The sequence below is a fragment of the Passer montanus genome, unplaced genomic scaffold, assembly GCF_014805655.1.
Source record: "Passer montanus isolate IOZ18808 unplaced genomic scaffold, ASM1480565v1 scaffold10, whole genome shotgun sequence".
NCBI classification, from domain to species: Eukaryota; Metazoa; Chordata; class Aves; order Passeriformes; family Passeridae; genus Passer; species Passer montanus.
In genome coordinates, this window is record NW_024356505.1 from 497,189 (window position 1) to 641,367 (window position 144,179).

The following is a 144,179-nucleotide window of genomic DNA, read 5'->3' on the forward strand; positions in this document are numbered from 1 at the left end:
TCTTTTCCCAGCTGGGTTAAGTTTGAGGAACTAGTAAAACATGAATCCAAATGTCCTTGGCAGGTTCATGACTATATTTCATGTTCTACTTAAAAACAGAATGAGCAAGACCTATATTATCTATATTTAACTGAACTGCTTGCAGTGAGATACATGGATATCAGTACTTTTTTTTAGGTGCCACTGTGACTGCATCTCATTCAAATATTACAACACAGTTGCAAAACAATAGGATTTACAGATCTCTTTTTTGTTTGTTTGTTTTTGGATTCTTGGGGATTTTTTTTAACAAAAAACTTGTACAAAAAGCTTAGAAGAAGTGCCTGTCAAAGCATCACATTGGCCTAGGAAATTGCTCAGCAGTGAAAGCTGACATTTCCAACACCGGCATCAGAAGGACCAGTCACTACCCACATGTTTCCTTTGGATTCAGCATTTGGTGGGAGTGGATTTGAAGTCCTGGCCCAGGGTAGCCTGAAGTTTTAATGATGCTCTTCACAGAGAAACTATTAATGAATTAATGTGTTATGGGTTAAATTCTGTTATTTCCATTTTGTCTCTATAACCTTTGTGATGTCCCTCACTGAGATCTTGTGAGTGATATAAGGCCATTGTCTTAGCAGGACAACAAGGGAACAAGTCTGTACCATGCAAATCCCAAGTCCTGCTACCACTAAAAACAAATGAGAATTATTCAAAGAAAATCTGAAGCTGTACTACCTCTCCCCACTGTTGCTTTTTCAGGTTCTATCTGGTAATGTCTTTCCTCTGTAGTTATAGCCCAAGCATGATGCATATTTGCCAAAGGCCGTTAACACACCACTTCTAAAATAGCCACTGAATGAAATATTTTCTGTATTAAGAACATACCTAGTTCTGCTCAAAATTTTGTAGTTTACACTTCTGTTTCTTAACTCTGTAGGACATCCAAAACTCTAATGAAAATCTGTTATCCAGCGTTATTATTTTGAAATTGAAGTTCAGTAATGAAAGCAAAAATTGAGAACAACTTCTAACTATTAAAAATTGGTTTCTGACACTTAACCACATACATATAGTTTCTGATGAAGTTTGCAGTAATTCTGCTACCACTTGTAAGCAGAACTTCCTAATTTACTTGGTGGCCACTGTAAGTTTGGTTTTCACCATACACACCCAAACCTCAAGATCTGTGTTTTACATGACCAGGGTTAACACATTGTTTTCAAAATGGGAAAAAAAAACCTTTTCCTGTCCGATTTTCTTGTCACACCAATATGCAACACAAAAATGTTAATATATTGCATTTTGTATCCCTCTCCCCAAAGAAATACTGTGAAATCACTCCCATTGGACATGAGGAAAATGATTTGATTTTGAAGAACAATTTGCATTTACCACATTTCTAACCACGATATTTCAATCAGCAGGAAGGAGCACATGAACGTTGGAAGGCAGAGGTTGGTGAATGGGATACAGAATGCCAGCAAGGACTCTGGCACTGCTGTTTCACTACGCAGGGGATATAAACCACTTTCCCACTGCAGCTGTCATTGGAATGGTCTGTTTCCCACCCCACTCAGATTTTAGGTCTCTGATAAATTCCATGCATTTGTCATTGCCCCATATCCAGCTGCAGCACAGCAGTCCCACAACACATAGGTCCAATATGCCAGGATAATGCAGGCAATTGAAAAGCTGGATTTCTCCCATGAGGAGTCCACGTTTAGCCAATGAATTTGCTACATTAAAATTAAAGCCAGCGCCACCAAGAGGCATAGAAATATCAGCAGAGATTGCAGTGGCCAAACTTGCAGGGCGCGTTGGAGGACACCGACAAAGCTGAGCAGAGCAGTGATGGCTCCTGTGACAAGACAGTTCCCCCTGGTGTCACACACGAGCCACTGTCCCCATGAGCAATCTCCTGTGCCCTGGAGCAGGACGGTTCCTTACAGGTAAGAGCTGCTTGAAACTCTGAGCTGCTGCTTCAATTATTTTCCAGTCTCCGAGCAGGTAGGAGCGAACCAGAAGGGAATGGTAAATCTGAAATGCATCTGGAGCAGGTTGTTGAACCACCTTTTTCCATAGCCCTTTGCCACCCATTTCACCCCAGACAGCAATTGCTGAGGAACATAGATCAAGGTAATCGATCCCAGTTTGGCCATAGCTGGAGCACAAGGCATTGAGAGCATTCCCCACTGGAGCATGGGAACCAGCAGTGCTGATGGCCTGTGAGCAGCCAGGCATGGGGAGCTGGGTAAGCATGCCCAGGATTTGCTTCTTCAGCACTTCTTAAGGACATCCTGCTAGGTCTTTTTGTACAGATGAAGGACCTTCACCTCACATCTTCTTTGTCCTGGAAGGATTGTGTCTGAGGAGGCTCAAAGCTGGGTTTGCCTGTTTCGGGAATGGCAGTATTAGAGCTGACTAAAATGTACCAGGTCATAACCCCTAAGTGGCTTCAGAGCCCCTCTGCAGTGAGTCTCTTCTTTATTGTAGTCACCCTCCCTCTTGGACTCCTGTCTTAGAAAACAGGTATCCTCATACCGTGATCAGCTTTTTCTTTTTTCTTTTTTGGTTTGTTGGTTGGTTTTTTGCTTATGTTTTTTGTTTTGCTTTGTGTTTTGGTTTGTTGTTTTGGTTTTGGGGTTTAGGGGTTTTTGTGTTTTGCTTTGGTTTGGTTTTGTTGGGTTTTTTTCCCCAAGGGAGCCCTCATTTGAATCATTAAGGCTCGCCCTCACTTGGTCTCCTGTTCAGTTCCTTTTTCTTGGTCCCATTCCTGAGCCTTGCTCTCCAGATCCTCCAGGTAGCTCAAGTTTCAGGAGGCTACAGTGAAGGGATGGATAAAATTCAAGTAACAATAAAAGCAATACAGAATGCTCAGGCCAGGGTTTACAGTTCAAGTCAGATTCAGAAGGTGCAACTGTAGACAGTGGCATATGGCTTTTTGCACAAAGCTAAGAGCACCTGGAGCCAAATATTTCCAGAGTCACCACATCCTCTCTCTATCCCTTGCTCACGAAGGATCTCTGCCCTGAGCTCACTCTATTGTTCCTTCTGCCCATCTTTAGTGTCAGTGCTTTCTTTGCATTTCCACCAGAAGGTGGCATTATTAAACTCCATTGGACCTGAAAGCCATTCATGGTTAAAGCAGGGCAAGCAAGTGGATGAGCAAGTAGAGAATGTAAAAAATATGTTTACGAAAAGTAAGAAAAAATTAGTCATTACATTGTGCTGATGGAAGAAACATCAATTTCTCTGAGGTTTTATTTATTTGCTGGTGAGCAAATGAAAGTCTGTGGATGTAAAATTAACTACAGGCAGTTTCACCAACAATTCACAAGGCACATCAGAATATCCTGTGAATCACAAAGATGACAAAAATGCTCCAATGAAAACCTTTTGCTGTGCCTGTCACAGTTTTATTTTGGTGTCCTGAGTGGTTTCCCCTGCTACTAAAAGTGAACTGAATATTGTATAATTTGGCTGTACAGATTGTCTGGAACAGGCCTTGCAGTGAAACAGCTTTTCCATGGGGTAACAGAGTGCCTGGGCCTTAGCAAACATGGAAAGATTAGTAATCATTAAGATCAAGTATTAGTTCTTTCTCCCTATTGATCCTCTGCAAATACTTTAATTTTTTTAACTAGCTTCCTTTATATTACATCTGCTTGGGAAGAACATGGCAGGAGAGACTTAGAAGATGAAGATGTTTCAGATGAGGCCAGTCATTTAATAAGCTTTTAAAGGCTACCAGCAGCTGAAGTGTTTGAGACTTGGGGGCACCAGCACAAAGCACACAGAACACAAAACCTTTACACCACATTGTCATCCTTCTTCTGTATATAGACTCATCACAAAAGTGGCCTGAGAACACTTCTGCTTTCACCACTGCCTTTTTTTTTTTTTTTTTTTTTCCAGGAAGACTTCATTTTAAGAGGACCTGATAGTGATGATTAGGTGATGGCTGAGACATTTAGAAAAAAAAAAATTCAATCTCAGGTATCAGCTACTTCTCAAAGTGGAAACAGCCCAGACTTCTTACCTATCTGTAGAGACTGCTTGCTGACATTTAACAAATCACTGAACATGACAAAGAAAGCTCCCTGCTGTGCCATTTCACATTTAAGAAGAACAAACTCATCACCCCTAGAGGTGCGCCCTGATGTTTTTTGCATCAGTGATTTTTATTTTAAGTAAAATTCAGCAGACAAACTGTCTATTTCTGTCATGTTTGAGGTGGGAAGTTTCAGTTCTCTTTTTTTTTAAATGAGGAGTTCTGTCTATAGCAGCTTTGCAAGCACAGCACGTAGAAAGAAAGCAAATTAGGCTGAGGAAAAGGATGGCTGACACCATTCACAGAATCACCAGTGGATAGGAACAGTAGAATGCACAGGACTGGTCCACTGAAAGAAAAAAAATGAGGGGAATTGCAGCAAGGAAATAGCATTGAACAAGGAAAAGAGGTTTTTGGCTTAAATAATTTTTTGTCAGCATAAACAGCTATCTTAGCAAAGGGAATTCACGCATTCAAAAAGATTGAAGTAAATTGTGAGTGAATTGTGAGAGAAACAACAACAATGGTTGTCTCTAAAATTAGGAAATTATTCTCTTCCCTTTTTTAACTTCTCTCTCTGTTTTGCTATAGGAAATTTGGAATACATTAAGAAATTACAAAGAAAGGAACTGCACAATGAACTGGTAGCACAGACACTTTGCTAACAAGGAAGAATGGGAGCTGCAGATGTGCAAACTGTGATCCAAATTCACCTGAACTGCAAAAGAAGAACCCCACAAGGCCAGACAACACACAAAGGAGCTGGCTACCTTGGATGGAGAGAATGCTTTGATGAGAAAGGTAAATGTTTGTCCATCTGTGACTTTGGCAGCCTGGATCCACGCAATCAATCATAATATTAATTCTTGCAATACTTGTCCCTTTTTATTTACTGTCATCTGCTTCTCTTGTTGGCCAGCCTCTTCCAAATGAGGACTTGTCTGATTAATCCATCCCTGGCCAGTGCTGAGATCAGACAGAATGGATGGTGCACTGGCATATCAGTGGTAAGTATCTACTTAGTGGGTTAGGCAAATGTCTATCTCCAGCTCTTCCTTGGGCAAAACTCCTCTGCCTCGTGTAAAATGGCAAATTAATGATAAGACTTACCATAAAAGATGGGAGGGGCAGAGATAATAATTTGGTGAAAAGCAAAGTTTTTAATGGTATGGGTTGTTCCACATTTTGCTTTTATTATGTTCCTTCCTGTTGCACTTCATGTGCCCCACCCCCACCATCCCATACAAAGGGTTAATCTCCTTCCAGTCCGGCCAATCAGGTTTGGTCCACCCTGTGATTTATTTGGTCAGTGTCACATATCCTGATACCATTTAGTAAAGAGGTAAAATTACTTGCTCTTGTCTTCTCTTCCCCTGCAAAACCTTTAGTTTTACAGCAACATCACTGAGAACCCTTTCCCTTTTCCACCATAATCTTGCCATCTCCTGCCATTCTCCTTTTCCCAGTCTCTGCCAGGTTCCCCAAGAAGTATCTGAAAAAGACAGGCTGCCATGTGTTACAAGGGACCTCAGAGCTCCCGTACTGGAGACTACAGCTATACTCAGTCCCTTCCATTCTTCTTTCTCCCCAAGCAATTGCAGAACCTGCACTCACAAGATCTTTCCTCTATTTTCTGCATTGCCTCATTTGCTCAGAGATTTCTCTTTTTTTTCCCCTGTTTTCTCTCCAGTTCTCCTTGCAGGCTCTCCCAGGAACTCTGTTCATTAGTAAGCCATCAGAAGGTATTTCAGGATTCATTCACATCCTCTTGATTTTCATGAACTGGCAGACAAATTTTTTCATCTTCATTTTCTGGAGTTCAGACATCATAAATTTTCAGCATCTGTAACTGAAACCTTCTTTTTTTTTTTTTTTGGTCTGACATTCCTCTTTCTGCAGAAACATTCTTGCTCAGTTTCCTTATGAAGATAGCCCTTTCCATCTGGCAATTTAGCATGAAGTGAGTTGGTATTATGGAAGATGCATTTCCTACTCAAAAGCCTTCCAAAGAAGGACTGGGCAAAAAACACTGTGCCAGGTAGGTGTTTTCTTCAAATTAGTGCCATATGGATCATTCCAAACTGGAATTCACATGGCTGCAGACTTTTTCCCCCCTGACAGTATGCCTGAAAGATCAGAAGCATATCTGAAGTGCAGCCTGTGTGCTAAGGATAGGTCTTGAAAGACTGGTCATGATGGTCAACACCTCTTGCAAAATGTTCCTGCTGATGGGAAATCATTCCTTAACCAAACAGGGATCTTAAAGGGTCAAAGAGATTTAATATCTGGATTCAGTTCTATTCACCTCTCCATCTGGAAATCAAGAAAAATCATCACTGATGAAATTCAAAGAAGATATCCAGTTTAATAGAGCTGAAAATAATGAGTGGGACAAGATAAGTATGCAGATGCATGGTGGTTTATTGAGGAGAAAAAATTTACAGCCAGAACTAAGAAAGCATTGTAAAGAGCAAGGGGTGTTTTTTTTTTTTTCCTGAAAAGCATGTAGTCAAAGAAAGATTTTCTGTCATAGTTATTGTGGCTGAAGAGCTGAACTTGTGGCTCTAGTACAACAACATGTCAAAGAAGAGATTAAGGAGGCCCTTACAGAGACAAAAGAACAGCAAAAGGAACAGCTTCTGGTTTCTGTGAGCTGGTGAAATGGGTACAACATTGTTGTCTGCTTATCTGATGTCCACATCCTCTAAGGACCGCTAGTAAACTGAACAAAAAATGTAAGTGATCTGCAGAGCAATAACCTGTACAGGAGGAACATCTTCCAGAGACCAATTTAAAAATCTACAGACACAGCTTGTGAAAGATGACTGACAAGGTCCTTCCCACACAATTGTTTTATTCTGGCAAAACCTGAAACCAGTAGATCCTGCAGCTCATGCTTCAGGCTTTTTACATCACATTCACATCAAGCTTTTCAGCCAAACAGAAGTTATTGGGCAGTGTAACAGTGTCAGAGGCATATGAGATAGCAGCAAATGGCATAACTGAATAAAAGCTATACCTGTGTCTGGAATAACACCAGAGAGTAAACAAGAAAACATATAATCTCTTGTGGACAGAGATGTCTGATTCTTCCTACTCTCACTACCACCTTCTGTAGATTTCTTGTTTCTGCTTCTCATTGTGTATTTTCAGTTTTTGCTGATCACAAGAAAGCAGGCTTCCCTGTTGAGAAATGGCTTGTACTTTTGCTTGGCTGGCCTTTTCTGGGAAACAGAGGGGACCAGCACCTGCCAGCTGCCAGCACAGCTGTTCTGTTGGCAGGACTCACAACCATCCCACTTGACTGCCACATGTCCTCTGTGCTCTCTTCTCCCTTCTCAGAATCCCCCAAAAGACAAATAAGGTCCATCTTACTCTCAGAAGAAATTCATAGAAGCTGCTGAGCTTTCTACTGAGACAGAGAGCCTTGGTAAACCTCAGCACTTTGCACACTCTGCCCTTAGACCACACGCATGTGTGCACATCCTACTTCTTATTCAGTATTCTGACCACTCTTCCATTCTGTCCTGGGCAGTGGTAGGAGGTAGATGTGCTGTATATAAAACCTTCAACAGAAAACATCAAGCAAAAACATAGTGTGAATTAACATGCCTTCATTTCTAATGAAGTAAGATAAGCAGAAGTCAGGAAGATCATGCAATAGTGATTAATTCTTCTGCAATTACATAATACAACTTGCAGAATTAGTTATCTCTCAGAGAAGGACTAGAAACACACTTCCCACACACCCACCAAGCGCCTGCCTCCTCTCTGCTCTCTACGGAGGATTCTTTCATTTTTTTTTCTGAGATTTAGAAAAGAACAAAGTTTCAGTTGAATGAGAGCTGAGTGACATCTATGCTTAGAGACATCAGTTTTAATGATTGTTGGATGAGATGAAAATGCTTTAACTCAATACTCAGTCTCCCAGTGGAAACTGTGGGTTTTTTTAAACATGTGTTTAATTCTATTTCTGACTTAAAGGGACTATCTCTGATGAGCACTGAGGAGAGAAGTACTTGTGATACAAGTCTAAGGAAGTCAAAGCTTCCGCTAAGAGACACAGCTACCTAGTGATATCTGCATTTTACATCTGCTGTATACTGCTGTGTGGGTAACACCTCCCTGGCAGAGCTACCTGAAGAGGAGCAAGAGATTCTGCGCCCTTAGAGCAAAGAAGATTCTTCACATCATCTGGGAAGAAAGAAGCAGAAAAGGTAAAATTCATAAAATGCAATTGTTCAAACATTTATGTATCATGTACACTCATGATATGTGTGAATGTAATGTTTTTTCGTTTACCTTTTGTAGTTGCTCAGGTAATTTTTTTAAGCAGTTTTAAGAATTCTTGCATCATCAGAAGTGGGGTGTATTCTGTGAGCGTATGTTTTTAAGTATTCAAATGCATTATGCTGAATCTAGATTAAATGCAGGTATGTCTGGCTGCAGTTGCTGTAAAGCTGTCATTTCTACACCACTGGTGTCAAACAGTTCTGTCCTTGTGACTTATAAATCAGATTAAATTCCTCTCTGTGTAGAATGGAACAGAACTCTAGGCTGGAAAGGTGTCATGCTTGGGAACACACACAGTAGGTCTCAGCTTAATGACAATCAATGTTTGCTGGCATGTAGCAGCAACACACAGGGCTAAGACAAGTAAAGCTAAGAAACCCACTTCTCTTCTGCTTTCCATTCATAAAATGAAGACAAAGGGGAAGAAAATAGCACAGACTTAGAGTTCTGATATGTTAGGCTAAAAAAATGCCACTTGTGAAGTGAATAACACACGCAAGTAAGAACAGAACTCAGACTTAAATTTCTGGTATGTTTGGCTAAAAGAATGATGCTGTGATGTGAATAACACACAGGCTCATAAGTCAGCAAGATATTTTCCCTGTGTCCAACTTACATCACTTAAAACTCTGTATCTACCTATTAGAAAAGAACATATATATGAAGATGACAAATTCATGTTACTCATTTAGCCACTGAAAATAAGCTCTTATTGAAAGTTTATGACAGCTTTCAGTAAAGGTAATTTCATAAGAAAAGTCTGGTGCTTGTTTATCACTGTCTTCCTATGGTGGGTGACATATACCTGATGGGAAAGGTGGGTGAGTGAAATTCTGAACTGCTATGAACAGTGAGTTTGCTTTTTACTTTGCTCAACATGGAAGTTAACCCTCTCTGAATTGACACTTGTGGCCCACATCTTTCACTCCCATTTGCTTTCCTGTCATCCATTTGAACATCCCTTTGTGCTTGACATGCAAGTTGTACAGTGCTGCAAGGACTAAGCATATGCATGCTAAGGACAATACCTTGTTCAAGTGTGCACACGCATCCATCCCATAATGCTTACATAATATCTGACAACCTGCAGTGAGTCGTGTCCTGAGCTGTCACTCGTGATTCAGGTTTGTGGAGTAATCATGTGGTCTTGACACACAGAAAGTCACTGACATTTTTATGTTCTTCCCTTCTCAGAACTGGGGGAAAAAACATGAGTTCTTCAAGTACAGAGTCCCTTGAAGTTGAACCCTCAACCTTTTATGAGTATTACGACAGTTATTACGATGCTCCAAAACTATGCAGTAAAGAAGGCGTCAGGAGGTTTGCAGCCTCCTTCCTACCTGTTCTGTATTCCCTGGTATTCCTGGTCGGGCTCGCTGGAAACGTTCTGGTCATCGTGGTCCTCTTCAAATACAAGAGGCTGAAGAGCATGACTGATGTGTACCTGCTAAACCTCGCCATCTCAGATTTGCTCTTCGTTTTGTCCTTGCCGTTCTGGTCTTATTTCACAGTAGACGAATGGGTTTTTGGAACTCCCTGGTGTAAAATCATTTCGTGGATCTACCTGGTTGGGTTTTACAGTGGGATATTTTTTATTATGCTTATGAGCATAGACAGATACCTGGCAATTGTTCGTGCAGTGCTTTCCTTGAAAGCAAGGACCACCTTCCATGGCTTGATTACTAGCCTTGTTGTGTGGCTAGTAGCTCTCTCAGCCTCAGTCCCTGAGCTTGTATTTAGAGAGTCTTTTAATGAACATAATTTTACTACCTGCAAGCCGATATTTCCAGGCAATTTCACAACATGGAAGCTTTTTTCCACTTTGGAAGTCAACATTTTAGGGCTCCTAATCCCTTTTATAATTATGACATTTTGCTACTCCATGATCATTAAAACATTAGTTCACTGTAGAAATGACAAAAAGAATAAGGCTGTGAAGATGATTTTTGTTGTCATGATTGTGTTTTTCTTTTTTTGGACCCCCTACAACATTGTTATTTTCTTACAACTGCTGGAATTTATGGGAGTCATTAAAGACTGTCAAGTGAGCAGGAATCTGGACTATGCTTTCCAGGTAACGGAAATCCTTGGCCTTTTTCACTGCTGCCTCAACCCAGTCATCTACTTCTTCATGGGGGAGAAATTTAAGAAGTACCTGAAGATGCTCTTTAAGAACTGGCAGTTACCAGGGTATTTCTGCAAGTGGTGTGGAGTTCACACCACTTACCACACTGAATCTACCAGTTCATTTCACACACAATCTACGGGCGACCAAGACGCTCTGTAACACATTTCAGACCAGCCACTGAACTCAGCAGCAGGGACTTTGAAAAGCAGGAACATTGACAAGCTAAGCAAATGCAGACACATTTAACAATAAGCTAGTGCCGGATAATTACTTACTTCAGCTTTATTTGTGCCTCTAGATTTTCTGAGTATTACGAGAGAAGGTGTCCCAAATGTGGAAGATGGAGGATGGACATGCAAGGTTTCTCTGCTGTGATTACAAATCACCGCTCAGCTCTGTGCAAAGCACTGCATTGTGTGGCTCCTTTTTCATCAGCATCAAGACATTGGCCTGCATGGAGGGGCAGAGGTGAGAGAGCACCTTGCCATCAGCACATGCACTTGGAAAACATATCCATATATTCAAGAAGGTTGATTGTAACCATTCTTTTTTATTCTGCAGTTGATCTGTGTAGGACTTGTGACTCTTAGGCAGCTATTAGCAGTACCTGCTACATTTAAATGTTTTGTTTCAGCGGGATGATATATCCCCTGTCATTAAGAAAAAAGGACAAAATATGCTCTACGTGCACAAAGACTCAAAGCAAAGCCATTACTTTTCATTGTAGGTGCATTTTCTTTCAGGTTGACATACATGACTACATGTAGGTGTATATATAGCATTTTGAATTACTTTATCATTGTAATTAAGGATAGCACTTCTGTATTTTAATTAAAATGGAAAATATTTTGAATATTTTTGAATAAAAGTGTTTAAAAAAAGTTATTTTCCAGCATGCATGAATAAATTTGAAACATCTTGGTTAAAAGTATATATTTTAAAATGAATGTCCTTTCTTCCAAAAATACTTAACCCCAAAACTCAATTTTCATTCACTGGAGAGGTATCTGGCAAAACAAAAGAAAGTAAAAGCAGAGATTGTGTAGAATGGGTCTGTCATAACTTAGAAACCACACATAGAATCCTTGCATTTGATAACAGCAAAATGCAAACAATGTGATACCCCAGTAGCCGCTCACAGGATATTAATTCATCAGAAATCTGTAACAGGAAGGAAACTCACAGAGCAGTGTTTAGATTTTGGCACAAAAATGATTTTAAAAGAGGCAAAGAATCAGTAATGTGGTGGCAGACAAATTAAGAGTTGAAAAATATATATTTGAAGATACTTCTGGTGTGTCTTTTTGCTGGACAACAACAATTCAGATTTCTTACTATAAACCAGATGAATTCTTTTCTTACACTGTCAGTAATAAAGTGCCTGCTCAGCAATCAGCCAAGGCTGCAAACAGCAAACGAGGCATTAAAATGCATCAGGAAAGGGCTGAAGAAGAAATGTTAAAATATTGTAGTGCCATTGGGCTCATCACTCTAAATGAGAGACACAAGTTGAAGCTCATCTCCATTTGACCTCTCTCATGATATAAGACTGAAGATAAAATGCAGTACTTTTAAATCTCACATACACATTTATCCATCATAATTTTGGGAATGCACTACCATTTGCTGTTTGCTGAGGATGACAAGCAAGAGTCTGCATTAAGCAGATAATAATAACAGTTGTGGAAGACATTACTTGAAGTAAGACAGAGCCTTTATTTTCAAGAAAAAGACTATAAATTCTTAATACTCAAAATCTTAGAATCTACTACGTAAATCACTTGGGAAAAACTGATAGAAAGAGTGGGTTATGCCACCCATCACCTTTTTTGAAAAGGAAGACACATTTCAAGTATGAGGTGCTTCAAATTCTCCCAGATGACAGTGAAGCCATCATAACATCCCAAGGTGGCAGAGCACATCATCCTCACAGATGGTGATGCTGACAGCAGAGGCACTGGGAACTGCCCTGGAAGCCAGACAGCTTCCACTGCAGCTTCTTTTTTCTTTGTACTGCTCTGTGATCTGTCTAGTCAGCAAGAGTGGTCCTTGATTTCCAGACTAATGGAAAGGCTGCCTGTGCTACCCTGGCAAAAATGAGGGTCAACAAGGAACAAGCAAGCTGAAGGCTCTTGTCAGCTGTGATGTAAGAGACATCCAGGGCAAAGAGTGGTATCAGGGAATGGATTGCAGGCTGGTCCAGGCCTGGGCAAACTCTGTGGTGAGGGAGGATGCTGTGGAATTAATGGGGTGCACCCAGCAGCCATGCAGCAATGCCACCAACAGAGGCAGTGCAGAGCCCTTCTCCCACACAAAACTCAAATGTGCCTCGTGTCACTGCTCAGCTTTGTACCCCATGGCCTGTGCACGTTTCCCTTGGTGCAGAGGGTACCTGGTGCAGCCAGAACTCCTCCAGGTGAATGTTCTCTTGTTCCTCTGTGCCAAATAGCCTCTTGCAGTTCTCCCAGTAATATTCACAGCTGCTCAATGCGTGTGCTGGAGAGCAGCTGAGCTGAGCTGAAAGTTGAGCTCTGAGCAGCTTTGCTGCGTTGGGTGCAAAGAAGAGCTCATGTTAAATTGATGGGTTCAGGAAATCAGGTCCTGAGGCTGGAGCTCATTGAACATGGGTGGCTTCCTCCTCTGTTTTCCTGAACAAAACCCCCACCCACATGCACCAAGCTGCAGTGGACAATGATACTCCTCTTTTGAGAGATGGTTTTGAAATCTGCTGATGAGAAAGGACGAGATAATAGTATTAATACAGACAAAAATAAAGTAGGGATTTTCAAAATGTCACTTGACAAAGGTGTTATTTCAGCTGAACAAGAGTTTCCAGCAATGGAGAATATACGTACAAACTCACTGAACCATGAAAGACAATGGATAGACATTTGAGTGAAACAAAGCTGACTCATTCTTAAAGCCACATTTTTACATCAAGGCTCTCCAGAAGGCCACTCTGCATCCTCCCTTCACCTATGCTAAGCAGCCACAGAAAGGTAGAAGAAGGGGGAAATCAGCTAATTAGATTGAATACAAATAATGATGAAAAGATAACAACAAGTTGATTGGTTTTCATAGCATGCTTAGGCCACCACAGTCACTCCCTAAACACAAAGCTGAATTACACATTTGCTCTGGAGGACAGCTTTACCCCTTTTAATCGTGCAGAATCACCATCATGGTCAGCAGCCTGCTCCCAGACAATCTGCTCCTCTCAGTCTGAGAGCCAGTGAGGAATTGCAATTCTTCTATACTGCAACTGCTTGTCACTGTCCCAGCACCAGTCTGCACACCTGCTCTGAAGGGGAGTACAATTCCACAGGCACCATAGTGCCCCTCTGTAACCAGGATACTTCTAAACTGCCAGCAGGGACCTACATCACACATTTTCCTGCAAGAGTTCTTAATTATTTGCAGTTTTATGCAACATCTCTCTCTTAACACAACCAGAGACCACCTTCATCACATCCTGCCTGTTATGCCGATATCTCCATCATAATTAATTTACAGTTAGAAGTCAAGGGCCATTTAATAATATCAATCAAAATAATCATTAAAATAGCACTTTAGGCAATGCCTACTGAAAGTTCAACTTTGCTACTCCAGTCATGAAAGGAGGAGACTGGAAATGATACAATAGTGGTGAGATTTGTAGCATTTGTATAACCGATAAGACCATTCAAAGGAGAAGGAGTGGTGGTTGTATCTGCAATCATCTTACTGTGACACAGCAAGTGCCAATGGCAATCACAGAGAAATCAGTCTTAAAGCAGTGGGCCCTGCCACTGAGGAGACACCAAGTTAGAAGCTCCCAGGATGATTTTCTTTTTCACAGTCAACCAGCAGCAACCCCCATCACAAAACTAACAAAATCCCATCTTATGGGACAGTCATTGAGTCAAAGACACTTCTGACAGAAATTAAGCTCAAAAACAAAGAAGCTCTTTATCTGTTCCAGGCCAACAAAATTAAGTCCTCCGTGTTAATGTAGCCCAAATACATGATTGATCAATGGATCACACTCCTTTAGTTTTTGTACTTTTTTTTTTGTTGTTGTTTTTCAAGTCATGTTTGAAGGATTGAAGTTTCTCTAGGTTTTAATTTCTTGTTTCAAAACAAGTAACAGAACACATTCAGTATAAGTAGCTCTGCAACTGCATAATGCAAGCTCTTTGTGAATTCAAGTGTTGCAAAATAAAACTACTAAGGTGCTGGTTTTTAAGGCACTAAGAATTTTTTTAATTCCAAGATTTCTGCTTGCTTGAATTAAACAACAATGGCAAGTAATCAAGAATCTGATCTGAAAGAATCAGATCTTTATCCATAGATAAGAAATGCTCATAAAGAGTATTCTTGGTGATGCTAGCAACATGTAAGACAACAGAGACTGAATGAAGATTGACATTACTAAAGGCACTCTTCTCCTCAAGAGAGACTAGTAGCACACAATCAGCATTTTCCAAGAAGGTCCAAGCAGCCAAGTTCAGGAAGAGACTTTTGTATCTGGGACAATAATTGGAACAATGGGTGGACATGTCTGCAGGGAAAGCATATTTGTTTCTTTTGCACAGGAACTTTGCACTCCTTAAAGAACCCCCATAGGAGTACTGTAGTTTGGGCAGGACAATGGAAGAGAGGGGCCCTCCCTGGCATTTAACCTGTCACCATTACTCACAAACAGAGAGAGCAGTACTGGCTCACAGTAACATCCTAATCAAAGTGAGGAAAGACCACAACACATCTCTGTACTTGCTTATAACTGGTAAACTGAAATTTGACCTCAAGAAAGACCATGACTGCAGGCTGAGTGAGCGACTTGCCTTTTCTGCTATCAAAGTACGTGGGAAAGCTGCAAAAAGTGCATAGAAGGATTAAAAGGATGGATTTTGCTGTTGCTTATGCCCTCTTTCTCATTCACAAGCACTGGGAATGGAAAAAAATGTCTGGATGATTGCAGGGAGCAACGACATGTTCTGCAGGCCCTGCAGACAAACAGCACTGAGAAGCTGCAGAGAACAGCTCTGCCCTTGCTATCAAGAATCTTGTTTATGCTTTCGAGAACAGTGAAACCCACAGCACGAGGTGTCACACAAAACTCCTCAGTCCTACCGAGAAGGGGCTGAAGGGTTTATGAAAGGAAAGATTCCGGCTGTTTTCTCCTCCGTTCTGCTTTACCAGCCCATCTTTGCATAATGCAGGTCACTACGTGCTTCCGTTCTTCAGAAATATTAGGGAACCTCCAAAATCTCCCACGGGAAGGTTAGTGCCTGCCTGCTGCTGCCCTGGCTTTTTGCATGAACCTCACATGCCACCACCTCATCTCCACAGTCACATGGAGTCACTCCATTCACTTCCTCACTGGCTTGAGCTCACGTTCTCTGCACGCAGAGGTCTCACAGTGGGATGCCTGTCTTGTCGTGACACTGCAGAGTGTTTTCCTTTCGACAAGGCAGTTCCATGAAGATGTCCCTGCTCTTTGCAGGGGAGTTTGACTGGATGACCTTTAAAGGTCCCTTCCAACTCAAAGACTTATATGATTCAAAGAAAACATGGAAAGGGCAAATTTTTGATGGCAGGTGCACTGGTTAATGATAAACATCTTTTAGCCTAAAATTTCCTCTTAATTTTCATTCCAGATTCACATTGAAATGATTTTAGAGTAAGCCAAGCCTATTTGTCAACATTACTGCAACAAAGTACTTCATTAATTCTGCTCTGAATTTTTATTATAATTTCATTCTGATGGGGGAAATAATTTCAGAAGCCCTCACATAACCAAAAATTGTAGAAAAAAAATTCAAGGATTTGTCTTATTTAATACACTTAAACAGCTTAAATAGAATAAGTCCACCACATTGTTCAATAAGTAGCTTATTACACATATCCATAGGAATGTACCAGAACTTAGGAAAAGAGATACCATTAGAAGCAAAATTTCAGTCAAGTGATGAGTGCTGAAGACTACTTTACAAAAATATGAATTTTTCTTCTGTGTTTTTTTAATCTACTGCCTATAATGTAAAAGACTACAGTATTTTATAGATTCCATCAACATGAGACTGAATAAAATTTAAACAATCAAACATCATATTAGCATTTGTGAAAGGTCAATTCTTAAGTGATAACTATTTACAATTTGCGTCAGAGACTGAGAAAGCAAGGTTAGTACTAGATACACAAGGTTCTGCTGAATTTTAATTTGCATGTTGGTTTTTTTTTAATTCCAGGAACGGGTGTGCACAGAGGCAGAGCAACTATTAATAGTGTCAGAAACAGGGGGAAGAAAAAAAGCCCACCTTTTCTCTAAGGAAATTCACAATGAAGGCTTCAGTCATAATACGATACAACTGAATGTGACCTGAATTTTCAGGAGGGCACATGCCAAATTCTTTAACTGTCATACCAGCATAATTCAGTGGGTACATGGAGGCTTCTAGGTTCCTAGAAAAATGTGAAAAAACCCTCTATAATTGTCACCTAATTGTACAGAGATAGCTGTGGAAGAGCTGATACTGCCCAACAACGGAGCAAATAGGCAGCTAGGATCAATGTTAATTTTAGGGACATCTAAAAAATCTGCCAGGTTTTCTAGACATGAGGCACAAGATTCCACAAAGTTACCGCTTTTGCAAAAACAAAATGAAACACAGTTAAAAAAAGAAATTTAAAAAAAAATTAAATTTAAATTAAAAAAAAAATCAGTGGGATCCTTCACAAGAAAAGCCCCAGCAGCCTGGTCAGGGAACGGCGCGAGGTGTGAGTGCACTCCAACAAGAGCAGCGGCTGAGGACCCGGCAGGCGAGACCTCGCACAGACTGAGCAGCCAGACGTGACATTTGAATGAAAGTCAGTTTCTCCTCTGTGACTGCAAATGCAGAGCCCCACGCAGACAGACTGTGGTGGACGGGGGCAGAATGTAATTGGCAGCAGCTGTACTTGTGCAGATAATGGTCCTGTTTAAAAAAAAAAAAATGTTTTATCAATACCATCTTACTAAATGCCCTCAGCTGTCTGCACTGGCTTCCTTATCATGGTGGTGCAGACTTCAACCAGGCAGAAGTAACCTAGCCATATCAGTACCTCTCAATCTGAGTTAATATATCCTAACTGGACTGTAGTACCCTAGTGCTTTACTTCTCCCTGAAAACAAACAAACAAAATCTGTTGAGGTTCGACCTTTAGCTTTGCAAGGGATGTTGGTCAATCTGAGTCTTGCATTTGCCACATAGAAATCAAAACTCTGCCTTTGTAAAACAAGGCATTTTGCAGATGAAAAGTACTACAATTAGATAGTATTACAGAAACAAAAATCTATGTATTACTTGCTAGATTCCTTGCTTTGTCTCAAGACATCAAGAACCATGCACTCTCATTTACCCACAGTCCAGAAAGTTTAATCTCCTTCCACAGAAGATGAAAACAACCTCATAATGCATTACTCTAAACACAAGTCTTTGTTTTTGAGCAATTTCTTCCAGACATTTCTCAGTCAATGGGTGATTGTCCTGAATCATGAAGGTTTGAAGACTAAACCCCTACCTCTTTTTAATTTGCTTGCCCAATTTAACTGAGGTTTTGACATTTGTAATCAGCAGGGGGTTTCACCAATTTGCATGAACACACTAAAACAGGTAACAGGAAAAAACAGAACTTAACAAGACAGGATAGGAACATTCTTTCAAAGCCAAACCAGCATCACAATTTTGCATCAAAAGGTCTACAGCCTGACAACAAATGAGCAACCTCCCAAATCAGAATACACTATGGAGCACCAACCAAGGCTGTTGAACAGAACTTACACTTTAAAATTATTTTAATTGCTGTACTCATTTGTCTTTCAGAGCATGAACTTCAGAGTTTTGGGGCGTTATTTTTGTAAACTGAGTCATGGCAAGCGAGCAGCTGAATCAGCAGTCATAGCTGAGTCTGTTATACTGGAAACAGCTTAAAAGCACTGAAATTCTAGCTCAACTTTGTATGAAAAAAAGACTTCACCTTAAATTTCCACGTCCTGAAACTCAAAAGATGATCTGATATGCTCTACTTCAAAAGAAGACACTGCGCTAGTGGACCTTAGGCAAACTCAGTGCCTTTATCCTTATATGAAAAAATAAAGTTCTACTAAATGAGATAAGCTCAAACGCAACAAAAAATATGAGCTGATCTTTGTGTATTTTTAAAGCCCTCAGCCTCTGAGACAAAAGGGTTCTTGTGAGCTGTGCCAAATCCTTACCAAAATCAGAGAGAGGATAAACCTTGGGAATCTCTGAAGGTTCTTTCACTCACTCACCTTGCAGGAGAAGTATAACAGCATGCTTATGTGTCCAGAGAAGGTGCTTGCTCACCAGCAACCACAGTGAAAGCAAACCAGAGATCATCCAACCTATTGTTTTGTGAACTGAAAATACATGATGCCTATCAATAACTGACAGAACCAGCATGGTTTCTGCCTTGCTAGGATAAAATGAAAGACTAGATGGTGATGAGCAGGTGGGGAGAAAGTACCAGCAGAGCTGATACTGATGGACATTCCCCATTCTTGCAGTTAGGCAGTTTTTAGTAGGATTTGGATGAATTTTCCTCACTTTGCACATCCCACCAGGGGAGCTGAACCTTTACTACAGTTCACCTCACTTCTTTCATGTAAAAATTCTCCACTTGTAGCTAAGAAACCTGAAAATTACTACTACTAAGAGCTCAGCATCATTCACCTTTGCCAGTTTAGTGAGAGGCAAGGCCACAGCCTGTAGCTGGAGGTATCAGAAGGGGAAATTATTTTCTTTCCCCTCTTCAATGCCAACTTGCTTAGATTAAAAAGAAAAAAAAATCCCCAATAAACAAAAAAAAAGGAAAGCAAAACCAACACAAAACCAAAACCAAAAAGTAACCCACTCTTTACTCAACATATTATGTCTTCCTCTGTCCTCACTAGGCTTCACATCCAGATCATGCTTTGTAATACTGAATATTCTTTTTTGCTTGTAGCTTCATAGTGCTTAAACATCCCCAGTTACAGCACTTTGTACTGTACCTACGGGAACAGGAGAAACAACTTTCATGCAAGTCAAGTATGCTACTACCGTGATCTCTTTTCAATATCTTTGCACAGACTGAGTTTTTCAGAGTTTAAAAGAAAAAAACCAAAACCACAACAAAAAGCTTCCTGGCTCATTTCAACATTGGTAGTGTCTGCTCTTGCATCTAAATGAATGGTATCTGTCCAAGTTCTCATCATCTCCTAGGATGGGTGAAAAAGCTTAGTTTTGGGATGGTAACGGTATGCAGTCCCTCTTATCACAATAAAAGACATTAAGTAGAGTACAAATTTTGGCTAATCCACACAGGATCTACCTTTTTATTTTTTTCCAGCACCTCTGAAGCCTTTGAATCAAAGCAAATAGACCTGAGGGGTTAGACTACAGAAAGTTAAAAATAGGCAACTTGCTGCTAGCTGCTTCTGCTAAACTTTCCTCTACTTCAACACAAGATGCATGGACTCAGTCCAAAGTCACATCTGAAAGTGTCTCTGGCCAGAGTCAAAAGACTCACATTGCCTTGACTTCAGATTTGGAAGTGGATACTGCTCTGGATCAAAGGACCATCAAAGCAACACAGATGGGGATGCAGGGTAGCAGAAGACAAAACACAGTATTTTGCAGGAAATCATGCTAACACTTTGTGAATTCAGTATAAGGTTCTTGGGTTCTTCAGCACACTGAATCTACCTTTTTATTATTAGTACAGACCACATCCTAAAATTGAGGGGGAACAAGCAAAACAGCTTAAAAGAAAATATGTAAAGCGTATGCAGGATCCAGACCCATCTCTTAGAGTTTAAAGTCTTCCAGGAAGCCTTGATGGTACAGCAGAGTGTTTCAACTTCCAGAAATAGAATTTAACACGGAAGACACAAGAAGAGAGTGCAATTTTTTCTTCTGCACTGTTTCTATGTTATTCCATTTCTGTTTGCCTTGAAAAGAGTAACCAGCACATTCTAGCAAACACAAGAAAGATCTAAAGCTCAGCAAGAGGCAAGGCATGAGGAAGGTTAGGAGCAAGCTATCAGTTTATTTTTCTTCCTTCTCCTCAACAGTTCATCCTGTGCTTTGGACAACCCCCTTCACCCATAGCACAGGAACAATACCAGATCCCACAGCCACAAGACACAAGAGCAGTTCACCCCCTCCCAGAGCAAGTGTTTTGGACAGTGCTATTGGACAAGTCCACAGCCAGGGCAGACTTCTGGCTAAATTTAGACTAGAGATCCATAAAGAGTGTTCACTCAGTACACCTGACCAAGAGAAGTTTGAGAAAAGGAACCTCTGAATGAAATTTGAAAGAAAGGAGACAGGCATAAGCAAGCTGGATGCACAGGCATCTTCATCCAGCTTGCAAACTGCTAATGGGTAGGTGGAAGGATTGGAGATTAACTCCATTTTAGACAAATAAAGACATATTGAAGGAAAGTTTTTAGTTTCTCTACAAGTAAGACTTCCCTACTGTGAGAGGAAGAACCAGCAAGAGTTCAGGAAGAATGAAACAGGAAATAGGTAAAAATTTCTTAGTTACAGCATCAGAGGGATGAGTTGCTAGGCATCTGCCCACTCTGGCCCAGGTCTGTGCTCTGGCCCACATTTACAAACACTGAAAATGCTCAGTTAATATTATTATACAAGCATGAGCCCTGCAGAAACACCAATTTAATAAAAATAGTGCTTATACTTACAGTGAAAAAGAAAACAGGAAAAACCTTTCAGGACAGAGACATTGCCTGCAATTTCCAACTGAATTTGCAATGATATTCAACATATCCACTCTACTTAACAAAGGTACCTCCAGTTGGAATTTCAAATTCAATTCTTAATTTCATAAGGGTGCCTCATAAGTTTTTTCCTCTCTCTTGTCTACTGAAAGATTTTAAAAGGCTAAATGATGATCATGCAGCTGTAAGCACAACACCAAAGTGCAAGACAGTGATCTTACTGTGATGCTGGCACAGGGTCTGCTATCAAAGTGTGCTGGGGAGCCTCAGGGACAAGTCTGTGCTTCCCAATCCAACTCTATGTAGTTAAATGTGGGACCTTCCTAAGACCCTGGCTTTGGAGCTCTGCATATACTTGCCTCCTGAGGGACAGGTGTATGTGTTAAAGCCCAAAACAGGAGTTCTTAAATATATCCAAAATTCCTTGGCCACACCATATATCCTAGTCAAAGGGGATTGCATTACTTGAAATAAGCTCTGGTTTTGTGAAATGTCTGGAGCTAACACAGACCTTCAACATTTCCCCCAAAGCAGGGGAAGGTCACTACTCCCATATTTGATAATGTAACAAGCAACAGGAAACATCTTCTGAAAAGGGATTTTTAAACATACACACTTTATTCAGCAAAAGCATAAGAAAGATCCTTGTGATATACTTTTCCAACATTTTCCCATTCAGCCCATGGCACCAAGTTCTAGGATAATCTATTTTTGCCTAGTTTTGCCTTCTCATTGAAGGAGAACCACCAAAGCAGACCCCATTCTTCTGCAGTTTCCAGTTTCTTTTGTCACACAATCTCCCAGCCAGGACTTTAAGGTTAACTGATACGCCTTTAGGTCCCAGCCTGCAAGACAACTTTCATGCAATTCAGTAACCTCTATCAAAAAGAGATGCTGTAGCACCTGAACCAAGTCATTCAGGAGCTGGTTGCCCTTTCACATCCTTACTAAATCCTCTCTGTGTTACCCTGCACCTCTTAAAATTTCTCTAAATACAGTTAAAGGAGAGATAAGAAAGTAAGAGAGAAGTCACAAAACAGCCTCAGAGCACAAATACACACTTTGTGTTGGCCGTGGGCAGTGAAAGTGACAACTGGCTTACACACAGCAATGATGTCTTTGGTTACTGCTAACAAGTTTCCCAATAGTAAATACTGGAATAACTTGCCCAGGAAAGACTGGAGTCTTCATCACAAGAAATCTTGAAGGCTAGCTTAAAGAAACACATTGAGAATATTTAAGAATATTCATTTATACAAATGATGTTGCCTCAGGATAGAGAGACATAGGGCTAGATCATCTCTTACAAACCTTTCATCATGCATTATCTGTTAAAATGTTGTCACCTTCTCAGACTGTACAGTAACAGCATCACCTCCTTCAGAACACACTGCAAACCACAGGTTTATCCTTCTTCTGTAATTGTCATTTCTGAACAACAGATACATATCTGTCAGGTGAATAGTGCTTGCTGTGAGGCAGAAGGATTATTTCTAGTCACTCCTGCAAGTATTCAAACTGTGCAACCAAAAATTAGTATTTCAGCCAAAAAACTGCAAAAGAAAACAAGAGGCACTGTGAATCTCCCAAAGAGACTGGATAGCAGGAGACTGGAGAGCTGTCTGCACCAGAGAATTATGAAAGGCACAGAGAGTCCAAAGGAGGACAAGGTCAAGTCTCAATCCTGTCATTCAGGGACTAGAAAATGTTGACTAAACTTAGTAAGATAATTACATTATGAAAGAGTCCCATACAGTTAAGAACTATAATAAGTTAAGAAATAGAATTCAACTATATAGCACACTGTCAGTTTTTGTTCTTCTATTTGCTCATTCATCCCAAATAATCACATTTAAATACTTTCATTCATGAGTAAACAGGATTATAGACTAGGTTTACATACCCCACTCCAGAGCTGAAAAAAATTAAATCTGTGCTAAGCTGAGCCACTATCTACTCTACAGCTAGATTTCAAAGGGCATCCCCCTACAGAATTATAAGTATCTGCCTACCTTCCAGAGGGGATCAGTGTAAAACTCCTGGTTTTTATTAACTAATTCCAACCAAATACCATACTTGTACTGTCTGCCAAAATCAGAAAACACCGTGCTCATTACTCAGCTCCCGTGCAAGAAAAGCATTTACAAATTCCCAAGGAGACGCACCAGGGAAGATTTGAGCACCCACAGTTTTAGCATTAGGAATATTCCTTCTTTCCAGGCCTTCAGGAGGCAGCTGGCTCCACCAGAGGGACCATCCTGGTGAACTCCAGCACTTGGAATAGTTCATACAACTACACCAGATACCAGCCAGGGGTCTGACAATGCTTTCTCACCTTGCCTTTCAAAACCAAATTGCAACTAGGACCACCAGTGCCTTGCCCACTGGGTCAAAGTGAGCCAGGAAACTCCCTAGGGCCCCTCTTCTCTTACTCATTTTCCCTCAGTCAGAAGGTTTAATTCTGATTACACTTCCACTTTGGACATAGGTGAACTGCATTTGAGGACAAGTTAAAATAACTGACCTGCCCGAGGCTGCAAAGCAGGAAATGCCACGCTGTTCTGTATCACACAGTCCCAGCAGGACTCCATGCCAAGGCTAGGAAACCTAAGGTAAGTCCCAGGCATGTGGTGTGGGCACAGTGCCCCAGTGTGGGCACAGGCAGGGCAGAACACTCAGCTGCAGCACCTGCAGACACATCCTTGGTAAAGCAGCAGCAGCAGCAACTGGCAACGGGTTCCTCCTGCTAGAGCTGTACTCTGAAGGTCCTTTAGTCACAGGGACCTCCCTTCTGCATACTCAAATAATATCTCCAGCAGAGTTCCTGTGTAGGCAGAAGAGGATTAGGAATTCGGCCACAACTTTCAGCTCTTTTCTGTAGACAGGAGACCTCTTCACTGAAAGCAGTCAAGAGGCAAGTATGCTGAAGAAGCTATCTAGAGCCCTACTTGAAACACTTTAAACACATTATTTACACATTGTTATTGTTATTCTTAGAACTAATCACATGCATGTTTATAATTCTTGATGCAAAGCCTTTCTGCTGGTAATATTACACAGTTGCGGTGAAAATTGAAGTCTCACAGATCACACTATGTTTTCACAAGTACAATGCAAAGAAGTTAGAGTGAGAACCAGGAGTTCCATTGCCCTCACAGCACTAACTGCCATACAAACAAAAATACTGCCAGCTGTAACAGCACTGAGCTTAAATAATACACGAATAGTACTGTCATTCTGCACACTCCAAGCCACAAAACCCATTAGTTAAAAATTAATTCTGTTTCATCCTTCACTTTCAAAGTGTAGCTCTGAGGTAATTAATAATTGATAATTAACTGTATGCAGAGCACATTCCAGGTTCTCCACAGGGATGGTGCCAAGAAAGAAAAAAATCTGGAGTCAGAGCAGACCATTCCAAGAATCAAGCATGTCTGGGTACATAACACTCAGCCCTCAGACCCTGGAACTGACATTTGAGGTCAGAATTTAAGAGCAGAACTGCTCTATCCTGGATGAGCCACATTTGTCTCCTTTGAAAGCCCATCAAACACGCCCAACATGTGGCTGACATGAAGTGGGTGGTGCTCTTTTACACCCCCTTCTCCAGCAATAGTGTTGGTCCTCACCAGAAGAAATAGCCAGGATCTTGCACTGGCCATCTCAGAAAAGGGTGACACCTCCAGTGTATGCTCAGCCCATTACAGCTGCTTCATTTTTCTTTGTACAGATCTTCGTAACAGAGAAAATAAACAAGACATTAACAAGAATAACTCCTCACCCACAGAGACTTTACAATCTCATTTCTCCCTTAATACTGCTCATAATTATTTTATCTTTTTTTTTCCTTCTCAAACACACAGAGGAAGAATTTAATCTTTAAAGAATCACTTTAATAATGTCAGACAAAAATTAAAGGAAGAAATCACAGATTATGAAAATACTTGATTTGATCATCTGTTGTTTAAATACCACCATAGAATTTGCATGACTGACACCAAAATCACAAGAATCAAAAAGAAGATTCTGTCTGCAGAAGTGCATCTTTGCAAATATCAGGCACTTACAAAGAGCATCAGTTTACTGGAACAAAACAATTGATGTGAATTAATGACTAAAAGAGAAATAAAATTCTTTAACTTAAAGCATTCCACTTCCAAGGTGATGGCCTATGAAAAGCAGGTACACCATGACCAATAGGGAAAAAAAGGAAATAAAACAAACAAACAAAAAACCCAACCCCCCCCCCCAAAAAAAAAAACAAAACACCAACTCAAACTGAAAAAATTAAAGAAAAAATTCATCACTTTAAAACCACATTTTGCAGGCAGTTTAGTCAGAGCAGGTTGTGGTTCCACCAAAGCAGCCTAAATTTCACATCCTGGTACTTCTTCATTTACTTTAAATCTTCAGAGATAGCAATAGGGAAGCAGTAAACTGGCTTTCCAAGAGGGAAAGATGCAGACTCCATGTTACTGCTGTTTGGACCAGCTGGCATTTAATGCTTATTTCCACAGTTTTTCTCACTGGTCCTGTAAGAAATCAACTGAAATTTTCTGCAAGTCACTTGCACTAAAAAATGAGGTCTGCTCAATGCTGGCAGTAAGCCCAATGAAACTAAAATGATGTTGATACTCTAATAAGGTGATTAAGCAAGCTGAAAGTGTCTTGTTTATTGGCAGCTCTGACTGACCAGTCCACTTAAGTGAAACCAGCAAGGTAGAGGGGACTGCACACCTTTTGTAGGCTCCTCTCTCCAGTTGCAAAACATGGTAAAAAACAAAAGCATAGGAAGGTTACTGCAGTATAAGCAGAGTACAAGGACTGCATTTTTACTAGGCTGATGGAAACATTACCTTCCAGTTGAGTTCACTTTCACAGTCCAAGGCAAATTTCAAAGCTGCAGCTTTTATTTTTAAAAAGAAATTTAATATTTAACTGAGAGACTTTAAAAAAATGTCTTTGAAGAATTTAAGAAGTTGCCTCACCTAAACAACTTCCCTTTTTCGAAGACCCTGTGTTACACAGTATGGTTTTAGGGAAAGAGAAGCAAACGGCTGAGGGTGGAAGATAAAGAAATACTCGAATTATTATAGATGCTTCATCAATAGTTCTCTAACAAAGAGTGGGGGTTTTTCAGTTTCATGCTGTAGGGTTGCATTGATATTAGGTTCATCTACAAATTCTATTTCGCACGCCTGGGTGCTGCAAGGGGAGCGCTCCAGCTCCAGCACCGTTATGTTGTTTGGCACCGAGGCAACAAGTACATTCCTGGGAACATAAAGGGTCAGCTGAGGACCACGGGCTGGCCAGTAGCGACCAAGATTAAAGCCATTGATCCAAATTTGCCCCTGTTAAGAGAGAAAGAAAAAATAACAACATTTTAATAATCTGTGAGAGGTGAAATGACAAAATCGACTTAAGCATAACATTTAACATTCTTGATATAGTAACTGAACTCCCTTCACCTTTCACTTTGATTGAACACAAGGATAGAAAATCCCTACAAGAAAATGCTAATGACAGTCAAAAGAACTTAAATTCCCTGCCCAATTAAAGCCATTGCTAATATTTAAAAAGAAAGTGGTAAAATACTACAGTAATTCCAAATATGACAATTATTAGAAAAACAACTGCAGGCTTCTTGCACTGATTTTTGCCACAAGTTTAAGACCAAAACTTGTATTTGCTTGAAGCTAATTGTTAAAAGGAGAATGAAGTCACATAAGAAAAAAAGCAGATCATAAGGCTCTTATGGTTCTCTGTACAAGTATAAGACTACACCACCTTGGTAGTACCTGCTCTGTGATTTTGAGGGCAAGATACAACTTGTCTAGACACATGAAATTCAGATTACTTGTAATAGCTTGGTTGACAAAAATACTTGTGAAATCACACTGCAATAAAGTACTGTTGTAGTTACACACAACCATTAAAAGCCTTGGGATCTCCTAGTATTATTTTAAGTACAATGGAATTGTAGCATACAAATTTTTAAAATTGCTTTTTATAGTTGAGGTGGTCAGAACCCCTAGCTCAAAACACTGTACTAACATCATAAGTACCTTAAATGCAAAAGATTAAAAAAAAGGGCAAGGAAAAAAGTCAAACCACTAATTTATCTATAGACACACTGAAGTGACATAAATGCAGATTTTTCCAAAAGTCCATAAATTGGCAGGCTTCAGAATGTTTAGTAAAACTGCAAACTGACTCCTACTGAGTTGAGCTGAGTCTTGGTTCTTGAGCAAGACAGAGGGAGGATATACTGCTGATTTGCATAAATAATTTGCTTTTACTCCTCCAAAGTGTCCTTTCACTGTATATCAAACAAGAATTTAGTGTCAAGAGAAGGGATGGAAACAGATAACTGCATCCCTGTTTCTCCCTCTTGCTTTGGTCCTTGATAATCAAAACATAGAGGAAAACCAGACTCATGGCATGGATGTACACTGATAAACATAATAAAATGGTCTGAATCAGTGGAAAGTAGGACTTTTACTGCATTCAGTGATTTCTAAAGTTGTCTGAGATAGCTGCAATCAGAATATTTTAACACAATTTACAGAAGCACAAATGTAATATAACAAGTATTGCCTTTCAAGCTGCTTTAGTGGTATTTTTCTATGGTGGTATGTTTTCTTTTTCAGGTATTTATGAAAACAAATTTCATGAAACTCACAAGAGAAACTTTTTAAGGAGTTAGTAACATACAAATGCAGTTGAGTTATTTCACCTCTGTATCCACTTCCGTGGTATAAGATCCTATCTTGCACTGTTCTGTCAAGGTGTTAATAAACGTTGACCTCAAATGCCTTTTTTTTAAAAAATCAAGTTTATCTTTATTCAAACTCACTACGTTCTGTAGTAGGTTTAGAAGAAAACATGGCATGAATGCAAGCTCCCCACACACAAGATGGATGAGTGAGTATACTCACTAGACAGTGGCCCACCTCTGACAGAGAATGACAGTAATCTGTGGGAAGTAGGTGTTTAGTGTGGGAATCAACTGCACTAGAGTTCTGATGCAGGAGATAGCATCAGACAGATCTCTGTTTCTGATCTGAATCAGTCAGTGGTTGCATCTCCTTTTTCCAGTAAAGCTAAGAAGTTAAATTTCTCAACTCCAAACTGTCTTTATTAACATTGCAGTTTCTAAAGACTCCACACTCAGGAATTTGTATACACCAAACAAGCAAATTATGACATTATATCTACTAATAAATATGCCCCAGACAAAATAAAAGAGGGAGGAACTTCATCTTCACTAGCAAGATTTCCTATAGCAGGGACAGCAATTATAGCCCATGATTCCACATAAAACAAGAACAGTTTTGACTCCAAATCCTCTTTCCTTTTGAAGAGAAAAAAAAAAAAAGGTCAAATAAATCTAAATATTCACTCAGTGGCATGTATGCTTAAGGGCATTGTGATTCCTCATGTGGAGGGTGGAGTAAGTTTTATTACTACTGAAGGGTTTAAAAAGCACTGAAGGCAAGCAAGCTACAGCATAGGTCATGACTGTTAATACTGCACCTTTTCTTCCAGGCTGCTCCTCATGCTATATTCCTTGCCTTTTCAAAGGCAGAACCATCATTAGGACTTTATGTTTTCTTGATAAGTGATGCTTCTGTGGTTTTTCAACTACTCAGACAGGTGAATTTTAACCCCTGTTAAGAATCCCTCTCCACACTTAAACAATTTACACAGTGCCATGCAAGCAACTAAGGCCCACATACAGTAAGTGGAATTTATACCCATCTACCTTAAAGGTATTTGCCCATTTGTAAAGTTATCCCAGGTATCTTTCTTAAAACTCTTGTCCAATCCATATAAAGCTTGAAGGATAAATTCAACAGCCAAACTTAAGTTCATCTGGAATCTCTCCCCAGGACTACTTTACAGGGTATACAGACTATACAAAACAGAGGTTTCCATAGATCAGAGGAAAAGAATTCCACCAGTACCTGAGAATTCTTGGACTACCTTGCCATTTTAAATATGCTAGTTTGCCAACTGGGAGGTATGGCCACCTCACTTCCTGAAGAAGATTTATGACTGATAGGGTCACAGAATTTACTAAAAAGGTCTAAGATCCCAGTTGCCATGAAAAAAGCTATTTTTTAAATTTTATTTAGCAATTGTGTGATACACATGTACAGGAACAGGGACTAAGTCAGACTTCCTCATCTAAGCTCAGTGTCAGCAACATCAAGAGCATGAAATGAATCACAGCCTTCTACATATTGTGAAGTCCTTTAACCATTACAATGCTGGCAGCAAAGACAGATCAAAAGCAGCTCCTTCTCCCACTTTATTTTAATAGCAGTAAATTAATTATTTCAGAAAAGAACAATTTTGCTACCCAACACTGCCACTTCCCTAAAGCTTGGACTTAAACACTTAGGCTTCCAAGAGAGTAGCACTTCGGTGCACACATTCTGCTACCTGTGCTTCCCACCAGGAGCAGCTGAGCTGCTCCTCACCCATTCTGCATGCCAGTGGTTTCAGACATGGCACTATGAAAACACACTCCTTCCTGCTCTAGCTACACTCCAACCCTGTGACAAATTCCCATTGGCAAAGATCTGCCCACAAGCTTCTCACAGCAGTGCTCCCTGATCCATTCAGTCCAGGTACAGGTAACCTTCTCCATGCATTAGATCCGTATCTGTGGCGCACCACCAGCCACAGAGTCCAACACTCTTTATGCTTTGCAACAGGATCCATAGTCCCTAACATAGCACCTCAAATATGATCCAAGAAAACCTTGCACAACCAAATGCAACACTTCTAAACAGCCTGACAGTTTATCTTTCTCACTGCTGAAAAACTTGGTTCAGTTGTTTTGGTTTTGGGGTTTTTTTTTGTGATGCTCCACTTTCTAGATCAACACCATGTATCTTTTGAAGATGTTTCCCTTTTCTTAATGTTTTATCCCCAGATTTACTTAAAGCAAAAAATCTATTTCTTAGAAATTTAAATAAATTTGAGACACCCACTTCCATGACCAACTTCTACCCATCTCAGAGAGGTGGACTTTGATTGTCCATAGATGTTTCAGTAGCTTTCTAAGTGGACTTTGATGTTTTTACAGCAAAAAACTTGTACCTTTGTCCAACCAGGAAAATTGACATAGGTGTCTTGTGGCAAGTCTGGAATCCCTCCAGGAATTGAAAGAGTACCGGTGTAAAATGTAGGTACTTCGTAACTCAATGCTTTGACATCAGATGTCTTCTGGTGATGAAGGAGATAAATAATGTCATTGTTCACTGCTCCATCTATGTTTAGAGGATAGATTTCCCATCCAACAAGTATATCTTGAGCAAGAGTTAAATTTGAAACTAGACCCTAGGAGGAAGAAAAAAAACCAATACAAAAATATAATTAGCTGATGTTACTGAAGTTATTTGGGTGTAACTATAAATCAGTCACAAATAAAAACTGAATCAAAGTAACAGCTGGCTGCCAATCTGTGTACAAAAAAAACAAGCATCTGGTCTTCACCAAGTTATAAGCTTTGCTTAAAATAAAGGGCTTCATTTATTCTCTGTGAAAGATCTGTTCCTCCTCGGACTTTCGACTTTCATTGATGCACAAGGGTTTTTTTTAAATTCTTTTCCTGTAACTGGAAAAACTTCTGTTTTGCTTTTACATGGACATGATTCCAAAACCTGAGGCTTAATAAAAAGGAGAAGCAAAATTAAATGTCATTAAACCTGAGATATCATCACTTGGTAACACTGAGTCACTAACACAAGACATTAACTTGCGCAAGAGCAGAGAAAGTGGTACTTACTTCCCACAAATCTTCTCCAGATAAGATACAGTATCATAAAATCAATGCACATGCCCAATTCAGTGAAATACTTTCAGCTTACAGCCAGCTTCTAGCCCATGGAATCCCAGCTCATTTCTATGGGACCATGTGCACAGTGGTTCACAGCACACCAGGGTGCCTGCACACTGAATGCCAAGGCAAGGTAAGGTCATAATTTAAGAATGAAAAGAACATCAAGTTACCCCTGCATACCCCCTAATTTTGTTACAGTAATAGCTCCTAAAGTGATGTTTCAGCGCAATGCAAGGGATTGTTTTAACTGCTTGAATAGACCCTGTATAGAAGCTGGGTTTCAGTGCAATACAAGTTATGTTGCAAACATCACATGTCAAACAGGAACAAGCAGTGATATCTCTGCTGCCTCAACATGAAGGCAAAACACTGGAGTACCAGCTTCCTTCCCCTGCCACTCAGGTAAAGGCAAAGTACCTTGAAGAGACAGTGTGAACACAGCTGGCACTACTGCTACTTACTACATCCTAATAATATCAAAAATAAAAAAAAGACATGCTGTGAACTGTATACAGCACAAACATAATACAAACCTCACCTCTACTGTCTTTTATTGACTGTTATGCAGCATTGGGGATCCCATTAAGTCTAAAACCAGAAAAGTTTACTTTTTGCCCCTGCCCTTCCTAGTGCTACATTAGTGGTACCTCCGGGGTATGGGGTTTACATGGCAGGGGCTTGTTAGCAAGGGGAGCTGCAGTGGGGACTTTTCTGAGAACATGCCAAAAGCTGTCCCATGTTAGACAAAGACAGTTCCAGCTGACTCTTGAACAAATCCACTGCTGAGCCCATCAGTGATTCTGGGAGCATGTCTTTGATGACATATTTAAGAATTGAGTTCCCCAGGGTGAGTTTGTTTTGACCATGACAGTAATTTCTGAGCACTCCTCTTGTCCTTATCTTGAACAACAAACCCTTCATTGCATTTTCTCCCCCTCTCCTGTTGGTGGAGGAGGAGTGACAGAATGAGCACAGCCGAGGTCAACCCACCACAGTCACTCATGCATTGAGGTGACAGTCCTGAAGTGTAGCACACACCCAGAAGCACAGGGAACCTCTCTGATAGTTATCTCTAACACCTGGTCAGTCTGGGTGAACTGGCACTTTTGCATGCTGAAGTGCTCATGGACAGCCTTTCCCAGCCACACTCAGAGTACTGCAAGGGTACACTGCTGGCAAATGAAATGGGACAAGAAGAAAGATACAACAGTGTATTTATGTACACATACATACATCCCCCCCAGCCCCCAAAAGCAATCCCAGGATTCACAAGCCTCAAAGTGCAATCAAGTTCTGGACTAATTTCCAACCCATTTTTGGAGTTTATAGAAAAAAATTTAAAATTGTTATCTATAAACTCAACTGAAGTGGAAAATTTTGTGGGTGACACTTTGGCTGACAACGTAAGTGAGCAAACAAAGTTTAAAAGCTGTCTAGCAGCTTTTAATTTCACATTGATTTTGATGTCTTGGAAAACACAGATGGAAACTAGTGACTAGTTATATTTTAGGTAAAGTTACAGCTGTCTAATCCTGACCTTTTTGCTCTAATTCACTACTTTCTTATCAACCTGTGGAAAAGATGAAAAGCCATCACAATCCAATAACTCAATATATTTTACTTACCTTGAAGTCATTATTGTATCTACCAAAGTTGACTCGGCCCATATTCTCTACCAAGATGTCCAGATTTGCTCCAGCCTGCCCAGTTATATTTATCTCAAGTGATTTGTCCCTTTCAAGGACACCCTGAGGTACCTATATGAATTGCAACAAGAAGAAAACAATAACCACTGAAAACCAAGAATGCCCTGTTACTTATTTTTCAACTTGCATGAAAACATTAAAAGTGACAAAGGGGAAAAAAAAGAGTAAAGAAAATCCCTTTCCTCTCCACCTCCTACATGTGAGTACGTGCATACACAAAGGGCTTCTACATCAACATTCACATTTCAGTACAATAACTGGATCTGATAGTGGGTTTTGATGCATCTGATTCACAAAAGCAAGTTCCCAAATTTAGTCCAGTGACTGAAAAGATTTTTGGCAATATCAGTGATTTAATCATTGGCTTCATCTTCCAATTATGTGTGCAACAATATTTAGTTTTACTTATTCCTATTCCCACAACACAAGGAAAGATGAGCTTGATGTGGACACAAAGGTGATGAGAGTCAATATGTGTCAAATATTAAGTAAGAAATTGACTGTAGAATACATGAATTTATATTAATTCTCATTAAGCAAGGCCAAAACCCAGCATATGGAAAGAAAGACTAAGTTTATATTCTGTACAATAAACTTATTTTTTTTTGAAACTGTGGTTAGAAGCCAGTTTCATAAGGTAAGACGTAGGCTCAGGCTTCCTTCTTCTTCTACCCTCAAAGGAAGAAATAAGAGAAAACTAATAAAAAAATCTTCACAAATATTGCAGAAAGTATATATATCAGTAAAATATTCCATAAACCTAGAAATAAATCCATTCTCTAGGTCTTTTATTCACCTCAGTCATGAATATGTATCAACATTCAAGTATGTCAAAAATGGCAAGACAACAGTCAGTCATATTTTCTGCAATACTAATTTGAACATCTGCTATGCATCTTCCTCATTTTCCTTATGTGAATAAATATGATCAGGGTTGCTTTGGTGATCTGGAGAAAGGAGGAAAAAAACCAAAACGAGTCTGCAGCATCCTTGACTTTCATGAAGGCCACTGATGGCAAAAATTAATACCAGCAAACAATGACTTTACCCCATCAACAGAGACATAGGCACGATCATGGACTCCATTTAAAGGTGAAGACAATGGTGTTGGTTCCACACAGTTCTTTGGAAGTGTAGTTCTATACAGTACATATCCAAAATACTAGGAAAAGAAAAGAAAAAAAACCCCAACAGATTAATGAACCAAGTAATTCTGTTGTCTCAATTCAGGTCATGAATCAAAAATATTGCACATTTCTGCCTACATGCCTGCACTGAAATGCCAACTTTCATTCCCTTCAAACAATGACTATCACAGACACCATTTCAGGTTATTTTGACCTTTAGGTAATGGGTGATCTTTAGGTAAACTGGTGAAAATTCCATTATAAGTGAGTTTACATAAAAAACTTGTAAGTTCACTTCTCACCCAGGGCCCATAAATTGATACATTCATCAAGTCAACATTATCTAGTTATCCATTAAATACTACATGGTTTACACCAGAAACATTTTTGAATAATTTTCACTAAGTTTCCTGTCAGGAGTGGAATAAGATAAATCACAGCCTTTCTTGAGACCTTATCAGGCTGGAGAGTTGGGTGGAGAGGTAAATAACAAACTTCAAAAAAAGGCAAGTGCAGGGCCCTGCAACTGGGGAATAATAACCCCCTGTACCAGCACAGAATGGGGGCTGATCTGTTGGGAAGCAGCTCTGTGAAGAAGGACCTAGGGGTCTTGGTGGACAACAAGCTGTTCCTGAGGCAGCAGTGCCCTGCGGACCAAGGAGGCTGATGGTATCCTGAGGACACTAGGAAAAACTTGGACAGCAGGTCAAGAGAGATGATCCTGCCCCTCTCCTCAGCCCTGGTGAGGCCACATCTGGAGTGTTGCATTCAGTTCTAAGCTCCTTGGGAAGAGAGGACACAGAACTACTGAAGCAGATCCAGCAGAGGGCTAGGAAGATGATTAAAAAAAAAGCAATTTAAGACCTGAAAATTAATGCTTCAGAGAGGAAAGCCTAGACAGCACAGACACCTACATCCACACGAAGAAGAAAACCTCAGTTGCAAAACAGGAGCACTTTAGAATATGAAAAGGCCTCCAATGCAAAAATCCAGGATACCTTTATAATACTATTACTTGTGTGCTAGATAAAGTGTAAGACATGACATAAGAAGAGTAAAACCACAGAGGATCGTTCAAATAAAGTCCATAAAATTACTGCAAAGTGCCTACTGAAGGAATCTTCACCTGCTTTAGCTCAACAAAGGTCAATGGGTAAGTGCTTCTCACTGGTCCAGAAGGTGACAGTCCATCAAGAATCCCCAACACAGTGCCTGCCTGCAGCACAGAAAAGGCAGATAAATGAAGATCAGTAAGTTTCAGTCTCAATATAACAACTTGCACATCCAGCCATCAAGTCAGCTAGCTCCAGGTGTCCAGAAAGCTAACAAATCTTTACACCACCCTTGCAGACATTTAAAATACAATATAGCAGAGACAACTGATGAATTCTGAAAGAAACATGCCACATGTAGAGCAGAGTTTTAATAAAAACAGACGCTCTAATTTTGCTATGCATTCATAAAAATAAAAGTGCCCTTTATTATTTAACTAGAACTACCCCAGGACTTTCTCACGGAAGTTGTATAAGCAAACACAACTGCCCTGGGTGACTAATACAAAGCAATACATTACCTAAATTTTGCTCAGTTATACTTAGAATCAAGCTAGGAAAAATGCCACTGATTCCCACTGAGTTACTCCAGAATCATTCTGAGCTAAGTAGGGATATAGTTTAATTCCATCAAGAGCCATCCAAGATGAATTTACCCTATTTAGCATTAAATTATTTTAGAAACTCTAAAGCTGTAATTAAGATGTTATATGTAAGTAGCTGGACTGGTTTTAATGAAACTGGGAGCAAGGTTTAGGCTAGTCACACACATAAATACCTTGCTGAATAAGGACTTAGATATGTACAATTAAATTGCCTTTAATTGCCATTATGGAATATTCTACCCATCTATGACTCTCTCTCAAACACCATCATCAGTTTTAGGTTAGTCAAAATGCACACAATATGCCTAGTGTCTTACAATCTCAGAAAATTAATTGCATGCGATTTTTCCTGAAAGATGCCAGTCTGTTTCCTCAGAATTATTGTCACTGTTCAGTAGTTACTAATTTTAGACATTCAAGTACCTCTCATATACCAGATTTACATTCAAATGCTTAATAAAAAAGAAGAAAATAAAGGAATAAGGGGTTCAAAAGCATGTAAAACTATACTGTAAGAGTACTCACAGCCATACAAACTTCTGAAGGTACTTCAATAACAGAAATATTGAACTTTTGCAGAACTTACAGGAAAGTTGTACTGAAATATTAAAATGTACATACAGCATTTTGCAGTGATGCAAGAAAGCCAGCATTAATTGTTTATGTACACATAATTAAGTCTGCAGTTTTGCCTGGGATACAGTTAATTTTCTTCACAGTAGTTAGCATGGTGTTTTGGATTCCTGCTAAGACTGCTGAGAACACAGTGATATTTTGGTCATTGCTGAGCAGGGCTTACACAGATTCAAGAATTTTCTGCTTCTCTCAGCAGACAGCAAGCTGGGGATGCTCAAGAAGCTGGGAGGGAGCACAGCCATGACAGCTGACCCCCACTGACCAAAGGGATATTCTGTACCATTGGTGTCATGGTCAGCAATAAAAGCTGGACAAAAAAGGAGGAAGGAGATATGTTTGGCGTGACAGGGTTTATCTTGCCAAGTAATCAACACACAAATTGTTCGAAAGGTGTGTGATGTGGCACTCTGGAACATGGTTTAATAAAGAACACAGTAATGGCCAGGTTACTGCTTGGATTCAGTAACCTTAGAGGTTTTTTCCAACATTAATAATTCTATGATGGAGCCCTGCTTCCCTGGGGAAGGCTGAGCAAAAGCTCTGCAAAAGTAGTAGCAAATGAGCTCCTTATTTTGCTGTACTTATGTGTGCAGTTTTTGCTTACCTACTGAACTATCTTTACCTCAACCCACAAGTTTTCACACCTCTACCTTTCTGACTCTCTCCCCCACCCTACTGGGGGAGAGAATTCTGCATAGTGCTCAGCTGCCTACCAGGATTAAACCACAACAACCATGCAGAGACAGATCTAAACAGACTTCTGAAATGAACTTGTCTTAATTCTAGCTAGGAACAAGCAAGTCATAAGTAAATAAATGGTAACACTGCCCAACACTGTCTGGAGGTTGGGTCAGCCTCACTAGCCCACAGCTATGCAAGCTTGCACTTGGGCAAGAAGACTGCTGGTCAAAGATGGCCTGCCAAATTTTGATGAAAGTAGCTTGCTCTTATGTTTCCAGTTTAAAAACTGTACCTGAAATAGCAATCATCTTTCATACAGTAAAATTACCCAAACATTCCAGACTGCATACATGGTCCACTCCTTATCTTGTGCTCCTCCAAGGGAGCCAGTAATGTTACAGCAATATGCAGGACTTGCCAGGCCACAGGAGAGATTTAGCTAAATCAGGTCTTCAACAAGAACTGTGAAGCAAGAGATGCACAAACACTGACAAAGGTAATTCATAGAACTTAATGATCCTATGGGCATTAATTGGATGCCCATAGGATCATTAAGTTCTATAAATTAGAACTTGCTGTCCACCCTAAGTGGACAGCAAAACCAGAAATGAATACAAGCAGCATTAAGATGTGGTTGTCACTTGAATGAGCTACTAAGTGGCAATGAATGCTGCTTTGTGTCTTGCTGATCTGAGTATTAGCAGCTTGTACATGTGCCTGCTGGACTTTTTTTGTAAGTTCCTGCTACCAAAGGAGCTTCTATTCTGAATATGGGTCAAGCATCTATGATTCACTTAGGGATCGGTAGAAGGTTGTTTCTTTGAAACTTTGGTAGTTTATTTTTGTTCAGCTACTCAGTCTTCAGTGGTACATACAAAAAATCCTTCAAGACAAGATCTGGTGTTGCTGCAAATCCCTGTTGACCGCTACTTAGTGGACAATCAGTACCACAAGAGAAATTTATCAGTGAACTTTAAAATTACAAATACTGTCAGGAATTTTTAAAAGCAACCGGTAAAACAACAGATGACTGCTAAAAAAAAAAGCAAAACTTTTAAAATCCTCCAAAGCAAAGTCTTCAAAACCCAAGTGTGTAAAGTCAAGCATAAAAGAAAAAAGGAATTAAATAGCTCCAACAGGAATATCAACTACAGGCAGCATTCTGTTTGCTTAACCCCTTTCCAGCCCAAACACACACCAGCACTGCCTGCTACTTGCTATTGCTTGAGCTCGCCACATCCTGAGAACTGAATACTTCTCCAGAACTTATAATTCTGCAGGCTGCTGTGCTAGGGCAACCACTTGCTTGTGACCAAGCACTTCTTAGGGCCCCCCAAGTTTCTGGTAACCAGAAACTACCACCTGCTCACAAGCCTGCACAGCCACATAGACACATTGCAGGAACTAAGATTCATTTACTCCCCTCTGGAAAGAATGCTTCCCACGTTCTGGGGTTTAAATCCTTAAAATCTATCATCTTGTTCACACTTCTGGAGCCCATGTACTGTGGTTCTGCCTTTGCTTGCCCTCACTCCTCATCTTCAACATTTCTCTTCTGCATCTATGCAACAAGATTTTTTCCATATCACCTGCTTTCCTGCCTTTGCTCTTACATAGCAATGTCAGTGTTTCCAGCATCTTTTAATAAACTGTATTTTTCCACCCAGGAGGATTCTTTAAAATAAATCAATAGCTCAAAATGAACAATGGTCACATCAGGGGAGTTGATACTTAAGGACTGAACTACTACAGAATATCTTGAGGGAAAAGAAGATAGAGAACATCCTGCTCTGGTTACATGTACCTCAGTAAAGTACATCATATGGCCCCTGAAATACTCCAGAGTCTCCTTTTTCTCATCCTTTCTGCAAAAGTGTCAGAGGAGTTGGTTCACTGGAGTAGATACAATGCTCTCCATGGCAGACTGACTGCTGGACCTCAGCTGCAGATTGAAGATCCACACAGTACTTGTGTTAGGACTGTCACTGCAAATGACATAGCTAGGAAGTTTACTGTTACCAAAGCTAAGTGCTATTATTTAGAATATTCCCTCTCTGATAGTCACCAAATACATTAAGGCTTCTTCACACAAGGTGCATTGGAACTGGTTCCATCTGGAGCTGGAATGGAGCTGGGAAGGCAGCTTTGGGCTGGCACAGTGACAACCCCTCTGTGACTGGAGATCGTCTTGTGTTGCAAGGTAACCCAGCAGAGCACACTGCTGCTGAAGCTAAGCAGTGGGTCACAGAGCAAAAGGCCACCTTCTTCACAGAAAACAGTTCCAGAGGCTCTCAGTGCAGGTGGCAGTATATGTACAAGCATGAGAGGAACCTTACATCTGGCAGTTTAGACATGCCACCTGCATTCCTAAAACTGGAGCCTGGAGAGTGAAACACTTCCTCTCAAACAATCACAAAGTGTAGAAGGGGCAGGTCAGGTCAAAGCTGCAATATCTGAGCAAGTTTGGTCATCTGACTCTTGTGAGAGTCCAGCAGCACTCATTTCTTGAAGGCATGAAAGAGAAATTTCTTCATTCTATTGAAACTGGACAGCCTTATCTGAGAGCCATGACCCATGACAAGATGGGAGAGTCAATATCTGATACCTGGGCTGCCAAGTGCTTGCAACCAAAGACAGCAGCCACAGTAGTGAGTGTAGTGATAAGAGTCTATAATTAGTCACTACTGCCAGTTCAGTGAAACCTCATATGAGAAGAAGACACTCAAAGGTTGTTGAAGGTGATAGAGATCTCTTTTCAACTTCAGAGACGAACCACTTTTATGCAAAAAGTTCTTCTGCCCACCACTTGAGCGGAATAACTTGAAAATGCCCGCAAAGCCTTATCACTACTAAATTTTGCAATGCTTCAGCTGCAGAGATGAGATACATCACTAACTGGAAAAAATAACTGCCAAACTGAAATTACAAAGTATAAAATCAGAGCATTAGGAGTTACAGTATCCAGCACATCAACTGCAGTAATCCTCCATCTCAAAACTTGTCTGTGCCCAGCAGAAAGAATATAGTTCAAGTTCATATCTGCAGTCTCCTCTGTTGGCCATTAAACCATCCACTTCACTCACTGCAGGCACCTAGTTCTCAAACGTATATCACAAAAAATTTTCCTTGCTCCCAAAATGATGGTGCTACAGTCAAACCCCTGATACTGGTGAGCTGACCAGCTACACCACTACTGTACACAGGCTGGGTTCTCAGTGCTTAGTTCTGTGTGCTTTTCCCTCAGCAGGAACTGATTTAATTTCTCTCATCAGCTACAGATCCTGTCAGAAACTTTATGAATAAGACTTTCAAATTTATCAAAAATGTTCCACATTCAAAATTTAAATGCCTGGAAGTATTTAAAATACATATACCCTACTTTTCCTTCCACTTTAGAGACATCATCAGCTACAAAAACACTCTGTTGTAAGTCTCATGGTAACATTCCCCCAGCTACATTACTGATACATGAGTTATCTTTAACAGCTATGAATCTGTTGTGTTAATAATATATTAATTTCAGTTCAGCAAAGCTTCAGGCACATACTGCATATTGTAAACACTATCTTTTTACAGCCAGGTAAGATGCATTTGATCATTTTCTATAAATATGGGCATGACTCCTAATTCCCTCCTTCCTCAAAAATTTGCTTTCAAGGTATTCCTCTTTATTTTGTAGGATATCTAGAGCCTGTTGTGACACCCTCATAAATATTTTTAATAAAAAGCAAACAGAGAGCATTATGAAAAGATACACAGTATATTACAGATGTTAATTTACCTTCTGCAAGCGAACCTTCCCGTATGCAAATTTTGGTGTTGTTGGAGGGATAAGACCTTCTGGTAACTGCTTATACTAGAAAGAGAAGGAGAAAAAACACACACACACACACATACAAGTTAAATACAAACACACTTTAACTGAATTCTCACTTTACACTTCACAACTTACAGAATTATAACTTTGGCTAAAACTAAATGACCTCCCTAAAGGTTACAACAGCATCTAGTCTTCAGATGGAGGGCTGTTTTTCAAAAGAAAAAAAATCTGACTTGATCACATATGGTGAACAATTTTTAATAACCATTCAACATTAGGTAAAGGTAAAAAGTGTAATGAACAAAGTGAACTACCAAAATTCCCAGTGCCCTTGGAGCCCTCCTGTGGCTACAGCCTGAGTTACTCTCTCCCACAGCTTTTTTGCAGTCCTCTCCCAGTTCATGGGAGCTTGAGTGAACCTTTACCAATCTGTAAAACAGTATTTCCATCTGACCCTTTGTGAGCAACACTTCCTTATAGGAATTACTAGCCTCTTGTGCCTTTCCTTTCAGTGTTATGATATCCCACCACCACCACCTGCTACTCCATTACTGCCTGGGCTGGGGTCCTTGAGAAACAGGCCTGGAGACCACAGTTCCATGAACCCCTGAGGTCCCACCTTTAGCTTCCCTCTGTTCCTGTTCTAGACAACTGCCTAGTCAGTCACAGGGAAACATGACAAAGAAATGCTCTGACCACCCATCTACTTCTGGTTGCTTCTTGTCCTATACTCTTAAGAATAATCACCAGAAATCAGCAGAGAGAAGGGATGCAGGCCCTCCACTCACTCACTGCTTTCCTGCACACCTTTGAGGTGTGGCAGACCAGACAGTGACTTTCTACCCAGTGCCTACTTTCTGTGCCTACAACCTTCTTTTTTCCTTGCCATCAACCCCTTCTTCCCCTCCTGCCTTTATTTAATAGCCACTCTCCCCATCTGTTCTTTCATTAACTGGGCATGGCCTGTCTGCATATTAGAAAAAAACTTCTGCAGATGAGATACCCATGTGAAAAAGCAATCCAAGCCTACATTTTAATAAACATGTACAAAAGACCAACCTTGTGAAGAGTGTCTCCATCTGCAAATTTGGTGACTTTGGAGGGCTTACCTTGTCAGGGTTTTTTTAAAAATAAATTTTATTAGGGGCTGAAAGGGTTTTTGGTTTAGCTGGAACTTTGTGTTTTGTTTTTAACAGACCACAGCAATAAATTCCCAATGCTACCCTGTCAAATAGTGTCAGTTATGGATGGATGAAAGCCTGATTTATATTTCCAGTAAGAAGTTAATTTCTTCTCCTTTGTATTGCAACACAATCAAGATACCCAGATTTAAAGGAAACAAAAGTGGAATTCACCCAAGAGGAGAAATCAAAAGCAGGAAATTTCAGCCCCAATAGTAAAAACTCAAATAATGAAATCAGCAATTGAAAGAAACTGTAGACTGAAATTCTTCATTACATTTTTTAACTAATGGAAACCGTAAAGGAAGACTTGAATGCTATCCTTGTAGCACAGCTAACATGTTGCACACAGTCATTTGTTACAGCTAACTTTATTTTCTTTAATCAGTTTTACCTCAAACTGCAACTGAGTACATTAGTTGTTATGGGTTTAAAATCCACAGTAGTGACAGGAAAACCTCACTGAAAATCTATGGATGTGCAAATTAAGAAACAAACCAACCACACAAAAAAATGACCCAATACACATGAGGTTATAGTGAACATTTCACATCTTATCAAGGCTCTCTCACTGCACTAGAATACTACTTACATCTCAGAGAGGGGTCTTGCACCTTGAAGAAAACAACTCAAAATCAGGAAGTTTGTGGATTTGTCTGGTGAGAAAAGCTGTATCAAGACAGGAAACTCCCCTTGGAAAGGCCACCAAAATTAGCCCATCAATTTATCCCATCAGGCTTAGGGATAGTTGGTGAAATTGAAGAAAAAAAAATCCACAGCAGGCCTTCCACAGTTACAGAGATAAAGGCATTCTCAACCCTAGAGAACGTGTAGTACACTTTTGGGAGATATACTCTCAGAATAAAAATGTCTTCTAGTGAATAGGAATGTTGCTGGTATGCAACAGGACAGTCACTACAAGCCTGAGCCTTGAGATTCACATGGATTCTGTTTTTAAGCCCCATCTGAACGGCATCCAATGCAAGGCTATTCAAAACCCAGACATAGGTTCCATGTTCTACTTCAGTCTCCAGTTTGTGGAGACACTGTGCATTCTTACAGAAAGGCAAAGCTGGTCCCACCCACTAGCTGCAGTTTGTGAAAACACAAAACCAAAATGTGCTCTTTTGAGTAAGCCTGGTCTTTCTCAGAGGCCCACAACCTCAACATGAAGTTTGGGTCAGACAGCCAAAGCACTAAATTGCAGCACAGACTGGGCTGACATCAGGCCATCAGCCAAAGCTGACTGAATGGCTGACTGATGCTGCAAGGAAAAAGTTCTGTACACTCCTCCTCCATCTCTACTCCCAGCCAAACCCTTCCCACCTCCCTCTGCTCTCCTTGTGGCAGCACTGGCTCTCCAACTGAGTAAGCTGCTTCACCTTACAGACCTTGAGAGAAAACAAATACAGCAAAAAAGGAGAGCTGAACCATGTCAGTGTCAGACCTACACCAGTATCCTCTCCTTTAAAAGGAAGGAAGACGCCATTGGGACAGAAAGAATAGCTGGAGAGGTGCAACATCTTCTGCTTTTTGCAACGAGAAGCAGTTAGGTTGGCCTAACTGTCTTGTTCCATTTCACTCTCCCAACTGCAGAAAGTAGTATATTGAGGAGCAACTTACACCAACACAAGAACAAGAGAGTTTGGAGTACACCAAGGATGTTTCAAAGAACCCTTCTAAAAATGTCCTGGAGACACTCACCATACCAATGACTTTTCTCAAGGCAAAATACTTTTCTGTCAGATCTCCCGCCTCGCTTAGGGGAGCGTCATAGTCATAACTAGTGGGCTGAGGCATATAAGGCATATTAGCACCTAGGGAAGGAGGAAAAAGAAAAAGCAATAAAAACAGTGGAAGAGATGGGTTTTTTTCCAAAGGTATCAACTGTCAGAATTCTTTCTGATTACAGCCAGATTCTGCTACATTTTTAGATTCACTGTAGGCCAAACTATGGTTGGGATTTGGCATAAAAAACTGTTCCTGAAGGAGGACAATGTCCTTATGAGCTTACACCACTCTGTGAAATACTCAAGAAGAGAAACACATTTATCTGTGTTCCAACTGTTTCACAGCACCGAGTGAAGCAGAAGAAGCCTTGGAAAATACAAATACCATGTGGGTTTGGTACAACATGTTGGCAGTAAACAAAGAACAGCTAGTGCAGTCATGTCTTTTGCCATGGGCAAGTAGGCACAGCTTATTCTTTCACAAAATATATTACTACCTAATTCATAAACAGCTTGCCTCCACCAATAGCATAATTTAAATAATTTCTTACCATTCCAATAGGCAAAGTTAGTCCCACCTATAAACATGTACCTAAAAAGAAAAAAAATCAGGTTTTGCTGAATTGGGAAAAGAAATCCCCCAAAATTAAGCTCTACTGAACACACACTTACAGGTTAACGTTAGCACCACTTGCCAGGATTTCATTAAGTGTTTTAGCTATAGTTTCTGCAGGCACAACAGAATGACGGTGCCCCCAGTGATCCAACCATCCAGTATAAAACTCAGAATTAACCTGAAAGGAGGAAGGGCAAAAGAGGAAGGGAAAACATGAAGAGGGAACAAGAACAGAATGCAATGTGAATTAAGGTTACTAAATGTAAGAGGGAAGGGAAAAAAGGCACCTTGACTTTGAGCCATTTTTCAACAGCTATAAATACAGCAAAGTACATACTAGATCAGTCCTTTTCAGCAGACTACATGCCAAAGGAATTAAAGGATTGTTTCAATAATTGTATAGGGGCATTTTGAAAACAATTGCTTAAGCATCAAAGAGTATGGTTTTCCTGGGAATGTGGCAACAAGGATGTGTTTCAGATGCTTGGCATTCAAATAAATGATGGAATCAACATATTCTCTGCAGAATAGCATACACAAACTGGATGTAATGTTGCTTTCTAAACAACTCCTTAGCACAGAGATAATCTGGTACCCTCAGTGGGCTTTCTCCCTTTCTCAAAATGGCTTCTAGTGTTCTCACATCCCACTATAGCTTGTATGAAACCTCCAGGGTAGCTGAAAACAGGAAACAACTTCTAATCTGCCCTCTTAATTCTGCTTTTAACTTCTACCTACACACATATCTCACTAACTTGTCTAACCATCCTTAGTGTTTCCGCTGCTTTGTAAACACTTGTCTTAGCAAGGAAAACTACTGAAGAAAAATCATTACTTTTTGAGACTAAAATAGCATTTTCAGAGCAGCAGTTAATGTGGATTTGACAACACAGAGAGAAGCTCCTCTATTCACTTTTTCTGACTTGGAAATTATGTCTTCGTCAACAGGTCCCTAAATTTGTTCAGTGCTCTGCTCTCAACCCCTCTCTAATTAACAACTTCAAGATTAGACATGATACAAAACGTTTAAGTGAGAACACATACCAAAGGGCCCTTGGGTTCACTGCTCCTTTGAGCTAGGAATGCTGCTGTAACATTGCCACCTATAAACAGAAAGAAATAAAATTGGGTTGCTATATCCACGCTTTTCTGGGTCTGTCATTTTATTGAAATTGGTGTCTTATCTCCCTTCCAGCCTAGCAAAAATCATGACAAGAAAGCTGCTCCAGCAAACACAGGAATCAATACTTTTGATTCTGATGTTTGACTTGCAAAACCTATTTTAAATATATACATGCACATATGCATGCCTGGGTATGGGTCTTTGCTTTTGAGACACATCTTTTGAAAACCCAGCTTTTCTCAGAAATGACATCCTGGTACAAAGAAGTCTGAGATGCGTCAGAATTGCTATTGATCATTGGAAAGTCTAAGTCTGGGGTTACGTTACCAAGGCTACGGGGATGAGTAGAAACCAGGCAATCTCTAAAGAGGTGTTTCACTTTTGATCACTCCTAGTGGCTCAAGCCACAGTGGCTGGAAACAACTTCTCTGGTGAGTGACTCACCATTACATATAGGATACACATGAAGACATCCATTGAATTTCATTCAACTTGCAAGAAAACAGATCCCTGCTAAGCACATGTGTTTGGCTGTAGAGAGAATAATGTATAGAAGAGGCTGCACAATAAAAAAAATAAAAACATCTGTCTTGGAGTTTCTTGTGCCTTAAGCCTATTTTGTCAAGTCCATGCAGTATATAAACATTTAAATCTTTAACTCACCTATCTAAAGGATACTCTCTGATCTCACTATTAATGCTTAGCCATTCTTCAGACCTATATCACAGCAAATTGTAGTAGTGTGCACATTTCTAATGATGATCTTCAACAGTACTTTTTTTCCTAATAACCTCTGGCATAAAAAGAAATGTATTTGGATGTCTGGATTCCAGGACACACAGAGGACATTAAAAAACCACAACACCAAAAAGGAATATTGAAAAAATCAATGCAAACTATTATTGCAAATTTTTAGGAGATATGTGTTATGAGCAGCATAAATTGGCTATTCATGATTTTAAGATGCAAGGAAGTGATTATGACTTTCTAACTGGGTGGTCATGGGTGATTCTTGTATGTTTAAGAGCATGTCAAATACACATAAATGCCTGTTACCCCATTTAAACAAAGCAGGCAAGTTTGGCAAGCAGTCAAGTAAGTTTGTCCTGCCACAAACACACAGAGCTCAGAATTTTTGGAATCAAACAGCAGTCTCCAACCTGGAGCAAAGTCCACTGTTGCATAAAGACCCTGGAGAGCCCCACATTTCAAGTGAAACTGGCTTGCACCATCAGTTGTGAAGAGCACCACCTCATCCCCAAGATGCAGGCGAAAGAGCTTCAGAAGGAAGCGCAGGTAGTCGTAGTCGCAAGCAAAGTAGCTTCCATACTCATTCTCTACCTGCAGAGTAAAAGCAAGTCAGGAAAGCCATAGCCAATTCATTCTGCATCTGGTAACAAAACAGAAAGCACAAGTCAAACCCTCTTCTTTCTTTGATAGCAATAGTGAAAATGTCATTTTAACTCCAGATCTGAAGAGTATGAAAAGACAAAACTCATTCCTCTCAACTGTACTTTACAGTGGAGCCATCACTGTGCAGACCTAAGCCATTTTCATTCAAAATTCTGCCCCCCAAATAAATTATCTACTTAGCTACAGTGATCATAATACAGCCACACTATTAAAATTTGAGATCTATAACCCACCTCCCAAGCAGACCAATAAAACCATAGAACAGGTTGCGAAATGATCAAAACTGCAACAACACTGGACATTCAGAACAGAGACATCTACAAAGGGCTCACATGAACCACAAAGCCTGAAATGGACTCAAAAGGACTTAAGGGAGAACAACTGTGCTACTACTGGGAGGTACACATCTTGCCCCTTTTTCCAAGGAGATGAACTTTTCAGCTCCAGATACAATAGGTTCCAATCCTGAAGGTTATTTCTGAAAATCCTGTTATAAGCATCTTATTTCTGCCAAAGAATAATTCTGCCCAGTGTTCTGCTCAACAGACAAAACACACTGTTCAACAAAATTATCTTGGGCATATTACAAGAAGGGTCTCTTATCTCATCCTGTACCAGTTTGAGAGTTTAAAGAAACTGAAATAAAGCTTTGTTATGATCAAATACTATAAATATAGGACAATCACTCCCACACATCTGTCTAGAAGGAGTTTAGGACAGAAGCTACTCACCATGAACACACAAAATTGTGCCCTGAAACATTTACAACTTAAGTTAGATGCTAAATTAGGCTTACATTATACTGCTTTTGCTTCTATCTAAGGGTATTCCTATTCCCCTTTTTCCTGTCAGATTGTTTCAGGAAACTGTATGCATTTTGGCTTTATGTGAGAATTGCCACAAACCTCAAATCTAAAAAGCTACACAGCTTCCCTCTATTGCTTTATACAGCCGTGGGAAACAACTTTGACAGAGCAGATGAGAGCTCTTGGAGTCCTAGAAACAGTGGACTCAGTTCTTTAGGATACGGTATTTCATCAGAATCTTGCAGCTACCTGAAACTTAAGAAATACCTGTGACACCACCACCCAAGACTAAGTATGTCTGCAAGAGCAGTATAAGCATTCATGCTGCTTGGGTTCATCTGATTTTCAGAAAGTTACCTGCACCATGATGATTGGACCTCCATTTTGATAGAGATAAGGCCTCATCTTTGGCAAAAGAACACCCATCCACCTCTCTACTGCTTCCAGGTAATCTGTGATACACAAAGTACACATGTTTCACAACTTTTCTGCCTTTTACTAATTTTGTTTTAAATTATATATGGGTCATCTTTATGTAGGGTTCTAATTATGTAAATTATGAACAGCATTTAATGAACAGATTGCTCTTATACTGGAACAAATGTGTTCTTCTACTTGTTCATAAATGCTTCCAGTACAGTTTACTAAAAAGTAAAACATTTAAATACTGATGAACTTGGAAAATCATCAAAAGACTTTGTTACATCTCACACGTTGCCCTAATACATTTCAACAGGAAGACAAATTCAACTGTTGATCTATGTACTATTTTTTAAATAGATAATTTAACCATAATCAGCAGAACTGAATTTGGATATGATATCTATAGATTCATCCCCTACATTCACTCCAATAAACATATTACTCTCCTGTCTCATCTTATTCTTAAACAGGAGTACATGAAAATGCTGTAACTCGTTCTGGATTGCACACTGACCAGCAAAGAAGGATCCCCATTATGAGTGGCTGTGGCAAATCCAAAAACCTCAAAGGTGAAGCTGTATTTTTCTCAATGGTGACAGTGATTCTCCTCTTGGCACCAACTTGACAATACCTCAGAAACTTCCTCCCCTACTTTGCTCTACACATTTTTTGAATGCACACTTCTAACTAAAAGTATTGAAGATTTTACTCACAAGAAAACTTGAGCTGAAATATGAATTATCTAGTAATGGCCTCAAACAGAAAGTCGCCTTGCTGCTACAGTGTATTTTTAATGGCCTTTTCTGATGCCTCTACCTGAATCAGAAGACCTGAGAACAATAGATTTCTTTTCCAACAGCCATGCAGGAAGACCTCCCTGGGAAAAGAAAGGGAAACAGTGACATATTTAGGAATCCTAAGAAGAATTTAGCCTCTTATCAAGACATATACTGAGACAGGAAAACTGATTTTCTATAAGAAAGTAGTAATTCCTAATGAAAAAAAATACGAAGTAAGTTTGTATTGTAAGAAGTCATTCAGGATGCATGGATTTTAATACACTACAGCAAGACTGTTGCCTAAGGATACATCAATGAGTAAGTCTGTCTACTTTAAGAAATACTTGCACTACATTTACCCTAGAAGTGAGCTGTTACAAAAGGTTGTATACCATGTCCCATTCTGCACAGATGTAAGGTCCAGCTCTCAGGATAACAAGCAATCCAGTGTCATTGGCAAGCTGCAGGAAATACTCTAGATTTTTGCCACCAAAAAAGTCATACGTGCCCATCTGGGGTTCGTGGTAGTTCCATGGGACATACCTATTAAGAGAGAAAACCACCTTCCATTAGGAAACTGAGACTAAACCAGAATTCTGGAAAACAACTATTTGCACAACATGCTCCAGAGACCAATGATGCTACTGATACTTCTGATCAGTAGAAGTCAGGAGTAACTCTCTGGCCTTTCTTCTGTCAGGTATTTCATATGGCAGAAGGCATTAAAATTAACACTGAAATTAGGGTTATGTCTGCAGGAGTCCCTATCAAAGCAAGAACAGGTTCTGGTAGTGCCATTGTGAAACCATGATGCCTGTTCCAAAATTAAATAAACAGTTTTTAAGCTGGTAAGGCAGCTGGCAGCTGTATAGTGGTGGGAGGTTGATGAGGAGATGAATGTGGTAAACCACTCATGAAGAAGAAGGCCAAGAACGAGCACAAAACAGCACGTGACCCTTCATGAATGGATCACCCAGCCTGCACAGGGCACACCAACCAGGCTGACAGGTCTATGCTGCTGCCATTGCAAAGAATCTGAAAAACACCTAAGCCTCAAATGATATTGCATCTAGGTCCCAAAAGTTTTCATTGACCAGGAACAATGCAAGTTCTGGAAAACCACCACTGGAAGAATAATTAAGTTAAGAAATGTTAAATGCCCAAGAGCTTGGACAAAGTAAAGCTTGATTTCAGCTAAGTAATAAAGGTGCCAAACAAGCAGATCACCACTTGAAAGAATACCTCTCTCCTACCTCTAGGACTCAGGAGACCACAACCTCAGCACAGAACATCTCACAGAAATAAAATTTAAAAAACCCCACCTGGTTGCAAGACAACAAAGAAACAGTAATCTACCAAATACCATGAGCTGTGTTGTAGCTGATAATCCCTGCTTGACAACCGTGTTTTGTTTGCCATGGTACTAAGTGGCAGTCTAGCACAGACAGACTAAAATTAGGGATAAGTACAACCCGAGCAAGGATTCAAGGGAATGTGAAAACTCATTCCTCTAAAATTTCTAAAATTCCCAAAACTGTGTCTAGTCAAGCAAAGATCCTCTAAGGCAATACTTTCCTTGCTGCCTGGGTCTGTTAGTATGTTCCACATTTAATTTTGCAAAAACCACCGAAGAGGGAAAGAAAATCCCTAAACCAACGTTTTCAATAAGGAAGAAAAACAGGAACCCTCTCATGAGTACACTACTAAAATAGCCATACACAGACAGACATGCACATGAACATCAAATACAAAAATTATTGTCTTTCAACCTTTGTGAACATTATAGCATCTCAAATGCCAAAAATTTTAAGCCTCTGTTTGAAAAGATAAAGCTTAAAATTTGAGTGCCAGGATGGAGTCAAAGCAATGCACTCAGACATCAAAATTCAGATTTTTCCCTCTATGTGGTATATTTTATTTCTGTGTCAAGCTGCTCTAATTGTTTCTGAAGCACAATTAACTCACCTGTAAAAAAAATTACGTGTGCATTTAATGAATATATGAACCATGTGAAAATATACTCATTGTTACTTGTTCAGTAACAAGTCTTAAGGTTTAAATGCACTTAATACTGCCTGAGGTGAGGATGAAAGGGTTACTCCATCCAGCTCCCTTATGCTCAAGAAGGAAGAAGATAGACAAATTCTTCCAGAAAAAGTTTTCATTTATGTCACATGCTTGACCACAATACTGGAAAAAAAGCAGATACTAGCAGAGAAAAAGGGAAGAAGAATAAGAAAAAAAACTATTTGAAACTGTTGTTTTATATAATGAATCACGATAAAAATTTATTTTAAACACTGGTCTAAAAATGGTTACTAAGACACTTTAATCCCCTAATGTATTTTCTACTGCTAGTGATGGTCTCAAATGGATTCATTGAAATTGTTATCTTTAATGAGTATATTTGTTACATACATTGTCAAAATTTACGGTCAGTTGTTAATCCTGTACTGCTTTAGCTACAGAATAATGAACTTATAAAGGAAACTCCCATCCTTTTTCGAACTGGAAATATGGTATTGATTCTGTATTTGAGTTTGCTTTCAATTTACATACAATTTCTAAGCTTTATGCTATAACCTTCCTTTCTTTAGAAGTCACAGCTTTCCTCTCCTATTTCAGAGATTATCAACAGGTAAAAAAATCACACTTTAACTTCCTTAACGTACAAGATAATTCTCTCTGTAATACCAGGGTGGGGTTTTTTTAATAGTGTAAAATTAAATAAATTGTACTACTTTCATCAATGAGCATGCTAGTTAAATTACTCATATATGAGTCTTTAGAAACAGTAATTTGTGTTTAAATATTATATATTCCATATTCTAAACAGCAGCTCCTTCATAGAAGGACTTTGCACAGGTTTACACCTTTCTGTTCTTTAGTCAACAAATAGAGTAAAACAAAGAAAATGCTCAACATTCTTTAGCTTTCCATGAGCCTGTAAAGGCAACTGTGGATTCTTCCAGGAAGCATCTCCACTGATCAGTAAATCCTGTATACATCTTCTACCCCATCTAGTGGCAATTGTTTATCTGCTCTGCGCAAAACAAACCCCAAACCTCCCGTGCTTTCGAGATGCCTTCGTCAGCCAGCCCAGTAAATCCTGTATACATCTTCTGCCCCATCTAGTGGCAACTGTTATCTGCTCTGTGCAAAACAAACCCCAAACCTCCCGTGCTTTCGAGATGCCTTCGTCAGCCAGCACTCATTTCCAGCTGGTGACACTGCTCAGAAACTGAAAACAAGGACAGTTACCTGTGTGACCAGACACCTCTGCTGAGGTGGGGAGAGAGCTCCTCAGCATGCTCCTCCACCACCTTCTGGGACATCACACCAACCACAACATTAAATTTCAACCTGCTCTTTAGAAGAGGTAAACCTTGATCTCTTAGGCTTTAATACAAGATCAAGCTTACTGTCATCTGTTTCCTTATGTTCTGTTATTGCTTAAGATGTTACCAGGTGCAGGCAATTACACTCATGTACTGACTTCACCTATTCCAGAGACCAGGAGGAGCTGCTGCCTCAGTCATGAGCAGAATGATGCATCAAGGCACAGACAGCCTTTTGGAAAAAAGGCTGTAGAGAACAAGAAGGAGAACATGTCTGGTTGGCTTTATCCACAAGGTATTTACAAGCACAATCCTATAATATAAGGATCCTGTTTCCCTTGAAGTGGTAAACCTCACTGGGAACGCCTTGATAAGAACAAGGAAGGTTCCCATATTTCAAATTATAGCAGGACCATTCCCTGTCTTACGAAAAAAAAAACAAACAAAAAAAACCCAAAAAAACAAAAAAAAAACAAACCACAAAAAACCCAAGCAGCAAAATCACAGTCTTCAGAAGAGGCCTCAAGACTGGGAGTCCAACTACCACAGTCTGCCATAAAGTCTGGCAGTGCTGCTGCCCATTCATTCCAGAATGACTTTGGAAAATTTGTATCTCTGTCCCTTGCTAGCAGTATTACTGATCCAGGAACAAGAACAAGTATGCAGAAGCAGAAAAAACAAAAACCCAATCACATAGATCAATTTCCATTTTTTTACCAAAATCACACAAAATCATGGAGGATTTCTTTGGGATAATATGAATACTTATAGCTTTATCTTAAATAATCAAGAGCAGTAAGACTTGATTATTGGCAAATTTCAAAGAAAAACAAAAGGGGTTTTTGGTCAGTGGTACACTTTTTAGCATCACGAGAGAAAAAGAGAGTGATTCGTGTAAAATGGAAAGACACATGGATTTGATTCTTGCAGAATATGCAAGGCACAGGAACATTTTCTGCTTCTAAAGTACACTTTCTGATTTCTCTTTCACTATGGTAGAAAAAATCCAGACGTGAGCCATAATGGGAGAGAAAGTCAAAGAATCAGTCTGCTCTTAAAAAACAAGAGGAGACTAATAAAGCTGTTATGATGTGATCCAGCAGCAACACCTAAAGCCACAGTTGCCATAACCACTTGCCAGCTGCACAGCACCTTTTGTGGCAAAACAGACACAGCTCAGCTCTCCCAAGACCAACAGAGTTCAGCTAGCACCAGCAAAACAACAAATTTTCACGCCTTCCTGCAAAACAGTAAAGCAGAGTAAGAGGTCTCAACAAGGGATAAAAAACAGAAAAGAAAGAAGGAAAAAACCCACCTTGATAGTGGGAGGTCACAAATTAAGAGGGAGAAAGCAACAAGAAAAAACCCAAACCGGCCCTGCAGCAATTTTGCCATTTAACAAAAGTAACGAGGTGAATGGAAAAAAAATATTACTGTCTCAAAATGCCAGTGATGCATCAGAGACATTAAAAAGCAATTTAAAAATAAAAAGAAAAAAAAGGGACTGTTTGAAAAAGCTGGAAATGAACAAAGGGCATTGAACACACATGGATGTTGGGAGAAGGAAAATTAATCAGAGACATAAGGGAAGTATGAGACACTATGGATCATAGAAGTCACTGATCACAGGGTCAGTCACAGACTGACCTTCAAGCCAGACACCAAAAGGCATAATTTTCAGGTCCACTTTAAATTACTTTTATTTCAGCAAAAAGTAATTACTTGGGCAAATCCAGCAACCTGAGCAAGTGTGTTGCTTAATCCCATTGCTCTCATTAATGTGTGCAAAGACAGAACTTGATTCCTTAATAGAAAACAAACAAAAAAAACAACCACAAAACCACTCACCAGAGAGTGACTGCATCATCCCAACACCAGCAAGAGTCTTAAGATATGCAAAAAACCAGAAAACCCTAAATTTGGAAAAATTAAACTTTTTTTTCTTTCCCTGCTGTCTGTTCTTCACTGACTAACTCTGACTAGTCTCATCCCCAAGTGTACAAAGCAACCACGCAACTTGCAGGTCTAACAACAATACAGATTTCAAGGGTGAGAAAGGAGTGGTGGTACAACACTCTTACCGAGCCTACAGGCTCTGCACTGTCAGAAGATGAACTTTTTACAGAACAAAAGCAGGTGGTTTCAAAGAGAAGCTTTAAGCCTTGCAATAACTTAAGAAAAGGAAACAAACCTGTTTGGGAATTACAACAATTGCCTGAAAAGACTGTGCCTTACACATGACCATTTCCCTTGTCAATGAAGCTATGGCAAAAATAAGAGAAAGCTGAATTTTGTTTTAAATTTGTGCCTCATCTGTTGAATTAAGTACACAACCAGGTAGAAAAGACAAAAAAAAAATGGACTAAGGGTTTTGCACACACACAAAAGAAAGCAGTTTAAGCTTTTTTTTTTTTTTTTTTAAAGAAGTACACCGAGTTCCCCATCCATTTATCTAAATTCAAATGCTTCTTGGGTGATACCAACCCAGGCTGTACTAACAGGTTATTGTCTCCTCACACTTAGTCTGCCTTTTGACCAGAGAGTACAGTGTCCCTGGCAGAGGCAGAGCATGTACAACTGTTCCATAGTTGCCAAAGTTCATAGTCCAACAATTTATTTCAGGTCACAGTTGCACCCTGGGTTGTGAAGCCAGAAGTGCTGCCTATCATCAGGGAAACAGACTGCTGGTCACAACCTGCCCAGCTGCCCCCATTTATGTGGTCAAAAGTCATCCTGTACCACCCTTAACTTCTCCAGAGCTTCCTCACCTATTACTGGAAAAACAGTAAACAAGTAACAATGGCAGCATTCCTCTTAATGACTTCTCAAACAGCTCCCAGGACCACAAATCACCTGGAAGGTCAACAGCTACTCACGTCTGAATGGCATCAAGCCCTGCCATCTTCATCTTCAGCAGGCGGTCTTTCCAGTAATACGAGGGCACCCGCGAGTAGTGAATGCTACCGGAGATGTAACGGAAAGGTTTCCCATCCTTGACAAAGCAGTTGGAATCATAATCAATCCCAAAACTCCTCTCAGGTACATTCTGTACACAAAAACAAAACAAAACAAAAGACACGGTATAATGTTTTTCTGCCTTGAAAGACACCGAGAACAGGTTATACAACATCTGTGGGTTGTCTACAATAGAAGATACAATGGTCCTAAAATAAGAGATGGTGAATGACTTTCCTCTAGCTATCTATAGCCCACCTGAGTCTTAGCACAACAAATCAGCAAAAGGGAGCCAGTGCAATGTGTCACAGGATGAAAGAACAAGGAAACTAGCAGATATAGTTCAAAGAAAACACACTCCCTGTTGAAAAATGGAGGACAAAATTGCTAGGCCAATATGCCTAGCCCCAGACTGTCATTAAAAAGAGCAACTGAGATAACACTTTACAATCATTGCAAGACTACAAACTCCAAGGAGGAAGACAACACCACATTCCATCTGCAACAAAGGCATTGTTTTACAAAAAACCTAAAAAATGTAGTGCAAAATGTCCAAGATACACATAGTAATTCAAAACATTTTGCCAACAGTGAACAAGTGAAATTGTGTGGTGGACGTGTACCAACAGGTATGAGTGAATACAGCAAGGAGCCAGCAGGGAAACATGAAAAGCAAGGAGCTGCCAAGTGCTGCACAGCACAGGCTTTTTATGTTTATTTCCACAAACATGGACCCATTCTTACAATTACTTAACTTTATTAAGATAAATAAATCTTGATTCAACAAAGGTATGGGCCTGTCAGGTCTCTCCAAAATCAGGAACACACAGAATTCAGAAAGACAAACCAACTGCTCTGGAACAAATGCAACTCAAGAGTTGGGATTCTCCATAGGAAATTATGATGCTATAGTAACTCCAGGCTGTTAGACCTCAAGCAAACTATTGCTGCAAAGGATGTACAGGTACGTACAGCTGCTTACTTCCTGCTCAATTTAAATGTGACTTTTTCCTGATCTTTCATTTATAACCTGCATCTTGATGGCTGGGCATGCTGCACTAGGATGGAATTGTTCCATGTGTACCCATGAAGGAAACTATTCACCCTTGCAGACACCAAACAGATGTTTCACATTCTTCAAATGTTTTTACTCTAGGGCGCTGTGACAAGTCACAGCACTAATGCAGAGCTAAGTGCTTCAAAATGATCATAACTAAGGGGAAACTGAAACCAAACACAACAACACAGAAAAGAAACCAAAAAAAGCACCACTATAGATAGAAGCACCTTACACACTAAAAGGCCATTGTCCCTGGAAATAAGGAGAGGCAAAATAAATTGCTGTGGTGTCCCTCTGTAAGAGGATTTTAGCCTCCTCATTCAAACTAACCATATCGAGTGGTCTAGGGAAAAGACAGTTCCATTAATGGCAGAGAACTGTTGAGATCAGGAACATAGGAAAATACTGTTTACATGCCCTCAGGGACAGACACTTCTGGCAGAGAGCCATGGCTATCTTAAAACAGTTAAAGGGAAGTGTTAATTATGAAAGTGGTAATCATTGAACCAGTTACCATTTAGAAGCCAGGTTTTTTAAGCTGTGGCCATAGCTGTAAATCACCTTCCCAACACATACACTTCCTGACACAGTGGTACTACGTGGCTGAGGGAGGAAGCTACCAGAATACTTCGAATTCACCTCATTCATCATCCATTGTAAACAGACTTCCTTCATGATCAATTCCTCAGCATTACTTCATTGCCAGTGGATGATCCAGGGCTTGCAACAAAAACAAGAGAGATCTCCTCATGAATTTAAGTCTGGCTCTGCCAATACTGTATACTCACCGTTGTGAATATGCGGGGAATTCATTCCCCCTTTGTCTCCCTAGAAGATGGGGTAGTGGCTCTGCTTGTTTGGTAAGCAACACAAACAGTACTGTTTGGGGTCCCACTTCCTTCATACCAAATCACATCAGTGCCCAGATGAAAATTCAGACCCTTACAGGTAATGGTATCACATTGCAACTTACATCCTCAGAGCATACCCACATGAAAATGAGAAGAACTAAAGAAATTGTCCTTGCTTAAATCAATAAGAGTTTATTTTTGCAACCTTAATGCTATTTCAAAATTTGATAATGTGCATGTCTCTTGACACAAAATTTTTTTCCCATCTTCAACACACGACTATTTATCAGTGGCAAAAATCTCTCATTCTCCAAATCTACAAAACAGGGGTGGTGTTTTTTCTTATTTAGAAAGCAAACAAATGTGGGTGCAAATGCTCCATCTCTGAAGATCTTTAGCCTCTCTTAGACCAGTCACAGAACACCTCTTCTCAACCTCAAAGCTTAAGTATCAAAATTGAGTACCACAAATCACTCATTTTCTGCTGTTTCTCCCAAAATATTCTCTTAGTAACTTTTCTGTGCCCTCTCAGTGGTCCTTTCCTCTGCATCACATCCTCACCCCTGCTGTCTGCACCTTTTACTCCTAATAGGCTTCAGGCAAACATAATGGTGGCCTTTCCCACTTTCCACCATGACTCAATTAGCAGTAGAGTTTACAAAACTAGTCAGGTTTATTGTTGGTAGCTTTTTGTTGGTAAAAAGAATGAGTGTGTTAAAACTATTCAGCATGAACTGCTACAATACATACTGGCACAAAATAAAAGGTCATTAGAGGCCTCATAGTTGATTATAAGAATAAAGTTTTATTAAATCTCAACATTTAAAGCATTTGTTATACCACAATTTACATATTTTCCAATCCATTCTACAGTAATTATATAATAAATATAATTTTCACGAAGTGACAATACTATTATATTCTGCTATTAATTCTGACATTAATTAACTCCTCCTTAGCCCCCAATGAACTGGTCTTTTATAGGACAAAATATATATGTTCATTTAGTTAAGTTCTCCAGATTAAATACATTACACACACACATAAAATTTACAAAAACAAATTTAGAAATTAAAAAATAAGCAGCACAGCAATTTTTCTTCATCTGAAATACTGAACACAGGTCTGCATTGTGTACATTCAAATCAAACTGGAAAAAGTATAGAAAGAACCTTGAAGGACAGATAGAGATTGCTGATTAGAGAGATTATAGAAATGGTTTATTCCTTTTATCAAACAGAAAGTTGATCTGGGATACTTTCCATTAATAATTAAAAAGCAAAATAAGAAAAGGCTTTGAAGTCTTTTGGCACAGAAAGAAAGCATTTTAAGTATAAAGTAATCACCAGCAAACAACCTTTCAGAGGGAGAGATACAAAAAAAAAGGGCAAGAACTAAGTTACATCAGGAGAACTCAACAAATGTATGAAATGACAATATGACCACTCCTAAAATGATGCATATCTGCTTCTGAAAGGACACATCATTATCTTCCAAGAGAGGCACATACAAAGTAATGAAGAAATTCTGGGATGGAAGCTATGTTTTTGCACACACTTGATCAGAATGAAGAGAGATATAAAAAGGGCAGGAAAAAAATGTAAATAATAGTAGCAACTCACTGAGAAACTGACACAATCTAAAATCAGTCCCACAAATGCCTCCTGTTGAGGAAACTGGCTTAACAATTAGCCTTCTTAACATGGTAAGAACATTCAGTGCAACAAGTGTAAAAATCCTCCTGGACTACTGGCCAGGTGAGAATACTCTGCACCACTAAACCCAGAACACAGCTCTTAACTGAAGGCGAGCTGACAAGTAACCAGAGGGTTACAGGCAATCAAAACTCCTTTGTTATTCCTTCCCCATGTGACACCATGCCACCAACTACAAAAAGCCTCAGATGGATCCCACATGGACAGTGGGCAGTGTTGAATACACATGGATACTTTAGGATACTTAAGCAGATATTATCACACAATCATAAAAAAAAGTTTACAAAATTATAAGTGGTGGGAAATAGAAATTAATTTATCTGGCAAGCAGAGAACATGGCTGGTAAGGTATTCAGTCTTTCAGAAGAGGACTGCCTTCTCCAACAATTCCACTAAGCTTTGTGACACATTTAGAGTATTTCTCATTATTCCTGAGTAAAAATGTAAGATGTTTGTTCAGAGGAGTAGGATACAAAACCAGCACAGGAATCAGAAGCTCTGCCTGCGAGATATTCAGAGTGGATGAAGTCAAACCTCAAAATTTAATTTACAAAACCCCTAAACTTTACAAAGACTACAGTACTTTTCAAACACACCCCTACTTATCTCCTTCAACATGAGAACAGAAGCTGAAGAATGGAACCAAGTGTTTATGGTTGTCTGGTTCAGAATCACACAGGAATGCAGGAAAAGACTGAACACCACAGTTCTGGTTTTCCATCCTCAGTCTCCTGGATAAGAACACTCTCTTTTGTCCCATGCTGTGGGTCTGCCTGAGGGAAACATGGGCACTGGTGGGCAGAAAGGCAGAGCAAGGCAAACCCTGCGGCTACAGGTGCAGACTACACAGGCAGAATTCCCAGGCTCTAATGGTTTGTGATGTTTCATGAAGCAACAATGAGGTGGGAGAGGAGGAGAGAAGATGCACAGAAGTAAAGTATTTCATTAGCCTGGACAAAAGTCACACATTATCTTATATCCTGGCTTTCTTACGTGAACACAAAGATATAGAAACAAGAATGTATCAATTATTCTCTAATACCTCAAATTTCCCATAATTATGTTAATTTATGATAAGCCCTTCTATGAAAGATGGGAAGAAATCGTCCATCCCTCATTATTCTGCAGCAGTTACTCTCCTATGTGCCCATCAGACAACCAGGACACCGACATGCAAATGTTCTTAGGGAAAGTCACCTACTGCAGAGTTTAGTCTCATTGAAAGAGGATGTAATTTACTTAAAGCCTTTAACAAATTTCAAGCATTAACTTATTTGCATTGTTTTCAAACAGCATCTACTTACTCTCTCAAGAGAAAAATAATGGAGGAGAAAATAGGCAGAAAGAAAAAAATACAGAATGAAGACAAAAGACACTGAGTATTTCAGCTTTGGAATTAGTGCCTTATATAAGGAGGTACTGTATGCTCAGAGAGCAAAAGAAGTTATTTTTGGAATTTTCCTCATTTGCTTTTATTAGAGCTATTTTCAGTAAACAATTACTGGATGCCCAACTATTCTGGGGAAAATGCCTGAGAAAGACAGCTACTTTCACCTTTTGGTGTCAGTCTCACCAACTTTTTTAACTGGACAAAACTGAATTTCAGAACTGATGCCTGGCAACTTATAGTACTAGTAAGCACAGACTTGAAGCCCTGGTGCATGCTGCAGACAGCTAGCAGGATAAAAATATCCAGCCCCAAATAAAAAAAACCAAACAAACTCTAAACTATTAAACTCTTCCTTTCCCAAGCCTCCTAGAGTTTACATACTCTGCATACTCTTGCAGGCCTTTCTGCAAAGCATGCATGTGTGACTTCACTGCACGAACTCAGAACTTCACCTGCCTGACATTTGATAAGGCAGCTGCCTGATGGATACCAAACAGTGGAACATGAAGTAGCTGCAGGACACAGGTATTACGAAACATGCACAGGACACATGAGCTCCATGACATCAGGGTTATCATTAAATGCAGAACCTCAACAATAATGAACTCAAAGACGTAATTACTTCAGTAATTTAACATGTCCCAAATTTGTTTCATAGGCCCAAGATACAGTTAGTGTTTTCTGCTCAAACTTAACAGAACCTGCTGAAGTTCAGCCCAACACATCTTCTCTGGCTTCCCTGAAAAAGGATTTGCTTTCATAGTAGAAGAGCCAATATACTGGCCAAAAAAAAATAAATAAAATTAGAAGTCTGTCAAACTGAAAACTCCTCAAGGAGAACGTAGAACAATCTCTGTTATTTCAGCTCTGCTGCCCAGCCTCATGGGTATTCCATAGTACATCGTCCCCGGGCTGACATAGACGAAGGTATTCTGCCCAACTTGGTACAAGCCAACAAAGAATGGATTCAGAAGATAAGCTCCAGCATTTAGAGGGAAAATCTGCCCTCCATGAGTATGGCCAGAGAGAATTAAATTTATGTCTGGTCTCTCCTGAAGGGCCCACTTTGCAGCAATCGGCTGATGAGCTAAGAGCACTATTGCATGCTCACTGCTACAACCTCTGAGAGCCTTTTTCAAATCCATGCCATGTCCCGAATAGCGCAACACATCTGCTTCAATATCATCCACGCCAGCCAGGCAGAACCAGTCAGAAGTGCTCTTTGGTGACACAATCTTCACGTTCTCATTATGCAATGGCTGAATGTTAAATGATTTTAACAGCTCAAACCAGTTGCTAACATCTGAGGTGTAGTACTCATGGTTTCCTGTGACAAAGTAAGTGCCCAAAGGGGACTCAAGTTCTCCAAGAGGCTCAACAGCAGGTCGTATGATCTTTGCCTCAGCATCAGATAGATCCCCAACAATCACGGTGATATCTGGTTTTAAAGCCTTAACCATTCTCACTATCATGGCAAGCTTGGTCTTCCCAACTGTAGGCCCCAGATGGATATCTGAAAGCAACACCACTTTCAGGTTATTCATTGTTGAGGGCAGCTTGTGAACTGGAATCTCCACTGAATTCACAGTAGGGGGCTGGGAAGCATTTAACAGCCCAACAACAGTCAGCACAACAGTCAGCAAGACTGCCAGAACTGGTTTCAGTGCTGTTCTGTTCTTGTTGCCAGTGCCTGCCTTAGTGCCTCTCCCAGCCAAGAGCTTGTAAGCCTGCTCTACTGTGCCTAGAGTGAAGAGGAAAAAGATCAGAATAATATAGGCCCCCAAGCAAGTGTAGGCAGCTAAAGAAAAGAAATAGGGCTCTTCTGCAACAAGAAACAGCAATGTAAAGAAGCTTGAATGAGCCAAAGCTAGAAACATGAACACAGCTATTTTCCACAGCATGAAACAGAAGGAGCTGGCAGCTGAAGACCTGGTGAACGTGGTGACTGTGCTTCTCCAAACATGAAGAGATCCCATCAACATGAGTGCATTAGCAAACAGTGCCATTTGCAGCCTTAGAAGCCAGCGCCGCGTCCTGAAATCGAGTTTTTCCGCCAGGTAGCTCCGTGATAGCATCATGGAGAAGAAAACCACTCCTGCAGCCACTGCAGCCTTGGCTTCAATGGGCAGTTGCTTGAAGGAGATCATCTTTGCTTCCTGACTGTTCCCTTCTGTTCTGCAGAAGTCTCCAGAAGTCAATAATGTGGTTATGAAGGGATGCCTTGGGTCAACAAAGCCTGCAACCAGGAACCAGTATGAGCCGCTTTAAAATATTACACACATTCCCTTTTTCCCAGACTGCAATAAAGGACTGTTACTCTACATAATACACAAGATGCTGGGTCATGCAGAATCACTGTCATATGACGTAAAGGAGAAGTCCTGAAGTGGAGTAAACCAGACAACAGAAAAGACTGGATGCTGGAAGTTGCCTTCCAAGCTCCTTGTTTGCCTCCCTCAATCATTTCTCCCCCACACCCCCTTTTCTTTTAAACACTTTTTTCTCATCAAGATTTCCTAATGGTAGATGGCATTACATCACAATGTATCACAACAGGGATGCAATGAGTCCTGGGAAAAACCATTATAGCATTTGTAAATCCCATATAAGTTCTGGGACTAAGTTGCTTCTGATATTAACTTAATACATGATTTCTGTTCTTCTTGCCAAGCAGTTGGCTCCATCTGAAAAGCAAGCATCATCCTACATCATTCTTACCAAATGCAAGAGGTTCTACTAACACATGCTACAGCAGCAGTGAAATCCCCACTGGAACAGATGCAACTGTGGTCCCAGAAACTGCAGATGATCAGCAGATATCCTTGTCTGCCGTTGTGAATCAGATTTCTCCAAAGCCCTGGAAATCAGTAGGATCAGTGAAACTCACACTGTGTTTTGCTACTCACTTCCAGCTCACTTCCACTACATGTAGTTTTCCAAGACTCAGCACCTGTTCTAGTATATCCTGGTCTAACAGGATGCAACCAAGTTGAAAAGAGATTAAAATACCACACCCTGCTCCTTTAGAGGGGAGCACAGAATCTAATGCATGACTGCTCACACACTGGAAACAAACAAGCAAGCATCAGTAATGTTTGAATGGTAGCAGAATTCCCTGGTTTGCTCTATATTTTGCTCAATCACGGTATTTCTATTAATGCTCAGGTTGCACATTTCTATTTAGAAGAAACTTATTGTTTTATTTTAATCATAGATGAAAAAAGTTTGGGTAGTCTTTCATAACATACAACAGAGACCATGTCTGACATAACAGTCCAATAATAGCACAATTATTTTCAAAACACTTCCTGTCTCTCAATCCACACTTAGAGAAAGAAAGCAATCATTACAGCCAAAAATATCTCAGAACTAGGGCACAAAAGCAGCATTGTAGGGCTCAGCAGTGAGCCTAAGCCCAGAAGTCTGCAAACCCCAGTTTGCCAGGTTGCTGCATATGTCCTCTGAAGCTAATTTAAAAGAACATTAGCACATCTGTGATGACAAGATCCTGATCTACTTTGAGGACTAGACCGAGTTTTAAAAAAACCCCTTCCCTCACTGCTTGTGTCAGGGAACAGTGGGCTGAGAAGGGAAATTGTGCCTGCCAGCCTCAGCTCCTCAAACGCTCTCAGTTGTTACTAAACTACTCTTAAGAAATAGTGCTATTTTGCACATATGCCTCTACAGAAAACACACAGAGCTAGGAAGATAAGAGCACAAGAAATGGCCTACTGATTCAAGTCCATAGGTCCTCCAGGCACCATGCAATACTCTGTCTGGACAAGAGCAGCTAGAAATGCTGGTTAAGGAAATGACAGGACCCTGGCCACAGTCTGTGGTTCGCTCCCTCATACTCCTTCAGCTGACACAGCTGCTACACTAGGGATGTTAGAGGGCAAATCCTTGCACAGTCATTTCTTGTTAAAAATGCATGTTGGAAAGTCTTGGATGTTGCTTGTGAGCCTGACGTATTTAAATCTGGCAAATTCATTTTTTAAATCTGTTGAGTACTATCTGGTTCTACAACCCCCATGGCAGCAAATTCTCAAAACTATGTATTTTTACAGTATTTTATCTGTTTGAAACTAACCTATTAAATCCCCCAAAAGTGCTGATACTACCAAGTTTGAAGAGTATTTGTTCTTACCTGCCACCTTCCAAATTTTGGAAGACTCGGCAACAACCTCACCCCTAAGAAAGCACACTAACTGTGACCCAGTCTTCCCTTCCATAAGGTCTCACGTGATGTTGTTCTATTTTCCATACATCTTTAACCACCCGTGCCCCATCCAACTACAACATCTACCACGGTAATAGTATCACTCTGCCTTAAACTCGAGGCACAAACCACGAGAACTGTGGAGCATGAGGTTCATCCTTGGGCTGTGGTGCTGTGTGCCCCGGGAGAAGGCGGCTACACCAGAATCTGTGGAGAATAGGAACAACCTCTATCCCTCCTCTCACACACCATAGGACGAGCACGTTTTCCCACGGGATCTACCAGCAGTGTCCGTACCGGTTCCCTCACGGCCCCGGGCTGCTCGGCGAGGCCTCCGCGATTCCCGGGCGCGCAGGGAGCCCCGGCGCCGGCAGCGCCGCTCCGCCCGGGCGGCCACGCCGGCCGCCAGCCCCGCTGGGCTGCTCCGCCAGCCCTTCCACACCTCCAGCGGGCCGGGAGCGGCCGGCCTGATCGGGAGAAGGGCACCGACCCCTCCCTGCCCGGCTCCGGGCTCTCCCCCTCGGCGCAGCCACAAGCCCGGCACCCGCGCCCGGTGCGCCGCCCACGAGCCCTAAATCGCTCATGGTTTCAAAAAGGACCGAGGCGAAGCGCCTTCCTCCAGCGGCGGCAGGAGGCCCCTGCCAGCCCTCCCTCGGCCACGCCGGCCCCCGCGCCCCTCAGAGCCGGCCCCCGCTGCCCCCGGGTGTCCCTGGCGGAGGGGGAGGCGAGGCGGGCACTCACCGCCGCCCGGAGGAGCGCGGCCAGGGCGGCCAGCGGGAGCAGGAGCCGCAGCATGGCGGGCGGCAGCCAGGAAACGGCGGCGTCAGCTGACGGCTCCGCCGGGAAACGGCCGGCGCAGGACGGGCATCCCTCCTCCTCCTCCTTCTCCTCCCTCCGCACCGGCACCCGGCGGCGGCGCTCCACCCCTCCGAGCCCGGCCTCCTCCTGCCCTCCCCTCCCGGGACACCCCTGGCAGCCCGTCGGGTGCCCCTGAGGCCCTGCGGCTGGGTGCGCTGCTTGCCGTGCTCAGGCACTGCCGTGCGGTGTCAGGAGCTCGCAGGAGAGTTTGGGATACAACCTCCGATGCTGAATACATCCAAGGATTTCTCCCATACAGAAGTTTCCAAGATGGAAAGGTCTTGCTGACTTTTACCTCCCCTGGGCAGCCCATCATCCTGACGGGGAGCACTGGGCCTGGGTGCTCTCCTTCCCATGTTAAAGCACTGTCATCCTCTTTCAGGAGCCACTGCACTCAGCTGCCAGTGCTGAGTACATCTCCAAAGATTGCTCCCACACAATAGGTGCCAGGACAGAAAGCTCATTCTTTACCTCCAGTAGTCAGACCATCATCTGCAGCACCACGCACACTCCAGCTGGTCCAAAGCCAAGGACTGGCCCCATTCCTCCCCAGACAGCCACAGCCTCTGCCACCTTGGCTGGGCAGAAAGGCAGAAAGAGGCATTTTCTCAGGGGACCTCACTAACTAGCTCCCAGAGCGGCCTGAATTTTGCTCACTTCATATCCGGAGTTGAAGTTTTGCTGGCAGTTTTCCTCCTGTCAGCAGAGATTTTAAACTTGATTGCCTCATGGTTGCAGTGGCCAAGAAAGCCGCAAATCATCACTCAAGAAAGTCACAAATCATCACTTTGCCCACAAGTCCCTCTCTGTTAACAAGCAACAAATGAAGGAGGGCACCTTTCCCAGTCAGTTCTCATAGTACCTGTACCAAGAGGTGTTTCGGGAATCCTATGGACCTGTTATCAGCTATTTCGATTTACAAGTACTTAATTGCTTAAAGACTAATTTGTTGGTGTTGCCATCCTGGCTGGGTGGCCTATAGTAGACTCCCACAATCACACACGCTTTATTTGTTTGTCCTTTAATCCTTACCTGGAGGCTCGCTTATGCCAGTGACTGTGCATCTCTGGGGCTGAGCCAAGGCTCCTGAGCTCCTCTTGCTTGTTCCTCATGTTGTGTGTAGAAGCGCTTCAAATGCAGTTCTTTGTACCCAGTGCCTCATGTAGCCAACTAAAGATCTCACTGGCACACGGCCTGTCTTTGGTGTGCCATTCCTTTGCTCATCCCTGGTGAACCTCGTTTTATCCCTTTGCCCAGCACACTTCTGAGGGAGTTAACTCAGGAGTTGAAAGTGTGAGGCAGCCTGCAGCATGGGTAACAAAGACATTGGTTCTCCTAAAATAGTAGTTGGACCCAACATCTGTAGTTTTTCTATCCCATGGGAAGTGATGCAGCCAAAAGAATGTTTACTCTAAAATGGGTACTCCAAACTAGGCAAGCAGACACAGGCGGCTCCCAATTCAATGAAGAATACACAGCACAGGAATATGTGTATATATATATATATATATTTATATATTTTTATATATTTGTGGTAGAAACTTGATAACTGTGTATCTTCAGTACCTAGACTTTAAACCTATCCTATTTTTGTGGAGGAAAAGTGTTGCTACAGTTAGGGTAATGTAAATAATCAATTTTTTTTTTTTTTTTTTTTTTTTTTTTTTTTTTTTTTTTTCAATATTTGTTTTCCGAACACTGGCAAGCAGACACAGGCAGCTCCCAATTTAATGAAGAATACACAGCACAGGAATATGAAGATCTGACAGAAATGAGGATGTTTAACACCAGCCTTTGTCCCCACTTGCCAAGTGCGCTGTAAAAGGAGCTGCTGGTGACATGGGTCTTTACAGAAATTGCTAAAACAGTCCATGCAAGCAAACAGGAATTGGAGTCACAGAAATATGTGTGTGTGTATATATATATATATGTGTATCTTCAGTACCTAGACTTTAAACCTATCCTATTTTTGTGGAGGAAAAGTGTTGCTACAGTTAGGGTAATGTAAATAATCAAATAATCTTTTTTTTTTTTTTTTTTTTTTGCTTCAAGCTCTGTGTTTGCAAGCCATCCTCACAGCCGAAACTGTTATTTCAGCTATTTTTAGGAGTTTACCAGTGCAGGCCTGGGCTGATGCATTTTTGTGATGGATGCTGTAATTGCCAGGGCCATTCAGAGAGTTTTCAAGCTGTTTTTTTCCTTTAACTCTCCACTTTTCTGAAGAGAAGGAAGAGTTTAATGACTGTGGACCCATGCTGGAACAATAAGACCCTTTTGTTTCCTATTTATGGAAATCCCCAGGGACCCCTGTGTGTAATCTACATAAGCAAGTAACATGTCTGGAATTGCAATCAGAGGCACTGATCTCACTGACTGCAAATATCCTCCTCATAGAGGACAGTGAATTGCAGCCACAGCCTCTCCCCTAAATGGGAGACCATCTGAGGAGTTATTGAACCTTTCGAGCAGCCTGCTTGGAATGAAGCAGCTTAATGTCCTCTTTTTACCCAAGGAAAGAAAATAGGCATGTTAAAAGATAGATTTACTGCAAACATGGTGTAGTTTTCACTGCGAAAAAAGGAAACTTCATAGTCAGGCTCAGAAGAGGATATAACTCTAAGTTTTGTTTTGTTTCTGCAAAATCTTTCCAACTAAGTAAAAGCTAATGTCAAGCGAAGTACTTCTCTACCTGCAATAAATGAAGAGCTTTAAAAATTATCCCCAAATTATGCTTAAGCACCTCAAAGTTAAAAAGAAGACAGAAGAAATGCTGGTGGCTTTAGTTTTCTCACTTTAAACAAAACAAAAAACAGTGTTTTACTTGCAAGTTCTCTTGAACATGAAAGCAATGTATTTGTAAGGAAAACAGGGATTCTTAGTTTTGCATCAATATGAGCTGAAGAGAAATCACAAGTTATCTCACAATGCATGCTGATATTGCAAGAACTGACTTCCTTGTCTCTGGTTTTGCTTGAAAGGATTGAACTATGGATGGCATTGAGTGTGTATGCAAATCAGGAACCAGTTTTGCAAAAATTTGGTAAGAGGAGCTAACATGCACAATTTTCTTCTTCTGCTCGGATTCTTGGGGGCAAAAAAAAGCTGCTGTTGTCAGCAACACTCACTTAACAAATGTTATGTGGCAGAAAAGTGATGAACAGGATGAGCAGCTGCCTGTGTTCTGGTCTGGAGGTTTACCTACCCTAGGGGCTTTTAGGACAGTGGGACTGGCTCTGTAAAGTGATGGGTTAAATTATACTTGTTACTTTGCTTCCAGGGAGAATTAAACTGTCTGCTTAAAATCACTTAAATCCTGAACATGAGGGTTCAGATTCATGAAGGAGAGACCAAAGGATGTGAAGATCCTTTGCATCAGAGGCTTTGCTCATGGGCATGCCTTTATCCTACTGCAGTTAATGTAGCTCTCCCAGTGCTGAATCAGCTTGCATTATACCAAGGGCCAAACTAGCTTGAATTAAGGATAATTGCCATGGATCCACCGTCAGGCAGCATTTGCAAGCTCAGAGTAACTCATCCCTAATCCCAGAGACTCTGCCTGTGCTTTCACATGTGCTTTCCTTAGCAGGTGCCCTGGGGTTTGGCTGAGATCTACTCCCCCTCTTCTGCTTTTCTACAGGATGGCCCAGAAGGTAGAAGAGGCCAAGTCCTGTGCAGTGGTATCTTTATACACACCTATGCCTGTTTCATGAGGGGTTTCAAGATGACAACCAATTATTAGAGATACACAGACACCTTAGGGGAGCTTTTGCAGTGAAGCATCCTGGGCTCCTTCCCCTTGGAAGGAGATTCTTTGCTGCTGACATGAGCATGGTGCCAAGTAACAGCAGAGCCCAACCCAAAACCTAGCCAGAATCACTGTTTTCTCCATAACTGGAACCAAGTCTGAACTGTGATTTAGAAATTTCCTTGAAGTCTGAGTCAAACTAGCATTGGTCACAACTGAACACCATGATTAAAGCAAAACCCCCTGGTGCTCAGACTTCCTGCAGAGAGGGGAACTTTAATCAGCATCATTTGCATGCCAGCTTACCAGAAAGAAGACATAACATGTGCAAGTTCATACTTTTATTAACCACTTCTCACTGCCTTTTCAAAGTCTTCCCTGCCACACTCTTCTGGATGGTTGTCACATGAAGATGTGCCACCAGTAGGGACTTCATGAGAGTGCCTGCCATCCTGCCCTGGGTCTCCACACTTTCTGCAGCAGGAGTAGCCTGGCCTTTCCTCCTGAAGGTGGTATTCTTTTGGTTTGCTTCCTTCTGCTGCTGTTTGCAAAGCACCTGGTGTTGCAGGTCATGAGACAGATCCTGTGATCTTGACTCCTGCCTGCTGGCAGCCTTGGCAGGCAGCAGTGGGAAGCTGTGACCTTGGGTCAGTCTGGAGAGGGCAGGACGAGACCTGGCTCCTCATACCTGTCCCAGCCCCTCAAAAAGACAGAGGAATTCAGTTCTTGTTCAATGGTACTTTTTCTCCCCAGTGAAAGCGTTTTGCAGCAGGACTCAGCCTAAGAGCAACGTCTGATTTGCTCTGTGCTGGATGATGTACATAAGCAGAAAATTGATGGTATGAGACATTGTCCTTTTGGTATCAAAAGAGCTTACCAGGAAAAAAAGACCCCAAAATAAAAAGAAAAGAAAGAGAAGATTACCTCATGTGTTTGAGCCGCCTAAAACATGAAAACCGCAGAGTAAGCAGTCTGTGACAGGTCTAATCAGGCTGAGGGCCCAAGAGCACACACTCAGCTCAGCCTACAAAAAGGTTAATTGTAGGTGTAAAGAGCAAACATCACATGCAGAGTGACTCCTGGCTGCCACATCCAGGCTGGCCCCCCTGCAGCAACTGTCCCCTCACTCCTCCACTATTCATGTCTCTCTTTCCCATGGGCAGCCTCCATGTAAAAGGAACTAAACTACAAATCACTTTTTTTTTTTTTCCCCACCAAACTGACACAGTTACAATGATCTTTTTGTTTGCAATTTCAGGTAGGTCTGACAGCTAGAAAAAAATAAATAAAAAGCTCCCTGGGGATACACAGCTCTGCACTCTTCACCAGATGCTTCAATGACATGTTAGAAGTGAGTTCTGGGGAGAAATCAGGAGTTCACTGACTGCTGCCAGCCACAGCCACAGGTGCTTTTAGTCAGCCCACAACGAGAGGGAAGTCAGAGCATGAACATGGGCCATTTCCCCATGGAGGAAGTTTGGCTCCATCCGCTTCTCCTGTGGTTTCTGCAAGGTGACCTCTCAGTTACACGAGCTGCTTTTGAAGGGGTCTGGAGGAAAGGTCTGTGCTAGTTGAAGGTCCCCAGTAGCACTGACTCACCTTGTGTTGTCACCAGGCTTCATCCCCAGGCATTATTCTGGACAAGCTGGTGCAGAACATGTGGAATACTTAGGTGCATTTTCCTTGCATCGAGCCCTCCGGCTCAGCTACCTTTTGTGATGGTGAGCTGACTAGAAAAGCAATCTACAGCAGAAAAATCCCAATATTTTTTTGTTTACTGGGGCTTAATGATCAGCTTTGCAAGCCAACAGCAATGAGCACTGTGCCTAAACTCACAGATAAGAAAGAGAAGTTGCAGGTAGAGATTAATCACTTGCTGCAGAGGATGCAAATAATTAAGATTGCAAAGTACTAGTAAAGCCAGGTACTTTTCCTTCTTAGTTGCTAGATAATTTAAGAGGAAAATTTCATTTTTTCTCATGAATCTTCTGCAAGATACAGTACTTTTAGATTACTTTTTACGTGTGCACACTGGGGAGCCTAGAGGTTGTTAAAAATGAGATTGCAGTGACTGTAGTGCATCTAAGGACTTAATCAGCACAGTGACATAGAGAAGCTGGAGACCTAATGTAGGCTAAATGTAAATTTGTAAAATGAAAATAAGTAAATAATTCAAATCAGCGATATCAATTTCTGTGTGGTTTGTTCATCTTCCGGCCAGACTTGTTTCAAAGAGTTGAGGTTTTTATTAAAGGTAGAAGAAGAAGAAGTATAAGGAAGAGAGTCACAGTCCTGCTTCAGAGTTGTTTCAAATCAGTTGTTTTCCCCCATCTTTCCTCTCCAGAATACGGAGCTTCTTTCAGGACTGAGGAGTGATCTGGCTGAAGATGGCAGCTGCAGATGTTGTGAGTATAGAGCTATGTCACTGTTCATCCCCTTTTCCTTCCCCCCCGCTCTTTGTCTCTGTCAGTTTTCTGCGTCTTTTGAGCCACTGGTCCATCCCAATGTAGCAGGAACACAAAGACTTCTTCACCTCTTTCCAAGCTGGGCATTTTGCCTTTTATTATATGTTTGAAGCCAAGGAAACTATGGTTTGAATTATCTGACAGACATAATGCTTTCACCACCTGCCATTTTAATAACTGAAGTTGGCTGGATGTCATGAACTGCTCTTTTGTGAGTTTTTCACTCAATGGGTCATTTTTATAAATCTCTTCTGTGCTGCACGCTCCAAGCAGTCGGAAATGACCTGTTTCACTGGTATTCTTTGTACTTTCTCATTTAAATGGAATACATTAAGCATCTTCAATTGCATCTGGTGGAGAGGGTAAAATGTATGCTTTACTGAGCTTCTCAACACAAATTTACTAGATGTCCTGTTGCAGGTCACACATCCTGGCAAGAGTAGCCTGGATTACTACAGGAATGACAGCATGGTGCTGTCCCTGTGTGAGAACCCAGTGAACAGAACAGACTTCATGTGTGACAAGAGGCAGGTCAGGCAGTTTGCTCAAGCCTTTCTGCCAGTGTTTTTCTGGCTCATCTTCGCTGTGGGCACAGTGGGCAACACCTTGGTCGTGCTTGTCTATTGCAAATACCACTTCAGGAGGAGCATGATGGATCTGTACCTGTTGCACCTGGCCATCGCCGACCTCCTGCTCCTTTTCACCTTCCCCTTCTGGGCCAAGGCTGCTTCCGATGGATGGATCTTTAAGGACTTCATGTGCAAAGTTGTCAACAGCATGTATAAGATCAACTTCTATGGCTGCAGCTTGCTTCTAACCTGCATCAGCTTTGACAGGTACATCACTGTAGTCCAAGCTATGAAAGCTAAAACTTGTAGGCGAAGGTGGCTCCTGCGCAGCAGGCTCATGTGCCTGGCTGTCTGGCTGACATCTGTGAGCCTGTGCATCCCAGAACTCATTTACAGCCAGAGCACACAGGTGGGTGACGTAACAGTTTGCAAAATTATGTACCCACCAAATGTCAGTGTGATCTTCAGAGTTATGGTCCTGGCCTTGAAAGTAATCATAGGATTCTTCCTTCCGCTCATCGTCATGGTGATTTGTTATGCCCTTATCATCAACACCCTCCTACAAGCCAAAAGATTTCAAAAGCAGAAGTCACTGAAGATCATCACCATGATTCTCACTGCTTTCCTCCTCTCTCAGTTCCCATACAATATTGTTTTGCTGGTCAAAGCCATCAACACCTACACGGGAGTGGTGCACAGTTGTCAGACTGCCAACCAGCTGGACATAGGGCTGCAGGTCACCCAGGTCATCGCCTTCCTCCACAGCTGCCTCAACCCCTTCCTCTATGTCTTTGCTGGTGAGCGGTTCAGGATGGCGCTGGGCAGGATGATGCAAAGCTGTGGCTGCTGCTGGAGCAGGGGCCAGGAACCCTCCTCTGCCTGTGACAGCCAGGAGCACAGCTCAAACTGGTCCTTTGCCATGCTGGGGGGGCGGCGGGTCAGGAACTCCCTGATCCTCAACACTCACTGGACCTCCTCTGTTATGTCCCCTCCTTGCAAAGTCATCCTGTAAGTCAGTCCTCACCTTCTCCTCTCCAGAGAAGCACCAAGCTCTTTGGAAACCATTTGTATACCCCAAAGATTATCCCAGAGGGGCAGAAAGGGTTGGGGGCCTGCCCTTGACATGTAGGACCCAACTGAGGATTGCTGGCTGAGAGAACAAGAAACCTTTGGCAGATGGGAGCAAAATGGAACCATACTTGCTATAAACAGAACTGATAGATGTCAAAAACTGTCTTTGTGACAGCTGGCCCGTCTGCAGCTCAGACCACAACCTGAAATAACAAGTCTCACAGCAGGTGATAATCCCAGCTATGGCAGCAACAGAGGAAGATGAAGCATTCTGTCCATAGGAAGCAGCAGGAGGGGGATCAGCCATCATTTGCTGTCACACCAGGTTCCCCTACGAATGTGGCCTGACTTGGGAGCCCTGCCAGATTCCTCCACCAGATCCCATCCCATGTAAAGGAGAATGGCCTTTAGCTCTGACACTGGTTTGTAGCAGTGAGCAAATGCTCCTCTCTGTGCCTGAGCAAATGCAACTCTGTTTGGCTGCATAGGTGTTTTTTCTTGCAAAGAAAAGCCAGTTGTTCATGTACATAAAGTGGGCATTGCAGAATGTGGTCTGTCTTTCTCCTGTATTTTAGCTGTGTGATGTCAGGTACAATGGCTCCTGTTTTGATACTGGAATCAAATCACCCCTCACAACAAAAAATGAAGGGCTTTGGAGACATTGAGTTGTCTGTCCTGGTGATATTTGTTGTGTGGTGCAAAGCTGTCATAAACCAGAACACAAAAGCCAAACCCATGGTTCAGCTGACCACTAACTTTGGAAAATATATTTAACCTAGGACCAGCAAGACAGGGAGTAATTAACTGTCAAACCTGATGAAATTTGGAATGTGGAGGCTGCCATTCCCAGAAGTGGTGTGCTCTAGTGCACCCCAAAACCTGAGCCCACAGGGCATCATTTATCTGTTCCTCCTTGCTCATCCCCTCACAGGGACATGGCCCCACCTGTCCTGCCTGACCGCAGCCTGCACCTCCCACTCTTCAATTGCAGGATGTAGTGCTCAGGAGGCTTTGTTTTAAATAATTTCATGGAACCTGGTTTGCTTTCTGGTGCTTAGCTCTTCCAGGGAAAAAGGGTTTTCATTGTGCATTTATCATTAAAGCGTGTTGATAAACAAGAGCTTTCTGCACAGTTTGGTGCTGCTTTTCTAGCTAATAGGGTATACCTAGGCAGATGGGGTTCAAGTTTCATATACATTTATTAGGATTTTTTTTTTTACCTTTTCCTTAGAAAGAAAAATGGTCAAATATGTATATAATTTTCACTGTATGTATAAGAAGGGTGTGGGGGGTTTTCGTAATTTGTGCTCAGCAAACAGAAGCCAAAATTAAATAAAGGCACTGCCACATACACCAAGGAGATGAACTGGTTATTTCTTGCCCAGACATCCTTCCCAGATTGGATCCATACACATAACCTGTTTGCAATCACAGCATTTACCCCTCTCAAAAGAGGCCAAAGGAGAACTTTGCTAAGAGGTTTTATTTCAAATATCTAACTCTCGTGGTGTGGAAGCTGCAGCTGAGAATGCCGCAGGCACCTGAGCAGGTTTAGGCTCCTGAGGTGAGGGCTGGAATGCAGTCTGGGGAGGCAGGGCAGATTTCTGGGGGCAGGGTAGGAGGGAGCACATTGGGGGCAGATGCTTCCCCACAGCAGCTCAGTGCCACTACCCCTTCCTGAGGCTGGGGGTGATAGGGCTCTTACTCAGAGGGCTCTCCTGGCCCCCAAAGAGCCCTTGAGTTATGCAAACAAGAAGTGTGCAAATCTTAGCTGTTGCAAGCTCCTCTTCCCTGCACTACAACTCACCAGCCCCAGGAACCTCAACTTCATGGCCATCTCACAGAAAGTAAAGCTTCTTCAGTCCCCAAAACACAGTGGGAAACATTCATGCTCAATCAGCAGGTGAAACTGCTGAGGGTGGTGAAACAGCAATGAATTGCAGCAGTCTGGGGTGACGGGGTTGTCCCTGGGTCGTGCACATCCTGCTCTGAGTCAGGCTGCTCCCAAAACAGAGACATCTTTATAGAAGCACCTCTTCCAGAGAGCAGGGAAGTGACAGAAAGGTGTGAACGTACGGGAATTATTACTATATTTGGACTTCAAAGCATCCCTGTGACACTTCAAGCACTAATGCAGAGGATATGACAACCTTGCAGCAGCTTCACATGGTCCTCACAGAAAAATGCTATCCTCTGTGTGAGCCAAGGCCTGTTCTTGGGGCACAGAAATATAAGGCAGAAGGAGGGTTAGGAGAGCCTTTCCCCTAGCACCAAGGGAGGGGATATTATCCAGGATGGACAAAAATGCATTACTGGAGATGGTCACAAATACTTTCAATGGCTGCAGCAGTTCCCTGCAGGGCTGAGGTACAGCAAGGTATGGTCACTTACACATGTACTGGCTATAGATAAAACTCACCCTTTGCAGGTTCCTCATACTCCAGGATTAGGCTTTGCTGGAGCTTCTCCTAGAGGGAAGCTTCTGAATGTGGAGCCAGGACTCCAGATGCCTCTGGAGATGCTCTGAACCGTCTATTGGTAATTGTAGCTTTGAAATGAGGGGATGGAACAACATAAATTTCATAAAATCCCCAAGCAGATTATACAATTATCAGATTTATCTTCCACACAATGCTATCTCTACAAGGTAAAAAAGGGACAAACATTCGCAATGATAAAGAATTTTATTCTTAAATTCCTGAGGTTAAAAAAGGGGGAAAAAAGCATCAAGAAAAACATTCCAACACAACCATTAACATTTCTGTAACTGTACAAACACTGTTATACATGATTTTTCCCATATCTGGAGCAGGAAGTTTGATGTGAACAGGGCTTGCATTTCTTTGGCAGTTAAGACCAAAAGATGCTTTTGAACAAGTTACAACCTCAGTGATTGAGCATAATTAAAACTAGAGTGCAATTTCAGTTTTAGGAAGTCAGGCTTTTGTAGTTTTGCTGTTTTTTAATATGGTACACTCTTGTGCAATACCTCTTTCATTTTTTATAAAGAAACATTGAGTAATGTTGAGTAAAGGAACACTGTCATTTTCTTGAAGAAGCTACATTCTTTTCTTTGCACAAACCTCTTTGTAATAAAAAAATCTTACCCTCTACCTCTCCTTACTCTTTCCAGCACCCAGAAAAACATCTAAATACTTATGCTAATCACAATGTATAATCTAATTGTCCTGTGAATGTGACATCTCCTTCAATTAATTTCTTGATCAATTAAAAATATTTTTCTCTTTATTGCATTCCTGCAGATAATAAAAAGCCCAATTCAGCAAATCACCTGAGCACCTACAAATAAACAGATTTTTCAGCATTGCTGGCATAGCTCACATGAACAAGAATTTTATGAATGGAAGAATGAGGTGCCTGAATGAAATAATCTCTTGCACAATTGAATAATCTCTTGCACAAGCCTGCCCTTGTGCAAAGTCCTTTATTGGAGTTTCAATGATTCCAGTAATGAACTGTCTGAGACATTTAAACAAAAGGTCTCTACTAATGTCAGGTTCTTTAGTGTCTCTGCACAGCCTCTTCCAGCAGTTATGATGGGATTACTGCTCCTGGGAAGCTTCTTTGAACAGCTGCACTCCTGTCCACTTGCACCTTACCAGCCTGATATTTCATCATTTTAAACTTTTTCTCCTTAAGGATTGTCTTTGGTCAGAAACAAACATTTTCTATTCATCTTTAAACTACAGGTTCTGACTCCCACTCTTAGGCTTCTTTCAGAGAGAGAAAAAAAAAAAAGCAATAAAATTATTCTCAAAGGGCAGGAAAACCTGAAGAAAAGGGACCATAAAGACTCAGATGCTAAATGAGAACAATGCGGTGGATTTACTCCACTTCTCCCAAACAAAGGCTTCAGCCAGTCTCAGGACTGTCTACATGAGAGACCTCCACAGAAACAACTGGCATGCTACATGGAGACAATTATTTTAAGAGCTACATGAACAGGGGCTTAAAAATATTTGCCAGAGGATAAAAAAATGTCAAGAACTGGATGTGGAGAGAAATCAAGAGGCAAGGCTGTCATATTATTTTTAGTAGAGAGACTTAAAATACTTTTTAAGAGAGATGTGATATTTTGGCTGAAGATACTTGACAGTGTCCCTTTACCTTACATTTGGCATGTTAGAAAGATATCCCTGGTATTAGGGATTCTAAGTAAAATTAGTATTCTAAGTAAACAACAGCAAAATGTTTTTAAAAACCACACCTAAAAGCTTAAAAGAAAACTGCAGCAGACTTCAGTAACAGCTCAGTGAAATTGCATAGCATATGGTACACAGTACTCCATTTTTAAGCAATAAATAATCTCTTCTTACCTAATTAAATAAAAAACATAGCTTCAGGACTGAAATATGCTGTAATTCATGAACCGATCCACGCCATTTATTGCTCACATCAATCTCTCGTCCATCTCATTTTCATGCACACAACCAGGTCAGGGCTTAACTACACTGCAGCCTTCAGGAACTTGCACCTTCCACTGACCACTCTGCCTGGCAGAGGGTTGGGAGCACACCAGCATCATGGGGAAAAAGGCAGCTGAAGGCAAGGGAATGCTATCGATGAGCCAGAGACCTAAATCCTAGGTGCTCCATGAAAAGTAGTCATCCTTTCACAATCTTTTTCAGGACCACTGTATTATAGACTGTTAACAACTGGAACAAATGATGAGCAACCTTTAGCTTTAACTGCAATTATTTTCTTTTCTATGATCAGAAATTTCCCTCTGCCTCAGCTGCTCCTGTGTAAATGTCCAACACTTGGTTTGTGATCTCCACCTTTTAAACAACGAATTCTTTGGGGTGGGAGATCCCTTATGGGTATTGGATTGGACCAGCAAAACATAAACACCAGCTGGCCTCTCCTGACCACCTTCCCTGGCTGAACTTGTTCCTCCAATTTCCTCTTCTTGCTTTTACAAGTTGGCCCCTTTTCTCCCTCCAAACCATTTGCTGCAGTTTATGCTTGCCCTTTTTTCTTCTTCCCCCTCATGCTTTATTTTCTGTCTCCCACCATGACCCCTGTATGTCAGCTACAGCTGCCACCATGTCTCTAAAGGGCTACTCACAGGTTTTGCAGTTTTCTACCAACTCCTGCACTAAAATCCTCCAGGTCTGAGGTTTCTTGGGAGAACAGTAACATGAGAAATCAGACACACCTAAATTATGAGGAGGGCTGGTTGGGAGAAAGAGCTTTTCTTCTTTCTCCTGCCAAATGTTTTGCCATGCTACTGGAAGACAGGTTTTTTTGTACAGAAAAATCCACTTTTGGGTATTTTGACAAAAAGCTGAAATTCTGTATGGAAAGCAGATGGTTTGCATAGAAATTTTGTATAAGCAAGAACCCAGTCTTCCCTTAAGAGGCAGCGCTAACAGCCCCCAAATCTGACATGGAAAGTTAGCAGTTGGATAGGGCAACTGCAAGGCTTAGGAAAGGGACAGAATGCAGTAATACCACTGGGAGGAGAGCTCACTAGGCCTGGATATGCATTCCATTTTGGATGGACGTTTTGAGACGCATTCAAACATTATTGCTGCCTTCCATGTGGTCTAGAGAGAGAGACGCAGCTGATCTCTCAGAAACTGTGCTTTCCTGTGAATGCTGATGACTAAGGTGCTAAGGCAGGAAAAAGGAATGCTCCTCTTCCCAATATCACCCTGTGAGCAGTACTTTATTCCACAGGGGACCTTCTGCCCCTGCTGCTCACCGTAGGAACTGGGTTACGTGGGCTAACGTAGAGTATGGTGAGCCAAAGTGAAAGGAGCTGCTGCTTTGTGTTTATTATTTTGTAACTGGTATTCAGTGCCAAAGCATTGGAAAAAGCCAGTTAAGACTTACCAAATCTTAGCCCAGAATGTATAAAACTCCTATGGTTTGCTGCTTATAAAACTTGGAAAAGATAAAAAATTCTAGATGGATTACAATAATTGTGAAGGCTGAAGTATTGCATAATTGCTGCTCTGACTGTAAGAGCAGTACAGCAGAACAGAGATGGTTATGTTTACATCTCAGTGAAGAGGTAAAAAATAGGCATTTTTCTTTAAATTTCCTTTTGAAGGATATTTCTGGAAGAAAAACAGCTCAATTTTCAGCAGAGAATTTCAGATTGCATTTAGATACTCCCACATTTATTTTTCTCCCCACTGAAAAAATATTGGTTATTATTGACCTGTTAAACCAAACAACATGGCTTTTCAGCAATCTGTACACAGTACAGAACCATTAGTGTTCCTGAAAAGGCTTCTGATTTTAGTGTACACATCTCTTAAGTGCATTAGAACTATTGCATAGTTTCAAAGTCTTCAAACACAGTGGTAATCAGAATGCTTACACATATACATAAATAATAGCATATCTTAAAAATTTAATTAAAAATACACAGTATAGTAAAGGCTATGGAAAATCACTTCCATCATAGATGACAGGTCGCTCAACAGCCAAGTGATAAAACACTCTTTTTGAGATAAATCTGTTAAGGAAAGAAAGAGAGCAAAAAGGTCACATTAGCTGAAGCCAACAAAGATAGGATGCCTTAAAAGGCTTTCAGTCTTTCAATTCACTGTTGCCAAAAAGTATGCCTGTGCAAGGGCCATCAGGTTTGTTGTTAAAAAGATTACAGTCCTGACTGAACTGTCTTGGAATGAGTCACCAATGACTTGCTTACTTCTGTTCACCCTCCCAGAGGTTCAGAAAGAAGAGTAGAATTTTGCTACTCTAAGAGTAGGGGTAGGAAAAAAACACCCCAAACAAGAACAAGAAGCAAAACTCAGTCTTGAAGACCTCTTGGCAAGTGAGGAAAATTTTCTTATACTTACTTCTGAATGGCAGAATAATGGTACATCTGATCAGTTCCACAGCCTGTAAAACCAAGCTTATTTCACCTTTCTAGGACCTACCTAGAGAATGTGTTGTCAAATATCAGAGTGTAGATTCCAGCGTTTCTGACTTTCACCTGTCCTCTGATAGTTTCCTTATGAGAGTTGCAGCGAGTCATAGGGATAAGAACCTGGAATTCAATAGAAATCAAAATGAAGTTTGCTATTTGCCCTATAAATTGGCATTTTCTTTCAGAAAGCCTTGATTTCAGCCACCTCGAAACTCCCAAAGTGCATCTATGCCTGTAAAACTAATTACTCTGATTAGCATTAAAAACTCCCCCAAACTAAAACCTCACAGTGATACATCTGTTCTCCTTGAATTACATATTTACATCACTAACCTATGACTATTCATCTCTGCTTTAGAGAGAGAATCAAATCCTGAACTTTTAAATGTTAATCTAAGAAACTTTAATAACTTAATCAAGTAATATATATCCAAGAGCAGGATTTAGCTAAATATATCTTTTAATATATGTTTTTATACTCCCCGTGTTACAAAATAAGCTTTCTCAGCAAATCTTAATTTTTTATCTGAGCTTAAAGCAAAAGTGTGTGTATCTGTGGTTCTATGTGTCTTGCTGTAAAACTCTAGCACAGCTGTCAGAAGAGCAGCTGACATAGATCAAGGATGACCCTATTCAACACAACGTTTTACCACAGAAATATATCAAAACAAAAACAGCATTCACTTCATTCAGCTTTCAGATTAAGAAAAAGAGATATTTTACATGGAGTTAATAACTGTTCAGTGAATTAACACACTTATTCCCCCAGTAAATCACAGCCACAGAGTTCACCCTACTCCAGTGAATTAAACCAACAGCTGCCCTGTCTTCAGCAAAACTTTGCAATTAGTTGAGTAAAACAGATTCACTTAATCTGTAATCCTCATGAAATATGGTCAGCACATATAAAACCAGGTACTTTGGGCACTGGCAAAGATATTTTGCACACCATCCAGGCATTTAAGTATATGCTTCATTGTAAGAAATGTATGTAAACCAAGAAATTAATCTGTTTCCCTGTGGCTTCCTCTCAAAAGCCTGGCAAAACCAGCCTTAAAGAGTTTACAAACTAAGTGAAATTGAGAAAAAAACATTTTGCATACATGGACATTCAGTTTTTCTTACTAATACTGGGTGAATTTCAGATGCAACCAGTAGAAGCTACAGGGCTTTTCAACTCAACTTTTGCAGGCAACATTAAAGATGTAGCTTTGCCTTTAGCAGAACTGCAGCTTAACTGAAGAAACAAATCCTTAATGCATTAGCAAGTGGCATTCTGGTGAAGACCTCCTAGCAATACTTGTCAGTTCCTGTAGGCTGGATGAGTGTGGAGCAGTACAACCTGTATGGTAGTAAGGAGACAAAGGCCTTACTTTGCACTGATCCAGCGGCGTGTCTTCGGACTCTTGGTAGACAACGCTGAAGGATATGCTTTTGGGGTCTGATGAGAAGATCCAGCTGATTGTTAGGCCCATCTCTGTAACAGTGATGGGAATGATACTGTAGGTGCTGGATTTGATGAACAGCTCTCTGTTGCTTTCTCCAAAATTCATGATCTCTTCTACTGTAAGGGGTAATTTCATCCTGTGAGGAGAAATATATGATTACTTGAAGAGCTCCAATCCACTTACTCAGACAAAACCACTAATCATTGATTTTTATTTTCCATCTATTTCAAGTAGACTCCACAGTGTATTTGGGACACGTCCACGAGATGCATGAAAATTCAGCCTCAGATGAAGGTAAAAACTACAAAAAAAGAACCTTCACTGCTCTGGCACAACTGCATTTTGTTCACCTATTTATCTCATGTCAACTGAAGAAAACCAGTGCTGGAATAAAGCTTTTTAGAGTTACTACAGATAAGAAAAGAGGGCTGCCCTCTACTGTTCTTTTTAAGCAAAAAGTAAGTGACCTGGTTTATTCACCTTCTAGTTGAATATGAAAATTTGCACAGGAAACAGGAGGCGTCAGGACTACAGAGGAGACAGGTGGGTGAAATATGAACAGCAGCTCTGTTCTGAAGTGCTTATTGCTACATGTGGGTCTTCTTTACCCAAGCAAGCTGCAAAAAACCTGACTCAAAATACTTCCAGTTAGAAAGGAAATTCTTAGCATCTAGATGATGCAGAGTCCTACAGCATTAGATGAGCTGACTTCATTCTGGTATCTGTTTAAGACTGTGATCAGTGAGGCCGTGAAGCAGGAGAACACTGGTTACTTTCTTCAGGGGAAACCTGTAATTTCTAAGATCTGTGGGATCTCACCCACATTACCCTAACTAAAACTAATCTCATCTGTCACTCTTCAGGCCACATAAACTCTTTGCAAATCAATGAGATCAGAGTAAACTACAGTCCAGTCGTGTCTCAGGTGACCTTTGATTTTAATAATCTAAATATCATTCTTGGTTTTGCCTTACAGCCCTATGATTCTAGTTACTGCTTCATTTACCTGGATCTCTGAACAGCAGCAACAAGGTTGACACATGGACTGATTTATCTACATGCAGTCACAAGTTTAAAACTTGTCCCATAACTAAGGTGAAATTTCAAAGCTAGGTTTAACGGGAGAGTGAGTAAAGGTGAATTTCTCTAAGTCATGTGCATTTCCACACATTGGATTCCATTCTTGGCTGTGCAAGTGACATGCTGTATCACTACTGCATGTAACTAGGAATTTCAGAGCAGGACACGTGCAGAGAATTGTACACACAGAGCTTGAGCTGAGGCTTAGACAAACATTTTATGCTATGGCATGTATCAACCAGAGCAGGCAAAATAGATTCTGGGAAGCCACCAATAAATAACAGATACATTAGGCCATGAATTCCCTGCCTTTGGCAAAGGTCTAACTAGAGCTGCATCCCTGACTTGCCCTTGCAGTTTCTTTCAGAGACTGTTAGAACTGCACAGCCTTTTCTCTAAACCCTCTTCATGCTGACAGCAATTCCTGCAATAAAAATAGGAAATGTTTTCTCATGTGATGTGGACCTACATCTTTCCTGCTTATTTCCCAGTTGCACTGGGACTGAAGAGAGAGGACCTGGCTCATTGCTGCTGCTCTGTGTGGTTGATTTACACCCTCTCATCCTCCTCAGACCAAATTCTACCATGGGACACAAGTGAGCAGCTTTTCCAGGAGCCTGCAAGGCTTGTGCTCAAATAGCTGGTATCTGAGCTCAGCCTTTATGCTTTCACCTATAGCAATGAAATTGTTCTGCTTACATAATTTCTCCTGACTTCAACAAGCATATCTCAGCATCTTGAGCAACTTGCCAGTCTTCAGATTCATCGAAAGTTGAAGAATTACCCGTGCTGTTTCTAGAACAAGGAAAAGAAGGAAAATCATGATTCTCTGAGTAGTATGTGATAAAATACAGTCTACATGCTTATGCCTTCCTAAAACACAAATGTTTTGATAGTCCTGATACCAAATTCTAGGATTAGTTGGCCCATTCTAGTGACAAAACTGGGCAAAACCACAGCCCCCTTCTGCTCATCACTGTGCACAAATGCAAATCTGTTTTTATACTGGTTTCATGAACTAAGCAAAATACATAAATACAGCCAGAAAATCTTTTCTGCAATCATAACATAAATTTCTTATTGAGATGATGACAGGTTTTGAATATTCTCTGGCAGGTGGGAACTTGAGGAGCAGACACAAGCAAAACAGTCTCCACTTGTCCCTTAAGTGTTTGCAAAAGGATAAGATGTCTCCCTGGATTTAATCTGTGAGGTGTTTTACAGACATATTATCTAGTTCCTTACTCTGACAATTGTACACAAAACATATTCTATTGCTGTAGAATTGCTACCATGTGTCTTCTTTTCGTACAAAAAATACTTCATGATTCGAACACAAACACACCAAAGATACTGTTACAAGATGACAAAGCAGGATGTTTCCTCCACACCATGATGTGTCCCAGAGACCAGTGAAGCAGAGGGAAGAACCTGCTATCCACTCCTTACCTCAAAAAAGGTGTATGCTCTGGGTGAACACTGGAGTAGCACCAGGTATGAATTACAGGGCTGGACACAGAGAGAAGGATGAGTTTGAGAGTCAGGGAACAAACGCTGATAGTTTCCAAGTAAATTATAGCTTCTCTCCCTGATTCTTGTTTTGTTCCTCTGCATTCCAGAAATTTGAGACAATTAAGCTGTCCCAGAAAAATGCCAGAGATTCTAATTTACAGGGAACCAGCTGGTTGGTTCCTTCCAAAAACCAGTGGACTCTAATAAAATATGTGCTTCTGAACCATCAAGTGCTGTAATGCCCCAAGAGAGCATAACTGCCACACCTGCTGTAGACCAATTCTCAAAATCAATGCACAATTTAGAATTTTCTTTGAAATCCAATGGGACATTGCTCTACAAGCAGTACTGCTGAGCAGAAGAGCATGAGAAAATATCTCCTTCAGGTGGTTACGAGCAGCATCTGAATATACTGTGTCACCAACATGCAATCACATGCCAGTTTAGTGCAGTGACATCATGGTTTGGAAACTGGACGAATTTACTGTTATGACTGCAAATTAAACTGCACCCACTGTCTATACATTTCCTGAACTCTTGATATTACTATTCTTTTATTCTTGCAGTCTCTTGAATACCTCTTGACTTCTTCAGTCACACCACTACTGTTAATACCCTAAAGTGACAGCTGGGATGTGAATGGGAGACTCAAAGCTGTAATTAAGTGCCAAAACCTGAGCTGTAACCAGATACAAGGAATGTAGGCATGGAGTACTTACTACGTGTTGTTCCATAAAGGTTAGTACAACATCTGTGTAAATACTTACTGATACGAATAATTTCTTGTTAACTATCTTTATACAACTGGATAAGAAAATTGATTCTGGAAAAAAAACCCCAAAACCACAAACTAGAAAATGAAACTATAGCTTGTAAACCTACACATACTTTGCTTGCACAGTGGGAACAGCAACCAGCTTTGTGCTGTGATCCACATAAGTCTCCCATCCCAGCAGGTTAGCTACACAACTTTAATTTCACAGCCTTGAATTCATGCAGAGCAAGAGAACTACACAATTACAGGCTTTCCAGAAGTGTCAAACTCCATTATTTACTACACAATCCCATTAGAGTTCTTGATTTAGTCCATTAATTTCATCTTTCATTAGGAAACCTGAAATATAAATTAAATCCCAGGACCAATATATTCACCACACATCTAAGGCTAAGGGAGTGTTAAGTATCCTGATTTGGGTATTTAAAAAAAAAAAGCCTATAATCACAAAGAAAATCCTCCTTCTCTTTATGATATCTCACTGAGTCTAACAGTCTAAACTAAGGTTTGGTAGGCTATAATATCAGAAACAGTATAATGATTCAACTGGAACATTTTTCCCCTGACAAGATAATTTATTCTTGCACGACCCACTCAGCCTTTGTGTTAGCACTAAGGATGTTCCTACAGTTTGCCAGGTCCCCAGATTATAAATATGCAGCCTCTGGTGTATCTATTTAAACAGTCTGTATTCTGTCACTTCTTCTTATTTTTAAAAATGAAATGAAGTGGGACAAAAAGCAGAAAGAACTGAAACATGGAAAAGACACTACAGCAAGAACAGAACAGCTCTGATTCAGCAAAGCCTCAAGACATGGATTGTTGGAAGCTGATAGAGCACTCTGAAGAGTTATTGCTTCATGCTGGTCTTGTTCTTATGCACTTCCTCAGGCACCTGCTCTTGGTCACTGTCCCTAAGGTGGATGGCCTTGTCCATTGTGCCTGTTCTTATACATGGAAAGCATTTCTTACAAATGATACTAAAAATACTGAGGCCAACATCATAAATGGCTTGGGGAGTTAAAAGTTAGAAATCACTTTTAGAATTAAAACCTGAAAAAAATGGTTCAAATCTAGATTCAGCAATTTTCTGTTCTCATAAACACCTGAGCTCTGACAGCTGTAGCTACATGCCAGTGGTGTTGGCTTCATGTGGCTGAGCAGTGAAGTCCCAGAAGCCATCTGCCTGTCAGCAGTGCAATGATTTCTGGAGAGAACTTCTGTCATCCAGGTGAGAGTCTTACCGAATTGTGTGAAAGGCAGAAACCTGAAACGGAGACTGGAGGCTGTACAGAGTCCCTAACAGCTGCTTAGCCCAGCAAACACATCTGAAAATGCAAAGAAACATCAAAGGCATTATGCTGAAGTGCACCAATGACTCCCTGGGCCTGCTGTTATCTAGCAGGTCAAACCCACCCCAGGCACCCTAACTTATTTATTAGCCTTCCTCTACAACCCAATAGAGAGCAGAAAAAATGGAAAGAGGACACTAAAGGATCAGAAGAAAGGATACCACAGACAGCCCTTCACATGGGCAAGAAAACAGGCATCATTTGGGATGGAGTGAGGGTGATACAGAGCTCAAAGAGTTTTTAACAGGGTGCAAGACAGTGTCTTGCATGAAGGTGTATGGGTGGGAAAGGGATGGAAGTGTTGAGGGCAAACCCTGACACATGTTGACATGGCAAAGCATTACACAGACAATTGCAAAACTACACAGAAAAAGATGGATGGACACGAAGATCCATCACTGTGTGCTATGGCTCAGATGCTTACTGCTATAAATGAAATCCCAGATATTTCTCAAAAAATTATCTATGACTTAGCTATGCTGCATCCTGTATGAAACAAAGAAAAACAACCAACAAACAATACAAAAGGACTCCCCTGCCTTAAAACTGGTCACACTCTATTAGGGATTACCAGGGTGCTTTCAAGTCCCCTTCCCAGCAGGAGGCAGCAAACAGAAGACTGGAAATCAACACTAAAAATACTGACAAGCTGCTGCCAGTATAGCCCAAATACTGCAGCCTGTAGATCACCAAGGCTATAGCCACCTCTGTGGGTAGCACTAGTTAAGACACCTTTGAATTTTCTTTTCACAAAGTTCTTTAGAAGCTGTTAAGGGAAACTAAGGCAAAATTATAGGAGCAATACAGCAGAAGCAGTTTCTGGCCTGAGTTTACACCAGCATCCACCAGGAGCCCCATGTCCTTCCAGCAGAGCTGCTGCCCAGCCCTCCCTGCCCAGCCTGTAGCTCCACAGGCTGGGCAGGGAGGGCTGCTCCATCCCAGAGCCTGCACGTTCCCTGCAGCCAGGATTGTTTCTGCACCCAAGGTCCTTCACAGATCTACAATCAAATGTTCTTCAGACTGACCCATCCAGGAATAAGAGTTACTCTCTCAGCCCACTCCTTATAGGGGATAAATTCACACAACCCATATGTTATCACACAGCTCAGCCACTGCTGTGTCATCCTCATACCTTATTCTGCACCTCAAAATAACTCATAAAAGCAGGTGGTTATCACAACATATTGCTCCGCTGTTTGACAGGAACAATTTGTGAATATTTAGCACCTTGCTCTCAGTTTGTTTCTTAGAGGCAGAGAAATTTCTATCACATGCAATGAAGCACAAAGGAGAACTCAGTTTTTAAAGAGCATTACACAGCCTTACATTTCTCATGTCAGTAGTGTTCTTTCAATAAATGATGCTGCAGAAGTAAGACAAATTTGGTGCTGTTTTTTTTTATATGCATTTGCAGACACCAAACTCAAGCAGTCACAGATACAAGCTCACAGCACCACAAGTCAGAGTTCCAGAAGTACTCCAGCTATGGTAGCACAGGCTGCTGCAAAGATCTGCCTGCATGGGCTCATTTCTCTCAATAGTGTTTCCCCCTCTTGCAGAACCAGGGGACCCTTGAATTGTTGTACATTAGAACTCACTGGGTGAGGCCTTTCAGGCAATCTTGAATCAGAGGTGAGTTCTGCAAATCTTATGCAGAGTAATATCTTTTAGTAGCATTAACATGGTTTTTGTAGCTCAAAAGAGAGGGCATTTAGCTTTTGGGCTGAATCTTTAAAAGCCAATAAACCTATCTTACAAAAGACTTAATTTACCAGGTAAACAGCTTGCAAAGATTACTAGTCTTGGGGCTGTTACTTTATCTGCTGGCAACAGCCCTGACTGCAGGGCTGTTGAGTTAAGGAGAGGCTTAAGGAATTAAGCCTCTCCTTAACTTGGAGAGCTGACACTGCAAAACCCCATCAACTCTCGCAAGGGAGTGTGATGGAAGGGGCTGACAGAGAATTGGTGACACCTCCCTCTGAGAGTAACACAAATGTAGTGCATTAATGAAAATCCTCCATGTTTCAGTTAGTCACTTGAAATGGGGAAAGGAAGAAGTGCTGCCATCTGATGATGTGACTGACATCTAAAGAACAAGATGAGGCTTAACTGAAACACAAGTCCTGAAGTACTCATTGAGTCTCAAATCCTGACTTTTGGGACAGGTCCAGCCCTAGCCAAACAACTCTGATGCTCAGAGTCTGCAACCCGAGCCTAAATGGTAAATTTGACAAAACAAATTTTATTTCTCTCATGGGTTTCCCCAGAAACCTCAATTCAAGCACTAAATCACTGATGTATTAGAAAGCTTAATCCTTACACTGTTTCCAGAAGCCTCTTTGTAATTGTCTTTTGAGTATGCTTTTGAGTCCCATAAATTACCATAAATCTGGTAACAGATGATGTGTTCAAATCCACCAGCTGCTGTGTTTTGGTCCTGACTGTCAAGACAATCCTCTTCAGCAAATAAATAGATTTGCCTTTGTCTGTCATGGATGCTTTACTACAACTCTCATCTGTTAGCACTTAGGATTTTGTCTGTCTCCTGGATGCATTAGGATTTAATTATCTGCTGAGTAAAAAATCTCAATATGTCTCCTTCCAGGCTGTCTTTAAAAGAAGGCAACATGGCAACTACAGATAATGCTAACTTTTATTATAACTTCTCCCTCACTCATCCCTATGAAAACAGAAATGAGAATTTTCATATTAATAAGAGTCTTCCTGCCACATATATATTTTGTTGTTTTCATCCTTGGCCTAGCAGGAAATGCACTGGTCTTTGTCGTACTAAGTTTCTACATGAAACTGAAGACACTGGCAGAAACTCACAGTACTTTTGCTGAACCTGGCTATAGATGACTGGGTTTTTCTTTGCATGCTGCCACTCTGAGCATACTCTGCTGCTCAGAAGTGGATTCCAGAGTGGATTCCAGGCACTGTGGCTTGTACACACTTCACAATTAGAATGTTAATTCTAATGTCTATCACCATTGACCAGCTTATTGCTGTTACTTTTGCCACCAAAGCACATGTGTCAAACCAAACAAATGACATGGGGCAAATTAATCTCTGTCTTGATCTGGGTGATCTCACAAGCATTTGCTGCACCACACTTTGTTTTTTGGGAGGTGTTAATTTTGATAAGGAAATATGTCAGGAAGAATACCCAAACTGTCACACAGAACTGGTTCTTGAGTGATCCAAATGACTCTTGCTTATTTTATTCCCATGCTTGCCATGATCATCCGCTACTCACTAATTATTAAAACCTTACTGTGTGCTAAAAATCTCCAAAAGAACATATCTATAAAAATATTTTCTGTAGTTGTCCTGTTTATTCTTACCCAGATACCCTATACTTTCTTCAGACTGATAAAAATCATAGACTGGAGCTTTAAATTGAACAGCAGCTTTGAATATGCAATTACCATAACAAAAGCTCTTGCTTATTTTTATGCCTGTCTTAATCCTCTACTTCTTCATGGGAATGAAAATCAGGAAGTACTAACACAAAGTTAAAAAAATCGAGATGTGCCAAATGGTAAATTACAGCTGGAGAGTGGCAAACCACCAAAGAGGAAGACTCTAAATCTTCTACTGCTTTATATAGTGCAGATGCCACAAACATGTACTCACTATAAAACTGCCTAGAAAATCTGGCAACTATTTTTCAGCTTCTTTTTTTCTGTTTGTTTTGTTTGTAAGTACTGATGTAGGGAGTCTGAGTGAAAGAGGAAATACCATTAGTAAAAATATTGTGATCAGCTTAGAACCAACTTATTTTCATCATGATACTTTTTATTGCTTCCTGCTTTTTCAGTCCAAGCTGGTAACTGAGTTAACAGTGCAGATCTTCAAAAAGTATAAAAAACCAATGAGATAAAACTCCACTTTTCATGACATAAAGGTAATTTGAACTTCCTGACTCCCAAACCTCTTGCCTGCTGGTTTTCTATGAATGGTGTTTGTTAATGAAAGCTTTTATGAGTTGTTTGAAATATATTACATCTTTTAGTTCAGCCCATTCATTTAATGAGAATTCCTGGATTTTAAACATATATACTCAATCTTCATGCTAGGTTTCATGTGTGTTGGTTTGGTTTTTTTTGATGTTTTGGGTTTTTTTTTTCCATCTAGGACAAGGTCTCTAGACAAAATCCTTTAGCATTCATCTAAAATTTTTGTGGTAAAACAGCGTTTTACCAGAGTTTATCTGCCTTTCACCTACCATCAGGTTCATGGTCTGAATGCCCCATACACATCTCTTTATCTTATAACAGAGCTCATGTTGCCAGATTACCAGGCCCCTTGTGAACACCAGGAATATCATATCACACACACATGGGCTCCAACACTGAGCAGTGTTTCTGTAGATGCAAACTCTCACACCCTGATTCTCCACACATTCTTTGCATCATGACATCTTTCCAGTCTGTTTTTCCTGGCACCTTGGTTCCCTTGTCATTAGACTGCATACTCCTTGGCTGTTTTCCAACTTTGTTCCACCAGTTCTCCCTTTCCACCTCTAGTCTTTTCACCTCCCAGTTGGAGGGAAAAAGATGTGCAGGGGGCAGAAGAGTGTGCAAAAGCGCTTGCATAAAGTAGTAGAGCAGGTGTGGACACTGGAACAGGGAAAAGAAAGAAGGGATGTTGCAGAGGAGCAAAGGGAGGACTTTACACAGCTGTGGGCTGCTTGCAATAAAGGCAGGGTTGGGTGTGGCCTAAAGGGTCAAAGTCCTTTGCATTACACCTTTGAAATGCCAATTTTAACTGCTTCAAACCATTCTTGCAAAAACCATACTCTCTGGATGTTCCTTCATTCCCTATAAATACCCAGGCCTTCCTATCAGAGCACTGCAGCTCAGAGGAACCTGACCCTTTTTGGCAGCAGTTTGCCCATCTCACCAGTTTTGCCTTTAGGAAACAGCTCCTGGGGCAACCCTTTCCTTACTCCACAATTTCTTGTTTCTCCCACAGTGAAATATCCTTAAAAACAAACCTAAAATCAATGTGGCGTGACTGCATGTGGAAAGGTGCCATCTCAACACACAGCTGCAATGCAGGCTTTGCCAGCACAGGGTGGCAAGAGGTGCTCCTGTCCCCTCTCCTTCCTGGCTGGTTCTGCACAGGGCAGGGAGTGCTTCAGACCACATTCACTTCCCCCTTTCAGCTGCACTGCACCCTGCCCAGCCACGCGAGTTGTAATTAGGTCAGCAAAGAGTGTTATGAGTCACCAAGAAAAAAAACAATCCAAACCAAGGCAACCACGATGCAGACAGGCTGAGATATTCTTTCTACCACTACCCACGTGTGAATAAACTTTGCTCCTGTACCAGGCTAGTGGATACTTTGGGGTTTTTTCACTCTTCTGCTGTCTATGATCTTGATTTTACTGCTGCAACATTTATTACAGGCATGTTATGCCTACAACACATAAAAATGGAAACGCAGTGCACTGGTTTATCCTGAGGCCCTTTGTTTTATAGAACAATATGCAAATGCACTTTAGAAATAAGAGTTCAAAAATACAACACTTCAAAAGAAAACCCACGTGCCTTGAAGTAGCAGGATGTATCACAATTGTACAATTAATCTCAGCTTCTCACATTCAAGATTTTAATCTGGTTGGTCCAAACACACGTAACAAGCCTGAAAGGATGAAGAAACTGCAGCTTAATCCTCACCTTTAGGAAATAGCTACTTCAAGATCAGCCAGAGTTATGTTGGTACAATTATCTCTCATTATTCTGCCACACACCTCTGCAGTTGATGACTAAGATGAGTTTTAATTGATTCACAACTGACCTGTACCAATAAAGGCAGACTCAAGATTTGTGTGATTAAATAATTTTGTTGTAATTGTTTCATGTCACTTCAAGGAAAGAACAACAGTGACAGGACTAAGACACCAAGTGAAAAATAGAGTAAAAGTACAGTAGGCACAAAAGGGGGGACAAATAGGAACAGGAAATGTCCCTTAAGATAATTCACTGCTTTGAGAACCAACTTGCATTTTTAGTCCAGACAGGACTCACACCTAGTATTCCAGGTGTGGTCAGTGTGAAAAACTCTGCTGTCAGCCAGAGGGAGAGATCATAAGAAACTATGTCAACAGAGCATGTCAGTTGCAGATCTTCTTCTCTTCCCTCTCCATCACTTTTAAAGCTCCACCAGCTGGTTCAAATCTCTGGCAAAACCAAAATAGCTTGGATTATTTTCAGCAGATCTCAATAAAGAAGTTTAGCCTGAAAACTGACTTATTTGTATGCCTTCCTCAGAACTGCATCTAGCAACCACAATCTTGGATCATTTGTGTGTTCCGCAGACACTATATCTAAGCAAATTCTCCTCCAAATATTCAATTTAATGCAAAGAGAACAGTATTGGAATGCCAGTGGAGACTATGTGAAGTTTCCACCTAGAAATCAGGCCACATTTAGCTGGACACTTTAGAAAGAATAAAGATTATAAGTCTCTATGAAGTTCAAGGTGGTCAGCCCAGTACAAGGAAGCAATCTGCAGCAATCAAATCAGTAGCTCAGAAAGTCACTGAACTGCAGGTCCTTGAACTGTGGGAGAAAACACTGTGGAAAGTTTTCAGAACATCTCTCAAGGGCTGCTGTCAAAGATAGGACAGAGGGTCAGCAGACAATAAATACACTGGCTCTGGCACATTTACTCACAAACAACCCAAGTATCTCATGCTGCACTTCCTGTTCCTTCCTGTGCTAAGTGACACTCAAACTTTGGGTACACAAGCTTTGAGCACACATGTACGCCTCACCACAGAAACAAGTGAGAAGACCTGTGTGCTGTCACAATCAGTACTGAGCCCTGCTGTTTTTCTTTAACACCACCACAGGCACCGCACCATCATCTGACCCACGTATCAGTTTCTAGATCTCACTCATAACACAAACCCACAATCAACAAGTCATCTGCAATGCAAGAAGGCCATTTTCCTCTCCAGTGCTCAGGCTACTAAGCCTGAGCTTTCCAAACATTACAGGTGTCATGGGAAAGGGCAGGTGTCATTTGTGTTCTCTGCAAAGAATGTCTCAAGTTCAAAGTACAGCCCCAGTAGGACTCACCCACCTGCTACTGAAAGTGCTAACAAAAAGGAACAGAGGGTAAAGCACTATTTCCTGGCTCTCCTGCTTATAATCTGACAACAAGGGAAGCTGGACAACCTTCAAAAGTTTACATGGTGTAAGTAAGTTGTTCCATGGGTGCTCTTCAACAATAGTATCCTCTTGTTAGTGGCAATCCTTCCTTCCTGCCTGAATACTTTGTCAGACAAGATTAATTTAGACCAATCTTGAATTAAAACAAATGGTGACCCGCACTTATTTCTCATCTCCTTGTTGCTTTCTCCAGAGCTAACCCACCTGTAATATACCTCCCGCAGATAGCATGAATTAAAAGAAGTAGTACTTTTAAAAGCTTCACTTTTTTCTTCATAAAACAAACAAACAAAAATTCTCCTCCACAAACTGTCCTTTTGAAAAACAAAGGCAATACTAAATTCACAAGGGCACTGTGAAGCTCAGTTCATTCATGTCTGCCCAGCACATGATAAGCTGGAATACACTGTCAGTGTTAACTGTCTACAGAGTAGGTAGAAAATATTGAAGGTATTTACCAAGAAACAAGTATGTAGAATTTTGAAAACTCTTTTTACCAAATAAACAAGTCTGTACTGTCTGTCTTCAACCCAAACTGCAAGTCATTGTGGTTTATACCGGAAATGTGTCTGTTGGGTGCAAAAGAGTCTAGGTCTGCTTTCTCAGCAGCAGATTATTTACTCTGTGACTATTTTCAGTTCAGCATTTAGATTTATCCTGTCTATTTTTTCTGCTTGGAAGCAAAACAAGCACATAATTTAGGTGAAATTTCTCTTTTTGTTTTTTCACAAAAGACAATATATTTTAAAGAACAGAATTTTTGTAAAACATTTGAAAATATCTGAACAATAGTAAAACAATATTTTGCCTAAAAAACAGATACAAATTAAACTATAATACTACAATGTTATTTGCAAACCAAGTATTTGGACATTCAGATGGCCTTAAATCCTTTTCTTTGGAAATTTAGGAAGAATTAAATATTAAAATATTACTGAAATCTGCACTCACTCCCATTTTCTTCAAAAAGAAAAGAACAAACTTGTGCCAGATGTAGCTACACAATTGTTCTTTTCTGTAAGCTGTCATTTCTAAGGTAGTAAGGAAGTCTGCAGACACAGAGAGCCTGAATGCTGACTTTAATGGTGACAGCTGGCCTGATGACAGCACAGAGCTGGGACTACTCCCCTGTGTTGTGGTGAAGCAGGTGGAGAGAGAGCATGGAGTGGTTTAGATTTACTAGATTGAATGCTGACTGTGCAAACAGACGAAAATGATCTTGTGTTGTTCTACTGAACACGTGGCCTAGGAACAGAGGTCTTCACTTTCCACAGAGGTTGACTACTCTCCTTGAATGGGAGAAAAAGAACATTCTAAAGCCAATCCCAAAGAGTCCCCTCTTTGAGAAGTACTGTTTACTCACAGATCTGTCACACTTTGATCCAGAGAGTCTCTTTCCATCTGACTTTCATTGTGGAGAGAGTCTGATTCCTGCACTTGGCACAGCTCCTCATCAGTGATTATATCAAAAGCTGCATCATCTGGTGGTTTAGAATCTTCATTTGCAACTGTGCCAAAAAAACCATGAGAAGAAACATGAACACTATTAGCTGGTTGTCTGGAAAACAAACAACCAAAACCCTTAAGAGGGAAGTCTGGGCCATTCCTCTTCATTTGCAGAAGCATTAGATAACTATTAGAACTAATGGAAAACCTTGTCTGACTGACACTCATTTAATACTTTAATGTTTCTCTCAATATCAATTAAATTCAAAGACAGGGTCAGTCCCACCCTGAAAACACTCCATGACCTCCTGCAAGTCATTGGAGCAGGAGGTGGCCGTGTGGTTTCCTGGAGACTGTCGAAGAACCGTACTTATTTCTCCACAGCATGCAAACAATAAACTAACCAAAAGCCCTCTCAGCTGGTGACACAGGTGATTCCAATGAAGCTGGTGATCCTTCCTGGTTGGCACTGGATCCAGAGTCATCTGTACTGTCCACAATGACTCTAGGCTTATTAAAGCAAGCTCTGCAGCAACGCTCCTTTTTTCCACCAGGCTTTGTCACCATGTAGTTGTTGCAGCAGTAGTAGCAGAAAATGCGGCCACACATTCTAGAAATGATTCAAAACCAAAGGTGTTAGAAAAGTACCACACACAGCCGGAACATATCTCTGTGACAGAGGCTGGGGCTGTCTCACAATGGTCTTGTTTTCTGCAAAAGCATGAAACCTACACCCACTGTCAGAACTCATAACAGACCACACTCCTTTATGACATGAAGCAAGTCTTCTTGACAAGCACAGGACAGAAATTCACATTCACACTTTGCTACCTTAATAAACAGGTAAAACAGAAAAAACTAAAAATACAAAAAAAATATTAGACAATCAAATGTCCACAAATATACAATGCAAATAAATAATATTTATATTAAGCATGTAAGAAGAAACTGAACTTAATACTACACAGGTCAAATCTCACAGACAGGTAGAACAAAACTTGATTTGATTTAAGGACTTTAAAAATACATGACCCCTCTTCCTTTCAGAAAGGAAAAAAATCCAATATTGGACACATATATGTACATTCATTCCTCCTGCCCTCTCCACTCTGAAGACTCGCAGTATTAAACTTGTCAACTTTTTAATGAGGATGCTGAGATTTTCATGAATTAAAGCACCCATCAGGGATAACTGCTACTTAGGAAATTTTAATGGTTTTGTTTTTCTTAATAATTTAAATCCTAACTGGGTGAAGACACAGGCAGCTTTCAGAGATCTTAGCAGAAATGAGTAATTTGGAAGCTGTTAGCCAAAATGACTTCATGATTCACTAATCCCTATAGAATGTTGTTTACATTCACGTGAAATGGAAGCAGTTTCATGCTTCCTTCTTTCTTTACATGAGAAATCAGGTCATGAGGCTAAGGAACACTAAAGAGCCAAACCAAACATATCACTAGGACCCTGAAATGTATCCATTTAAATACTTTTTAATAAATCTAGATTGGATAACTAACTGTAGGGGAAATAATTTAATATCCACTTAAAAAAAAAGATTATGCTGCAATAGTTAATTATCTCTGAACACACCTAGTGTAAGTAAACAAATTTATAATTGCACAGTATGTTGAAACTTGTTCTGGAATACTTCCACCACAGCAGCAAAGCCATCTTAGTGAATATTGTGTAAAGAAAGAACAGAGCAGTGCACAGTCCTTCAAAAACACATACTAGACAGGGTGTGATTATCTTTGTTTCCAGAAATGAGAAACTAACAGACTCCCCAAGTCAGAGATGCATCCAGATCTTTGTCTTAATACATGTCAAGGAACATTCTTTCCAATGTCTTATGCCCTTGTAAGCTCATGTGTCCTTTCAGCCTCTACAATGTCATGTATCAACAATTTTGATCACTGCACTGTGAACATCCAGAAATATTTTCTTCACATAGACAACCATACTGAGTTTTACTTTTGAACAGTGCAATAAGTTCAACAACTGACCTGCAGTGGTGTCGGCGCACCATCCATGAGAACTCTCTCTGGCAGTCCAGACAGTGATTGACTTCTGTGTCCCCCTGCCACCTCTGCTCTGCACTAAGCTTCTGCTGGAACTCCAGAGCATCAGACTTTTGCCACAAAGCATCCTTATCTCTGCAGTGACACAGTTAAAAGAAAGAAAAACACATGAAAGTTGTCACAGTGTTGGTTTATTGCTAACTAACCTCAACTGGAATGCTGGTGAAAGGTTCACAGTAAAAATTCCTTTGCTTCTAAAATTCTGAGGAGCTTTCAAAGATAGATCAAAAAACCTACTGAAGTTTCTGCAAAGACAGGGAGAAGAACACATGCCATGCAGAGAACTACATATTTTTTAAAACAAAAAGACAGCAAAATAAGGAAATATCATTGAGTGTTACATTTTTGGACTGTATTATGGAAATGCAAAATTTCAACTGCTAATGAATTTGGCCTTGTATCTTCAATTTGGGAATATAAGCCTGGATCTCTGAACATCCTAAGCAAGGATTTTAATTTCTGCGTACACATATTTTTTTAAAACAAAAAGACAGCAAATTAAGGAGATATTATTGAGTTACATTTTTTGACTGTATTATGGAAATGCAAAATTTCAATTGCTAATGAATTTACTTGTATCTTCAATTTGGGAATATAAACCTGGATCTCTGAACATCCTAAGCAAGGATTTTAATTTCTGCATGCATTTTATTTTGATGCCAACCTGATAAGTTCTATCAAACGTTCTTCAAGGAACTGCTTTGTTCTTGTCAGGTCATCCAGCTCAGCAAATAACTTCTGGTCACTGCTATCTTTGTCTGCTGCCACCTTGCTGAGCTTCTCAGTGTAATCCAGGATCTTCTCTTTTGCTTCATCAGCTTCTTTTTGGATCCTGATCAAATACAAAGGCAATTATGAATCATTTTTAGTTTTTGTAAATTCAAGTCCTCCCTTTGAAAGGGCTCTTCCACCCTGATAAACAGGTAGTTTCAGTGAAATTTTCTCAGTGTGCATATTTTTTAGAGCTAGACAGAATCTCCCCAGTTTTCTGCATCACTGAAAATGCACATAGATCCATTATCTAGTGAACACAGCCAGCAACCAGCAATTTCTTGGCTGCCCCACTTATAGGAAAGCTTATGATGGCTACCAACTAGAAATAATACATATGATATCAGCACAAATGTATAAAAATACATAGGCTTTGGTTAACCTATTAGACTCTGTGTGAGCCCACGCCTCATGAAGATCTATTTCTGACTGCCAGATTATCCACACCACGCATGTTACAGACTTTGAAAACACATCCTGAGTTTAGATTATTAAAGCTGATAAGAAACCTGACAAAGACAGGCAGGATGTGGTCCCATTCAGATAATTCTAACTGATTCCCTCAAACTTCACAAAGAGGAAGAAAAAAAGAAACTGTCCAAAAGTACAAATTTTCAATTCCTTACAAAGATCCCCAATATTATTTTAATTTTGTGCTTAACCTATAAGGTAAAAAGAGGTTATAAAAATGTCTTTCATTAATTTATATCAGCTAAATTAACAATACATTATTGTTAATGGATTCATGCATGTGTGCTCATAATTTCCATGTTTCTCCTGTGAAGTGTCAATCTGATATTCCCTGCCAGTGCCCATGAGCTCTTTGTTCTATATAAACCCTGTGACATATGGTACTTCATAAACCATGGTGATTTTCAATATGTTTTGATTATTGTCCCCCTCCTTGGCCTACAAATTAATAGCTTCTGTAAAAAATCCAAACTCTCACCTTTCCAAGAGTTCTCTAAGAGAAGTCACTTCCTCTTCCTTCTGCAGCCGAGCAGATTCTGATTCTGACAGCTGCTCTCTTGCTTCATCCAGTTTTCTACACAAACTCGTGTTTGCAGCCTAGTAAAATGAATTACTGTATTTCCTTATATATAAAAACAAGATTTTACCATGCATTGGACAATCACCAAGACAGCTAACAATGTTTTAAAAGAATCAGCTACAGCCAAATGACCAATTAAGATATTATTGTATAAGCAGGCAGTAATTAGTTGTGTACTAGTGACTGATTACTTCTGTCACACTGAATAAGGGATACACGCTAAATGTTAAGCCTGTGATTCTTGTTAGTCCATGTCAGTTGAAGTTTTGCCTCCTTATCAAGAAAAATCTCTCAAAAACAATGGCAAAAGAATACACCCTGAAAGCTTTTTCACCACCTAAAAGCTTCAAAAGAGAAAAATTAAATAGAAGGAAAATGTTGTTTATTAAAGCCCATATGGAATATGAAGGACAATTGAAAACAACCCAACTTCTTTCACAGCTAGATTCTCCAGAGAAGTCTACCAAACTTGGAGTCCTCAGGGCACATAGCTAATAGCATCTAAAGGTATGTATTTCTCCTAGCAGGCAAGGCCACATCCAGTAATGTTAACTTTCTTCCTTCTGGATTCCTTACAAATCAGTGTGACCCTTCTAACTCAACCGTTTGATAAACTTATTGCAAAAAAATTATGGTTTTTTTCTGGCTGGGCTATTTCTCAGCCACATTAATTCTCTAATTCTGTGCCCTTTGCAGCCTGCAAATAGATGGATCTACACATGTGGCTGTATGGGAGTGCAGGGCCTAATAAAAAGACATCTTATACCGCACCCCCATTTAAGAAGAGAACACACAGCCAGGTCTTACATAAAACCTGACCAGCTTTCAAGGCAGGACAAATCCTAAGTGATACCATGCTTTTCAAAATCTCTGTTTCAGTGGCTGTCAGCTGCCCAGTATTTTGTCTGTAGCACCTGTATTTATACAGGGGCATTCTCAGACTCACAGCCAGTCATCAGAAATGCTGCTCACCTTCCCAGCTGTGACACTAATGCCTGCTGACACAAACACCTCTGGTTTTAATTCAGATCAAGCACCTACTTGTAACTCCGTAATCGCTTCCTCCGCTGCATGCTGTTGTCGCTTCTGCTCCTCAAGTTGCTCTCTTACTTTCCCACACTCCTCACTGACAGCCTGGCAGAGAGATTGAGCCAGTAGTTAATAATCCTCCAGTGGCCACCCCTTCACCTACAAAATTCCCAGCTGTGAATTATGAGTGCTCTTGCTGCCATGCAGGGGATAAATGCAGCGCTGCTGGCTGCCAAAAGACACTCTCAGAATCAAGCAAACTCACTTTATGGTGGCACATTGACTGTGTTTTGCTGTTACTTTGCATTGGCTGTTGCAATTCTCAACAAAAAGGTCAAACACATGCAGTGGCATAAGCCTCTGATCAACCACAAATCTTAGACATTTTATCAGAATGGCAAAGCAAACACAGTGAAATCTTCAGCCTTTAGGTGTGCTGTTTCATATACACAGGGCTGACTCATGCTTTTTTTGAAGCAACACTTTGATCTTCCCAGCTGCTACCTTGAGCAGCTGAAAGCAAGAACACATGAGGGAATTAAATGCAAAAGCACCTGGTCTCAGTCTAAGTTTTCTTTCATCAAAATCAGTTCTTAGAAGAAGCAGTGTTATAGGTGTGAGGAACAGGTCTTGAAATGTTCCTACCAAAAAAGGAATCAACCACAGCTGTGACCAGAGGGACAGCAGATACCACCTTCACCTCCAATGTAAGAAATCATCACCCTTTTACTTTAGATAGGTCTAGGTCATGAGCACAGAGATATTTTCACATTCCCAGGCTAAGGCAGGTTGCATGTTAGTCTCAGAGCCTGACCCACACAAACCTTAGGATTTCATGCAGTAATTGCTGTAGCAGATGGTAAAGCAGCTCCCTCAGCTATAATAATTACATTAATTTACCTTGAATTTTGTCTGATAATTTAGAATCTCTGTGCTCATTTGAAATTTTATTGCAGACAGCTCTTCTTGGCTGGTCTCTTGGAAACTCTGTGCCTGTTTCTTTATTGTCTCCAGCTGCAATTGCAGACCTGGGACAGTTGCAGCACACATTTGAGCCTCCTCTAATTTCTCTTGCAGGCTCTTGTTCTCCTCTCTGAGATTAGAGACATCAAGTTTCAGCTTCTCCTGTTGCTCTGCTGCCTGTTCTTCCAGTTCTTTGAACCTTTCTGTGGCCTGGGCCAACTGCTCTTCTGCATCCACCTTTTCAGAGGTCAAGGCACAAATCTGAATACCAAGTTCAGCCATATCAGTGTTGGTCCTGTGGAGGAGATCTTTATTTTCTTCATTTTCCACTCTAGCATTTTCCAAATACCGCTTAACCTTAGACAGCTCTTCCCTTAGGTTCATCAAATTATTTTCCAGCTCAGCTTTTTGATGGGCTGTTCTCTCATGCTCTTTTTTCAGCTTTTCTTCCCTTTCTTTACATTGTACCAGTTCTTGCACATGATTTCTGTTGAGAGACTCATTCTGCTCTTTCAGCTGCTGGACAAGCGTCTTCTGCTCACTCAAGACAGTCTCAGTGACTTCCAGCTCACCTCTCATCCTCTCTCTCTCATCAGTGGCCTGCTGAAGCTTGACTCGCAGATCAAGGACTTCTGCCTGCAGTCTGGACACTTCACCTCTGTTGACCTCCAGCTGCTCTTCACTCATGGTCAGTCTGAAGGCCAGCTCTTTTGCCTCCTTCTCCAGGGACGCTGCCTGCTGTAGTTGCTGTTTTTCCACTGATTCCTTTTCTGATGTGAGAGATTCTATAAGTTTTGTCTGATGAAGGCATGTCTTTTCTACACTGAGCTTTTCTATCTCAAGAGTCTCTGCTTTCTTCCTGTGTCTTTCAGCTTCTGCTCTTAGCTGCTGACATTGGCTCTCCATGCCCTGAAGTTCTGCTTCCTTCTGTGTGAGCTGTGACTGGAGACACTCTTTGCTTTCCTTCAAGGTGTCCAAGCTTTTTTCCATTTGTAAACTATGCTGTTTGGCACTCTTCAGCTGTGCTTCAAGTGAGGCAAAAGACTCCTTGAAGGTCTCTTCTCTTTGCTTTAGTTCTTCATATTCTGAGTGCAGAGCCTGCAGCCTCTCCTCTACAATTTGGCTTTGCCTCCTGGCATTCTGCAAGTCTTCATCCAGCTGTTTGTTCTCACTCCGGAGCTTCTTCTCTTTTTCATCAACTGACACCAGGGCATCATCTATCTCACTCTGAAGTTGTTTCTCAGAGGCTCTCAACCTAGCTACATCAGCTTCTAGGGAAGCTTTAGAAGCTTCCAGATTTTTCAGCTTCTCTTCCATTTTCTTCTTAGACTGCTGCAAATTCTCATTCTCTGCTTTCAGTTTCCTGCTCTCCTCTTCCAATTCACTCACTGCAGAGTTTTGCTGCTCCATCTGCTCCTCCAGCTCCTTGATTTTCTGCCTGAGATGCTCCTTCTCAGACATGAGTTTCTGGTTTTGCTCCTGAAGGCTACACACAGTCTGACTCACCTTTGTTAAGCGACCCTCCTGTAGTTCAAGTTGCTCTGCTCGTGACTGGGCTTCCTGCTTCAGTGCTCCTTCTCTCCTACCATACTCCTCCTCAAGTTTCTCTTTTTCCTTCCTGGCTTCCTCAAGACTTTTTTCCAGTGAACCCACTTGAGCCAGCGACCCCATTACCTGGGTCTGCAGCTCAGCCATCTCCTTTCCTTTCAGAGTCAGGGCCTCCTGAAGTGCATCCTTTTCCTTTGCCATGGTCTCCAGGCTCCCAGACAGCTTTTCACTCTCTTCTTTGGAGTTAGCAGTGAGGCTACTGTATCTGGATTCCAGTTCCTTCTGTGCCTGTTCTTTCAGCAGCAGCTCCTCCCTTGCTGCCTTCAGCTGAGATGCATGTTCAGCATTGAGTCTTTGCATATCTGCCTTTTCCTTTTCCATCTCCTGAAGCTTCTCTAACAGTGCCCGTATTTGTAGGGCAGAATCATACTGGGCTGTGGCTTGCTGTCCCTTTTCATCCAAGGCAGCATCAACTTTTGCAAGGAGGTTGAGGTTCTTCTGTTCTGTGGAACTCAGCTTGGCTTTGAGCTCATCAATGCACATATCCTTCACAGCAATCAAAGCCCTAGAGGTCTCCAGCTCCTGATTCGAAACCTGCAATTTTGAGGCACAATCTTCCTTGCTGGTCAACAGCTGCTCCACCTTTGTTGAGTGTTCCTTCTGCTGCTCTGCTGCACTCAGTTCCAGTGACTGTAGGCACTTCTGCAGGTCATGGACAGTGCTCTGAGTGGAGTGTGAGACCTCACACTGCTTCTGTAACTCTGTGATCATCTTTGTCAGCCGGGAGTTCTCCTCACTGTAGTTATTGCTCTTCTCCTTTTCTACCAGTACTTGTTCCTTTTGAAGGCTGACAGCTGCCTGGAGCTCCTGGTTTTCAATTTCTAGCTGGTGAATACGATCTTGAAGTTCCCTCTGCCTCAGCTCAGCCTGGTCAAGTTCTAAACGCATCTCTTCATAGCCCTCAAGGTGTTCAACATTTAGTGAGTTATTTACATCAGGGCTGGAAGGAAACTCTTGTGCCTAAATGAAAAGAAGGGGAAAATCAGAAAGTTTAAGCAGAATTAAGCATTCATTTAAATGTGTATTCAAATGAGAGCAAATTCAGGTTCTTAATGTACAGTGACATTGTGCTGCCTTCATAGCACTACAAGATTTCAGTTTGTAGGAAATGAGGCTTGTTTTCCCAAAAGATAAATGAAAACATGCCTGTCTGCAGGTAGTCTTATGAACATATTTTTTTCTATTACAAGATTTGTATGTTAAGTTGAAGCAGCTGACAGACAATTCCCTTTACTTTTAATTTAAAATGCTTTTTGCAGTTTAGATTATAAGACTCATAATCATCATAAAAGTTCTCTGAAACTATGTCAACCAAGGACCTATAAATATAAAAACATTTATTTACAATTTGCTTACCTGCAAATAATTGCTCACTAAACTGCTCATGCTGGAACTGCGACTTGGGGGCTTCCATAAATATGCTGAAGATCCAAGTGAGGACAGAGTCCTCCTGTTTATCACACAGAGAAACAACATCTAAGGTAAGTGTAAGCACATATATACGTCTTTCTACTTGCACATGTAAGATTTATCTAGTGGTAACTACCACATAAAAAAGGACATAACTGCACCTGCAGTCTCGGCCAGCAACCACTTAAGTTGATGAAAAATAAGATAGGGATAGCCAAGGCATCTATAAAAGGTGATGGGGCCAGTAGCTGTCACTTCTCTCATCCACAAAAACCAACACAGCCTTGCTCTAAGGAATTGTATCGCTGTATGGTGGCAGCTCAACCAGAGGATGGCAGCAAAGGGTCCATTGATACAAAAGGCTCTGGACCAGACCTGGTAGCTTTTGTTATCCCCCACTTGTAGGTGGTGTAGCATTTGTAGGTGGGATCACGTGGCTGCAAGTGAAGCACACTGCTTGGCTGTGCAGCCACTACATGTCTCAGCTCTTGAAACAGAGGAAGCTAAGAAGGTTTCTTCTTGTGTATGCATGGATGAGGAATAGCTTGGGATTTGGGCCTAAACTGCAGCTACTAGAAGTGCCCTATTTACAAAGCACATTCTCTGATCCCTGGTGCTCAGTATACTGAAGGAGAAACAGGACAATGTGCTCATGGATTAATTACATGGAAAAAGCATATACCTACTCAAACATAAGTGTTCCTACCCACAAAAGCAGAAGCTTTTACAGATACTTTAGCAAGCAGGTGTTTTATGTACTTGTTAATACAAAATCACAATGTGTTTCCATCTTACCTGGCAAATGTTGGCCAAGCAGCATCTAAATCATAGCCTCGTGATGCCAAGTCAAACTGAACATCAGTGAGCTCATAGAGTTGACCCACAATGTCAGAACTCATTTTGGAATTCAGAAATGGACTTCTTGCGTAGTACCAGTCACTTGAAAACAAACAAAAGAGAATACTCATTCATAGGCAAAAGGGAAGCAGCAGTTTCTTTTACACAAAACCCCCTACATCATTATGCACTCCACCACAGAAAACCTATGATACAGTATTTTAAACACAAATGAAAACAATCAGACCCACCAAACAATATTCCATCTCTTCAATGTCAAAGAAATGAAACAAATTTAATTAATTCCACATAAATATCTTTAAAGGAATCCCTGCACAAAATATTTTTTCCTCTAGTGCTTGGGCAAATCACTGACAATACAAAATATTTGCAATACACTGGATAATCACACAGTTACTAAAGCATATATTTAATACATCAAAAATGAGGAACAAAAAGCAGCATCCATACATTGTGAAAACAGGTGGCTTTTTCTTAAAGCCCTAGCAGTGTCCCTTCAACCAAATACAAAATATCTTCAGAATTTCCTGGCCAAGGGCAAGTTTGGCCCTTTGTGTGACCATCCACAGATATACGTAAATGCTTTCTGGGGCTTTGTGCAACACGTCCAAATTAATCCTCTCTCATGATGAATAGCCTATCAAACCCAGGATCTTCAATACTCACAAATATATCACCTTTGAAACTGACGTACAGAAGCATCAGCACAACCCACTCCACTTATATTAAGCTGTAATAACTTTCAGTCTTTACAAGCCCAAGATAGGTATGAACCAGTGACCCAGGCCAAAAGGTCTATGATCCTTCATATCCTATTACCAGCTCTCTAAGCCAAACAATTGGAAGCATTTCAATTTCTTTCAATAAGTACGAGGTGATGTTGCTTGATCACATGAAGCAAACACCATTAGCTAAAAAAGCACTTTGCTATTCACCTGGTGACTTTGGTGTTCATAAAACATTGCTGCAAGGTGTCTGCCAGCCTTTGGTGAACCAGGGAATAACGAAGAAATGCTCTTCCTTTTCCAAGAGAGGTTCGTAGCTTGAGGGGAGAAACCACAAGAAAAGAAAGTTAAGTATCATTTGTGATCATGTAGAGACATGGCCAGAACAGCCTACAAAGCAACACAAAAATACTCACAATAAGCCACTGTAAAGGAAAAAGTTATAAAGGAAGCCAGTGAGAACTTTTCCTAAGTGTCGTTGTGTGGAATCTTTTCAGAATGATGGATTTGTTTCTACAGCTGGCTGTTGTTCACTTTATAAACATATAAAAGGCACCACAGGACCCATGAATCATCTAATATATTGAGTACCTGAGCATAGACTAAGCTAAAGACAATTCAAAATATAGGGCAAATCTCAATATGCCCAGCCAAGACAGAAGTGACAGCTTAAGTTACTGAAGATGTGTATGGCCACAGCTGGAAGAGCTTTAGGAAAGATTAAGTAATAGAACAAAGATGTACACATATACAAATATACATGCCCATGGACACAGTAACCACACAAAATACAAAAAGCCTTTCTTAATACTTAGCCATTAAGTTGATTAAAATATAATTCATTCTTCAGACCAAGAACAGCTGCATGGCCAAAATTAATGGATCTTTTTATGAAGACAGCTGTTAAATCAACATAAGGGGGATCACAAAGCTCAGTACTGAATTTTTATAGCTATTGACTTGAAAAATCAATATTTTGTTTTTACATCTGAACCATTTTCTGTCCTGCAAAATAGTGAAACACCGAATAGTGGTGTTTCTTCTTTCCACCAAAGTCAGTGATCAATTTAGAAATGGAAAAGGAGTGTGATGAAAGAATTTCTCACCTAACTGTTCATCTACACAAAGCAAACACATTTATGTGTTTAAAATAGAAGCCAAGACAAATAATAGAGAGACTGAGGCACAAGTTAGTAGGTTACTGTAAACTTTGTTTGAAAGGTTAATGTGAAAGAAGGCTCAAAGGCCACACAAGCTTTCTTTCCCAGCGATTAGCATTCCACTGTGCTGAAGTGAGAGCAATACCCTCAGCTTCCCTGTTTTTGCTGTTACTGGGCTTTTACTGTGAAGTAACACAGGCTCTTCATTTAGTTCAGTAACCCACTACATACAAAAATGTTCCTTATAAATGGAACCTGAATGAAATGTGAAGCAACGAAAGCAACACTTTTTACTGATTTTTGGTTTGAATTCTACAGGACACAAAGTGCAAAATACCAGAGTCCCTAAGCACTAAGTATCCCAGAAACAGCAAATTTAATTTACTACTTGGTTTTCACCCTCATTCACCCTGCAGATATCTGAACATTTCTTCAGGGAGATACTATCCCTACCCTGTGCATAGAGGCTTACAAGTGATTTTTCCTAACTAGTCATATTTAGTGAATATCTTAAGAACTGTCAAAAAAAAAAAAAACAAACCCTGGAAGCCACAGAATTAATCCTATCCTTACACCCATTGGTTTATCAATTTAAATTGTGATACTGGAGAGACCAGAAAAAACATACATTATGAGAACTAGAGGAAAATATTTACATATATGCAGCTACAAGTAGCTAAAGGAAACAAAACCATGCCACCTCCTGCTGGAGCCCTTCTAGAAATCAGGAAGGCAGAGTGTTTGGAATGGACACTATTTCCATGCTGATAGCAAACATTGTAGCTAAGGTGCAGTGTATGGCTGTAAAGATTTGGAAAGATGTGTATTCAGTGTAATCACCTTTGGAAAGGGAAAGGGGAACAACCAGAACTCACTGCTCACCTACTGCTCTCAAGAATAAGGCCCTCTGCTTAATTAACAGATAACAGCTTCCAGGGTGTTCTTATTTGCTTCCTTGCTCCACCTCTCTAGCATATCATACACCCTAATATTAGAAGCACTGCAAGCAGAGCAGAGGAGGCATTTATGCTGTTGAATGTTTGACTGTTCTTTAAGTTAACTGCTATTACTCTTTCTTTTTGGTTCATTTCCAGGTTTGAAAGTCAAACCTTGTTTGTTTGTTCCGTAAGCAAATAAAGACATTTGGAAACCTTCATATTCTATCCAGCCAGGTTCAAAAATTTGTTGCTGATTTCTACCTGTAATGAAGGGGAATAACAAACATACATTTTCGCCATGTGTCATTTAATTTCTGGGCCCAAATCTGCCAGCTCAATTACCCAAAACAGATCACTGTTTCCTTTTTTAGGAGTTTGTATTTCTAAACCACAATTTTATAAAGATTAAAGAAGCCTTCCACAAGCTAATTTCTATGGCTGTACATAAATTGAAGTAGAAAATATCCTGCTTCCAAACTATAATTTCTGACACTGTGCTAACAATTTAACAGCCAGAAATAGTGAAGAAGGAAAAAGTGGAGCAGTCTTTACATGTGGCAATATGCAGGTGATACCAAAGGCAACAGACTGCTGAACACTACAGTACAGCCACCTTTGCAGAGAAATCTGCAATCACCCCACCACTGCCTCTTCTACCCACTAGGAAAATCTTCTTCAAACAATTCTAAAGACTCAGACAGGATCAACACAGAAAGCTTCTCACAGCTTTTATTTCACCCACGCATTGAGCTGAAGACATAACATGGTTTTTACAAGATTAAGCTTTTATTACTAATCTAAATCTAACAGGAACAAGGCTTTTTGTGCTGTTCCTGACAGCTTACTCCAGGGAATAATGACAATCATCCCTAATAATTTCATCATGCTATTTCACACAGAGGAACAGAGTTCAGACAGAAGATGAAATTGTTGCTCTCAGTCAGTCCTCAACTCTATGGACCAGTTTAAAAAATCTTAACAAAAGTCAAATATGGTGAACCTTTCATCTTATACTTGGAGTCAGATCCTGCTGTAAGCTTCGCTGAAGATGGCATGCACTACCCTTGACTTAATTTTTCATTTATTTTTAGAGAAAATAGCATTAAGTTTATGAAAACGCAGGGCACAACCAGAGACAAACAGGTCCACTCACTTGTGTAAGTGGTCTGTGAAACAGGAATCAGAATTTTGAATCCTACATAATTTAGTGCCCAAGTAAAAAGAAGTCATCTTGAATTTTTATACTTCACATGAAAATTAGAATAAAAAATCCCCAATTTTTTTTGTTATATGTTAAAAGCAGTGTATTTTTTTGGTTTGTTGTTACTGCTCTCTGAACAAACATGGCTAAACATAAACCACATATTCTGATGCTTAACTGACATACTTACTTCTGTAATAGACTTGACAAAGCGGATTCCATCATTAGCTCCTTTGATTTTTGCCAGACAGTCACAGAAATAATCCCAGTAGTCTTTTCTGTTCCCCAGCAATGTGCTTTTTTCTTTCTGGTCAAACTTAAACCAGGAAAACAAAATACAATAAGCAAAATTTAAATAGAAATATACTTATATATAGCTACTTGGAATCCTCTCCCTGCAGCGTGTGCTTTCATCACTCCTCTTAGCTTTAGCCAATGCATTCACAAAGCAAAGAGACAGTGACCTGTACTGATGCAATCCAGCAGTTACAAAAGCTACTTAACTGACAGTATGAGATAATAATGTTCTGGGTCTCTTTAAAATACAGACATCCATTCAAAACTCCTGACACCAAGACTGGCAGCAGATTCAGCAGCTGTTCAAGAGCAAGGCACTAACAACCAGTTGCTGAGAGACCTGCAATTAAGTGTGGCAGTAGCACACACGTATGTACCAAAAAACCTGCCCTAGCTAAATCATGTTCAGAGCAGCAATGCAGCAAGGGTATGGACTGCACCTTGGACCATTCAAATCCCAAAGGATCTTCCAGTTTCTGCTCTGCAACCCCATTAAAACTCCCTTGCCTAGATTAAGATTAGATTAGCACTGGTTGCAAATTAGCATTTGTTGCAATCAGTGGCATGATTACTATGCAAACTGAATTTCAGTTTTTCCAGCAGTGTCCTCTTTTACTTAAACCTTAAGGGTGGACAAAAAGCAGCACCCCAGATTAAAAATCAGCCTTTTGCCTTAAGCCTGCCATACAATAAAAAAAAACCTTTCCAAAGTGAAATTGCTGAAAATTCTTCAAATTACTCACATCCAGTATTTATTTTTCATTCAAATATCAAGATATCATTGCCACAGTTTTTTCAGGATAATTTAGCAAGGTACATCTTTAAAATCAAGCTCAGATCTTTCAGATCAATAAATACCTTACATTCCTCAAGTCTTCCAGCACTGCCTTTTGATTACATTTATTTTCACTTGAAATAAATATAATAGGCAGCGCATATTTCAGTCATCTTATTACACACACCAAAATAAAATAGAAAGAGAGACTCAGCTGGATATTTGGTTATTTGTGTTATATGGTATGATATTTGGTCATATGGTTATTTGAGTTAAACTCCACATACTGAAGAGTCAGCAAGAGAAAATAAGGCTGAGCTTTGCTGGTGGATCACAAATCACACAAATATTTTACCTGTAAGAGGTACTCAAGCTTGTAGGAGAATTTTTGCAAGTTGACACTGTCATCTGTGATTGGTTCACCTCCTTCTTTAAATTCTTTACTTAATTCAGTCACTGCATCTTTAAAACAAGAACCAAAATAGTTAACTAATGCAAAGGACATCTAGCACTGAATCCATAAACAACAAAATAAATGCTTTCTTCATGGACACTCTGCATGCGGACTCATTTTCTTGTAGCTGAAATGTCTTAACAACAGTATGAAAAAATAACTGATAAGCCTGCAATTTGAGACCACCTATAAGAAAACAGCAGTTCAAACCGTGTCAATCTGTTGTATGGATTATTTCTTCTTAAAAACACACCTAGCACTTCTGACACTTAGCAAAACCTGCTAACAAGACAATTGCTAATTGCTACCTCAGCAGAGGGAAGAGAAATAACTTTTTGCTGTCTCATGTGCACATTAAGGTATTGCCACAGGACAAACAGAATTCTGATTAGAAAGGACAAAGCATGTAATCTGCTAAAGGGGATGAGTAACACGAGAACAGTCATTCAGTCAGCACATTTATCTTCTCCATGCTTTATTCAGGAAGGTTCAGCTTGTGCTGGTTACAAACACAAACGAAAAAAAATTTACATAAAAAATAAGCATACAGCAACTCCTCTTCCCTGAAATGTACACCCATATTGGGTAAGGAAATCTCAAGTCAAAATACACTTTATTGTCCCCCGTGGGCACTCTAGCCCCAAAAGAATGTACTTCTCAGCATCAGAAATTACTGATTTTGAGCTTGCTTGCTTTCCCCTTGGTCTTATATTTATTTCAGGTGACTGAGTGAGCTTTTTCTCCCAGTCCCACTCAATAACCCTTTGCAAATTAAAATTTCTTGTTAGTAGTCACATAGATCTTTTTTATGTTACAGGAAGATATAGATTTTCAGCTTTGGTGCATATACTTTTTATTTAATAAAAATTAAAAGGAAAAATATCAGAATCTTGGGATAGGCAGCTGATTAGGACAGCAAGAGAGCAGAAAAACTGTTATGACTCTGATACCAATTCTGCCTGCAACAGAACTGTTTAAATCAAGTTGGCTACTTCAAGAACAGCAGGTGTAATTCTCCAGCACCCTTCATCTGAGTCTCCTTTCCCAGCTAGGTTTGGCCTACTGGCTTTTCCCCTTCCCATATTAACAACACATCAGCTTCCCATTAAGGAAGACTGAGTTTTAGGCCCTTTCTCCTTACTTCACAAGAAGTCTTGTAGCAGCACAGCTCTATGCATGCTGATGAAGTACTAGTTCACAATGCACACCTCACACACCCCTTTCTTTAAACTGTAAAACTTATTTTTTTCTCTTATATGTTTAAATTTACAGAATTTAAGAATTCAGTGTCATGCAGGAGTTACAGCACTTGTTTCACAAAAAAACAAAAATCAGTCACATTGCACACCTTGAATTATGTTGCTACAAAGCTGCAGGAAAAAGTTACACAATTGAAAACACAACTCCTGCTCTCTGTTATCTAAACCCTGGACGATGCAGTCCAGCCTCCAGAACGGATCTGTCAGCATGGCACTCAGTGTACCTTGCAAGTCTCTGATAATCCGCTGCAGCTGGCTTTCACCACTCGTTGCTGCCATCTTGGAAACAAAAGGAACTCCCCTCCTGGGCTGTTAACCTTTTCATCCATCTAGATAAAAACTGCAGAGTTCATATCCTTGAAGACCATTGGGGTGACGCTGATTATTTTTCTCTGTGACACCTGAAATGGTAAAAGTCAAAAATAAAATGAAAGTCTTTATCAGCTCAAACAAGTAGAAAAGAGGCGCTTTGGCATTTTAGATCCTGTTGAGTAATGAATTCCAAGGCCAACCCTTTTCCAGGAATCTCCTTAATGTTTTCTTCTACTTTTCACTTTCCATTTCAGTTTTTTCTTTAGTTATATCTTTCAAAACAATCAAGCAAACCTCAGAGAGCAATTTTCTCTGGCTGGAGTTACAACACAGTTGGTAGTACAGCTCAGCTCTGGCTGGCATTTCACTCAGTCTATCTTGTGACGCTGAGGAAGGTTCCAATGACATGTGATTTTCTCTCCCAAACCCTCTGCCAGATCTTCCCTACAGGCTGTAGAGTAAAAAGATAGACAACTTTTCTATTTCAGAAGGACTTAAAAGACACAGAGCCAAGGAGTCAAAAAATGATGCATGCTTGACTCTCTGACATTGGAGCATATTTTTAATGACAAGAACTATTTAAATATTTAGTACTGGAGCATGATTTTAGCACAAGGAGCTCCTCTCAATCCCTTCTCAGAACCCACTGTTCCCTACATATGTAAGATGACACCACTTTATTTTAAGCTCTGTTACAGCATCCCAGGCTGGATCAACATACCTTGCACCACCTTCTTTGCTTAGGATAAGTTATACTTGGCACTCACATAAAATCTTTCTTAAGGTAAAATTAATTAAAAGGCTCAAACACTTTACTAAAACAACCATGCCTGGGGATGCAATCTTTCCAATGCTAATCTGGGAACAATCATTCAAAGAAAAAAGCCACATAGAAACCACATAAGGAACTTATACTAAGCATCCTCTTCAAAGGTTGTTCAGAATTCATCTGCAGAGGTACAGCCAAAGCTTCAAGCAAAGACAATACCCAAAGTACTGAATCTTTAGAAAAATTGCTGTTGCACATCAGTGCTTTTGTTATGATTTAAGCTGAACTACAATTAAATTAAGCTGTAATTAAAATCTTACAAACTTTTGAATCTAATGTGATTAGGTCACATTATTATATCTCCTTTCTCTTTCCATTCTTTCTCTCCCAAAAGAGCTACATTGGCATGGCTGAAGTAGGTGTCTGAATTAATCAAACAGATCATCCTTCCTACCCTACGTATTAACGTATTGCTTGGTAGTGATCCCAACATGATCCTGTATTCTTTTCTGTTTGAAACAAAGCAAACATTAACAAAGCCATATAGACAGAAGAACATTAAGTGTAAAGAGAAGGCTGAACCTAGGCTTGCTCCTGAGTTTCTCTGCATACCTGTGCTTTGTCACATGCTAATTTCCATTTCCATGTTTTGACGTTAGTTGTTATGTTATGACACAAGTGTTATTGGATTGTGTGTTGTCTGGGGAAAGGCTTTTGCTGGCAAAATCCCCACCACAACCGGTTGCTTCAGAGACAGAAGACCAGAACAGCACAGACCACCAGACCTGTACTGCCAAACACAATTTTTTACCTGAAATCAACAATGTAACATACCCAAGATTCCTGTCTCGATGCTACCCAGAGACCATACAAAGTACCACACCTCTTGGCGACTTGCTGAGTTTTGGTACTACTGAAAAAAGCAAGAGTAACAAACTCAGCGAGTCAATGTTTCCTTTGCTAAGCACTCACAGTAATATCAGCCTATCCGTTCAGCTTGGCAACTGTTACAGAAAGGAGCTGAAGTGTGAAGATTGTGCACTGTGGGCAAGAGAAGCCAAAAAGTGTGTCCAAACCTTTTCCCCACACAAAGAGGGAAAAGAGCAAGGACCATCAAGGGGGTCCTGCCTGTGCTTCCCAAAGGCCAGAATAAGCTCCCATTCAAGGCTCCAGAGACATAAAGGTTTTAGAAGCCAAAAGTGTGTCCAAACCTTTTCCTCACACAAAGGAGCAAGGACCATCAAGGGTCCTGCCTGTGCTTCCCAAAGGCCAGAATAAGCTCCCATTCAAGGCTCCAGAGACATAAAGGTTTTGGAAGAGGCACGCCAGGAAAACAGTGACCAGACCAACTGCATCTACAGAGAGAGTAGGAAGGTGGGAATTGAGCCTTTATTCTGCAATAACCAGCAGGGAGTGGGACACTGGGCATTTTATGGCAGCCAGGGACAACTTGGAACCTTGTCAAGTGCTAGTTCCCAGCAGGGTGCACAGGCAGACATTCACTGGAAGAGGACTAGGGCTGTTCAGAGTTTCCCCAGCCCCATTAGCACTACTTAAATCAATGTGTACGCCCAGAAGCCACAAATAAATGACTACTGGGTGCACAACAGCTCAGTGGCACAGGGCAAGAAAAGGCTCTGTGCTCCCAGTGGGTTGACCTTGCTGTGCCAAAGCAGCCCAAGATACACATCTTTACTCCTGTTTGGATCTCCTAGGTAGAATGTGAGAACCCTGAAAAGAAACCACAACTCAGCTGGAGCCATGAAGCTGCACAGCCCACTCCTCTGCCTACTCCCTGTCCTTAATACCTGGAGCAAGGTCTCACAGCTTCCCCCTTCTTTGCTTCAGCTCCCACAGATGACACATGCATTTATCCCCTTCTCTTCCCAGAGGTGAAGGGCATCTTTTGACCTGGACTATGACATAGGGCAAATGTGCTGAAACTTCTACTTGCTTTCTCCTCTACAAAATGGGGAGAAAGGCTCTTCTCCCCTCCATGGTGCTGGCCATGAAGCTGCACAGCCCAGTCCTCTGCCTACTCCCTGTCACCCCTTAATACCTGGAGCAAAGTCTCACAGCTTCCCCCTTCCTTGCTTCCGCTCCCACAGATGACTTATGCATTTATCCCCTTCTCTTCCCAGAGGTGAAGGGCATCTTTTGACCTGGACTATGACATAGGGCAAATGTGCTGAAACTTCTACTTGCTTTCTCCTCTACAAAATGGGGAGAAAGGTTCTTCTCCCCTCCATGGTGCTTCCAGAGGGGTTCTTAGAAAACACAGTTCATACCACAGAAAGGTGGAGAGCTCTCATTTTCTATGGCAAAGAAAGTTGACAATGTATCTTACCTGGTTTCCCAAGGTTTCAAAATAGAAGAGCTTCTATAAACACCTGATCTAGTCCTTCCTGATCACAGAACATTTTGCCCAAAATTCTTTAGTTCCTCCAGAATTCCCTGTTCCTCCAGCATTTCCTATCCTACTATAATACCTGTAAACATTTGCTTTGTGAAAACAACATGATACATTCCTCAGGCACAAGTGACCTGCTGTGGGTCGAGAGCTTTTCAGATGATGCATTGTTACCTCTTATATAACAGCTCTGGGTTAAGGTTGGTGGCACTAACTTGCCCAGAACTGCTGAGCTGCAATGACACCAGCACAGCTACACTAAGGACCTGGCACAGAGGAGGCAAGACAGGCCATGCCACCAGTGCCTCCTCGAACTCCTGGGCCGTGCCTGCTGATCTCTGAAGGTGGTTCCTGCCTTCCCTGCTGGCATAAGTGCTAGTGTGGGGGTGGCAATCTTCTTTATAGAGGAGGATATCCTGGAGATTAAAGAAAGAAGCAGAAAGGAAATAGCCCACATACAGGAAAAGGAAAGATTTACCTGAAGGGGAGTGAGACACACATAAAACAGGCAACAAAGTATAATGACTGTAATTAAACTGGTTAATGAAGTAGCTACAATGACCTATATTTAATCTGATTCTATAAAATGCATCTATCCTCTTTTTTTTTTTTTACATCATGTCTGCATCTCCAAAAGCTAGCTCTTTATTTTTTATCAATTGGTCAGTTTTAACCAACCTTGACAGAAGGTAGCCATCTTCAAAATATTATTTCTCCATGTGCAATGAAAACAGGAAGCAGGGAGGATGTCCCTGAGCAGAGTGCCTCTGCACTGTTAAAAATGCTACCGTGAGACCTCTGTGTTATAGCCTGATACCAGAGAATCCACTCCCCACCCCAATGTGTTTTCAGTGTGCAGTAAGAGCAGAGCTCACACTACAGACTTGGTGTAATTCAGATAAAGAGTAAATCAGATTTGCAAAAAATATTCATTGGAAACCAAGATCCACTACTTTCCACTGCTGACGGAAATATTTCTTGTTAATATGATTACTCTGATCTAGTTGTTCCAAACAAGGGCACTTCATCACATGGCCCCAGATTGTATCACATGACCTTTAATTATTTGGTGCCCGCAGTCCTACACTGTTTCTAATATCCTGTATGAAAGAAAACAGGCAAGTGAGTATATTGAGACAAATCCTATGTTTGTGAGTCACAACTTTAACTGCATTATTCTTTTGTGTAGGGTGAACATGATATGTTCTATAAAAGCAGATACTGACTGATAACTACAAGGCACACTATGGGAAAAAACCCCAAACAGCTACCTGGTCATCCAGCTGGCTACAAGACACACTGACAAAAGACACTGAATGCAAACCTCATGGCAAAGATGAAGGAAGAACTGGGGGGAAAAAAGTCCCTAACTCTCAGAACTGTAACAGCATTGATTTAGTTAAATAATATCATTCCAGTAATTGTCTGAAAAAACTACTTAGTACTTTGTTGTTGCACCAGACATAGAGCCCCAGGGAAATTCACAGCAGCTATGCTGCAGCTTTTCTTATTTTGTACCGTGCAGGAACACAGAGCTGCACATCCATAAAGCTGAAAAACTATTAGCTGGAAGTCTGGGTCTGAGGTATAAAAAAGACAGCATGATTCTTCTGTCATGAACACGTGTGCTTTTTATGGGGCAACTCAACCCTTTGTGCTTTAACACTGCATACAAAGATACGTGACTGATAAAAACACACACTGGACTATATTAAATAGGAAGATTAAAAGCAAAAGGCAGGCACAGCCTGAAAGACAGCTAGAGATTACATTCTGAGAAGTGAAATTTTCTTTTTAAACTAATCATTCCCCTTCATTTTCTACACCAACAAAATTTCACATTTCAGTGACAAAAACATGGTTTGGCAATATAAACAATTATCAATAAAAGACATCTTGCTGAAAACACACATCCAGAAAAACAAATTCTCAGAGGATTATAACATAGCGGAAGAGAGTAACTAGATGAAAAGCATAAAAACATTCACATTTCACAAATGCTTGGCAGAATGAGTATTTTTATAGTTAAGGACTCCTTACAGTAAAGCCTTTTTGCAGGAAGTCTCTTGTGCTCTAGGAATATTTACATTTTGCAGCATAAGAACACAAATTATTGACATTCATAAAATACTGCTTGTACTCCTAGCCTGACAGAAGAGACTGACACAAAAGAACCAGGAAAATTTTAAAAGTTTTTGTGCAATCTTCTCTATTCTATGGACAACTGACCTACATTCCATCCCTATTCCTTGTATTTGCAACCTCTTCTCAGAAAAAGATCAAAACTAGGCAACAGACAAAAGTATACAGTGGCATGATAAGAACTCCATGAGACCCAGTTAATTTTTAACCTTGAGTGGACAAATAACACCCTAACAAATGGCACCCTAACACATTTTTTTAATGCTGCAACTATGAAACTGGACCTCCACTCTAACACGTGGCTTGAAACCTTTTAAAACCTTACACAGTACTTTGCCAAACAGGACACATGCATCAGACCAGGGACACAGATCCCTGACTTGGAGAATATTGTTTTGTCTCTGATATTCCTTCACATCAATAACTGTTGAACAACACGAACTCAAATGACCACTTTCTGCAAACAACACCAGAGGGATGACCTAGCACATATCTCACAAAGACAACCTTGTCTCAGCCCTATCTCATGATGACAGAACTTCCCTGTTTGAGGAAGCAGTCAGTTTACAAAGAGAAGAGCTCTCTTCTGATGACAGGAATTTTACAAGTATTGCTTTTGACAAACTTGTCTGCCCTTTTCCCTTAGGACACGCCAGCCTTGCCCCATGTCAGGAAAGCTACACCTCGTCTACTAACATCTATCAATTAACCCAACCATAACTCTCCCAGGGATTTGCTTCTCCACACTGCTCCCATCCTATCTCACTCCCCCTGGGAGAAGGTACCCCTGCTGTCTCAATGCTCTATGGTGAGCTGAAAAGACAGAATTAATTCAAAAATGAAAATGTTTTTTCCCCCTTCATGCTCTCATTCTCCTAAACAATTCTCCCTGTGTCCCAACCCATCACAAAATCTGCTCTTTCTCTCTACAACTCATACAACCATTTAAATGCTTTACACATTTCTCAAACCAGGCACATGACACTCAGGTGCTACTCTGAGAAGCACCACATAGACACCTACAGAAATAAAAACACCAGAGGACTTCCAGCTGCAGAGGAGCATTTGGTGATTCATGACAATCAACTCGCTCATTGTACAAGCTTGGACACATCAAAAAATCTCTTATTTTTCAGGTCTCCAAAATTGGTCTCTGAGCCTTGTTAACTTCCTCATCAAGCTTGGCCTGACCAAAGTATCTCAGCCACATCTGAGATTTTGGGATAGTTAAAACAAACAACCATTACATCCTGGCTTTTAATGGGACCTTTCCTCAGCAGCACTTTTTACCTCTGTATCTACTGTTGCACACTGTCCCTCCAAGCTGAGGTTTCAGAAGTACTTGAAAAGGCTTCCTCCAGCTAATGGTTTTGGCAAGTCTGGCAGACGGGTGTTGAGTCTTGCCCACTTGCAGCACCTCCCTCCAGCCAGCAGCTCCCCAGATTAACTCCTGGCCTATACACAGTTCCCAGTGAAACACCAACTTGCAACACTGAAAATTACAGGTTTTGACCACACATGTAGACCAAATAGAGGGTGAGGCAAGAAAAAAACAGGCTGAGACAACCCAAACTGACAGGCCACTGAGTGAGTCATGCTGCCCAGAGCCAACAGAAAGAATTCTTGTTTTCCTTCCTCTGTAGCAGGAAGAATGGAATATTTCCTCTCTCTGTCTTTTCTTGTGAGTTTTCTAGTGAAGGTCACCATTTTGGGGGGAAAGGGGAAATTTCAGAGTTACAAATCCCAAAGATTTAGAAGCATTTGAAGGAGATGCCTGTATGAGACTGTCATGCTGGGTGGCTGGGAGGAGACAGGCTCACAGATGACGCAGGCTTGGCCTGAGCCCAGTCATTTGGGATATCCTGATCCAACCAGCTCCCTTCCGAAACCTAAACTGACTTGTAGCAGTAGCAAGACCATTCCTGTCTTCATCCTTCTTCCCAGCAGGACTCATTCAGGGGTGAACTGTTTGTAAATATCTGCTGAGGTCACTATACCACCAACCAACACAGAACACCAACACAGGCAAAAATATAAAACCAAAGGAAGGGCATACACCTCAAAGCTCTGTGCTTGCACTGAGATCCAGGCACTTTGCAGAAAAAGTTCTGCTCTTTCTACCAGTGTTACAAACTGTAAAACCTTCTTCAGAATACACTTGGGCAAAGGATTTTACATTATTCCTATTAGAGAACTTTTGGACACAAACAGCCACCTCTCCACAAACAAAATGGAATTACTACATCAAAATATGAACTAGACTAGATATAAGCTGCTAAAGTGTCCTTGCATTGGTAAAACCAAATGAATAAACACACAGTAATAAAAAAATAAAATTATAATGTGTAACAATAAAAACCCAAAACCGAATGAATAAACACACAGTAATTAAAAAAAATAAAATTATAATGTGTAACAATAAAAACTCTTAGGGGTCTTACAATTCCCTTAAGTCTAATAATCTCAAAAACATGTAAAGAGTAATAGAAGAATTTGATGTTTACCTGACAAATAAGCAATAGTTAATTTTTAAATGCGATCAATTAAGAAAAACAAATAATCTGGGTTAAAAAAATTTTCAGCATTACTTTTCCTTGGGTCTACTGCATAATTTCTGCAACTTTACCAACTACATCTTGACTAGTTTTCTCTCCCTAGTTGTTTCTTTAGGTCTTGATCATGTACCAAACAAGTCTTAGAGGAACCTTACCTCTAGGATGTTAGGACAAATTCCTATTCCGTTTATGTAACCCTCTAGCAGTGGAGGGTGGGACTGCAAACATAATACACTCTTTCACTGTTATCAAATGGTGCACATAAGAGACTCCTTTATACACGAAAATCAGGCTCCATAACTAACAGGTTCTTGAGAAGGAGTAGTGAAACCAGGTTTATAACAAATGCTGTCAAATATATACACTACAGATATTACATATTTGTACTACAACAAGCAGAGCAAAATTGACTATCAGTTGTTTTGCACCACAGTTTTGCAATTTTTGAACTGCAGCGTAGTCTCCTAAATGTGAATGTTGGGAAACACTATTTGGAAGGTCTGGAACATTTTTTAAATTTAAGCACTCCCATGAGGATCATTGGAAGACTCCAAGAAACTGCCTTGCACACCATAAAATCTGGAAAACATAAAACACACTACTGCATGGCAGTAAGAGATAACACGTTGCCATGTTACTGACCAGACAGAGAACTTGTTTTACCCTGAAAGTTTCACCCTAGCTTGCCTTCATGAGCATACAAAGTCAGAGCTGGATAAAATCATCCACTTTGACTCTTCAGCATTAAAGAAACAAAGGCCTGGTACTTCTCCCTCTGTGTCAACTTCAAATTTAAAGCTTCAAGCTCGGTTTCAAGAGACAGGCAAAACCAGAAGAGTGAAGTCTACAGCTGACCAACTCTGTGTGCCAAACCAACCTTGCAAAAATCAGCAGCAGGCTGGACGCAGTGACCCGGACAGAAAGCAGGGCCCTGTGCTCGGGCAGCTGCAGCACCAGGGCATTCACCAGCTTCCAGAACACGGCACAGCCCCTCCACAGCCCGACTCACCACCGCAGCACCTCTGCCCGAGTGGAATCCAGCGTCCAAAGGCAGCAGACAACCATTTCACTAAAACCTTGGGTTTTTTCCTTCTCCTTGCTCACTCTGGATTACCAGGATCAACATAAGCCGGAGGAGGAGGGCCGGCTGCAAACCCGGCATCTGCTCTGGAGACAGCCCCAGCCGCCCCGTGTGCCAGCAAAACCCTCTCCCTATCCATCCGCCGGAGATTTGCCGACACAAGGGCAAAGAGGGATTAGGGCCGCGGCAAATATTTGCCTGTCAGCACTTTACAGCGGGGTGAGGGCACGGACGCGGCGGGTGTTTGGTTTCCAGCAGGGTGACTCCGCTCCCCCCGCAGCTGCAGGAGGGCAGAAAACAGAGGGCAGTGCTGATGTCGGCCTAAAGTCAGGGACACGATGACACTTCAGGGGACTGGGTCTAGACGGGACGGGGACTCCCCGTTCCCGGGGGCTCCCCGTTCTCGGGGACTCCCAGGCGGTGACAGCCAGCATCCAGCCCACACCGGGCTGCTGTGCCCCTGCCATGCCCGCGCTCACTCCGCCGCTGAGCCGACCCGGGCACCCCCTAAGGCGCCCGGCAACTCTCGCCCCGCCGGGGCTCCTCCCCTCGAAGCCGAGCTCGGCGAAGCAACAAGTGGAAGCCGGCGAAGTCACTTCCCCCTGTCCCTGTCAGCTCCCTCCGCCCGCCGCCCCCTCCCCGCCCCCGGCCCCGCCGCGCTCCCTCGGGGGTGTGCGGGAGGGGTCGCTCGGTACCTGCGCGGCTGCCGCCGCCATGTCGCGCAGAGGCGGCCCGGGGTGAGGCCGCGGCGCTCCCGGCCCGACTACAACTCCCGTGAGGCCGCGGAGGGGCCGCCCCGCACCCGGGGCGGTGTCTGGCTGCAGCGCCGGGCGGGCCCGGAGGTGGCGGAGTGCCGCGGGGAAAGCCGAGGGGTTTGGAGCGGCTTTGGGGAGAAATCGTCGCTTTCGGCTACAGCTGCAGCGTTGGGGTGGTTTCCTTTCAGGGAGGCTGGTGTTTCTGGTGCCTTCACACAAGGTGGCTTTTTACAGAATCACGGTCGTTAGGGCTGGGCTGGACTCTGGAGACGCCTGGCCCAACCCCCTGCCAGGGCAGAGTCACCTGGAGCAGGTGACACAGGAACGCGTCCAGGTGGCTTTGGAATGTCTCCAGAGAGGAGACTCCATGGCCTCTCTGGGCAGCCTGTTCAGTCCACCCTCAATGCAAAATTCTTCCTCACGCTGAGGTGAAACTTCCCTGTGTCTTGGCTTATGGTCATTGCTCCTTGGCCTGTTGCTGGGCACCACTAAAAAAAAAACAAAACCAAACTTAATAAATTTTTGTTGTTTGTTTTAATACTTTTTAATATAGTACTGACTGTTGCTTTTAGGACTATTCTCTATGGAGGTTTTCCTTTTTTTTTTTTTTTTTTCTCATTTGCACATCAGTTCATCAAGTTCTTTGCACAAACAACTGAGGCAAATATGAAAGCCAGGCATGATAAATCTGGTGTGCAGCAATTTCCTCTCTCTGCTCTTACCAGTGGATGAAAGGAAAGTCCTCATCCCTGAACTGAAGGGATTGGAGGACATAGTCTCAAGCTGTGCCAGGAGGGGTTTAGGCTGGACATTAGGAGGAATTTCTTCACAGAAAGGATGGTTAGACATTGGAGTGGGCTGGAGTCACCATCCCTGGAGGTGTTTAAAGAAAGACTGGATGTGGCGCTCAATGCTGTGGAATGGTTGATAGGGTGGTGTTTGTTTGGTAGTGGGTTGGACTCGATCTCAAAGGTCCTTTCCAACCTAATTGATTCAGTGACTCTGTGAAAGACATAGGGAGAGATTAGTATGTCCACAAAAAGTAAGAAACTGGGAGAAAGCGGATGTGAAACTGGAACAAGAGGTTTCTTCCTGAGACAGTGTGTGGGGGGTACAGGGGCACAGGGTCCCTAACACTCCCAGCACCAGGCTCCTACAAGTAGGTTGTTTCCTCTTTTCAGATTTTATCCCTCCCATAATGCATATGATTCTCTGAAAGGACATTTCTTTTCCAGTGCCATGCTTGTTTGGCACTTGAAGTGCAAACTTCAAAAACTTCCTTTGCTTTTTTTACCCACATTTCTTTGGTAAATAACAGATTTTAAATTAAACTTGTGAGTAAGCAGTTTGTCATCAGTTCTTGCCACAATGCTTGTGACTTTCTTAGCGTCATAAACATCAGCTTAAGCTGAAGATCAAAGCAGGTTTCTTTTCCAGTGCCTGAAATAGGCTATGTTTGTTTGGCACTTGAAGTGCAAACTTCAAAAACTTCCTTTGCTTTTTTTACCCACATTTCTTTGGTAAATAACAGATTTTAAATTAAATTTGTGAGTAAGCAGTTTGTCATCAGTTCTTGCCACAATGCTTGTGACTTTCTTAGCGTCATAAACATCAGCTTAAGCTGAAGATCAAAGCATCAAATTTTCAAGAGTCTTGAGGAAATATATGTACTAGGTGGTCACTGGCATGTCTTCATCATCCTTCACATATAAGATGACTAAGTGACCTTAGGTTTTGGTGATTAATCTTCATCTAATGTATGTTTTTTTTAATAGCTCAAAAGCATTTTAGTGCCCTCAGAAATGCAGGTTATTTGCATTTGGGATGCATGGGATGCAGTGGAATGTCTTACACCGTTTGGAAGCAACCTTCAGGGTTACTTTTCTTGGCACGCTTTGCTGAATCATGCAGCAGTGCCAAGAGCATCTGCTGAAAATGAGTGTTTGTTTTCCATTGATCTCTAGGCAACTGGGTGCCTTCCAAAAGTAATCTCAGGGTCATCAGACACAAATAATGGTAGATCAAATCCCATATAATTTCACTGCAATGAATTTTATTTTACAAATTTTCAAAAAGTCTGTGTGAAATTCTACTTTTCCCTCAAAAATAATAAATTAGAATGGGTTGTTCCTCTTTTTAATTATGTAGTAACAAGCTACTTTCAGAAATATTTTGTTATTGATGTTAATTATTGAATTTTTGCCTGTTTATGTACACATCAATTTCTTCAGGCAAAAACATGTTGTTTCCAACTAGGTCCATAGCTGACCAACACTTTCTTAGAATTTTCCATATTTCCTCATTTCTTAGCAGTAGAAGATGTTAGAGATCTTTCCTTTTTGGAAGCTGCACTAGAAAAACCCAACATAGTCTGCTCCACCAGCGTTGCTTTCCTGTATGTTTACTCTGATAAAATCTATTGATTAACTTCTTCATAAACCATGATGGGCTAGATGGGAATTATTTGCAGTTTTACTAGCCAGGAAAGGCAATGTCAGTCATGCCACCAAAAGGAAAGACCATAGAATGCGTTCCTTCCATTCTGTCTGATGTTATTGTTATATGTGCTACACGTTTTCTTAAAATTTTTTGCAAGAGTTAATTGATGTTGTATAATGACTGGAAGGGCTTTGCTTCCATTAGCACTTGAGGTATTTTATGAGGGTAGCTAACTCCCAGTTCCCCTGGTCACCCTCAATGGATTAACATACCATTGTAGCTAGACTGAACAACAGGCTGCTGTTCATCATCAGAAACCTTCTGTGTCTGTGGGGAGAAAGCTTTGGAAGCACTTTTTGCATTTGTTTGCATTCTGTTTTGAATAGGTGGACAAATAATTGTCAGTAGGTATAAAGCTGGGAGTAGGCAACATAAAAAGAACCAGCAAAGCTCTGGAAAACATCTAGAAGCAAATATGGCATTTTAGACAAAGTGGCTGAGGAGCTTGGAAGAATATTCTGCTAAATATCAGGTCAGCTTCCGAGACTGACTTCCACCAGAGCACATCAGAGTTAGGAACTATCACTAATCAGAACTGGCTGCATTTCACTCCTGTTTGGACAAAGTAGGTACCAAGAATTTTATCTGGTTTGGTGCTGATTCAACTGCACCAGCAATAATAAGACATAGACTCTGGACTGTGCAGTTTAAATGAAACGGAGTCTTTTATATACATCTATATGGGTAACACAGGGATAAAGAGGTTTTTGGTTTTTTTTTTTTTTTTTTTTCTCTTTGTTGGAAGAAAGCAGCGTTGTTTAGAGGAATGAAACAAACTCAAATATGTTTTAGTTTGGTTACCTCAGCAGTTCCTGAATATGGAGAGAGTACTCCAGTCTCACACTTTTCTTTGTCCTTCTCAGTATTTTGCTTCTGTGGATGAGCAAGGGCATTTTCAGCTGCAGAGTAGCCATAAGGAGAAGATAAAGTACAATTTTATTTATGATAGCAACAAACTCAATATCTCAAAACAATAAGAATATGAAGGTATCCTGACTGTCAGTGAAAACACTTATGGCAGTGAAAAAGTACAGGCTGTGCTTGGCTGAAATTGCACACATTTATGCATCTGATTCTTGCTCTGATTATGATCAGAAGCAAATTATCATTGATTTTAGTGGAAACAGGGCATTTCCTTAAACATGGGGTGAGAGGTCAGCTTTGCCAGAAAAGACCTTGGATTTTGAGTGGACAAAAACTTAAAAACAACACAGGCATATGGCCTTGCAGCAGTGAGTACTAACTGTTTATGGGCCTGTGCTGCCATCAGGCTGAGGGAAACCTTTATTCCACTCTGCCTGACATCCTCATGGTCACTGAGAATGTCTCAGCACTGCAGGTCTCGTGATCTGCAGTAGAGTATCTAGTTTTGGGGCCACCAATGTAAGAGACATGACTGACTGAAGTCAGCCCCATGAAGGATCACCAAGATGGACAGGGAGTGGGAGCACATGACATATGAGGACACTAAATTGGCTGGGATATGTGTAGCCCCAGGAAAAAACAAGATTTAGGGGAGATCTGATGGCTCTTTTCCATTCTCTAATGTGAAGACACGGAGAAGGCAAGGAAAAAGTTACATCCCAGGATGCAGCAAAAGATTTTTTTTTTTTTTCTGTGGAAGCAAAAACGTCCACCATAAGAGTTACTAAGCATTGCAACAAGGACTCAGGAATTATGGAGTCCCTGTTCTTGGAGATTATCAGTTTGACCAGATATGGAGAAGACAAGGAAAAAGTAACATCCCAGGATGCAGCAAAAGAATTTTTGTTTGTGTGGAAGCAAAAACATCCACCATAAGAGTGCAATAAGCATTGCAACAAGGACTCAGAGGAATTATGGAGTCCCTGTTCTTGGAGATTATCAGTTTGACCAGATAAAGCCCTGAGTGACCTTGTCTGATCAGGGAGATAAAACTTCTGTGAGCAGCATGGAGTAGTGGATCACCTCCAGAAATCTTTTCCATGCTAAATTAACCTATGACAATTCACAATTACTTCTTCAACTGAAAATATCTTAATAGGTGGTTATCAGAGGCTGAGAACAATAGTCACAGGGTAGAATTCCATTGGATTTCTGAATGTTTATTAATACTACTTCATAATATTAGAAGGCAGCATATCTGCATTCTGAGTTACTTTGGTTATGGCAGCAATACAGGTAATATCAATAATTATTTTTACATACTCAGTTACACTGTAATAAAATAACAAAATATGCTGAAGTCACAAACAGATTTAAATAATTTGCTAAAACCTGGGCAGAGCAGGATCATTTCACACTTTGTGCTTCTATTGTAATTCTCAACTTTGTTTTAGACAGATGTAAAATATATTAACAGTAAATATTTCACAGTCATGTGGCTCCAGGACAATGAGTTGAACGACAGCTTGCTGAAATTATGTAGGTGCATGAGTCCTACTTGGTACTCATGGTCACAGTGGACTCTTGTGGAGATTTGCTGGTAACAATTAAGTGGTCCTGGCTTGCCAGAATAGAAGAAATTGGACTAATTTAAACTTCAATAAGTTATTTAATAATTCAATAATATTGAATAAATCAATGCAATTATTCAATAATTGACAGTATTCAGTCCCCAGCCCAAAGTCTCTTGAAGCCACATTAATTTCAAATGTTTCTTGTCAGGTAGCAGTAGCCAAAGGCTGGTCTCCACCACAGCCAGAAAAAATGACAACTTCTATCTTTCCGTGGTTTGTTTGAACACAAGTGAATTGGAACCCTGTAGAATTAATGAGTAAAATTTTAAAATTTTTTACATTATAGGCAGTTGCTGTAGTAAGTGAGATACCAGGACTGATCTGTTCAGAAAGGTGCATCTGATGGAAAGGGACATGATGTGAACACTGTTCTGGCAACTAAACCAAAGCACAAATTAAAAACTATGGACAAGCCCTAGGAAGACTGTATGGGTCTACGTCATGTATGTTCACCCCATTCTTATGCTCTTCCTTAGGTACTCTTGCTTCTGGGTATAATCAGAAATAGGATACAGGGCCTGTCTGAGTTTCTTCTTTTTGTAAACTACACAGCAGCTGTGAATAATCTGTTGTCTGCTCCAGATAATCTTTAGAGGTCAAATGAAATAGTGTAGAAACAGCACAGACATTTTGAGACAGATGCCTGAAAAGCCAAATTGTGGCTTAGAACCATTGCTAAACCATTGCTTGGTGCCACTGCAAAACTACTTTTGCTTTCTATATAAATGCTGGGAAATTAAATATCCTGCTTAGCAGGGACTTTGTCATTCAGCTACACTGGAGTAGGCACTATATGTTACACTGCCTGGGTTTAAAAATACCTATTGAGCTAGAATGAAGAAGGGTATCAGTTTAAAAAACCAAAACCAAACAAACAAAACAAAAATCCAAACATTAATTTTACAAATTAAGCAAGAAATTTTTATCCTGCTATTTAAAAAGCCATTTGTTCTTGCACTATAACCTGTTTATAAGTTTAAGTGTTCCCAGTATACCATGTCGAAGGGAGAAAAGGAGGGAAAGAGTAATTGGAGGCAAATAGGCTCCCACTCTGCCCAGGAGATGAGCTGTTGATCATCATCTGCTGCAATCATCTGAAATTGTATTCAAAGTCTGGAAGAATCCTGTGGCAAAGAGGAGTAACAGAAGGAAAACTAATATCCTAGTGAAGTGTCTGTTTAGCAGCTGTGTTCCTTCTAGAGCTCTTCTAAAGTTTCCATTTCAGACCAAAAAGACTACTTTTACACAACAGTAACAGAAGGAAAACTGATATCCTAGTGAAGTATCTGTTTAGCATCTTCTAGAGCTCTCCTAAAGTTTCCATTTCAGACCAAAAAGACTACTTTTACACAAAGCTAGTTTTATATATATTTATCTATCAAAGGTAAAATAACATATGCCCTGAGAACTTCAGAAACTGTAAGGTCTTGCAGCTATTGTCAGAACAGTTAATCCACATATATCACTCCCCACAAAAAAAGACCAATGAGTAAACTGATAAAGACTGATAAACATTGAAAGGCATTAAAATTTACAAAAATACGTGTGTGTCTATTGCTATATACAATCCAAGTATTTTAAGTCAGGTGAGAAAGAGATATGCAACAACTTTTATGTTAAAACCTATGTTTTAATGCCTAAAGGAAAAAGCCATTTTTTTTTATTTTCAAAAGAGAGTACAAGTGAGAGAAAATCCATCTCACTGTTCAAAAAATTGTGAACTTAAGACTTTCAAGCCAGTAAAGTAATTTCTTGGCATTCTCATCTCTTCATCCCACTGCAAATACATTTTGTTATCTTCCATACACATCATGTTTGCAAAGAGTAAATTTGTGTGTCTTTCTCAGGGAATTGCCTCTAAGAATTAGAGGCTATCCATAGCATACAAAATCTGAAAGTTCATTCATGATTAATCTCTAATAGTTAGGTCTTGCTTCAGTAGAGGGATGTCCCTTCAGGCTGGAATTTGCTGGTGCTGGGGCTGGAAGGTTGACCATTGCTGCAGTGTAAACACAGACTGCATAACTGTGCCAAATGCCTCTTGAATTTGACTCCAACAAGTACATAGAGCACAGGGTTGAGGCAGCAGTGGGAGAAAGCAATTTTACGGCTGATGTGAAAGGCAAGGTTGGAGTCTTTCACATACTGACAGGTAGGCGGTGGAAAAGTAGTCAGGAAGCTGAGGATGTTGTAGGGTGCCCAGCACAGGAAAAAAGCCACCACAATAATGAGGATGAGTCTCACAGTTCTGTGCTTTCTGCGAGATCTTGCTCTAAGCAGGATTTTGAGTATCTTGAAGTAACAGAATATGATGACTCCAAAGGAAAACAGGAAGAGTACATTTCTCACGTAAATGTCCACTTTTTTCCAATTCCCATCGGCATAATCACAGAACCTGTGGTCTTCCAAGTCTTCTTGCACTGTGGTGTGAATCACCTCAGGAACCACAATTAAGATGCTAAGAGTCCACACAGCCAAGGACACCAGAACACCACAGCACTGCGTCTGGGATCTCAGAGTTGAAAGGGGGTTCACTACAAACAAGTACCTCAGGATAGTCATGAGAGTCAAAAAGAATACACCGCTGTAGTAGCCAATGGAGAAAATAGCATTTGATGCTTTGCAAAGGAACTCACCAAAAATCCATCCAAAGGACTGGTCCACTACCCAAAAAGGCAGCATGCAGGAGAAGACTAAATCAGAGATACAGAGATTCATGATGAAGATGTTTGTTAAAGATGTAAGGTTTTCATATTTCAATAGGATCCATAACACCAAAGTGTTTCCTAGCAGACTGAGGAAAAATACCAGAATGTAGAGGACAGCAGTGAGATAGATGTTAAATGTGAAATAGTCACCCATTTCACAGACGTTGGTTTCATGAGGGTATTCATATGAGGAATTATAATCTAAATAATAGTCTTCATCCATTTTTCTGGCAAATCTTGTACTGTTCTCCAGCAGCTACTTCAAAGGACTGCAACAAATCAAGTGAAATCTTTTGTGAAAATCAACTCAATATCTAAAGTCCCACTGTGGAGGCTTCTGTTTTAAGACAGAAAAAGCAGCAGTGAAACTAGTAATTTGGGGAGACAAAGGACTCATTTCTTCTTATGACTAGAACATGAACAGGTAGCTACCAAAGACTTACTGCAAAGCACTCAAATATGTAAGTCAGAAATTCAGTTTCTGAACCAAAATGTTTGGTGACAACTTTCAATTACTGAGTTTCTACTATATGAATGTGCATTGTTTTTTGATGTAAATGTCTCAGGTGCCAAGACTTTCAAATATGTTAGTGTTTTTTCAGTTTTCTGGAGTGGTATCCAACTCCTGAGCACTTCACTCTATAGATGATTCTTGGTCACCAAAGTTCTGTATTGCGTAAACCTAAAAAGCTGAGCAGTACCAGTAGCAACAACTGTAAGCACTAAGAGCAGGAAAAGTCAGGTTTCTTACAGATTTTTATCTTGAGGTTTGTTGATACCTAAACATCTCGAAGCTGTGGCAGAAGCATCATCATGCTGTGTGCTCTGTGCATCTCTGTGGCCTGATGATTCTCAAGGATGCAACAGGAGTAGAGATCACATCACAGTCCTTTTCTGAGAGTGCTGCCTCTCTGTCTGTGTGCAGGCAGGAATTTAATCCCAGGTGGATGGTGAGTTGAAACTGGCCAACAGGATCAAAAGTTAGTAGGACTGGGAAGATGGCTTACAATCAAGTCACATTAGCCTAATTTCTTTATGAAAATTAGCTTAAAAATAGGTGCAGAAAAATCAGTAATGCCTCTGACCAGTGGTTTAAAGTCTAAATTCACTTTATCCTAGAAGAAGGCTTATCTGCAACACCATGTTTGGATCTTGCTTTGACTGAAGCCAGTGAGAGACCTGCCACCAAGTTCCTTCAAAGTACAAAGAAACTCCACAGCTCAGGCCAAAATTGTGCTGGTGACATTTTCCTTTTTTAATTAGTGAAGGAAGAATCTGCCTTCTACAGCCAGACAAAGACATGCTGCCTTTGGAGGACAGGAGAGCTATGTCTGCACCAGGAGAGCATGTCAGGGAGCACTCCTGGCTGCCAGAATTCAATGCCATCCATGGGGGTAGGTGGTTCAGGTCAGCCAGAGCATGACACAGGCAGCACAGGACAGGGACCATCTATCCAGTGGGTTGTGATTAGCAAGTTTTGCAGGCAAGGGATGTGTAGGATTCAGTACTGTGACAGCAAGTGGCCCTGGAACATTTACCACCAGAGCCACAGCTCTAACTGGAAAGATATTTGTAGCCCTCAGTTTGTATGATGCTGCAGTTTTCAGGCATGCAGGGTAAGTCCTTGCAAAGGCAGTAGCTTTTACATGATACTACAGACAACATTTAAGCAATGAATAGTTTAGACTGAGGTCCTGACCATCATTGTGTCCTATTTCAGCTCAGGCTGGGGTATGCTGTTCCTAAGCAGCTCCTTCCTTCCTAAGGAAGAAGAGAAGTATCTTCATGAATAATCAGGGTTCTCCAGGGATGAGAGGACAGTCCTAACCTGTGTCTTCACCACTTACTCTCTCCTTTCCTGCTGACCACTCAGTGACAGCAAGCCCCAGGGCAGGTTTGCCCACAGGCCAGGAGCTTCACAGCAGGGCTGCTCCTGATCTCTGCCACAATTTCTGCTGGCCTCTGGTACAGGAACCTTCTCACAAAGACCTCAGCCCTGATCTCTGCCTCTGCCTGAGAAGTATTCTGACCTGTTCCTCATCACATCATGTCATTCTGCTCTTCACACCCTTGCTGCAGGGTAGGCAGTGGTTAGAGAGCAGGTATCTGCTGGGGAGCTTTGCTCACCCTCCTGCTTGCTGTCAGGAGCTAAGCAATACTTGCAAGGCAGAAAGCACCATTTTACAGAGGTGTTTGGAGATTACATCAGATAAGAGTTAACTGCCAAAACAAAGAAGTGTACCAACACATCTATTTTCTTCACAGTTCAGATGATAGGAGATGGTAAATAGTTTCTGCAGTCCAAAAAGTCTTTATTTTTCTCCATCTTCCCCAAGGACACTGATGCTGAGTGTGCAGGCACTTGATTTATGCTGGCAGACAGCTGTGATTGGAAACCCTGTTAGTAACTCTTGCTATTTCCATCTCCAAATTTTCATATGCCATGGCATCTTACCCACCTGACCCAAAAGGCTCTGTCTAGCTCTTTGGGAGGAGCCAGAGGAATGCTTGGTTACATGGGGACAGGTGTCCTCTCTCTGATTGTGTGTCCATCATTTCCAGAGAATGTAGGAAAATGCTTCTGTGAGGTAGCTTGTTCCTGGTTGATGTTTAATGCTGCAAAGTTAGCTCTTGGATAATGCCACATTTCACAGAATAAGTTCATTCATCATATGCCATTCCTGCTGCAGGCTCCATGGAATTACAGATGGAGGCTCCAGCCTACAAAGCATCAGACCTTGTGGATGGTTCATCAGGGTTATATGCTCTGATATTATGTTTCTATCAGCTGAGAAGCCCTCCATCAGGTCAGTGATGGTAAGGAGAACCTTGCAGGAACCTAAGGCGCTTAGATATTTTTCTTTTCACCTCAAAACCCCTTAAATCAAAACCTGTATTTTTGTTCTACTGTATTTTATCTTCCCCATTTCAACTCTACAAGTAAGAAAAGCTGTCTATGGATTTTCAGTTAAGATATATGCAAAGGAGATAAAAATTACGTGATTGGATCAACAGGTGAAAAATATGTCAATGTCACACAAGAAAACAAATCATGCAACTGTTTTCAATGTATATATAATGGTACAAGTGAGAGCAGAAGTTGGTTGAAAGATGGAAATTACCTTAATTTCAGTTGTCAGGACAAATAGTAATAGAGAAACACATCATACAGTTTCAAGTCATTCCTGCCTTTCTGAAGAGCACTCAGCAAAGCATTCAACATTCATTTCACTTTTGTCCAGAAAAACTGCTTCTCCAGAAGCCTTCATTTTCTAGCAGGGTTGTGCTTTGTCTTGGAGCATCATATTAAAAAAACTATTCTAATACAGAAATGGGGAAATGATACTCCGAGTGACGTCCAGTTCAATTTTCTTTTTCTCTGAAAATTCAGCTTGACTTCTGTCAGATGAAGTTACATATTATTCATCAGTTTATTTCATTTTCAAACTGAGCACTTGAGAGAGTGTCTGGGAGGAGTTGTCCGCTTATTTTGCAGTCAGTGGAGAGAGAGAGAGAGACACTGGCAGAAGCCACATCAGCCCCCACTCTGTACTCTACCAGTCTCCTCCCCAGGCAGAGGCAGCTGAGACAGCCCCCTTTAAGAAGATTCCTGGCCTTTACACAGACAAACTGAGGTTAATCTCATCTTATTTGGAAGAGACAAGGGGAGCGCAGTAGAGAGAAGCCCCCTACCATAAGGCATGCACTGATGGCATTTTTTTATTCATTTTATTCAAAAAGCCTCTGGACTTCACAGCTTGTTCTCCATGTTTCTCAGGGAAAAAAACCAATCAGATGTTTTTGCAGGCTGGTTCACACAGGCAACAAGCATTGACACATAAAATAATTTTCTGTTCCCCTAAACTAAATTTATCTGGTAGCTGCTTCCTTAGCCAATCTCTTGTTCCAGACTGAGATAGGAAGAAAAAAATCCGAAATGTGACCTTTTCTGGCAAGAAAAGGCTTTAGTTTTTCAAACAGGTTTATGGAGCAAGCATTTAATTTAAGGAAATTAAAACACAATAAATAACATTTCTCCTTTCTTAACTACGACTGGTATCTGTGTCTTGGAGCACAGCCTCAGAGTCACTTGTAGGAGATGGACAGGAAAGTCCTGGAAGTCATGACTGGCAGGTAGACTTGGTCCAAAACACAAGAGTGCCCCAGACAATGTGGTCTGTCTGGTAGATGAACTTTTTGTCTGCCTTAGAGGAAATTTGCACATGGTAACAAACTCTTCCAGGACATGCATAAAGCAAAAGATCAAGGTAAAGTGAAAAGTCAGTAGGAATTCCCTTGTCCAGTTCAGTTTTGCAAAGCCTCAAGAAATCCATCTCATCAAGGAATATCTTACCCTACTTTTAAAGCAAAATGTTCTGTTGGGTAAGGATCATTTTCTGAGATCAATACTCCCACTTTTGCCCCATGGGTTTCACAAGGCAGGTACAACACTCACAGTGCGCCCAGAATTTTGGTGGCCTCCTATTCCACCTGAGCTCTACCTCTCAGTCCTGACCATCAGCCTTGTGAAATTCACAATCTATGGAAGCAGAAACATCCCAAATGAAGACTCTGGAACCCATCCTGAAACACACACTTGAGTTCAAATTTCCATACTAAGTTGGCAGCCCATGGCTTGGACAGGTGCAGCCTTTGCTGGGTTAAGGACTGGCTGGATGGCCGAGCCCAGAGAGTCACAGTGAATGGTGCCACATTCAGCCCCTAGTGGTGTCCCCGAGGGAGCTGTGTTGGACCCAGTGATATTTAATATCTTTATTGATGATCTGGGTGAACGGACTCAGTCCACCACTAGCAAATTTGCAGTTTTATTGTGCTAAGGCTGGTCAGAAAGGCCGTAGTGCCGGCAGCTGGGCGGCAGCTGGGCAGCAGCTGTCCAACAGAGCACAGGCAGGAGCAACCTTACCCAAAGAGGTTTGTGTGGAAGTGGAGGTTGTTGGTATCCTGCCTGTGGTTTCCTGCAACAGGCTTTGTGCCAGCAGGATTGCAGCTCTAGGTATTCTCTATTGTCCCCTAGGGCAAGGGCAAGGAAAAATCCAGCCCCTTATTTTTTGCAGGATGGTGCAAAGGAGAGCATTTCTCCCTGCTTGCAGACAGGCAGGGTTTGGCCATGGTTTTCCTGGTAGTTCATGCAGGGATGGGATGAGTAAACAGTTCTGCAGGATGATAACAAGTAGTCCTTTTGGTAATAGTTGGCTGTGAGGAAACAGAAAACAAGAGCTTTCTGGGGTTTTTTGAGTGGAGAAATTGTCAGTTTGTTTCTACAGTGTAGACGAGTGTGAGTTTAAATGCACTCCTTGCAAGCAAAGAGCTTGCATCGATCTCTGTGTCTGACATGTAATTCTGATTTTTCTTAATAGCAGCACTCCTGCCAGGCCCAGAACACCAGCCCATTTCTGTTTGCCAGGCAGCAGTGACATGGGATATCACTTTCCTCTCTGCTCCATAGAGAACATAAATGCTCAATTTTTTGCCCATGGAAAAGAACATCACTTGTTTCTTAGTAGCTGTGTTTCTTGGCAGTTGAAACCAAGCAAAACCACTTCTTATTTTTCTTGCTAAAGCGGAACATATCTGCAGGTTTCTGCTGCCAACAAAATGTTGACCCCTCCCTGTCTCTGTGTGAAGATGTACACATACTCTCCTCACAATATACTGGAAGATGGGGCTGTCCCTGAGACATCTCACCAGCCACTGCACTATATATTTAAATAGCAATCTTAGACCTGAATAAGGAGTCTGTTAAGTAAAATGTGTGTAAAGAAGCTGATTCTATTCCCTCAGAGGTTCTTATAGACAAAAAACAAAGACGATTATTAAGACAAAGGAGCACATCACAGTTTTGGGAGAAATAACCTCATGTCTTTCTCTAAAGCTTAGCAAAGTTCAAGCCTCCACATAAAGTTCATGAACTCATTTTTATGCCTCAGAGACCACATGAACAATAGGGTTGTATTTTTCCACAAAATTCCATTCTACTGGTGTATTTAATCTATATTACCCTTTTTTTTTTTTTTCCCCAAGAGGACTATAAGCCATATGTCTAAAGAATTTGTGTACAACACTTTGGGTGGTATTTCCAGTGTTCCTGCTGGGCCCATTGCTGCAGGAATGATGCTGAAACAGATGGAAACTGTGCTGACAGCCATTGATGTGACCAGTATGCCCTGCTCCTGAGGCTCCTGACTGCAGGCTTAGGATGTGATCTAGGGAGAGATGATGGGGGGCAGCCTCAGCATCTGTGCATGCAGGCAGAGGGAGGTGTATTTTCTGGGGAGATGGATGAGCTGTGTTGCTGCAAGGAGCCCAGCTTTGTCACAGAGTCTGTCCTTGTCCCTGGCAGTGCAGGCACAACCTGTTTTTGTTGACTATTAAATGGGCTCACTCGTACCAGACCATTCCCGGTCATGAAGCCATTCTGATGCTGAAGTCCCAGAGACTTGCAAGGATTTAGCCAAATGGAGAAAGAAGAGAAAGAGAGAAAATCTTACCCACTGAGCCATGCTTGCACAAAGTGAACAGCTGGGCGTAGTGTAAGGAAGCAAACAACATGGAATCATAGAATGTTAAGGGGTTGGAAGGGACCTTAAAGATCATCTAGTCCCAACCCTCCTGCTTTGGGCAGGGACACCTCCCACTAGACCAGGTTGCTCAATGCCCCATCCAACCTGGCTTTGAACACTGCCAGGACTGGGACATCCACAACATCCCTGGGCAACTTCTGCCAGTGTCTCATCCCTCTCAGAGTAAAAGTTTTCTTCCCAATATCTAACCTAAATTTCCCCTCTTTCAATTTGAGCTCATTACTCCCTGTCCCATCACTGCAGTTCCCTATGAAGAGTCCCTCTCTGGCTTCCCTATGGGCCCCCAGCAGATACCGGAAGGTTGTTATGAAGTCTCCATGCAAGCTGCTCTTCTCCAGGCTGAACAGCCCCAACTTTCTCAGCCTGTTTTCCTGGAGCAGGTGCTCCAGTCTCCTTATCAATTTTGTGGCCTATATTTCCATGTTGTTCTTTTGTCAGGGACATGAGAACTGTACTCAGCATTCCAGGTGGGGCCTCACAAGAGCAGAGCAGAGGAACAGAATCACCCTTCTTTACCTGCTGGCCACACTCCTTTTGATGCAGCCCAGGATTAATTTGGCTTTCTGGGCTGTGAGTACACACTGTTGGCTCCTGTTGAGTTCTTCATCAGCCATCACAGAACTGTGTATGTCACTGTTGCCTTCTCAGCACTTTCTAATTTTTTTTTTTCTTTCCCTTCATCATATCTGTTATGCTTTGCAGAACATCAGAGAGTTTGAGCTTGCCTTATTCACCCCACTTGTAATTACCGGCATCAGCTATTCCCTATCCTGATCCTGGATGGCTCTTTGGCATGCAAGCCCAGCTGAGTGCCTCCACTGCTTCCAATGGGCTGCCCTGGTCAGGCTGGGAGCCCTTGCATGCTCCCCCCAGTGTGGAACTCAGCTGAGGCAGCCTTTTCATGTGGATGCAAAAGCAAGACTGAAGAACAAAGGCTGCAGCCAGGTCAGTGTATGAAGCATCTCTGTATCCCACTCTCCTCTGGCTGTGTGATGGTCCCTGATGGTGTGAATTGCTACCTGCTCTCTTAAATGGACATGTTGCATGAAGACTAAATGAAGACTCTCATGAAAACTAAAACCTCCTTACAAGCAGCCTCCTGTTCCCAGAGAGGTAATGTGCCTCAACACGGGGCAAGTGACAGTATGACACTGGAAAAATTAGTTGGCTGCTCTGTAATCCCTACTTTTTCTCAGAGTGGCAGCTGCTCTGTGTTCTGACAGAAGTTTGTATGGGGCAATCTTTGGCACAGATCTCTTGACACTGCAGACCTGAAGTGCTGCCACTGTCATGGAGGTGCAGGACGTCTGAGCTCACCTTGCTGCTGTTCTGCTCCCCCTCTGCTGCCACCCATCTGAGTTACTTGGCTCCCAAAATTGCCACTCTGCATTGCAGCCTGTGAGGAGGGTGATGCTAGAAAACCAGATGAAACAATAAAGGAAGACAAAAGAAACCACTCTGCTCACCACTGACCACTCATTTCCTGTGAGTTTTTGAGTTTTTGAGAAGATCATATACAGATAGTCTATATTTATATATATATATATGTTCTCTTTGCCCCTGGTGGCCATCTACTTCTGGAGAGAACCAAAGGCTGGGGCTGTTCTTTGGGTTAAATTTAGAGTCAGAGAAAAGAGATGCAGGATGCAAGGTGGTCAGGACCATAACAGCTTTTAAAAAAAAAATTGCAGGGGAGAATGGCCTGAGGCTTTATTAGGTTGATAACCTGATGGCATCTCAAATGGTGGTTGGGAAGTAGCTCAATGAGGGGATGGCTCAGTCAGACTTTGGGAAAACAGAACTGACTGGTGAAAACAAAGCTTTTCATAATTAAAATTATATTTTCTACAGAAGACAGAGTTGGAGGAATTTCCTTGTGCAAGGACATTTCCAGAGCACAGCCAGTTTCCCAACACTCTTTGTCTGATGAGTCAAAGCAAAAATAAATCACATTTGATAAAACAACCCCAAAACACTGTATATTCAGAGCACTGTTTACGTTAGTAGTGAGGCAATTAATATCTTACACCAGAAACAACTGACCACAACCGAGAACATTCCTGTCCTGTTTTAGTCCCTACTTCCCCAAACCCCGGCACTTCCTCCTGATGTGCCATGCCTGCTCACAAGCTAGAGGCACAGCCCAGGCACGGTGCATCTCTTAAAAAATGTTTCCCCCAGCTTCACCAGAACAGCAGCAGCAGCAAGGACTTCTCAAGTCACTGATCCTGCAGTGACTGCAGTTCAGACAGCCCTGGACTGCATTTGGTCTGTGCCACCAGGTGAAATCCATCTCCTGGCAGACAGAGTCAGTGCATGCTTTCCTCTCAATAGGCTTTTCAGAGAAACCCTTTCATTTGGCTACCCCTGTGAGCACAGCTGTTATTTTCAAAGGTTTGGGCTGAAATACCGCTGGCTGAAACATTCAGTCTGAGCTCAGAAATTCTTAAGATCCTGCTAGACCTGGCTTGGTCTCACACTCCCACATCTTTTTCTCTAGCATTTTGCTCATTTATTTATATTGAAGATTCACTGTTGTCACAAGAGGCATGTCAAAGTGCTTTACCACTTCGTTGAAGACATCTGCACACTCTCATATGCCACGCTGTGCTGCTTGTACACACATATTTCAGCACCACAGTATGAGCAAGCAGGTGGCCAGCAGCAGCAAGTCCACCCAGAAAAGGGGTTCTTCAGCAGAAAGTCAGCTGTAGCCCATATTTCCCAGCAGGGGATAACATCAGGGGCTCTGTATGTCAAGCATTGGTGAACCGAGACAAAATCTTAATATTTCCAGTTCCTGAGCCATTTCATAACATCTCCGGCCATCTGTCCCTTGGCAAGATCTTGTGGTGAGTACAGTGAGGGCAAACAATTCTTTATGCAACAAGGGCTGGCATGCTCTTCCCAAAACTGTTCCCCAGCTCCTAGATTGCACTACACTTACCCCAAGATGGCTCCAATCACTCAGGCCACCTGTCCTTTTTAATCCACCTGGCAGAGGCATATTCTTCTTCTTTAGTCATATTATACTCAACCACTGTTTTGTCTTTCAAGGAAAATCAAGTTTGTGAGCTGGGAATGGTGGCCAGCTCCTTCCCACAAATTAAAGGGCAGAAAACCAAAAGGCAAGAAGCTGAAGGCAGTAATTAAATTAGGAGCTGTTAGCGAGAGTCTCCAGACCTGCTAATAGGTGAAATAATCTAGAAAACTGGTCTCCTTGGACACTTTCTCTTTTCAAATTATTCCTTACTTAAAACAGACTTTAAATACATTTGTGGATGACATCAAGAATCCACACAGGACACAGAATTAACAAACACATTTCCTTCTTCAAAACTGGGATGTGATCCCACCTATCACCTCCCAGTCCAAAGAAGCAGCTCCATGGTGTCTCAGCACAAGGGAGCATATGCAGTTTCCATGCAAAGGCTTTAGGACTCAGAGACAAAACTCTTGAATTGTGCTACATATTTTAGCTACCATCCCAAGTGACCAGAGCTACTTCTGTACATGTCAGTGTCAGTACCTCAGCAGCTGAGGTGACTGAGGTGCAAAGAGCAAGCCCTGATCTTCCAGCAGGCACTTGTGGGGCTGTGCAGTGCAGTGGAATCAAGCGTGCATTTGTAAAACCACCTGGTGTGATGACTGAGGCTGCTTCTTCACTGGGGAAGAGGCAACCAAGCACAAAGGATGTGGGTAATGCAAAGCTCTTGGTCCTGGGGGTCTGCAGCAGCCTGTCTGTCTTGGAAGGTGTAGCCAAGGTGCTGTGTAGTCATGGCTGTGTGAAATGCAGCAAGCAGATTTTGTGAACTGCTCCTGAGCTTTGTGCCAGTTCTTGTGTAACTCTGCCCTAACCAGGGTCAGGATCCTGCACCAACAAACTCCCTGTTTGGCTCTGAAGGCCAGAGATCACTGGAAGTGTAAAACCCAGCTCTAAATGTGCATTCCCATCTCAACCAAAATTGAAATCTGCATTATTTCAGAGTAATGTCTGTGTTTTGTTCCCTTTTGTCACAAACTACCTCTTCTTTTCCTGAAACAAAATGCAATTCTCACTTACTTTGGAATTTCCCACAGGACCAAAAAGGCCAACTTCTGCTGAGCCCTACTCAAGATGCTGCCACCAGTGGTGTATAAAATTGTCAGTAGCACTCTGTGGTTGATGTGAGCAAAGTGAGGTTTGCAGAAGGAGGTTTTTGAAGACCAGACATGACACAGAAAGAAAAACCAAGATGCTTGGAGAGCTTGTCTGCTGGTAGAGGAGCCTCAGTGAGTCCTTCCCATTCATGTTTTCTTCTGTGATTGAGATATCAAATATCTCAGCTTCATGCACCCATTGTCACTTTCCTCACCAATATCTCTTGTTCCAAGAAAAAGATGCAACCTGCGGGTAAAGTCTGGCTGACTCAGCTATTAGGAAGAAATTCTTCACTATGGGGATGTTGATGCACTGAAACAGGTTATTCAGAGAAGCTATGGATGCCCCATCCCTGGCAGTGTTCAAGGCCAGGCTGGATGAGGCTGTGAGCAGCTTGGTCTAGTGGGAGGTGCCCCTGACCATGGCACAGGGGGTGGAACTAGATGGTCTTTTCACCTCAAACCATTCTACAATTCTATGACTCCAGGTTTAACACAGCTCCCTAGAGCACATGCACGTTGTGGGAGGCACCCTAAGAACCAGAATGATTCTTGGCATGTCAGCTTTGGTAGCCATCCTGCTCGGCAGCAGCCCACCCTGCTCATGCCCTCCAGCAGCAGCACTGTGCTTCTCTATCCGGGTCAAGGTGTGTGTCTGCTTAAGTTTGACTGCATATTTCTAGATATTACTGGGGTTCTTAGATCTGTAAGTGAAGCTGTAGAGATTTGTCTGGTTTTTGCAGTAGGACCGGCAGATTTGGCGCCTTGTTCCTGCAGTGACTGCACAGGGAAGCAGGCTGCGTGCATCGGCCATGGTTAGCCATAGGTGGCAGGCTTGAACAGGGCAACCCCTGCCTTCCCTCGGCAGCCTGAGATCCCTGCTAAGGGACCTGACAGACATGGCTCTCCTCCAGAGGATGGGTTAGATGAACACCCGCTCTTCAGCAGGCACATACACCCACACCTACATCAGCTGCTGATAAGCAGAGGTGCTGGGAAGCCAGATTTGATTAGGTCTTACACGTGGCTGCAGGTGGCTCCAGATCCCTTGTGCTGTTTGCAGGGCGCTGGAGTGCTGGTGGTGTGCTGTCCATCAATGCTGTTAGGACAAGTTCTTTCTTTTGTCTTCCTCTCCACTCCCTTACTCCCCTCAATCACTCTCAGTGAGCCTCTGCAGGACTTCATCTCCCATCCAGTCTGGAATTCCAGACTGGAGCAGCAGCCTGGAGCTGGCTGTCTTATTGCTGCCTCACTTTCTCCCTCCCCACTGCCTTCAAACCACCTGGCTGGGATGTTTCTGGGACCTGTGACTTTTACCAGATGACCAAGTCTCTCCTGGAAAGCACATGAGTGACTCTAAGCACCGTATGCATATGCATAGGTAATTTATAGTTCAGTTTGTGAAGCCAGACTAAAGCCTTGTCAGCAATAGTGTATTTTCAGATATACTGAGAATGAAAATATTTGAGGTTTGTTCTTAGTGAAAAAGTAAGAAAAACACCCATGTTTTTGAGACAAAATATTTCATGAGGGGCAGCAAAAGGGCACTCTAATTACCCAGAGGTTTTCTTATTTCTAAAAGTGCAAGCAACATTTTCAAGAAAAACCACAAGAGCAGAACATGAAGAAGGGCAAGCCTTGCTTTTAGAAGATGAAGTCTTGGAAGCCAACTTTTCACAACGTTTCTATTTTCCAGCTGATGCTGTTCACTAAATGCTCCCCACTTCCCAAAGGCTGCTGGAAATGACTCAGGCGTGCACAGGGCTGGCAGGGCACAGCTGTGGCTGGGCAGTGGCAGATGCTGCTGACTCAGGCTGGGCGCTGCCCCATCACCTCCGCCTGCCCCAGACTGGACTGGCACCTCTCCAGGGCAGGGACCCCTTCTTAGAGCAGGTTGACACCACCCTGGCCCCGTGGGAGGTGCCCTTGCTCCAGCATCCAGGCCATGCATCCTTGAGCCTCACTGTCCTGGTCCCCAGCTTGCCCCCGGGCAAGAAGAATGACAAATTGTTTCTAGAAACTTCACAGTGTTTCCAAAGAGAAGGAGTCTCAAATGAGAGGCACCATATACCCAAGTGTGATGGGCAAAAATGCTGTGGTTTTGCTTGAATTTTAAATAAGAATATGGAATGTTTTTTCATCACAGCTCCCCTACCAACAGCAACTTTCACACTTCATCTGATAAAAATCCCATAATGTCATAACATGGTAAGTAGGTTTCAATGTTCCCTTTCTCAGATACCCTCATACTTTGTCTTATCTTGGCTTCAGCCTGGGTGTATCCACGTTGCTGATTAACACCAAAGTTCTTAAAACACTCTTTAATTTTTCTTATAACCAAAAAAATAATTTATTCTTAAGACATTCTTTAAAATTATTAAATATATTCTTAAGTTTTTCTTTAAAATGTTCTTAAACAGCTCCAGAAGGCAGGTGATAGAAACATGCAGAAAACAGCAGAAAGAGACAAAAGGATTATATCAGAACTGCAGTCATTAAGGCTTTTTCTCCCATGTCAGGACAGTCCCTTGACTTCAGTGTTATTTCCAAGACAACAAGTAAATGACCGTGCTACAGTCACATGGAGTGCAGCTGGAGAAGAGATTAGTCAAATTGATGAAATACTTGATGTGAACTTATAGTTACCTCTAGTGGCAGATCTGAATTTGTAATGCAGACAAAACACTATTTGAAATTAAGGTATTTTTGTTTCAGCCCTTCATCTAGGATTTTATAAGTCTGTCCCTGGAGATGTCTGAGCAACAAGGTATAACTGTGTTGTTTTTATGCTGAAAGAGCAACATCTATCCTTTTTTTTAATGATGGAAGAGGAAAAGTGAAAAAATTTGCACCCTGGCTTGCATAGCCTTATCAGATGTAAAAGAAATTTGGAAAATTAAATATGGGCAAAAAAGATGAGGAAACACTGCCTGTGTCACTGCAAATGGCAGATTTGACTGTTCTGGTTTTCCTGAAGCACTCTACAGCTTAGTGCAGAGATGATCTGATACCTGGCAAATGAAATATGACTAATTGTGGAAGTGGTTTACCTGAGTGTAGATTGATTTATTTAATATCTCTCTCTACCTCAAATGACAAAGGAACACTTTGAAGAAAACAAGTTTTTTAAAGTTCTGAGTTTATTTCCACTTCAGAGCTGAGGAAAGCATTGACCCTAGGGAGTCAGGGACCTCTCCCACTAAAACCAGAATTCTCAATCCCAGTATAGCTGAGGCAGAGAGTGAGCAAGTTTGAAAAACTCCTTAAAATAGCAGCAGGTTTACATCTCCTACTACAAAGAGCCAGCCAAAAATAAAGCCAAAACCAAAGTTTACTGAAGAAAACACCACCAAAAGAGCTTCTGCAACACTCCAAAGACTGGTCTTGGCCAGCCCTAGGGCAGGTTTTGCATCCCCTGGTGAGATGAAATATATGCTCACACCTCTGATGCAGCTGTGCGAAAGTCAGGTGGCACAGCTTAAACAGGTTTAATGGAAAGTGAGTTTAAAACTAGTGCCTACCTTTGCCAGCAATGACTGAGCACCCTATTTTGTTGCTTTAGCACAGGGAGGGAGGTCTTTGAGATGCTGGGAAAAGAAGCTAGGAAGCTTTCCTTGACCATGCACAAAATTGATGTTCATGAGCTGATCTAGCTAAAGCACTACAAAACCATGCAAATGAGATCTCAGTTTAAGTCTAGCTACATCTATTTATGTATTTCTGCACCAACTTCATGCCTTTCTCGCATCAAAGCAAGTGAAATTAACATAAGCCACATTTATCTCAGCCTCAGTATAACCTTTTGTATGCAGGTTTCTCTACAACCTGCTTTTAAACGGTCTTGAAGACAAACCAGCATACTCATCTTTTCTAGAAACTTAGTCAAAGCACCACCACATGTTCCTGCAGCAGGACTGGTACATTTTTGTTTACTTCCTGCACTTTTACCAAAGTCAGTATGAAACACCTTTGGAGCACCTCAGACAGTGCTTTGTGCAGTAGCCCTGCTGTGGTCAGTGGAACTGCACTTGTGGGACTAAATTTGGCCCTGTGGGTCACTGTCCTGCTGAGCTGCATTGGGAAAAAGGAAAAATGAAAAGGGAGGAGAAATATGCAAGGGTGAACTTGTATTCTACTGTGGAATTGGAGTCATCATAATGATTAAAAATATTTATTCTTAATTTTACTCTTGAAAAATGAAAACCAGGCAGGAAAAATCTGGGCAAGAACAATCTGGACCTTCATGCACTTTCCTCTTTCCAGTGCTCCTCTAGCAATTTTAGCTCTGGCCCTCCTTTTCCCGCAAATTGTTTTGCAACCTCTGCTCCTTGTTGCACTGTGTGCCGCAACACAAACAGCCCCCTGATGACAATCGTGGTCTAATGCACGATGGTGAACAGTCAGGATATTTAAA

General features: G+C 41.2%; 6 protein-coding genes across 19 annotated transcripts; 2 read left to right on the top strand and 4 right to left on the bottom strand.

Moving 5' to 3' along the window:
- Positions 1–4,322: 4,322 nt before the first annotated feature.
- LOC120504012 (C-C chemokine receptor type 4-like) lies at positions 4,323–14,472 on the top strand. 5 transcript variants are annotated; one of them, XM_039713104.1, is made up of 6 exons: positions 4,330–4,530; positions 4,628–4,837; positions 4,956–5,043; positions 5,936–6,074; positions 8,021–8,253; positions 9,524–14,472. In XM_039713104.1, exon 6 carries the CDS (start codon positions 9,540–9,542, stop codon positions 10,614–10,616), a length of 1,077 nt encoding a protein of 358 aa, XP_039569038.1. In that variant the 5' UTR covers positions 4,330–4,530; positions 4,628–4,837; positions 4,956–5,043; positions 5,936–6,074; positions 8,021–8,253; positions 9,524–9,539; the 3' UTR covers positions 10,617–14,472. The 5 variants fall into 5 exon arrangements, 4 of the variants coding, with proteins under 4 accessions (XP_039569038.1, XP_039569044.1, XP_039569054.1 ...); XM_039713110.1 differs by having other exon boundaries at positions 4,971–5,043; XR_005627905.1 differs by lacking the exon at positions 9,524–14,472 and having other exon boundaries at positions 4,323–4,530; positions 4,628–5,043; positions 8,021–9,343.
- Positions 14,473–21,836: 7,364 nt separating this feature from the next.
- GLB1 (galactosidase beta 1) lies at positions 21,837–65,176 on the bottom strand. Its single transcript, XM_039708018.1, has 16 exons — positions 65,043–65,176; positions 54,988–55,157; positions 49,166–49,316; positions 48,811–48,871; positions 47,929–48,023; positions 46,513–46,693; positions 45,274–45,332; positions 44,286–44,407; positions 44,165–44,205; positions 43,588–43,700; positions 40,664–40,738; positions 35,035–35,124; positions 33,830–33,943; positions 32,701–32,832; positions 30,334–30,573; positions 21,837–26,573 (listed from the first exon to the last, which is right to left on the bottom strand). Exons 1-16 carry the CDS (start codon positions 65,094–65,096, stop codon positions 26,313–26,315), a joined length of 1,959 nt encoding a protein of 652 aa, XP_039563952.1. The 5' UTR covers positions 65,097–65,176; the 3' UTR covers positions 21,837–26,312.
- TMPPE (transmembrane protein with metallophosphoesterase domain) lies at positions 58,046–65,172 on the bottom strand. Of its 3 annotated transcripts, none has more exons than XM_039708043.1 (3): positions 65,043–65,172; positions 62,801–62,939; positions 58,046–62,318 (listed from the first exon to the last, which is right to left on the bottom strand). In XM_039708043.1, exon 3 carries the CDS (start codon positions 62,227–62,229, stop codon positions 60,913–60,915), a length of 1,317 nt encoding a protein of 438 aa, XP_039563977.1. In that variant the 5' UTR covers positions 62,230–62,318; positions 62,801–62,939; positions 65,043–65,172; the 3' UTR covers positions 58,046–60,912. The 3 variants fall into 3 exon arrangements, with proteins under 3 accessions (XP_039563977.1, XP_039563968.1, XP_039563986.1); XM_039708034.1 differs by having other exon boundaries at positions 62,824–62,939; positions 65,043–65,166; XM_039708052.1 differs by lacking the exon at positions 62,801–62,939.
- Positions 65,177–70,641: 5,465 nt separating the features above from the next.
- On the top strand, positions 70,642–74,215 carry CCR9 (C-C motif chemokine receptor 9). The gene is made up of 2 exons (XM_039709918.1): positions 70,642–71,309; positions 71,790–74,215. The coding sequence occupies exons 1-2, from the start codon at positions 71,292–71,294 to the stop codon at positions 72,948–72,950; spliced, it is 1,179 nt and encodes a 392-aa protein (XP_039565852.1). The 5' UTR covers positions 70,642–71,291; the 3' UTR covers positions 72,951–74,215.
- Positions 74,216–75,674: 1,459 nt separating this feature from the next.
- On the bottom strand, positions 75,675–121,473 carry FYCO1 (FYVE and coiled-coil domain autophagy adaptor 1). Of its 8 annotated transcripts, none has more exons than XM_039712160.1 (20): positions 121,259–121,473; positions 111,519–111,695; positions 109,937–110,043; positions 108,700–108,825; positions 105,421–105,527; positions 104,423–104,566; positions 103,574–103,667; positions 100,547–103,177; positions 99,659–99,751; positions 98,516–98,634; positions 97,460–97,627; positions 96,721–96,870; positions 95,121–95,326; positions 94,634–94,778; positions 85,976–86,059; positions 83,894–83,953; positions 83,144–83,239; positions 81,290–81,500; positions 79,927–80,036; positions 75,675–79,499 (listed from the first exon to the last, which is right to left on the bottom strand). In XM_039712160.1, exons 2-20 carry the CDS (start codon positions 111,571–111,573, stop codon positions 79,424–79,426), a joined length of 4,782 nt encoding a protein of 1,593 aa, XP_039568094.1. In that variant the 5' UTR covers positions 111,574–111,695; positions 121,259–121,473; the 3' UTR covers positions 75,675–79,423. The 8 variants fall into 8 exon arrangements, with proteins under 8 accessions (XP_039568094.1, XP_039568134.1, XP_039568103.1 ...); XM_039712200.1 differs by lacking the exon at positions 121,259–121,473 and adding an exon at positions 120,492–121,175; XM_039712169.1 differs by lacking the exon at positions 121,259–121,473 and adding an exon at positions 120,360–120,496.
- Positions 121,474–127,924: 6,451 nt separating this feature from the next.
- Positions 127,925–129,287, bottom strand: XCR1 (X-C motif chemokine receptor 1). Its single transcript, XM_039711062.1, has one exon. It carries the CDS (start codon positions 129,244–129,246, stop codon positions 128,251–128,253), a length of 996 nt encoding a protein of 331 aa, XP_039566996.1. The 5' UTR covers positions 129,247–129,287; the 3' UTR covers positions 127,925–128,250.
- Between the last annotated feature and the right edge of the window lie 14,892 nt (positions 129,288–144,179).

Excerpts from the sequence above, each read along its gene's own strand:
- LOC120504012 (XM_039713120.1), top strand. The coding sequence starts at position 9,540 with ATGAGTTCTTCAAGTACAGAGTCCCTTGAAGTTGAACCCTCAACCTTT.
- GLB1 (XM_039708018.1), bottom strand. The coding sequence starts at position 65,096 with ATGCTGCGGCTCCTGCTCCCGCTGGCCGCCCTGGCCGCGCTCCTCCGG. Across the intron at positions 55,158-65,042 it reads CCGCGCTCCTCCGGGCGGCG|AATGTACCTGAGAGGAGTTT; the intron begins GTGAGTGCCCGC and ends TTTTGTGTACAG. Across the intron at positions 30,574-32,700 it reads GATACAATAATGACTTCAAG|GGTCTAGTTTCAAATTTAAC; the intron begins GTAAGTAAAATA and ends TCTTCCTCCTAG.
- XCR1 (XM_039711062.1), bottom strand. The coding sequence starts at position 129,246 with ATGGATGAAGACTATTATTTAGATTATAATTCCTCATATGAATACCCT.
- FYCO1 (XM_039712160.1), bottom strand. The coding sequence starts at position 111,573 with ATGGCAGCAACGAGTGGTGAAAGCCAGCTGCAGCGGATTATCAGAGAC. Across the intron at positions 98,635-99,658 it reads AAGCGATTACGGAGTTACAA|GCTGCAAACACGAGTTTGTG; the intron begins GTAGGTGCTTGA and ends TCATTTTACTAG. Across the intron at positions 79,500-79,926 it reads TTTGACAACACATTCTCTAG|ATTTATCTCAAAAAGAGTGT; the intron begins GTAGGTCCTAGA and ends TTTCCTTAACAG.